This window comes from Equus asinus, chromosome 25, assembly GCF_041296235.1.
Source record: "Equus asinus isolate D_3611 breed Donkey chromosome 25, EquAss-T2T_v2, whole genome shotgun sequence".
Lineage (NCBI taxonomy): Eukaryota > Metazoa > Chordata > Mammalia > Perissodactyla > Equidae > Equus > Equus asinus.
Genome location: NC_091814.1, coordinates 6,818,685 through 6,962,863, shown reverse-complemented (window position 1 = coordinate 6,962,863; position 144,179 = coordinate 6,818,685).

The following is a 144,179-nucleotide window of genomic DNA, read 5'->3' as shown; positions in this document are numbered from 1 at the left end:
CAGAACGTTCTTTCTGGATATGGAAGTGATAGCCATTCTGTAGGCATAATGAAGTGTTTGAAGAGCCTTATACGAAGACATTCCCAAGGCGCCAGAAGTAATCTGGCTTCACCACAGTGTTCTTTCAGTGAACGAGTGTTATAGCTAGTCTGTCATGCCTGTAGTGAAATGTTTAATAAGTCTTATATGAAGAGGTTTCAAACAGCCGCCAGCAAGCCGGGTTTAGCACAGTGTCCTTTAACTGTAAGTAAGTGAGAGCCATTCTGTATGGCATATACTTAAATGTTAGAGAGGTCTTATATGAAGATGTTCCTAAATAGAATCCAACAAGATGTGTTCAGGACAGAATAATTTCATCATAAGATAGTGACAGCCGTTTAGTATGGCATATACTGAAATGCTGAAAAGGACTGAAATGAAGATCTTCCTTAACAGTAAAACCAAGCCACTTTCACCATAGTGTTCTTTCATTGAATGGATGTAATAGATATTCTGTCATGCCTGTAGTTAAATGTTCAATAGGTCTTACATAAAAATACTCCTAATAATCTACCTGAAAGCTATTAAACACAAACTTCTTTCCTTGTAAGAAGGGTATGGCCATGCTGTATGCCACATACTGAAATGCTTGAAAAGCTTTATACGAAGATGTTCCTCAACAGTTACAAGAAAACTGCTTTCATCCCTGTGTTCGTTCAATGAGTGAATGTTTAGAGATTCTGTCATTCCTGCAAAGGAATGTTTAATAAGTCTTACATGAAGATGTTTCTAAACAGCTACAAGGAAATTTTTTTAAATATAGTGTTATTACATTGAATAAACATTAAAGACATCCTGTCATGACTGTAGGCAAATGTCTGATAAGACTTGAGCAAGATATTAATAAACAATTACTTGCAAGCTGGGTTCATCACAGTATTCTTTCCTGGCTATGGAGATGATAGCCATTCTGTATGGCATAAAGTGATATGTTTGAAGAGCCTTTGATTTATATTCTTAAACAGCTAACAAGCAAGATGGTTTCTTCACAGTGTTCTTTCAGTGAATGAATGTTCTAGATATTGTCACATCTGTGGTGAAATATTTGATATATGATGTTCCTAAACAGCTACCCATAAACTGGATTCAGCATGTGTTCTTTCATTTTGTGAAAATGATAGTCGCTCTGTGTGGAATATACTTAAGTATTTGAAGTGTATTATGTGCAGATGTTCCTAAACAGTGAAAAGAAGATGGTTTTTGCATAATTTTCTTTCAGATAACAAATGTTATAGACATTGTCACATCTGTAGTCAAATGTTTGATATGATTTATGTGAAAATATCCCTAAACAGCTACCTGTTGGCTTGATTAAGCACAATGCTCTTTCATTGTAAGAAAGTGATAGCTGTTCCATGTGGCATATACTGAAATGTTTGAAATGTCATCTGTGAAGATGTTCCTTAAGAGCTACTTGCTGGGTGTTTTCAAGACAATGTTCTTTCAGTGAATGGATGTTGTAGATAGTCTATCACACCCGTAGTGAAATGCTGGATAAGTTTTATGAAGATGTCCCTAAGTAGCTACAAGCAAAATGGTTTCACAACAGTGTTCTTACAGACATTGAAGGTTATAGATATTCTGTCATGCCTGTAGTGAAATGTTTGATAAGACTTGCATGAACACTTACATGAAGATGTTTCTAAACAGCCACAAGCAAGCTTTTTCAACACAGTATTTCATTGAATGAATGTAATAATTATCACATTGTGGCTGCAGAGAAACGTTTGATAAGACACACACAAAATGTTCATAAATAGCATGTGCCAGCTGGTTGCATCACAATGTTGTTTAATTTAATGGAAGTGATCATCATTCTGTATAGCATATGATGTGTTTGAATAGCCTTATATAAAGATATTCCTAAAAACTTATGAGCAATCTGGTTTCACCAGAGTGTGTTCCTCAGTGAAGGAATCTTACAGAGATTCTGTCAGAGCAGTAGTGACATGTTTGGTGTTTTGTATGAAGAAACCCTAAATGGCTTCCTGCAAGATGAGTTCAACACAGTGTTATTTCATTTTAAGAAAATGATAGTCATTCTGTTTGGCATAAACTGAAATATTAGAAAAGCCTTATATCAAGAGGTTCCTAATTAGCTACCAGCAATCTGGCTTCACAATAGTGTTCTTTCATTGAATGGATGTAATAGATACTTTGTAGTGAAATGTATGATAAGTCTCTTATGAAAAGGTTCCTAAACAGCTGCCTGCAATCTGGCTTCAGCACATTATATCATTGTCTCAAAGTGATATTCATTCAGTATGTCTTATATGGAAACGCTTGAAATGGTGAACATGAAGAAGTTTCTAAATATATACAAGCAAGATTGTTTCTCCACAGTTTTCTTTCAGTGACTGAATGTTACGTATAGTCTGTCACGACTATTGTAAAATGTTTGATGAGTCTTATGTAAAAACGTTCCTAGATAGCTATCTGTGAGCTCTATTTAGCACAGTGTTCTTTCATTGTAGGAAAATGATACCCATTCATTATGGCATATACTGAAATGTGAGAAATGTCTCCAATACAAATGTTCCTAATAATAGCTTCAAGATGCTTTCACCACAGAGTTCTTTCAGTGAAACAATATTGCAGATATTCTGTGACACTTGTAGTGAAGTGTTAGTTAAAACTTACTTGCAAGCTGGATTCAGCACAGTGTTTCTTTCATTGTTTGAAACTCATATTCAATCAGAACAGCAAATATTGAAATGGTTATAATGACTAATATGAAGAGGATCCTTAATGGCTGCAAGTAAGATGGTTTCACCACAGTTTTCTCTCAGTGAACAAATGCTATATATATTCTGTCCCGCATGCAATGAAATGTTTGTTAAGTCTTATATGAACATGTTCCTAAACAGCTACCCGCAAACTGGGCTTAGAACAGTGTTCTCACACTGTTAGTAATTGATAGGTCATCTGTAGGGCATATGCTGAAATGTTTGAAATGTCTTATGTGAATATGCCCCTAAACAGCTGTAAGCACATTTGTTTCACCAGAGTTCCTTTAGTGTCTGAATCTTATGGATATTTTTCAAGTCTGTAGTGTAATTTTTTAAGTATTTTATGAAGTTCTTCCTAAACAGATACTAGGAAACAAGGGTTCAGCTCATCCTTCTTTCCTTGAGTGAATATTAAAATCATTCTGTCATGACCATAGCGCAATATTTGTTAAGACTTATAAAAAGATATTTCTAAAAGACAACTTTCCAGCTGGGTTCTTAACATTGTTCTTTCATTTTATGGAAGTGATAACCATTCTGGATGGAATACACTGAAATGTTTGAAAAGACTTGTATGAAGATACTCCTAAATAGCTACAAGCAATCTGGTTACACCACAGTGTTCTTTCATTTAATAAACTTTATATATAGTCTCCTAAGGCTGTAGTGAAATGTTTTATATCATATATGAAAATGTTCCTACAGCTACCTGCAAGCTGGGATCAGCACACTGACTTTTCATTGTAATAAAGTGATAGTTACTTTGTATGGCATACACTGAAATGTCAGAAAAGACTTATATGAGTGTATTTCTAAAGAGATACAAGCAAGCTGGTTTCACAATAGTGATCTTTCATTGAATTAATGTAATAGATATTCTGTCGCACATGTTGTGAAATGTTCAATAAATCTTACATGAAAATGTTACTATAAGTCTACCTGAAAGCTGAGTTAAGTACAATGTTTTTTCATTTTAAGAAAGTATAGCTGTTCTCTATGGCTCATACTGAAATGCTAGAAAAGACTTACATGAAGATGTTCCTTAAAAGCTACAAGGAAGTTGGTTTCACCACAGCATTCTTTCAATGAGTGAATGTTATAGATATTCCATCATGCCCGTAGTGAAATGTTTGATAGGACTTATTTGAAGATTCCCCTAAAGAGCTGCAAGCAAGGTGTTTTCACCACAGTGTTCATTCAGAAAATGAATGTTATACGTATTCTGTCATGCCTCAAGAGAACTATTTGATGTCTTATGTGAGAGTGTTCCTGAACAGCTACAAGCAAGCTTTTTCAACATAGTGTGGTTTCCTTGAATGAATGTTATGGATATCATGTTGCGGCTGTAGAGAAACGTTTGATAAGACATAAATGAAATGCTCATAAAGAGCCACTGGTTTCATCAGAACGTTCTTTCTGGATATGGAAGTGATAGCCATTCTGTAGGCATAATGAAGTGTTTGAAGAGCCTTATACGAAGACATTCCCAAGGCGCCAGAAGTAATCTGGCTTCACCACAGTGTTCTTTCAGTGAACGAGTGTTATAGCTAGTCTGTCATGCCTGTAGTGAAATGTTTAATAAGTCTTATATGAAGAGGTTTCAAACAGCCGCCAGCAAGCCGGGTTTAGCACAGTGTCCTTTAACTGTAAGTAAGTGAGAGCCATTCTGTATGGCATATACTTAAATGTTAGAGAGGTCTTATATGAAGATGTTCCTAAATAGAATCCAACAAGATGTGTTCAGGACAGAATAATTTCATCATAAGATAGTGACAGCCGTTTAGTATGGCATATACTGAAATGCTGAAAAGGACTGAAATGAAGATCTTCCTTAACAGTAAAACCAAGCCACTTTCACCATAGTGTTCTTTCATTGAATGGATGTAATAGATATTCTGTCATGCCTGTAGTTAAATGTTCAATAGGTCTTACATAAAAATACTCCTAATAATCTACCTGAAAGCTATTAAACACAAACTTCTTTCCTTGTAAGAAGGGTATGGCCATGCTGTATGCCATATACTGAAATGCTTGAAAAGCTTTATACGAAGATGTTCCTCAACAGTTACAAGAAAACTGCTTTCATCCCTGTGTTCGTTCAATGAGTGAATGTTTAGAGATTCTGTCATTCCTGCAAAGGAATGTTTAATAAGTCTTACATGAAGATGTTTCTAAACAGCTACAAGGAAATTTTTTTAAATATAGTGTTATTACATTGAATAAACATTAAAGACATCCTGTCATGACTGTAGGCAAATGTCTGATAAGACTTGAGCAAGATATTAATAAACAATTACTTGCAAGCTGGGTTCATCACAGTATTCTTTCCTGGCTATGGAGATGATAGCCATTCTGTATGGCATAAAGTGATATGTTTGAAGAGCCTTTGATTTATATTCTTAAACAGCTAACAAGCAAGATGGTTTCTTCACAGTGTTCTTTCAGTGAATGAATGTTCTAGATATTGTCACATCTGTGGTGAAATATTTGATATATGATGTTCCTAAACAGCTACCCATAAACTGGATTCAGCATGTGTTCTTTCATTTTGTGAAAATGATAGTCGCTCTGTGTGGAATATACTTAAGTATTTGAAGTGTATTATGTGCAGATGTTCCTAAACAGTGAAAAGAAGATGGTTTTTGCATAATTTTCTTTCAGATAACAAATGTTATAGACATTGTCACATCTGTAGTCAAATGTTTGATATGATTTATGTGAAAATATCCCTAAACAGCTACCTGTTGGCTTGATTAAGCACAATGCTCTTTCATTGTAAGAAAGTGATAGCTGTTCCATGTGGCATATACTGAAATGTTTGAAATGTCATCTGTGAAGATGTTCCTTAAGAGCTACTTGCTGGGTGTTTTCAAGACAATGTTCTTTCAGTGAATGGATGTTGTAGATAGTCTATCACACCCGTAGTGAAATGCTGGATAAGTTTTATGAAGATGTCCCTAAGTAGCTACAAGCAAAATGGTTTCACAACAGTGTTCTTACAGACATTGAAGGTTATAGATATTCTGTCATGCCTGTAGTGAAATGTTTGATAAGACTTGCATGAACACTTACATGAAGATGTTTCTAAACAGCCACAAGCAAGCTTTTTCAACACAGTATTTCATTGAATGAATGTAATAATTATCACATTGTGGCTGCAGAGAAACGTTTGATAAGACACACACAAAATGTTCATAAATAGCATGTGCCAGCTGGTTGCATCACAATGTTGTTTAATTTAATGGAAGTGATCATCATTCTGTATAGCATATGATGTGTTTGAATAGCCTTATATAAAGATATTCCTAAAAACTTATGAGCAATCTGGTTTCACCAGAGTGTGTTCCTCAGTGAAGGAATCTTACAGAGATTCTGTCAGAGCAGTAGTGACATGTTTGGTGTTTTGTATGAAGAAACCCTAAATGGCTTCCTGCAAGATGAGTTCAACACAGTGTTATTTCATTTTAAGAAAATGATAGTCATTCTGTTTGGCATAAACTGAAATATTAGAAAAGCCTTATATCAAGAGGTTCCTAATTAGCTACCAGCAATCTGGCTTCACAATAGTGTTCTTTCATTGAATGGATGTAATAGATACTTTGTAGTGAAATGTATGATAAGTCTCTTATGAAAAGGTTCCTAAACAGCTGCCTGCAATCTGGCTTCAGCACATTATATCATTGTCTCAAAGTGATATTCATTCAGTATGTCTTATATGGAAACGCTTGAAATGGTGAACATGAAGAAGTTTCTAAATATATACAAGCAAGATTGTTTCTCCACAGTTTTCTTTCAGTGACTGAATGTTACGTATAGTCTGTCACGACTATTGTAAAATGTTTGATGAGTCTTATGTAAAAACGTTCCTAGATAGCTATCTGTGAGCTCTATTTAGCACAGTGTTCTTTCATTGTAGGAAAATGATACCCATTCATTATGGCATATACTGAAATGTGAGAAATGTCTCCAATACAAATGTTCCTAATAATAGCTTCAAGATGCTTTCACCACAGAGTTCTTTCAGTGAAACAATATTGCAGATATTCTGTGACACTTGTAGTGAAGTGTTAGTTAAAACTTACTTGCAAGCTGGATTCAGCACAGTGTTTCTTTCATTGTTTGAAACTCATATTCAATCAGAACAGCAAATATTGAAATGGTTATAATGACTAATATGAAGAGGATCCTTAATGGCTGCAAGTAAGATGGTTTCACCACAGTTTTCTCTCAGTGAACAAATGCTATATATATTCTGTCCCGCATGCAATGAAATGTTTGTTAAGTCTTATATGAACATGTTCCTAAACAGCTACCCGCAAACTGGGCTTAGAACAGTGTTCTCACACTGTTAGTAATTGATAGGTCATCTGTAGGGCATATGCTGAAATGTTTGAAATGTCTTATGTGAATATGCCCCTAAACAGCTGTAAGCACATTTGTTTCACCAGAGTTCCTTTAGTGTCTGAATCTTATGGATATTTTTCAAGTCTGTAGTGTAATTTTTTAAGTATTTTATGAAGTTCTTCCTAAACAGATACTAGGAAACAAGGGTTCAGCTCATCCTTCTTTCCTTGAGTGAATATTAAAATCATTCTGTCATGACCATAGCGCAATATTTGTTAAGACTTATAAAAAGATATTTCTAAAAGACAACTTTCCAGCTGGGTTCTTAACATTGTTCTTTCATTTTATGGAAGTGATAACCATTCTGGATGGAATACACTGAAATGTTTGAAAAGACTTGTATGAAGATACTCCTAAATAGCTACAAGCAATCTGGTTACACCACAGTGTTCTTTCATTTAATAAACTTTATATATAGTCTCCTATGGCTGTAGTGAAATGTTTTATATCATATATGAAAATGTTCCTACAGCTACCTGCAAGCTGGGATCAGCACACTGACTTTTCATTGTAATAAAGTGATAGTTACTTTGTATGGCATACACTGAAATGTCAGAAAAGACTTATATGAGTCTATTTCTAAAGAGATACAAGCAAGCTGGTTTCACAATAGTGATCTTTCATTGAATTAATGTAATAGATATTCTGTCGCACATGTTGTGAAATGTTCAATAAATCTTACATGAAAATGTTACTATAAGTCTACCTGAAAGCTGAGTTAAGTACAATGTTTTTTCATTTTAAGAAAGTATAGCTGTTCTCTATGGCTCATACTGAAATGCTAGAAAAGACTTACATGAAGATGTTCCTTAAAAGCTACAAGGAAGTTGGTTTCACCACAGCATTCTTTCAATGAGTGAATGTTATAGATATTCCATCATGCCCGTAGTGAAATGTTTGATAGGACTTATTTGAAGATTCCCCTAAAGAGCTGCAAGCAAGGTGTTTTCACCACAGTGTTCATTCAGAAAATGAATGTTATACGTATTCTGTCATGCCTCAAGAGAACTATTTGATGTCTTATGTGAGAGTGTTCCTGAACAGCTACAAGCAAGCTTTTTCAACATAGTGTGGTTTCCTTGAATGAATGTTATGGATATCATGTTGCGGCTGTAGAGAAACGTTTGATAAGACATAAATGAAATGCTCATAAAGAGCCACTGGTTTCATCAGAACGTTCTTTCTGGATATGGAAGTGATAGCCATTCTGTAGGCATAATGAAGTGTTTGAAGAGCCTTATACGAAGACATTCCCAAGGCGCCAGAAGTAATCTGGCTTCACCACAGTGTTCTTTCAGTGAACGAGTGTTATAGCTAGTCTGTCATGCCTGTAGTGAAATGTTTAATAAGTCTTATATGAAGAGGTTTCAAACAGCCGCCAGCAAGCCGGGTTTAGCACAGTGTCCTTTAACTGTAAGTAAGTGAGAGCCATTCTGTATGGCATATACTTAAATGTTAGAGAGGTCTTATATGAAGATGTTCCTAAATAGAATCCAACAAGATGTGTTCAGGACAGAATAATTTCATCATAAGATAGTGACAGCCGTTTAGTATGGCATATACTGAAATGCTGAAAAGGACTGAAATGAAGATCTTCCTTAACAGTAAAACCAAGCCACTTTCACCATAGTGTTCTTTCATTGAATGGATGTAATAGATATTCTGTCATGCCTGTAGTAAAATGTTCAATAGGTCTTACATAAAAATACTCCTAATAATCTACCTGAAAGCTATTAAACACAAACTTCTTTCCTTGTAAGAAGGGTATGGCCATGCTGTATGCCATATACTGAAATGCTTGAAAAGCTTTATACGAAGATGTTCCTCAACAGTTACAAGAAAACTGCTTTCATCCCTGTGTTCGTTCAATGAGTGAATGTTTAGAGATTCTGTCATTCCTGCAAAGGAATGTTTAATAAGTCTTACATGAAGATGTTTCTAAACAGCTACAAGGAAATTTTTTTAAATATAGTGTTATTACATTGAATAAACATTAAAGACATCCTGTCATGACTGTAGGCAAATGTCTGATAAGACTTGAGCAAGATATTAATAAACAATTACTTGCAAGCTGGGTTCATCACAGTATTCTTTCCTGGCTATGGAGATGATAGCCATTCTGTATGGCATAAAGTGATATGTTTGAAGAGCCTTTGATTTATATTCTTAAACAGCTAACAAGCAAGATGGTTTCTTCACAGTGTTCTTTCAGTGAATGAATGTTCTAGATATTGTCACATCTGTGGTGAAATATTTGATATATGATGTTCCTAAACAGCTACCCATAAACTGGATTCAGCATGTGTTCTTTCATTTTGTGAAAATGATAGTCGCTCTGTGTGGAATATACTTAAGTATTTGAAGTGTATTATGTGCAGATGTTCCTAAACAGTGAAAAGAAGATGGTTTTTGCATAATTTTCTTTCAGATAACAAATGTTATAGACATTGTCACATCTGTAGTCAAATGTTTGATATGATTTATGTGAAAATATCCCTAAACAGCTACCTGTTGGCTTGATTAAGCACAATGCTCTTTCATTGTAAGAAAGTGATAGCTGTTCCATGTGGCATATACTGAAATGTTTGAAATGTCATCTGTGAAGATGTTCCTTAAGAGCTACTTGCTGGGTGTTTTCAAGACAATGTTCTTTCAGTGAATGGATGTTGTAGATAGTCTATCACACCCGTAGTGAAATGCTGGATAAGTTTTATGAAGATGTCCCTAAGTAGCTACAAGCAAAATGGTTTCACAACAGTGTTCTTACAGACATTGAAGGTTATAGATATTCTGTCATGCCTGTAGTGAAATGTTTGATAAGACTTGCATGAACACTTACATGAAGATGTTTCTAAACAGCCACAAGCAAGCTTTTTCAACACAGTATTTCATTGAATGAATGTAATAATTATCACATTGTGGCTGCAGAGAAACGTTTGATAAGACACACACAAAATGTTCATAAATAGCATGTGCCAGCTGGTTGCATCACAATGTTGTTTAATTTAATGGAAGTGATCATCATTCTGTATAGCATATGATGTGTTTGAATAGCCTTATATAAAGATATTCCTAAAAACTTATGAGCAATCTGGTTTCACCAGAGTGTGTTCCTCAGTGAAGGAATCTTACAGAGATTCTGTCAGAGCAGTAGTGACATGTTTGGTGTTTTGTATGAAGAAACCCTAAATGGCTTCCTGCAAGATGAGTTCAACACAGTGTTATTTCATTTTAAGAAAATGATAGTCATTCTGTTTGGCATAAACTGAAATATTAGAAAAGCCTTATATCAAGAGGTTCCTAATTAGCTACCAGCAATCTGGCTTCACAATAGTGTTCTTTCATTGAATGGATGTAATAGATACTTTGTAGTGAAATGTATGATAAGTCTCTTATGAAAAGGTTCCTAAACAGCTGCCTGCAATCTGGCTTCAGCACATTATATCATTGTCTCAAAGTGATATTCATTCAGTATGTCTTATATGGAAACGCTTGAAATGGTGAACATGAAGAAGTTTCTAAATATATACAAGCAAGATTGTTTCTCCACAGTTTTCTTTCAGTGACTGAATGTTACGTATAGTCTGTCACGACTATTGTAAAATGTTTGATGAGTCTTATGTAAAAACGTTCCTAGATAGCTATCTGTGAGCTCTATTTAGCACAGTGTTCTTTCATTGTAGGAAAATGATACCCATTCATTATGGCATATACTGAAATGTGAGAAATGTCTCCAATACAAATGTTCCTAATAATAGCTTCAAGATGCTTTCACCACAGAGTTCTTTCAGTGAAACAATATTGCAGATATTCTGTGACACTTGTAGTGAAGTGTTAGTTAAAACTTACTTGCAAGCTGGATTCAGCACAGTGTTTCTTTCATTGTTTGAAACTCATATTCAATCAGAACAGCAAATATTGAAATGGTTATAATGACTAATATGAAGAGGATCCTTAATGGCTGCAAGTAAGATGGTTTCACCACAGTTTTCTCTCAGTGAACAAATGCTATATATATTCTGTCCCGCATGCAATGAAATGTTTGTTAAGTCTTATATGAACATGTTCCTAAACAGCTACCCGCAAACTGGGCTTAGAACAGTGTTCTCACACTGTTAGTAATTGATAGGTCATCTGTAGGGCATATGCTGAAATGTTTGAAATGTCTTATGTGAATATGCCCCTAAACAGCTGTAAGCACATTTGTTTCACCAGAGTTCCTTTAGTGTCTGAATCTTATGGATATTTTTCAAGTCTGTAGTGTAATTTTTTAAGTATTTTATGAAGTTCTTCCTAAACAGATACTAGGAAACAAGGGTTCAGCTCATCCTTCTTTCCTTGAGTGAATATTAAAATCATTCTGTCATGACCATAGCGCAATATTTGTTAAGACTTATAAAAAGATATTTCTAAAAGACAACTTTCCAGCTGGGTTCTTAACATTGTTCTTTCATTTTATGGAAGTGATAACCATTCTGGATGGAATACACTGAAATGTTTGAAAAGACTTGTATGAAGATACTCCTAAATAGCTACAAGCAATCTGGTTACACCACAGTGTTCTTTCATTTAATAAACTTTATATATAGTCTCCTATGGCTGTAGTGAAATGTTTTATATCATATATGAAAATGTTCCTACAGCTACCTGCAAGCTGGGATCAGCACACTGACTTTTCATTGTAATAAAGTGATAGTTACTTTGTATGGCATACACTGAAATGTCAGAAAAGACTTATATGAGTGTATTTCTAAAGAGATACAAGCAAGCTGGTTTCACAATAGTGATCTTTCATTGAATTAATGTAATAGATATTCTGTCGCACATGTTGTGAAATGTTCAATAAATCTTACATGAAAATGTTACTATAAGTCTACCTGAAAGCTGAGTTAAGTACAATGTTTTTTCATTTTAAGAAAGTATAGCTGTTCTCTATGGCTCATACTGAAATGCTAGAAAAGACTTACATGAAGATGTTCCTTAAAAGCTACAAGGAAGTTGGTTTCACCACAGCATTCTTTCAATGAGTGAATGTTATAGATATTCCATCATGCCCGTAGTGAAATGTTTGATAGGACTTATTTGAAGATTCCCCTAAAGAGCTGCAAGCAAGGTGTTTTCACCACAGTGTTCATTCAGAAAATGAATGTTATACGTATTCTGTCATGCCTCAAGAGAACTATTTGATGTCTTATGTGAGAGTGTTCCTGAACAGCTACAAGCAAGCTTTTTCAACATAGTGTGGTTTCCTTGAATGAATGTTATGGATATCATGTTGCGGCTGTAGAGAAACGTTTGATAAGACATAAATGAAATGCTCATAAAGAGCCACTGGTTTCATCAGAACGTTCTTTCTGGATATGGAAGTGATAGCCATTCTGTAGGCATAATGAAGTGTTTGAAGAGCCTTATACGAAGACATTCCCAAGGCGCCAGAAGTAATCTGGCTTCACCACAGTGTTCTTTCAGTGAACGAGTGTTATAGCTAGTCTGTCATGCCTGTAGTGAAATGTTTAATAAGTCTTATATGAAGAGGTTTCAAACAGCCGCCAGCAAGCCGGGTTTAGCACAGTGTCCTTTAACTGTAAGTAAGTGAGAGCCATTCTGTATGGCATATACTTAAATGTTAGAGAGGTCTTATATGAAGATGTTCCTAAATAGAATCCAACAAGATGTGTTCAGGACAGAATAATTTCATCATAAGATAGTGACAGCCGTTTAGTATGGCATATACTGAAATGCTGAAAAGGACTGAAATGAAGATCTTCCTTAACAGTAAAACCAAGCCACTTTCACCATAGTGTTCTTTCATTGAATGGATGTAATAGATATTCTGTCATGCCTGTAGTAAAATGTTCAATAGGTCTTACATAAAAATACTCCTAATAATTTACCTGAAAGCTATTAAACACAAACTTCTTTCCTTGTAAGAAGGGTATGGCCATGCTGTATGCCACATACTGAAATGCTTGAAAAGCTTTATACGAAGATGTTCCTCAACAGTTACAAGAAAACTGCTTTCATCCCTGTGTTCGTTCAATGAGTGAATGTTTAGAGATTCTGTCATTCCTGCAAAGGAATGTTTAATAAGTCTTACATGAAGATGTTTCTAAACAGCTACAAGGAAATTTTTTTAAATATAGTGTTATTACATTGAATAAACATTAAAGACATCCTGTCATGACTGTAGGCAAATGTCTGATAAGACTTGAGCAAGATATTAATAAACAATTACTTGCAAGCTGGGTTCATCACAGTATTCTTTCCTGGCTATGGAGATGATAGCCATTCTGTATGGCATAAAGTGATATGTTTGAAGAGCCTTTGATTTATATTCTTAAACAGCTAACAAGCAAGATGGTTTCTTCACAGTGTTCTTTCAGTGAATGAATGTTCTAGATATTGTCACATCTGTGGTGAAATATTTGATATATGATGTTCCTAAACAGCTACCCATAAACTGGATTCAGCATGTGTTCTTTCATTTTGTGAAAATGATAGTCGCTCTGTGTGGAATATACTTAAGTATTTGAAGTGTATTATGTGCAGATGTTCCTAAACAGTGAAAAGAAGATGGTTTTTGCATAATTTTCTTTCAGATAACAAATGTTATAGACATTGTCACATCTGTAGTCAAATGTTTGATATGATTTATGTGAAAATATCCCTAAACAGCTACCTGTTGGCTTGATTAAGCACAATGCTCTTTCATTGTAAGAAAGTGATAGCTGTTCCATGTGGCATATACTGAAATGTTTGAAATGTCATCTGTGAAGATGTTCCTTAAGAGCTACTTGCTGGGTGTTTTCAAGACAATGTTCTTTCAGTGAATGGATGTTGTAGATAGTCTATCACACCCGTAGTGAAATGCTGGATAAGTTTTATGAAGATGTCCCTAAGTAGCTACAAGCAAAATGGTTTCACAACAGTGTTCTTACAGACATTGAAGGTTATAGATATTCTGTCATGCCTGTAGTGAAATGTTTGATAAGACTTGCATGAACACTTACATGAAGATGTTTCTAAACAGCCACAAGCAAGCTTTTTCAACACAGTATTTCATTGAATGAATGTAATAATTATCACATTGTGGCTGCAGAGAAACGTTTGATAAGACACACACAAAATGTTCATAAATAGCATGTGCCAGCTGGTTGCATCACAATGTTGTTTAATTTAATGGAAGTGATCATCATTCTGTATAGCATATGATGTGTTTGAATAGCCTTATATAAAGATATTCCTAAAAACTTATGAGCAATCTGGTTTCACCAGAGTGTGTTCCTCAGTGAAGGAATCTTACAGAGATTCTGTCAGAGCAGTAGTGACATGTTTGGTGTTTTGTATGAAGAAACCCTAAATGGCTTCCTGCAAGATGAGTTCAACACAGTGTTATTTCATTTTAAGAAAATGATAGTCATTCTGTTTGGCATAAACTGAAATATTAGAAAAGCCTTATATCAAGAGGTTCCTAATTAGCTACCAGCAATCTGGCTTCACAATAGTGTTCTTTCATTGAATGGATGTAATAGATACTTTGTAGTGAAATGTATGATAAGTCTCTTATGAAAAGGTTCCTAAACAGCTGCCTGCAATCTGGCTTCAGCACATTATATCATTGTCTCAAAGTGATATTCATTCAGTATGTCTTATATGGAAACGCTTGAAATGGTGAACATGAAGAAGTTTCTAAATATATACAAGCAAGATTGTTTCTCCACAGTTTTCTTTCAGTGACTGAATGTTACGTATAGTCTGTCACGACTATTGTAAAATGTTTGATGAGTCTTATGTAAAAACGTTCCTAGATAGCTATCTGTGAGCTCTATTTAGCACAGTGTTCTTTCATTGTAGGAAAATGATACCCATTCATTATGGCATATACTGAAATGTGAGAAATGTCTCCAATACAAATGTTCCTAATAATAGCTTCAAGATGCTTTCACCACAGAGTTCTTTCAGTGAAACAATATTGCAGATATTCTGTGACACTTGTAGTGAAGTGTTAGTTAAAACTTACTTGCAAGCTGGATTCAGCACAGTGTTTCTTTCATTGTTTGAAACTCATATTCAATCAGAACAGCAAATATTGAAATGGTTATAATGACTAATATGAAGAGGATCCTTAATGGCTGCAAGTAAGATGGTTTCACCACAGTTTTCTCTCAGTGAACAAATGCTATATATATTCTGTCCCGCATGCAATGAAATGTTTGTTAAGTCTTATATGAACATGTTCCTAAACAGCTACCCGCAAACTGGGCTTAGAACAGTGTTCTCACACTGTTAGTAATTGATAGGTCATCTGTAGGGCATATGCTGAAATGTTTGAAATGTCTTATGTGAATATGCCCCTAAACAGCTGTAAGCACATTTGTTTCACCAGAGTTCCTTTAGTGTCTGAATCTTATGGATATTTTTCAAGTCTGTAGTGTAATTTTTTAAGTATTTTATGAAGTTCTTCCTAAACAGATACTAGGAAACAAGGGTTCAGCTCATCCTTCTTTCCTTGAGTGAATATTAAAATCATTCTGTCATGACCATAGCGCAATATTTGTTAAGACTTATAAAAAGATATTTCTAAAAGACAACTTTCCAGCTGGGTTCTTAACATTGTTCTTTCATTTTATGGAAGTGATAACCATTCTGGATGGAATACACTGAAATGTTTGAAAAGACTTGTATGAAGATACTCCTAAATAGCTACAAGCAATCTGGTTACACCACAGTGTTCTTTCATTTAATAAACTTTATATATAGTCTCCTATGGCTGTAGTGAAATGTTTTATATCATATATGAAAATGTTCCTACAGCTACCTGCAAGCTGGGATCAGCACACTGACTTTTCATTGTAATAAAGTGATAGTTACTTTGTATGGCATACACTGAAATGTCAGAAAAGACTTATATGAGTGTATTTCTAAAGAGATACAAGCAAGCTGGTTTCACAATAGTGATCTTTCATTGAATTAATGTAATAGATATTCTGTCGCACATGTTGTGAAATGTTCAATAAATCTTACATGAAAATGTTACTATAAGTCTACCTGAAAGCTGAGTTAAGTACAATGTTTTTTCATTTTAAGAAAGTATAGCTGTTCTCTATGGCTCATACTGAAATGCTAGAAAAGACTTACATGAAGATGTTCCTTAAAAGCTACAAGGAAGTTGGTTTCACCACAGCATTCTTTCAATGAGTGAATGTTATAGATATTCCATCATGCCCGTAGTGAAATGTTTGATAGGACTTATTTGAAGATTCCCCTAAAGAGCTGCAAGCAAGGTGTTTTCACCACAGTGTTCATTCAGAAAATGAATGTTATACGTATTCTGTCATGCCTCAAGAGAACTATTTGATGTCTTATGTGAGAGTGTTCCTGAACAGCTACAAGCAAGCTTTTTCAACATAGTGTGGTTTCCTTGAATGAATGTTATGGATATCATGTTGCGGCTGTAGAGAAACGTTTGATAAGACATAAATGAAATGCTCATAAAGAGCCACTGGTTTCATCAGAACGTTCTTTCTGGATATGGAAGTGATAGCCATTCTGTAGGCATAATGAAGTGTTTGAAGAGCCTTATACGAAGACATTCCCAAGGCGCCAGAAGTAATCTGGCTTCACCACAGTGTTCTTTCAGTGAACGAGTGTTATAGCTAGTCTGTCATGCCTGTAGTGAAATGTTTAATAAGTCTTATATGAAGAGGTTTCAAACAGCCGCCAGCAAGCCGGGTTTAGCACAGTGTCCTTTAACTGTAAGTAAGTGAGAGCCATTCTGTATGGCATATACTTAAATGTTAGAGAGGTCTTATATGAAGATGTTCCTAAATAGAATCCAACAAGATGTGTTCAGGACAGAATAATTTCATCATAAGATAGTGACAGCCGTTTAGTATGGCATATACTGAAATGCTGAAAAGGACTGAAATGAAGATCTTCCTTAACAGTAAAACCAAGCCACTTTCACCATAGTGTTCTTTCATTGAATGGATGTAATAGATATTCTGTCATGCCTGTAGTTAAATGTTCAATAGGTCTTACATAAAAATACTCCTAATAATCTACCTGAAAGCTATTAAACACAAACTTCTTTCCTTGTAAGAAGGGTATGGCCATGCTGTATGCCACATACTGAAATGCTTGAAAAGCTTTATACGAAGATGTTCCTCAACAGTTACAAGAAAACTGCTTTCATCCCTGTGTTCGTTCAATGAGTGAATGTTTAGAGATTCTGTCATTCCTGCAAAGGAATGTTTAATAAGTCTTACATGAAGATGTTTCTAAACAGCTACAAGGAAATTTTTTTAAATATAGTGTTATTACATTGAATAAACATTAAAGACATCCTGTCATGACTGTAGGCAAATGTCTGATAAGACTTGAGCAAGATATTAATAAACAATTACTTGCAAGCTGGGTTCATCACAGTATTCTTTCCTGGCTATGGAGATGATAGCCATTCTGTATGGCATAAAGTGATATGTTTGAAGAGCCTTTGATTTATATTCTTAAACAGCTAACAAGCAAGATGGTTTCTTCACAGTGTTCTTTCAGTGAATGAATGTTCTAGATATTGTCACATCTGTGGTGAAATATTTGATATATGATGTTCCTAAACAGCTACCCATAAACTGGATTCAGCATGTGTTCTTTCATTTTGTGAAAATGATAGTCGCTCTGTGTGGAATATACTTAAGTATTTGAAGTGTATTATGTGCAGATGTTCCTAAACAGTGAAAAGAAGATGGTTTTTGCATAATTTTCTTTCAGATAACAAATGTTATAGACATTGTCACATCTGTAGTCAAATGTTTGATATGATTTATGTGAAAATATCCCTAAACAGCTACCTGTTGGCTTGATTAAGCACAATGCTCTTTCATTGTAAGAAAGTGATAGCTGTTCCATGTGGCATATACTGAAATGTTTGAAATGTCATCTGTGAAGATGTTCCTTAAGAGCTACTTGCTGGGTGTTTTCAAGACAATGTTCTTTCAGTGAATGGATGTTGTAGATAGTCTATCACACCCGTAGTGAAATGCTGGATAAGTTTTATGAAGATGTCCCTAAGTAGCTACAAGCAAAATGGTTTCACAACAGTGTTCTTACAGACATTGAAGGTTATAGATATTCTGTCATGCCTGTAGTGAAATGTTTGATAAGACTTGCATGAACACTTACATGAAGATGTTTCTAAACAGCCACAAGCAGGCTTTTTCAACACAGTATTTCATTGAATGAATGTAATAATTATCACATTGTGGCTGCAGAGAAACGTTTGATAAGACACACACAAAATGTTCATAAATAGCATGTGCCAGCTGGTTGCATCACAATGTTGTTTAATTTAATGGAAGTGATCATCATTCTGTATAGCATATGATGTGTTTGAATAGCCTTATATAAAGATATTCCTAAAAACTTATGAGCAATCTGGTTTCACCAGAGTGTGTTCCTCAGTGAAGGAATCTTACAGAGATTCTGTCAGAGCAGTAGTGACATGTTTGGTGTTTTGTATGAAGAAACCCTAAATGGCTTCCTGCAAGATGAGTTCAACACAGTGTTATTTCATTTTAAGAAAATGATAGTCATTCTGTTTGGCATAAACTGAAATATTAGAAAAGCCTTATATCAAGAGGTTCCTAATTAGCTACCAGCAATCTGGCTTCACAGTAGTGTTCTTTCATTGAATGGATGTAATAGATACTTTGTAGTGAAATGTATGATAAGTCTCTTATGAAAAGGTTCCTAAACAGCTGCCTGCAATCTGGCTTCAGCACATTATATCATTGTCTCAAAGTGATATTCATTCAGTATGTCTTATATGGAAACGCTTGAAATGGTGAACATGAAGAAGTTTCTAAATATATACAAGCAAGATTGTTTCTCCACAGTTTTCTTTCAGTGACTGAATGTTACGTATAGTCTGTCACGACTATTGTAAAATGTTTGATGAGTCTTATGTAAAAACGTTCCTAGATAGCTATCTGTGAGCTCTATTTAGCACAGTGTTCTTTCATTGTAGGAAAATGATACCCATTCATTATGGCATATACTGAAATGTGAGAAATGTCTCCAATACAAATGTTCCTAATAATAGCTTCAAGATGCTTTCACCACAGAGTTCTTTCAGTGAAACAATATTGCAGATATTCTGTGACACTTGTAGTGAAGTGTTAGTTAAAACTTACTTGCAAGCTGGATTCAGCACAGTGTTTCTTTCATTGTTTGAAACTCATATTCAATCAGAACAGCAAATATTGAAATGGTTATAATGACTAATATGAAGAGGATCCTTAATGGCTGCAAGTAAGATGGTTTCACCACAGTTTTCTCTCAGTGAACAAATGCTATATATATTCTGTCCCGCATGCAATGAAATGTTTGTTAAGTCTTATATGAACATGTTCCTAAACAGCTACCCGCAAACTGGGCTTAGAACAGTGTTCTCACACTGTTAGTAATTGATAGGTCATCTGTAGGGCATATGCTGAAATGTTTGAAATGTCTTATGTGAATATGCCCCTAAACAGCTGTAAGCACATTTGTTTCACCAGAGTTCCTTTAGTGTCTGAATCTTATGGATATTTTTCAAGTCTGTAGTGTAATTTTTTAAGTATTTTATGAAGTTCTTCCTAAACAGATACTAGGAAACAAGGGTTCAGCTCATCCTTCTTTCCTTGAGTGAATATTAAAATCATTCTGTCATGACCATAGCGCAATATTTGTTAAGACTTATAAAAAGATATTTCTAAAAGACAACTTTCCAGCTGGGTTCTTAACATTGTTCTTTCATTTTATGGAAGTGATAACCATTCTGGATGGAATACACTGAAATGTTTGAAAAGACTTGTATGAAGATACTCCTAAATAGCTACAAGCAATCTGGTTACACCACAGTGTTCTTTCATTTAATAAACTTTATATATAGTCTCCTATGGCTGTAGTGAAATGTTTTATATCATATATGAAAATGTTCCTACAGCTACCTGCAAGCTGGGATCAGCACACTGACTTTTCATTGTAATAAAGTGATAGTTACTTTGTATGGCATACACTGAAATGTCAGAAAAGACTTATATGAGTGTATTTCTAAAGAGATACAAGCAAGCTGGTTTCACAATAGTGATCTTTCATTGAATTAATGTAATAGATATTCTGTCGCACATGTTGTGAAATGTTCAATAAATCTTACATGAAAATGTTACTATAAGTCTACCTGAAAGCTGAGTTAAGTACAATGTTTTTTCATTTTAAGAAAGTATAGCTGTTCTCTATGGCTCATACTGAAATGCTAGAAAAGACTTACATGAAGATGTTCCTTAAAAGCTACAAGGAAGTTGGTTTCACCACAGCATTCTTTCAATGAGTGAATGTTATAGATATTCCATCATGCCCGTAGTGAAATGTTTGATAGGACTTATTTGAAGATTCCCCTAAAGAGCTGCAAGCAAGGTGTTTTCACCACAGTGTTCATTCAGAAAATGAATGTTATACGTATTCTGTCATGCCTCAAGAGAACTATTTGATGTCTTATGTGAGAGTGTTCCTGAACAGCTACAAGCAAGCTTTTTCAACATAGTGTGGTTTCCTTGAATGAATGTTATGGATATCATGTTGCGGCTGTAGAGAAACGTTTGATAAGACATAAATGAAATGCTCATAAAGAGCCACTGGTTTCATCAGAACGTTCTTTCTGGATATGGAAGTGATAGCCATTCTGTAGGCATAATGAAGTGTTTGAAGAGCCTTATACGAAGACATTCCCAAGGCGCCAGAAGTAATCTGGCTTCACCACAGTGTTCTTTCAGTGAACGAGTGTTATAGCTAGTCTGTCATGCCTGTAGTGAAATGTTTAATAAGTCTTATATGAAGAGGTTTCAAACAGCCGCCAGCAAGCCGGGTTTAGCACAGTGTCCTTTAACTGTAAGTAAGTGAGAGCCATTCTGTATGGCATATACTCAAATGTTAGAGAGGTCTTATATGAAGATGTTCCTAAATAGAATCCAACAAGATGTGTTCAGGACAGAATAATTTCATCATAAGATAGTGACAGCCGTTTAGTATGGCATATACTGAAATGCTGAAAAGGACTGAAATGAAGATCTTCCTTAACAGTAAAACCAAGCCACTTTCACCATAGTGTTCTTTCATTGAATGGATGTAATAGATATTCTGTCATGCCTGTAGTAAAATGTTCAATAGGTCTTACATAAAAATACTCCTAATAATCTACCTGAAAGCTATTAAACACAAACTTCTTTCCTTGTAAGAAGGGTATGGCCATGCTGTATGCCATATACTGAAATGCTTGAAAAGCTTTATACGAAGATGTTCCTCAACAGTTACAAGAAAACTGCTTTCATCCCTGTGTTCGTTCAATGAGTGAATGTTTAGAGATTCTGTCATTCCTGCAAAGGAATGTTTAATAAGTCTTACATGAAGATGTTTCTAAACAGCTACAAGGAAATTTTTTTAAATATAGTGTTATTACATTGAATAAACATTAAAGACATCCTGTCATGACTGTAGGCAAATGTCTGATAAGACTTGAGCAAGATATTAATAAACAATTACTTGCAAGCTGGGTTCATCACAGTATTCTTTCCTGGCTATGGAGATGATAGCCATTCTGTATGGCATAAAGTGATATGTTTGAAGAGCCTTTGATTTATATTCTTAAACAGCTAACAAGCAAGATGGTTTCTTCACAGTGTTCTTTCAGTGAATGAATGTTCTAGATATTGTCACATCTGTGGTGAAATATTTGATATATGATGTTCCTAAACAGCTACCCATAAACTGGATTCAGCATGTGTTCTTTCATTTTGTGAAAATGATAGTCGCTCTGTGTGGAATATACTTAAGTATTTGAAGTGTATTATGTGCAGATGTTCCTAAACAGTGAAAAGAAGATGGTTTTTGCATAATTTTCTTTCAGATAACAAATGTTATAGACATTGTCACATCTGTAGTCAAATGTTTGATATGATTTATGTGAAAATATCCCTAAACAGCTACCTGTTGGCTTGATTAAGCACAATGCTCTTTCATTGTAAGAAAGTGATAGCTGTTCCATGTGGCATATACTGAAATGTTTGAAATGTCATCTGTGAAGATGTTCCTTAAGAGCTACTTGCTGGGTGTTTTCAAGACAATGTTCTTTCAGTGAATGGATGTTGTAGATAGTCTATCACACCCGTAGTGAAATGCTGGATAAGTTTTATGAAGATGTCCCTAAGTAGCTACAAGCAAAATGGTTTCACAACAGTGTTCTTACAGACATTGAAGGTTATAGATATTCTGTCATGCCTGTAGTGAAATGTTTGATAAGACTTGCATGAACACTTACATGAAGATGTTTCTAAACAGCCACAAGCAGGCTTTTTCAACACAGTATTTCATTGAATGAATGTAATAATTATCACATTGTGGCTGCAGAGAAACGTTTGATAAGACACACACAAAATGTTCATAAATAGCATGTGCCAGCTGGTTGCATCACAATGTTGTTTAATTTAATGGAAGTGATCATCATTCTGTATAGCATATGATGTGTTTGAATAGCCTTATATAAAGATATTCCTAAAAACTTATGAGCAATCTGGTTTCACCAGAGTGTGTTCCTCAGTGAAGGAATCTTACAGAGATTCTGTCAGAGCAGTAGTGACATGTTTGGTGTTTTGTATGAAGAAACCCTAAATGGCTTCCTGCAAGATGAGTTCAACACAGTGTTATTTCATTTTAAGAAAATGATAGTCATTCTGTTTGGCATAAACTGAAATATTAGAAAAGCCTTATATCAAGAGGTTCCTAATTAGCTACCAGCAATCTGGCTTCACAGTAGTGTTCTTTCATTGAATGGATGTAATAGATACTTTGTAGTGAAATGTATGATAAGTCTCTTATGAAAAGGTTCCTAAACAGCTGCCTGCAATCTGGCTTCAGCACATTATATCATTGTCTCAAAGTGATATTCATTCAGTATGTCTTATATGGAAACGCTTGAAATGGTGAACATGAAGAAGTTTCTAAATATATACAAGCAAGATTGTTTCTCCACAGTTTTCTTTCAGTGACTGAATGTTACGTATAGTCTGTCACGACTATTGTAAAATGTTTGATGAGTCTTATGTAAAAACGTTCCTAGATAGCTATCTGTGAGCTCTATTTAGCACAGTGTTCTTTCATTGTAGGAAAATGATACCCATTCATTATGGCATATACTGAAATGTGAGAAATGTCTCCAATACAAATGTTCCTAATAATAGCTTCAAGATGCTTTCACCACAGAGTTCTTTCAGTGAAACAATATTGCAGATATTCTGTGACACTTGTAGTGAAGTGTTAGTTAAAACTTACTTGCAAGCTGGATTCAGCACAGTGTTTCTTTCATTGTTTGAAACTCATATTCAATCAGAACAGCAAATATTGAAATGGTTATAATGACTAATATGAAGAGGATCCTTAATGGCTGCAAGTAAGATGGTTTCACCACAGTTTTCTCTCAGTGAACAAATGCTATATATATTCTGTCCCGCATGCAATGAAATGTTTGTTAAGTCTTATATGAACATGTTCCTAAACAGCTACCCGCAAACTGGGCTTAGAACAGTGTTCTCACACTGTTAGTAATTGATAGGTCATCTGTAGGGCATATGCTGAAATGTTTGAAATGTCTTATGTGAATATGCCCCTAAACAGCTGTAAGCACATTTGTTTCACCAGAGTTCCTTTAGTGTCTGAATCTTATGGATATTTTTCAAGTCTGTAGTGTAATTTTTTAAGTATTTTATGAAGTTCTTCCTAAACAGATACTAGGAAACAAGGGTTCAGCTCATCCTTCTTTCCTTGAGTGAATATTAAAATCATTCTGTCATGACCATAGCGCAATATTTGTTAAGACTTATAAAAAGATATTTCTAAAAGACAACTTTCCAGCTGGGTTCTTAACATTGTTCTTTCATTTTATGGAAGTGATAACCATTCTGGATGGAATACACTGAAATGTTTGAAAAGACTTGTATGAAGATACTCCTAAATAGCTACAAGCAATCTGGTTACACCACAGTGTTCTTTCATTTAATAAACTTTATATATAGTCTCCTAAGGCTGTAGTGAAATGTTTTATATCATATATGAAAATGTTCCTACAGCTACCTGCAAGCTGGGATCAGCACACTGACTTTTCATTGTAATAAAGTGATAGTTACTTTGTATGGCATACACTGAAATGTCAGAAAAGACTTATATGAGTGTATTTCTAAAGAGATACAAGCAAGCTGGTTTCACAATAGTGATCTTTCATTGAATTAATGTAATAGATATTCTGTCGCACATGTTGTGAAATGTTCAATAAATCTTACATGAAAATGTTACTATAAGTCTACCTGAAAGCTGAGTTAAGTACAATGTTTTTTCATTTTAAGAAAGTATAGCTGTTCTCTATGGCTCATACTGAAATGCTAGAAAAGACTTACATGAAGATGTTCCTTAAAAGCTACAAGGAAGTTGGTTTCACCACAGCATTCTTTCAATGAGTGAATGTTATAGATATTCCATCATGCCCGTAGTGAAATGTTTGATAGGACTTATTTGAAGATTCCCCTAAAGAGCTGCAAGCAAGGTGTTTTCACCACAGTGTTCATTCAGAAAATGAATGTTATACGTATTCTGTCATGCCTCAAGAGAACTATTTGATGTCTTATGTGAGAGTGTTCCTGAACAGCTACAAGCAAGCTTTTTCAACATAGTGTGGTTTCCTTGAATGAATGTTATGGATATCATGTTGCGGCTGTAGAGAAACGTTTGATAAGACATAAATGAAATGCTCATAAAGAGCCACTGGTTTCATCAGAACGTTCTTTCTGGATATGGAAGTGATAGCCATTCTGTAGGCATAATGAAGTGTTTGAAGAGCCTTATACGAAGACATTCCCAAGGCGCCAGAAGTAATCTGGCTTCACCACAGTGTTCTTTCAGTGAACGAGTGTTATAGCTAGTCTGTCATGCCTGTAGTGAAATGTTTAATAAGTCTTATATGAAGAGGTTTCAAACAGCCGCCAGCAAGCCGGGTTTAGCACAGTGTCCTTTAACTGTAAGTAAGTGAGAGCCATTCTGTATGGCATATACTTAAATGTTAGAGAGGTCTTATATGAAGATGTTCCTAAATAGAATCCAACAAGATGTGTTCAGGACAGAATAATTTCATCATAAGATAGTGACAGCCGTTTAGTATGGCATATACTGAAATGCTGAAAAGGACTGAAATGAAGATCTTCCTTAACAGTAAAACCAAGCCACTTTCACCATAGTGTTCTTTCATTGAATGGATGTAATAGATATTCTGTCATGCCTGTAGTAAAATGTTCAATAGGTCTTACATAAAAATACTCCTAATAATCTACCTGAAAGCTATTAAACACAAACTTCTTTCCTTGTAAGAAGGGTATGGCCATGCTGTATGCCATATACTGAAATGCTTGAAAAGCTTTATACGAAGATGTTCCTCAACAGTTACAAGAAAACTGCTTTCATCCCTGTGTTCGTTCAATGAGTGAATGTTTAGAGATTCTGTCATTCCTGCAAAGGAATGTTTAATAAGTCTTACATGAAGATGTTTCTAAACAGCTACAAGGAAATTTTTTTAAATATAGTGTTATTACATTGAATAAACATTAAAGACATCCTGTCATGACTGTAGGCAAATGTCTGATAAGACTTGAGCAAGATATTAATAAACAATTACTTGCAAGCTGGGTTCATCACAGTATTCTTTCCTGGCTATGGAGATGATAGCCATTCTGTATGGCATAAAGTGATATGTTTGAAGAGCCTTTGATTTATATTCTTAAACAGCTAACAAGCAAGATGGTTTCTTCACAGTGTTCTTTCAGTGAATGAATGTTCTAGATATTGTCACATCTGTGGTGAAATATTTGATATATGATGTTCCTAAACAGCTACCCATAAACTGGATTCAGCATGTGTTCTTTCATTTTGTGAAAATGATAGTCGCTCTGTGTGGAATATACTTAAGTATTTGAAGTGTATTATGTGCAGATGTTCCTAAACAGTGAAAAGAAGATGGTTTTTGCATAATTTTCTTTCAGATAACAAATGTTATAGACATTGTCACATCTGTAGTCAAATGTTTGATATGATTTATGTGAAAATATCCCTAAACAGCTACCTGTTGGCTTGATTAAGCACAATGCTCTTTCATTGTAAGAAAGTGATAGCTGTTCCATGTGGCATATACTGAAATGTTTGAAATGTCATCTGTGAAGATGTTCCTTAAGAGCTACTTGCTGGGTGTTTTCAAGACAATGTTCTTTCAGTGAATGGATGTTGTAGATAGTCTATCACACCCGTAGTGAAATGCTGGATAAGTTTTATGAAGATGTCCCTAAGTAGCTACAAGCAAAATGGTTTCACAACAGTGTTCTTACAGACATTGAAGGTTATAGATATTCTGTCATGCCTGTAGTGAAATGTTTGATAAGACTTGCATGAACACTTACATGAAGATGTTTCTAAACAGCCACAAGCAAGCTTTTTCAACACAGTATTTCATTGAATGAATGTAATAATTATCACATTGTGGCTGCAGAGAAACGTTTGATAAGACACACACAAAATGTTCATAAATAGCATGTGCCAGCTGGTTGCATCACAATGTTGTTTAATTTAATGGAAGTGATCATCATTCTGTATAGCATATGATGTGTTTGAATAGCCTTATATAAAGATATTCCTAAAAACTTATGAGCAATCTGGTTTCACCAGAGTGTGTTCCTCAGTGAAGGAATCTTACAGAGATTCTGTCAGAGCAGTAGTGACATGTTTGGTGTTTTGTATGAAGAAACCCTAAATGGCTTCCTGCAAGATGAGTTCAACACAGTGTTATTTCATTTTAAGAAAATGATAGTCATTCTGTTTGGCATAAACTGAAATATTAGAAAAGCCTTATATCAAGAGGTTCCTAATTAGCTACCAGCAATCTGGCTTCACAATAGTGTTCTTTCATTGAATGGATGTAATAGATACTTTGTAGTGAAATGTATGATAAGTCTCTTATGAAAAGGTTCCTAAACAGCTGCCTGCAATCTGGCTTCAGCACATTATATCATTGTCTCAAAGTGATATTCATTCAGTATGTCTTATATGGAAACGCTTGAAATGGTGAACATGAAGAAGTTTCTAAATATATACAAGCAAGATTGTTTCTCCACAGTTTTCTTTCAGTGACTGAATGTTACGTATAGTCTGTCACGACTATTGTAAAATGTTTGATGAGTCTTATGTAAAAACGTTCCTAGATAGCTATCTGTGAGCTCTATTTAGCACAGTGTTCTTTCATTGTAGGAAAATGATACCCATTCATTATGGCATATACTGAAATGTGAGAAATGTCTCCAATACAAATGTTCCTAATAATAGCTTCAAGATGCTTTCACCACAGAGTTCTTTCAGTGAAACAATATTGCAGATATTCTGTGACACTTGTAGTGAAGTGTTAGTTAAAACTTACTTGCAAGCTGGATTCAGCACAGTGTTTCTTTCATTGTTTGAAACTCATATTCAATCAGAACAGCAAATATTGAAATGGTTATAATGACTAATATGAAGAGGATCCTTAATGGCTGCAAGTAAGATGGTTTCACCACAGTTTTCTCTCAGTGAACAAATGCTATATATATTCTGTCCCGCATGCAATGAAATGTTTGTTAAGTCTTATATGAACATGTTCCTAAACAGCTACCCGCAAACTGGGCTTAGAACAGTGTTCTCACACTGTTAGTAATTGATAGGTCATCTGTAGGGCATATGCTGAAATGTTTGAAATGTCTTATGTGAATATGCCCCTAAACAGCTGTAAGCACATTTGTTTCACCAGAGTTCCTTTAGTGTCTGAATCTTATGGATATTTTTCAAGTCTGTAGTGTAATTTTTTAAGTATTTTATGAAGTTCTTCCTAAACAGATACTAGGAAACAAGGGTTCAGCTCATCCTTCTTTCCTTGAGTGAATATTAAAATCATTCTGTCATGACCATAGCGCAATATTTGTTAAGACTTATAAAAAGATATTTCTAAAAGACAACTTTCCAGCTGGGTTCTTAACATTGTTCTTTCATTTTATGGAAGTGATAACCATTCTGGATGGAATACACTGAAATGTTTGAAAAGACTTGTATGAAGATACTCCTAAATAGCTACAAGCAATCTGGTTACACCACAGTGTTCTTTCATTTAATAAACTTTATATATAGTCTCCTAAGGCTGTAGTGAAATGTTTTATATCATATATGAAAATGTTCCTACAGCTACCTGCAAGCTGGGATCAGCACACTGACTTTTCATTGTAATAAAGTGATAGTTACTTTGTATGGCATACACTGAAATGTCAGAAAAGACTTATATGAGTGTATTTCTAAAGAGATACAAGCAAGCTGGTTTCACAATAGTGATCTTTCATTGAATTAATGTAATAGATATTCTGTCGCACATGTTGTGAAATGTTCAATAAATCTTACATGAAAATGTTACTATAAGTCTACCTGAAAGCTGAGTTAAGTACAATGTTTTTTCATTTTAAGAAAGTATAGCTGTTCTCTATGGCTCATACTGAAATGCTAGAAAAGACTTACATGAAGATGTTCCTTAAAAGCTACAAGGAAGTTGGTTTCACCACAGCATTCTTTCAATGAGTGAATGTTATAGATATTCCATCATGCCCGTAGTGAAATGTTTGATAGGACTTATTTGAAGATTCCCCTAAAGAGCTGCAAGCAAGGTGTTTTCACCACAGTGTTCATTCAGAAAATGAATGTTATACGTATTCTGTCATGCCTCAAGAGAACTATTTGATGTCTTATGTGAGAGTGTTCCTGAACAGCTACAAGCAAGCTTTTTCAACATAGTGTGGTTTCCTTGAATGAATGTTATGGATATCATGTTGCGGCTGTAGAGAAACGTTTGATAAGACATAAATGAAATGCTCATAAAGAGCCACTGGTTTCATCAGAACGTTCTTTCTGGATATGGAAGTGATAGCCATTCTGTAGGCATAATGAAGTGTTTGAAGAGCCTTATACGAAGACATTCCCAAGGCGCCAGAAGTAATCTGGCTTCACCACAGTGTTCTTTCAGTGAACGAGTGTTATAGCTAGTCTGTCATGCCTGTAGTGAAATGTTTAATAAGTCTTATATGAAGAGGTTTCAAACAGCCGCCAGCAAGCCGGGTTTAGCACAGTGTCCTTTAACTGTAAGTAAGTGAGAGCCATTCTGTATGGCATATACTTAAATGTTAGAGAGGTCTTATATGAAGATGTTCCTAAATAGAATCCAACAAGATGTGTTCAGGACAGAATAATTTCATCATAAGATAGTGACAGCCGTTTAGTATGGCATATACTGAAATGCTGAAAAGGACTGAAATGAAGATCTTCCTTAACAGTAAAACCAAGCCACTTTCACCATAGTGTTCTTTCATTGAATGGATGTAATAGATATTCTGTCATGCCTGTAGTTAAATGTTCAATAGGTCTTACATAAAAATACTCCTAATAATCTACCTGAAAGCTATTAAACACAAACTTCTTTCCTTGTAAGAAGGGTATGGCCATGCTGTATGCCATATACTGAAATGCTTGAAAAGCTTTATACGAAGATGTTCCTCAACAGTTACAAGAAAACTGCTTTCATCCCTGTGTTCGTTCAATGAGTGAATGTTTAGAGATTCTGTCATTCCTGCAAAGGAATGTTTAATAAGTCTTACATGAAGATGTTTCTAAACAGCTACAAGGAAATTTTTTTAAATATAGTGTTATTACATTGAATAAACATTAAAGACATCCTGTCATGACTGTAGGCAAATGTCTGATAAGACTTGAGCAAGATATTAATAAACAATTACTTGCAAGCTGGGTTCATCACAGTATTCTTTCCTGGCTATGGAGATGATAGCCATTCTGTATGGCATAAAGTGATATGTTTGAAGAGCCTTTGATTTATATTCTTAAACAGCTAACAAGCAAGATGGTTTCTTCACAGTGTTCTTTCAGTGAATGAATGTTCTAGATATTGTCACATCTGTGGTGAAATATTTGATATATGATGTTCCTAAACAGCTACCCATAAACTGGATTCAGCATGTGTTCTTTCATTTTGTGAAAATGATAGTCGCTCTGTGTGGAATATACTTAAGTATTTGAAGTGTATTATGTGCAGATGTTCCTAAACAGTGAAAAGAAGATGGTTTTTGCATAATTTTCTTTCAGATAACAAATGTTATAGACATTGTCACATCTGTAGTCAAATGTTTGATATGATTTATGTGAAAATATCCCTAAACAGCTACCTGTTGGCTTGATTAAGCACAATGCTCTTTCATTGTAAGAAAGTGATAGCTGTTCCATGTGGCATATACTGAAATGTTTGAAATGTCATCTGTGAAGATGTTCCTTAAGAGCTACTTGCTGGGTGTTTTCAAGACAATGTTCTTTCAGTGAATGGATGTTGTAGATAGTCTATCACACCCGTAGTGAAATGCTGGATAAGTTTTATGAAGATGTCCCTAAGTAGCTACAAGCAAAATGGTTTCACAACAGTGTTCTTACAGACATTGAAGGTTATAGATATTCTGTCATGCCTGTAGTGAAATGTTTGATAAGACTTGCATGAACACTTACATGAAGATGTTTCTAAACAGCCACAAGCAAGCTTTTTCAACACAGTATTTCATTGAATGAATGTAATAATTATCACATTGTGGCTGCAGAGAAACGTTTGATAAGACACACACAAAATGTTCATAAATAGCATGTGCCAGCTGGTTGCATCACAATGTTGTTTAATTTAATGGAAGTGATCATCATTCTGTATAGCATATGATGTGTTTGAATAGCCTTATATAAAGATATTCCTAAAAACTTATGAGCAATCTGGTTTCACCAGAGTGTGTTCCTCAGTGAAGGAATCTTACAGAGATTCTGTCAGAGCAGTAGTGACATGTTTGGTGTTTTGTATGAAGAAACCCTAAATGGCTTCCTGCAAGATGAGTTCAACACAGTGTTATTTCATTTTAAGAAAATGATAGTCATTCTGTTTGGCATAAACTGAAATATTAGAAAAGCCTTATATCAAGAGGTTCCTAATTAGCTACCAGCAATCTGGCTTCACAATAGTGTTCTTTCATTGAATGGATGTAATAGATACTTTGTAGTGAAATGTATGATAAGTCTCTTATGAAAAGGTTCCTAAACAGCTGCCTGCAATCTGGCTTCAGCACATTATATCATTGTCTCAAAGTGATATTCATTCAGTATGTCTTATATGGAAACGCTTGAAATGGTGAACATGAAGAAGTTTCTAAATATATACAAGCAAGATTGTTTCTCCACAGTTTTCTTTCAGTGACTGAATGTTACGTATAGTCTGTCACGACTATTGTAAAATGTTTGATGAGTCTTATGTAAAAACGTTCCTAGATAGCTATCTGTGAGCTCTATTTAGCACAGTGTTCTTTCATTGTAGGAAAATGATACCCATTCATTATGGCATATACTGAAATGTGAGAAATGTCTCCAATACAAATGTTCCTAATAATAGCTTCAAGATGCTTTCACCACAGAGTTCTTTCAGTGAAACAATATTGCAGATATTCTGTGACACTTGTAGTGAAGTGTTAGTTAAAACTTACTTGCAAGCTGGATTCAGCACAGTGTTTCTTTCATTGTTTGAAACTCATATTCAATCAGAACAGCAAATATTGAAATGGTTATAATGACTAATATGAAGAGGATCCTTAATGGCTGCAAGTAAGATGGTTTCACCACAGTTTTCTCTCAGTGAACAAATGCTATATATATTCTGTCCCGCATGCAATGAAATGTTTGTTAAGTCTTATATGAACATGTTCCTAAACAGCTACCCGCAAACTGGGCTTAGAACAGTGTTCTCACACTGTTAGTAATTGATAGGTCATCTGTAGGGCATATGCTGAAATGTTTGAAATGTCTTATGTGAATATGCCCCTAAACAGCTGTAAGCACATTTGTTTCACCAGAGTTCCTTTAGTGTCTGAATCTTATGGATATTTTTCAAGTCTGTAGTGTAATTTTTTAAGTATTTTATGAAGTTCTTCCTAAACAGATACTAGGAAACAAGGGTTCAGCTCATCCTTCTTTCCTTGAGTGAATATTAAAATCATTCTGTCATGACCATAGCGCAATATTTGTTAAGACTTATAAAAAGATATTTCTAAAAGACAACTTTCCAGCTGGGTTCTTAACATTGTTCTTTCATTTTATGGAAGTGATAACCATTCTGGATGGAATACACTGAAATGTTTGAAAAGACTTGTATGAAGATACTCCTAAATAGCTACAAGCAATCTGGTTACACCACAGTGTTCTTTCATTTAATAAACTTTATATATAGTCTCCTAAGGCTGTAGTGAAATGTTTTATATCATATATGAAAATGTTCCTACAGCTACCTGCAAGCTGGGATCAGCACACTGACTTTTCATTGTAATAAAGTGATAGTTACTTTGTATGGCATACACTGAAATGTCAGAAAAGACTTATATGAGTGTATTTCTAAAGAGATACAAGCAAGCTGGTTTCACAATAGTGATCTTTCATTGAATTAATGTAATAGATATTCTGTCGCACATGTTGTGAAATGTTCAATAAATCTTACATGAAAATGTTACTATAAGTCTACCTGAAAGCTGAGTTAAGTACAATGTTTTTTCATTTTAAGAAAGTATAGCTGTTCTCTATGGCTCATACTGAAATGCTAGAAAAGACTTACATGAAGATGTTCCTTAAAAGCTACAAGGAAGTTGGTTTCACCACAGCATTCTTTCAATGAGTGAATGTTATAGATATTCCATCATGCCCGTAGTGAAATGTTTGATAGGACTTATTTGAAGATTCCCCTAAAGAGCTGCAAGCAAGGTGTTTTCACCACAGCGTTCATTCAGAAAATGAATGTTATACGTATTCTGTCATGCCTCAAGAGAACTATTTGATGTCTTATGTGAGAGTGTTCCTGAACAGCTACAAGCAAGCTTTTTCAACATAGTGTGGTTTCCTTGAATGAATGTTATGGATATCATGTTGCGGCTGTAGAGAAACGTTTGATAAGACATAAATGAAATGCTCATAAAGAGCCACTGGTTTCATCAGAACGTTCTTTCTGGATATGGAAGTGATAGCCATTCTGTAGGCATAATGAAGTGTTTGAAGAGCCTTATACGAAGACATTCCCAAGGCGCCAGAAGTAATCTGGCTTCACCACAGTGTTCTTTCAGTGAACGAGTGTTATAGCTAGTCTGTCATGCCTGTAGTGAAATGTTTAATAAGTCTTATATGAAGAGGTTTCAAACAGCCGCCAGCAAGCCGGGTTTAGCACAGTGTCCTTTAACTGTAAGTAAGTGAGAGCCATTCTGTATGGCATATACTTAAATGTTAGAGAGGTCTTATATGAAGATGTTCCTAAATAGAATCCAACAAGATGTGTTCAGGACAGAATAATTTCATCATAAGATAGTGACAGCCGTTTAGTATGGCATATACTGAAATGCTGAAAAGGACTGAAATGAAGATCTTCCTTAACAGTAAAACCAAGCCACTTTCACCATAGTGTTCTTTCATTGAATGGATGTAATAGATATTCTGTCATGCCTGTAGTAAAATGTTCAATAGGTCTTACATAAAAATACTCCTAATAATCTACCTGAAAGCTATTAAACACAAACTTCTTTCCTTGTAAGAAGGGTATGGCCATGCTGTATGCCATATACTGAAATGCTTGAAAAGCTTTATACGAAGATGTTCCTCAACAGTTACAAGAAAACTGCTTTCATCCCTGTGTTCGTTCAATGAGTGAATGTTTAGAGATTCTGTCATTCCTGCAAAGGAATGTTTAATAAGTCTTACATGAAGATGTTTCTAAACAGCTACAAGGAAATTTTTTTAAATATAGTGTTATTACATTGAATAAACATTAAAGACATCCTGTCATGACTGTAGGCAAATGTCTGATAAGACTTGAGCAAGATATTAATAAACAATTACTTGCAAGCTGGGTTCATCACAGTATTCTTTCCTGGCTATGGAGATGATAGCCATTCTGTATGGCATAAAGTGATATGTTTGAAGAGCCTTTGATTTATATTCTTAAACAGCTAACAAGCAAGATGGTTTCTTCACAGTGTTCTTTCAGTGAATGAATGTTCTAGATATTGTCACATCTGTGGTGAAATATTTGATATATGATGTTCCTAAACAGCTACCCATAAACTGGATTCAGCATGTGTTCTTTCATTTTGTGAAAATGATAGTCGCTCTGTGTGGAATATACTTAAGTATTTGAAGTGTATTATGTGCAGATGTTCCTAAACAGTGAAAAGAAGATGGTTTTTGCATAATTTTCTTTCAGATAACAAATGTTATAGACATTGTCACATCTGTAGTCAAATGTTTGATATGATTTATGTGAAAATATCCCTAAACAGCTACCTGTTGGCTTGATTAAGCACAATGCTCTTTCATTGTAAGAAAGTGATAGCTGTTCCATGTGGCATATACTGAAATGTTTGAAATGTCATCTGTGAAGATGTTCCTTAAGAGCTACTTGCTGGGTGTTTTCAAGACAATGTTCTTTCAGTGAATGGATGTTGTAGATAGTCTATCACACCCGTAGTGAAATGCTGGATAAGTTTTATGAAGATGTCCCTAAGTAGCTACAAGCAAAATGGTTTCACAACAGTGTTCTTACAGACATTGAAGGTTATAGATATTCTGTCATGCCTGTAGTGAAATGTTTGATAAGACTTGCATGAACACTTACATGAAGATGTTTCTAAACAGCCACAAGCAAGCTTTTTCAACACAGTATTTCATTGAATGAATGTAATAATTATCACATTGTGGCTGCAGAGAAACGTTTGATAAGACACACACAAAATGTTCATAAATAGCATGTGCCAGCTGGTTGCATCACAATGTTGTTTAATTTAATGGAAGTGATCATCATTCTGTATAGCATATGATGTGTTTGAATAGCCTTATATAAAGATATTCCTAAAAACTTATGAGCAATCTGGTTTCACCAGAGTGTGTTCCTCAGTGAAGGAATCTTACAGAGATTCTGTCAGAGCAGTAGTGACATGTTTGGTGTTTTGTATGAAGAAACCCTAAATGGCTTCCTGCAAGATGAGTTCAACACAGTGTTATTTCATTTTAAGAAAATGATAGTCATTCTGTTTGGCATAAACTGAAATATTAGAAAAGCCTTATATCAAGAGGTTCCTAATTAGCTACCAGCAATCTGGCTTCACAGTAGTGTTCTTTCATTGAATGGATGTAATAGATACTTTGTAGTGAAATGTATGATAAGTCTCTTATGAAAAGGTTCCTAAACAGCTGCCTGCAATCTGGCTTCAGCACATTATATCATTGTCTCAAAGTGATATTCATTCAGTATGTCTTATATGGAAACGCTTGAAATGGTGAACATGAAGAAGTTTCTAAATATATACAAGCAAGATTGTTTCTCCACAGTTTTCTTTCAGTGACTGAATGTTACGTATAGTCTGTCACGACTATTGTAAAATGTTTGATGAGTCTTATGTAAAAACGTTCCTAGATAGCTATCTGTGAGCTCTATTTAGCACAGTGTTCTTTCATTGTAGGAAAATGATACCCATTCATTATGGCATATACTGAAATGTGAGAAATGTCTCCAATACAAATGTTCCTAATAATAGCTTCAAGATGCTTTCACCACAGAGTTCTTTCAGTGAAACAATATTGCAGATATTCTGTGACACTTGTAGTGAAGTGTTAGTTAAAACTTACTTGCAAGCTGGATTCAGCACAGTGTTTCTTTCATTGTTTGAAACTCATATTCAATCAGAACAGCAAATATTGAAATGGTTATAATGACTAATATGAAGAGGATCCTTAATGGCTGCAAGTAAGATGGTTTCACCACAGTTTTCTCTCAGTGAACAAATGCTATATATATTCTGTCCCGCATGCAATGAAATGTTTGTTAAGTCTTATATGAACATGTTCCTAAACAGCTACCCGCAAACTGGGCTTAGAACAGTGTTCTCACACTGTTAGTAATTGATAGGTCATCTGTAGGGCATATGCTGAAATGTTTGAAATGTCTTATGTGAATATGCCCCTAAACAGCTGTAAGCACATTTGTTTCACCAGAGTTCCTTTAGTGTCTGAATCTTATGGATATTTTTCAAGTCTGTAGTGTAATTTTTTAAGTATTTTATGAAGTTCTTCCTAAACAGATACTAGGAAACAAGGGTTCAGCTCATCCTTCTTTCCTTGAGTGAATATTAAAATCATTCTGTCATGACCATAGCGCAATATTTGTTAAGACTTATAAAAAGATATTTCTAAAAGACAACTTTCCAGCTGGGTTCTTAACATTGTTCTTTCATTTTATGGAAGTGATAACCATTCTGGATGGAATACACTGAAATGTTTGAAAAGACTTGTATGAAGATACTCCTAAATAGCTACAAGCAATCTGGTTACACCACAGTGTTCTTTCATTTAATAAACTTTATATATAGTCTCCTATGGCTGTAGTGAAATGTTTTATATCATATATGAAAATGTTCCTACAGCTACCTGCAAGCTGGGATCAGCACACTGACTTTTCATTGTAATAAAGTGATAGTTACTTTGTATGGCATACACTGAAATGTCAGAAAAGACTTATATGAGTGTATTTCTAAAGAGATACAAGCAAGCTGGTTTCACAATAGTGATCTTTCATTGAATTAATGTAATAGATATTCTGTCGCACATGTTGTGAAATGTTCAATAAATCTTACATGAAAATGTTACTATAAGTCTACCTGAAAGCTGAGTTAAGTACAATGTTTTTTCATTTTAAGAAAGTATAGCTGTTCTCTATGGCTCATACTGAAATGCTAGAAAAGACTTACATGAAGATGTTCCTTAAAAGCTACAAGGAAGTTGGTTTCACCACAGCATTCTTTCAATGAGTGAATGTTATAGATATTCCATCATGCCCGTAGTGAAATGTTTGATAGGACTTATTTGAAGATTCCCCTAAAGAGCTGCAAGCAAGGTGTTTTCACCACAGTGTTCATTCAGAAAATGAATGTTATACGTATTCTGTCATGCCTCAAGAGAACTATTTGATGTCTTATGTGAGAGTGTTCCTGAACAGCTACAAGCAAGCTTTTTCAACATAGTGTGGTTTCCTTGAATGAATGTTATGGATATCATGTTGCGGCTGTAGAGAAACGTTTGATAAGACATAAATGAAATGCTCATAAAGAGCCACTGGTTTCATCAGAACGTTCTTTCTGGATATGGAAGTGATAGCCATTCTGTAGGCATAATGAAGTGTTTGAAGAGCCTTATACGAAGACATTCCCAAGGCGCCAGAAGTAATCTGGCTTCACCACAGTGTTCTTTCAGTGAACGAGTGTTATAGCTAGTCTGTCATGCCTGTAGTGAAATGTTTAATAAGTCTTATATGAAGAGGTTTCAAACAGCCGCCAGCAAGCCGGGTTTAGCACAGTGTCCTTTAACTGTAAGTAAGTGAGAGCCATTCTGTATGGCATATACTTAAATGTTAGAGAGGTCTTATATGAAGATGTTCCTAAATAGAATCCAACAAGATGTGTTCAGGACAGAATAATTTCATCATAAGATAGTGACAGCCGTTTAGTATGGCATATACTGAAATGCTGAAAAGGACTGAAATGAAGATCTTCCTTAACTGTAAAACCAAGCCACTTTCACCATAGTGTTCTTTCATTGAATGGATGTAATAGATATTCTGTCATGCCTGTAGTTAAATGTTCAATAGGTCTTACATAAAAATACTCCTAATAATCTACCTGAAAGCTATTAAACACAAACTTCTTTCCTTGTAAGAAGGGTATGGCCATGCTGTATGCCATATACTGAAATGCTTGAAAAGCTTTATACGAAGATGTTCCTCAACAGTTACAAGAAAACTGCTTTCATCCCTGTGTTCGTTCAATGAGTGAATGTTTAGAGATTCTGTCATTCCTGCAAAGGAATGTTTAATAAGTCTTACATGAAGATGTTTCTAAACAGCTACAAGGAAATTTTTTTAAATATAGTGTTATTACATTGAATAAACATTAAAGACATCCTGTCATGACTGTAGGCAAATGTCTGATAAGACTTGAGCAAGATATTAATAAACAATTACTTGCAAGCTGGGTTCATCACAGTATTCTTTCCTGGCTATGGAGATGATAGCCATTCTGTATGGCATAAAGTGATATGTTTGAAGAGCCTTTGATTTATATTCTTAAACAGCTAACAAGCAAGATGGTTTCTTCACAGTGTTCTTTCAGTGAATGAATGTTCTAGATATTGTCACATCTGTGGTGAAATATTTGATATATGATGTTCCTAAACAGCTACCCATAAACTGGATTCAGCATGTGTTCTTTCATTTTGTGAAAATGATAGTCGCTCTGTGTGGAATATACTTAAGTATTTGAAGTGTATTATGTGCAGATGTTCCTAAACAGTGAAAAGAAGATGGTTTTTGCATAATTTTCTTTCAGATAACAAATGTTATAGACATTGTCACATCTGTAGTCAAATGTTTGATATGATTTATGTGAAAATATCCCTAAACAGCTACCTGTTGGCTTGATTAAGCACAATGCTCTTTCATTGTAAGAAAGTGATAGCTGTTCCATGTGGCATATACTGAAATGTTTGAAATGTCATCTGTGAAGATGTTCCTTAAGAGCTACTTGCTGGGTGTTTTCAAGACAATGTTCTTTCAGTGAATGGATGTTGTAGATAGTCTATCACACCCGTAGTGAAATGCTGGATAAGTTTTATGAAGATGTCCCTAAGTAGCTACAAGCAAAATGGTTTCACAACAGTGTTCTTACAGACATTGAAGGTTATAGATATTCTGTCATGCCTGTAGTGAAATGTTTGATAAGACTTGCATGAACACTTACATGAAGATGTTTCTAAACAGCCACAAGCAAGCTTTTTCAACACAGTATTTCATTGAATGAATGTAATAATTATCACATTGTGGCTGCAGAGAAACGTTTGATAAGACACACACAAAATGTTCATAAATAGCATGTGCCAGCTGGTTGCATCACAATGTTGTTTAATTTAATGGAAGTGATCATCATTCTGTATAGCATATGATGTGTTTGAATAGCCTTATATAAAGATATTCCTAAAAACTTATGAGCAATCTGGTTTCACCAGAGTGTGTTCCTCAGTGAAGGAATCTTACAGAGATTCTGTCAGAGCAGTAGTGACATGTTTGGTGTTTTGTATGAAGAAACCCTAAATGGCTTCCTGCAAGATGAGTTCAACACAGTGTTATTTCATTTTAAGAAAATGATAGTCATTCTGTTTGGCATAAACTGAAATATTAGAAAAGCCTTATATCAAGAGGTTCCTAATTAGCTACCAGCAATCTGGCTTCACAGTAGTGTTCTTTCATTGAATGGATGTAATAGATACTTTGTAGTGAAATGTATGATAAGTCTCTTATGAAAAGGTTCCTAAACAGCTGCCTGCAATCTGGCTTCAGCACATTATATCATTGTCTCAAAGTGATATTCATTCAGTATGTCTTATATGGAAACGCTTGAAATGGTGAACATGAAGAAGTTTCTAAATATATACAAGCAAGATTGTTTCTCCACAGTTTTCTTTCAGTGACTGAATGTTACGTATAGTCTGTCACGACTATTGTAAAATGTTTGATGAGTCTTATGTAAAAACGTTCCTAGATAGCTATCTGTGAGCTCTATTTAGCACAGTGTTCTTTCATTGTAGGAAAATGATACCCATTCATTATGGCATATACTGAAATGTGAGAAATGTCTCCAATACAAATGTTCCTAATAATAGCTTCAAGATGCTTTCACCACAGAGTTCTTTCAGTGAAACAATATTGCAGATATTCTGTGACACTTGTAGTGAAGTGTTAGTTAAAACTTACTTGCAAGCTGGATTCAGCACAGTGTTTCTTTCATTGTTTGAAACTCATATTCAATCAGAACAGCAAATATTGAAATGGTTATAATGACTAATATGAAGAGGATCCTTAATGGCTGCAAGTAAGATGGTTTCACCACAGTTTTCTCTCAGTGAACAAATGCTATATATATTCTGTCCCGCATGCAATGAAATGTTTGTTAAGTCTTATATGAACATGTTCCTAAACAGCTACCCGCAAACTGGGCTTAGAACAGTGTTCTCACACTGTTAGTAATTGATAGGTCATCTGTAGGGCATATGCTGAAATGTTTGAAATGTCTTATGTGAATATGCCCCTAAACAGCTGTAAGCACATTTGTTTCACCAGAGTTCCTTTAGTGTCTGAATCTTATGGATATTTTTCAAGTCTGTAGTGTAATTTTTTAAGTATTTTATGAAGTTCTTCCTAAACAGATACTAGGAAACAAGGGTTCAGCTCATCCTTCTTTCCTTGAGTGAATATTAAAATCATTCTGTCATGACCATAGCGCAATATTTGTTAAGACTTATAAAAAGATATTTCTAAAAGACAACTTTCCAGCTGGGTTCTTAACATTGTTCTTTCATTTTATGGAAGTGATAACCATTCTGGATGGAATACACTGAAATGTTTGAAAAGACTTGTATGAAGATACTCCTAAATAGCTACAAGCAATCTGGTTACACCACAGTGTTCTTTCATTTAATAAACTTTATATATAGTCTCCTATGGCTGTAGTGAAATGTTTTATATCATATATGAAAATGTTCCTACAGCTACCTGCAAGCTGGGATCAGCACACTGACTTTTCATTGTAATAAAGTGATAGTTACTTTGTATGGCATACACTGAAATGTCAGAAAAGACTTATATGAGTCTATTTCTAAAGAGATACAAGCAAGCTGGTTTCACAATAGTGATCTTTCATTGAATTAATGTAATAGATATTCTGTCGCACATGTTGTGAAATGTTCAATAAATCTTACATGAAAATGTTACTATAAGTCTACCTGAAAGCTGAGTTAAGTACAATGTTTTTTCATTTTAAGAAAGTATAGCTGTTCTCTATGGCTCATACTGAAATGCTAGAAAAGACTTACATGAAGATGTTCCTTAAAAGCTACAAGGAAGTTGGTTTCACCACAGCATTCTTTCAATGAGTGAATGTTATAGATATTCCATCATGCCCGTAGTGAAATGTTTGATAGGACTTATTTGAAGATTCCCCTAAAGAGCTGCAAGCAAGGTGTTTTCACCACAGCGTTCATTCAGAAAATGAATGTTATACGTATTCTGTCATGCCTCAAGAGAACTATTTGATGTCTTATGTGAGAGTGTTCCTGAACAGCTACAAGCAAGCTTTTTCAACATAGTGTGGTTTCCTTGAATGAATGTTATGGATATCATGTTGCGGCTGTAGAGAAACGTTTGATAAGACATAAATGAAATGCTCATAAAGAGCCACTGGTTTCATCAGAACGTTCTTTCTGGATATGGAAGTGATAGCCATTCTGTAGGCATAATGAAGTGTTTGAAGAGCCTTATACGAAGACATTCCCAAGGCGCCAGAAGTAATCTGGCTTCACCACAGTGTTCTTTCAGTGAACGAGTGTTATAGCTAGTCTGTCATGCCTGTAGTGAAATGTTTAATAAGTCTTATATGAAGAGGTTTCAAACAGCCGCCAGCAAGCCGGGTTTAGCACAGTGTCCTTTAACTGTAAGTAAGTGAGAGCCATTCTGTATGGCATATACTTAAATGTTAGAGAGGTCTTATATGAAGATGTTCCTAAATAGAATCCAACAAGATGTGTTCAGGACAGAATAATTTCATCATAAGATAGTGACAGCCGTTTAGTATGGCATATACTGAAATGCTGAAAAGGACTGAAATGAAGATCTTCCTTAACAGTAAAACCAAGCCACTTTCACCATAGTGTTCTTTCATTGAATGGATGTAATAGATATTCTGTCATGCCTGTAGTTAAATGTTCAATAGGTCTTACATAAAAATACTCCTAATAATCTACCTGAAAGCTATTAAACACAAACTTCTTTCCTTGTAAGAAGGGTATGGCCATGCTGTATGCCACATACTGAAATGCTTGAAAAGCTTTATACGAAGATGTTCCTCAACAGTTACAAGAAAACTGCTTTCATCCCTGTGTTCGTTCAATGAGTGAATGTTTAGAGATTCTGTCATTCCTGCAAAGGAATGTTTAATAAGTCTTACATGAAGATGTTTCTAAACAGCTACAAGGAAATTTTTTTAAATATAGTGTTATTACATTGAATAAACATTAAAGACATCCTGTCATGACTGTAGGCAAATGTCTGATAAGACTTGAGCAAGATATTAATAAACAATTACTTGCAAGCTGGGTTCATCACAGTATTCTTTCCTGGCTATGGAGATGATAGCCATTCTGTATGGCATAAAGTGATATGTTTGAAGAGCCTTTGATTTATATTCTTAAACAGCTAACAAGCAAGATGGTTTCTTCACAGTGTTCTTTCAGTGAATGAATGTTCTAGATATTGTCACATCTGTGGTGAAATATTTGATATATGATGTTCCTAAACAGCTACCCATAAACTGGATTCAGCATGTGTTCTTTCATTTTGTGAAAATGATAGTCGCTCTGTGTGGAATATACTTAAGTATTTGAAGTGTATTATGTGCAGATGTTCCTAAACAGTGAAAAGAAGATGGTTTTTGCATAATTTTCTTTCAGATAACAAATGTTATAGACATTGTCACATCTGTAGTCAAATGTTTGATATGATTTATGTGAAAATATCCCTAAACAGCTACCTGTTGGCTTGATTAAGCACAATGCTCTTTCATTGTAAGAAAGTGATAGCTGTTCCATGTGGCATATACTGAAATGTTTGAAATGTCATCTGTGAAGATGTTCCTTAAGAGCTACTTGCTGGGTGTTTTCAAGACAATGTTCTTTCAGTGAATGGATGTTGTAGATAGTCTATCACACCCGTAGTGAAATGCTGGATAAGTTTTATGAAGATGTCCCTAAGTAGCTACAAGCAAAATGGTTTCACAACAGTGTTCTTACAGACATTGAAGGTTATAGATATTCTGTCATGCCTGTAGTGAAATGTTTGATAAGACTTGCATGAACACTTACATGAAGATGTTTCTAAACAGCCACAAGCAAGCTTTTTCAACACAGTATTTCATTGAATGAATGTAATAATTATCACATTGTGGCTGCAGAGAAACGTTTGATAAGACACACACAAAATGTTCATAAATAGCATGTGCCAGCTGGTTGCATCACAATGTTGTTTAATTTAATGGAAGTGATCATCATTCTGTATAGCATATGATGTGTTTGAATAGCCTTATATAAAGATATTCCTAAAAACTTATGAGCAATCTGGTTTCACCAGAGTGTGTTCCTCAGTGAAGGAATCTTACAGAGATTCTGTCAGAGCAGTAGTGACATGTTTGGTGTTTTGTATGAAGAAACCCTAAATGGCTTCCTGCAAGATGAGTTCAACACAGTGTTATTTCATTTTAAGAAAATGATAGTCATTCTGTTTGGCATAAACTGAAATATTAGAAAAGCCTTATATCAAGAGGTTCCTAATTAGCTACCAGCAATCTGGCTTCACAGTAGTGTTCTTTCATTGAATGGATGTAATAGATACTTTGTAGTGAAATGTATGATAAGTCTCTTATGAAAAGGTTCCTAAACAGCTGCCTGCAATCTGGCTTCAGCACATTATATCATTGTCTCAAAGTGATATTCATTCAGTATGTCTTATATGGAAACGCTTGAAATGGTGAACATGAAGAAGTTTCTAAATATATACAAGCAAGATTGTTTCTCCACAGTTTTCTTTCAGTGACTGAATGTTACGTATAGTCTGTCACGACTATTGTAAAATGTTTGATGAGTCTTATGTAAAAACGTTCCTAGATAGCTATCTGTGAGCTCTATTTAGCACAGTGTTCTTTCATTGTAGGAAAATGATACCCATTCATTATGGCATATACTGAAATGTGAGAAATGTCTCCAATACAAATGTTCCTAATAATAGCTTCAAGATGCTTTCACCACAGAGTTCTTTCAGTGAAACAATATTGCAGATATTCTGTGACACTTGTAGTGAAGTGTTAGTTAAAACTTACTTGCAAGCTGGATTCAGCACAGTGTTTCTTTCATTGTTTGAAACTCATATTCAATCAGAACAGCAAATATTGAAATGGTTATAATGACTAATATGAAGAGGATCCTTAATGGCTGCAAGTAAGATGGTTTCACCACAGTTTTCTCTCAGTGAACAAATGCTATATATATTCTGTCCCGCATGCAATGAAATGTTTGTTAAGTCTTATATGAACATGTTCCTAAACAGCTACCCGCAAACTGGGCTTAGAACAGTGTTCTCACACTGTTAGTAATTGATAGGTCATCTGTAGGGCATATGCTGAAATGTTTGAAATGTCTTATGTGAATATGCCCCTAAACAGCTGTAAGCACATTTGTTTCACCAGAGTTCCTTTAGTGTCTGAATCTTATGGATATTTTTCAAGTCTGTAGTGTAATTTTTTAAGTATTTTATGAAGTTCTTCCTAAACGGATACTAGGAAACAAGGGTTCAGCTCATCCTTCTTTCCTTGAGTGAATATTAAAATCATTCTGTCATGACCATAGCGCAATATTTGTTAAGACTTATAAAAAGATATTTCTAAAAGACAACTTTCCAGCTGGGTTCTTAACATTGTTCTTTCATTTTATGGAAGTGATAACCATTCTGGATGGAATACACTGAAATGTTTGAAAAGACTTGTATGAAGATACTCCTAAATAGCTACAAGCAATCTGGTTACACCACAGTGTTCTTTCATTTAATAAACTTTATATATAGTCTCCTAAGGCTGTAGTGAAATGTTTTATATCATATATGAAAATGTTCCTACAGCTACCTGCAAGCTGGGATCAGCACACTGACTTTTCATTGTAATAAAGTGATAGTTACTTTGTATGGCATACACTGAAATGTCAGAAAAGACTTATATGAGTGTATTTCTAAAGAGATACAAGCAAGCTGGTTTCACAATAGTGATCTTTCATTGAATTAATGTAATAGATATTCTGTCGCACATGTTGTGAAATGTTCAATAAATCTTACATGAAAATGTTACTATAAGTCTACCTGAAAGCTGAGTTAAGTACAATGTTTTTTCATTTTAAGAAAGTATAGCTGTTCTCTATGGCTCATACTGAAATGCTAGAAAAGACTTACATGAAGATGTTCCTTAAAAGCTACAAGGAAGTTGGTTTCACCACAGCATTCTTTCAATGAGTGAATGTTATAGATATTCCATCATGCCCGTAGTGAAATGTTTGATAGGACTTATTTGAAGATTCCCCTAAAGAGCTGCAAGCAAGGTGTTTTCACCACAGTGTTCATTCAGAAAATGAATGTTATACGTATTCTGTCATGCCTCAAGAGAACTATTTGATGTCTTATGTGAGAGTGTTCCTGAACAGCTACAAGCAAGCTTTTTCAACATAGTGTGGTTTCCTTGAATGAATGTTATGGATATCATGTTGCGGCTGTAGAGAAACGTTTGATAAGACATAAATGAAATGCTCATAAAGAGCCACTGGTTTCATCAGAACGTTCTTTCTGGATATGGAAGTGATAGCCATTCTGTAGGCATAATGAAGTGTTTGAAGAGCCTTATACGAAGACATTCCCAAGGCGCCAGAAGTAATCTGGCTTCACCACAGTGTTCTTTCAGTGAACGAGTGTTATAGCTAGTCTGTCATGCCTGTAGTGAAATGTTTAATAAGTCTTATATGAAGAGGTTTCAAACAGCCGCCAGCAAGCCGGGTTTAGCACAGTGTCCTTTAACTGTAAGTAAGTGAGAGCCATTCTGTATGGCATATACTTAAATGTTAGAGAGGTCTTATATGAAGATGTTCCTAAATAGAATCCAACAAGATGTGTTCAGGACAGAATAATTTCATCATAAGATAGTGACAGCCGTTTAGTATGGCATATACTGAAATGCTGAAAAGGACTGAAATGAAGATCTTCCTTAACAGTAAAACCAAGCCACTTTCACCATAGTGTTCTTTCATTGAATGGATGTAATAGATATTCTGTCATGCCTGTAGTAAAATGTTCAATAGGTCTTACATAAAAATACTCCTAATAATCTACCTGAAAGCTATTAAACACAAACTTCTTTCCTTGTAAGAAGGGTATGGCCATGCTGTATGCCATATACTGAAATGCTTGAAAAGCTTTATACGAAGATGTTCCTCAACAGTTACAAGAAAACTGCTTTCATCCCTGTGTTCGTTCAATGAGTGAATGTTTAGAGATTCTGTCATTCCTGCAAAGGAATGTTTAATAAGTCTTACATGAAGATGTTTCTAAACAGCTACAAGGAAATTTTTTTAAATATAGTGTTATTACATTGAATAAACATTAAAGACATCCTGTCATGACTGTAGGCAAATGTCTGATAAGACTTGAGCAAGATATTAATAAACAATTACTTGCAAGCTGGGTTCATCACAGTATTCTTTCCTGGCTATGGAGATGATAGCCATTCTGTATGGCATAAAGTGATATGTTTGAAGAGCCTTTGATTTATATTCTTAAACAGCTAACAAGCAAGATGGTTTCTTCACAGTGTTCTTTCAGTGAATGAATGTTCTAGATATTGTCACATCTGTGGTGAAATATTTGATATATGATGTTCCTAAACAGCTACCCATAAACTGGATTCAGCATGTGTTCTTTCATTTTGTGAAAATGATAGTCGCTCTGTGTGGAATATACTTAAGTATTTGAAGTGTATTATGTGCAGATGTTCCTAAACAGTGAAAAGAAGATGGTTTTTGCATAATTTTCTTTCAGATAACAAATGTTATAGACATTGTCACATCTGTAGTCAAATGTTTGATATGATTTATGTGAAAATATCCCTAAACAGCTACCTGTTGGCTTGATTAAGCACAATGCTCTTTCATTGTAAGAAAGTGATAGCTGTTCCATGTGGCATATACTGAAATGTTTGAAATGTCATCTGTGAAGATGTTCCTTAAGAGCTACTTGCTGGGTGTTTTCAAGACAATGTTCTTTCAGTGAATGGATGTTATAGATAGTCTATCACACCCGTAGTGAAATGCTGGATAAGTTTTATGAAGATGTCCCTAAGTAGCTACAAGCAAAATGGTTTCACAACAGTGTTCTTACAGACATTGAAGGTTATAGATATTCTGTCATGCCTGTAGTGAAATGTTTGATAAGACTTGCATGAACACTTACATGAAGATGTTTCTAAACAGCCACAAGCAAGCTTTTTCAACACAGTATTTCATTGAATGAATGTAATAATTATCACATTGTGGCTGCAGAGAAACGTTTGATAAGACACACACAAAATGTTCATAAATAGCATGTGCCAGCTGGTTGCATCACAATGTTGTTTAATTTAATGGAAGTGATCATCATTCTGTATAGCATATGATGTGTTTGAATAGCCTTATATAAAGATATTCCTAAAAACTTATGAGCAATCTGGTTTCACCAGAGTGTGTTCCTCAGTGAAGGAATCTTACAGAGATTCTGTCAGAGCAGTAGTGACATGTTTGGTGTTTTGTATGAAGAAACCCTAAATGGCTTCCTGCAAGATGAGTTCAACACAGTGTTATTTCATTTTAAGAAAATGATAGTCATTCTGTTTGGCATAAACTGAAATATTAGAAAAGCCTTATATCAAGAGGTTCCTAATTAGCTACCAGCAATCTGGCTTCACAATAGTGTTCTTTCATTGAATGGATGTAATAGATACTTTGTAGTGAAATGTATGATAAGTCTCTTATGAAAAGGTTCCTAAACAGCTGCCTGCAATCTGGCTTCAGCACATTATATCATTGTCTCAAAGTGATATTCATTCAGTATGTCTTATATGGAAACGCTTGAAATGGTGAACATGAAGAAGTTTCTAAATATATACAAGCAAGATTGTTTCTCCACAGTTTTCTTTCAGTGACTGAATGTTACGTATAGTCTGTCACGACTATTGTAAAATGTTTGATGAGTCTTATGTAAAAACGTTCCTAGATAGCTATCTGTGAGCTCTATTTAGCACAGTGTTCTTTCATTGTAGGAAAATGATACCCATTCATTATGGCATATACTGAAATGTGAGAAATGTCTCCAATACAAATGTTCCTAATAATAGCTTCAAGATGCTTTCACCACAGAGTTCTTTCAGTGAAACAATATTGCAGATATTCTGTGACACTTGTAGTGAAGTGTTAGTTAAAACTTACTTGCAAGCTGGATTCAGCACAGTGTTTCTTTCATTGTTTGAAACTCATATTCAATCAGAACAGCAAATATTGAAATGGTTATAATGACTAATATGAAGAGGATCCTTAATGGCTGCAAGTAAGATGGTTTCACCACAGTTTTCTCTCAGTGAACAAATGCTATATATATTCTGTCCCGCATGCAATGAAATGTTTGTTAAGTCTTATATGAACATGTTCCTAAACAGCTACCCGCAAACTGGGCTTAGAACAGTGTTCTCACACTGTTAGTAATTGATAGGTCATCTGTAGGGCATATGCTGAAATGTTTGAAATGTCTTATGTGAATATGCCCCTAAACAGCTGTAAGCACATTTGTTTCACCAGAGTTCCTTTAGTGTCTGAATCTTATGGATATTTTTCAAGTCTGTAGTGTAATTTTTTAAGTATTTTATGAAGTTCTTCCTAAACAGATACTAGGAAACAAGGGTTCAGCTCATCCTTCTTTCCTTGAGTGAATATTAAAATCATTCTGTCATGACCATAGCGCAATATTTGTTAAGACTTATAAAAAGATATTTCTAAAAGACAACTTTCCAGCTGGGTTCTTAACATTGTTCTTTCATTTTATGGAAGTGATAACCATTCTGGATGGAATACACTGAAATGTTTGAAAAGACTTGTATGAAGATACTCCTAAATAGCTACAAGCAATCTGGTTACACCACAGTGTTCTTTCATTTAATAAACTTTATATATAGTCTCCTAAGGCTGTAGTGAAATGTTTTATATCATATATGAAAATGTTCCTACAGCTACCTGCAAGCTGGGATCAGCACACTGACTTTTCATTGTAATAAAGTGATAGTTACTTTGTATGGCATACACTGAAATGTCAGAAAAGACTTATATGAGTGTATTTCTAAAGAGATACAAGCAAGCTGGTTTCACAATAGTGATCTTTCATTGAATTAATGTAATAGATATTCTGTCGCACATGTTGTGAAATGTTCAATAAATCTTACATGAAAATGTTACTATAAGTCTACCTGAAAGCTGAGTTAAGTACAATGTTTTTTCATTTTAAGAAAGTATAGCTGTTCTCTATGGCTCATACTGAAATGCTAGAAAAGACTTACATGAAGATGTTCCTTAAAAGCTACAAGGAAGTTGGTTTCACCACAGCATTCTTTCAATGAGTGAATGTTATAGATATTCCATCATGCCCGTAGTGAAATGTTTGATAGGACTTATTTGAAGATTCCCCTAAAGAGCTGCAAGCAAGGTGTTTTCACCACAGTGTTCATTCAGAAAATGAATGTTATACGTATTCTGTCATGCCTCAAGAGAACTATTTGATGTCTTATGTGAGAGTGTTCCTGAACAGCTACAAGCAAGCTTTTTCAACATAGTGTGGTTTCCTTGAATGAATGTTATGGATATCATGTTGCGGCTGTAGAGAAACGTTTGATAAGACATAAATGAAATGCTCATAAAGAGCCACTGGTTTCATCAGAACGTTCTTTCTGGATATGGAAGTGATAGCCATTCTGTAGGCATAATGAAGTGTTTGAAGAGCCTTATACGAAGACATTCCCAAGGCGCCAGAAGTAATCTGGCTTCACCACAGTGTTCTTTCAGTGAACGAGTGTTATAGCTAGTCTGTCATGCCTGTAGTGAAATGTTTAATAAGTCTTATATGAAGAGGTTTCAAACAGCCGCCAGCAAGCCGGGTTTAGCACAGTGTCCTTTAACTGTAAGTAAGTGAGAGCCATTCTGTATGGCATATACTTAAATGTTAGAGAGGTCTTATATGAAGATGTTCCTAAATAGAATCCAACAAGATGTGTTCAGGACAGAATAATTTCATCATAAGATAGTGACAGCCGTTTAGTATGGCATATACTGAAATGCTGAAAAGGACTGAAATGAAGATCTTCCTTAACAGTAAAACCAAGCCACTTTCACCATAGTGTTCTTTCATTGAATGGATGTAATAGATATTCTGTCATGCCTGTAGTAAAATGTTCAATAGGTCTTACATAAAAATACTCCTAATAATCTACCTGAAAGCTATTAAACACAAACTTCTTTCCTTGTAAGAAGGGTATGGCCATGCTGTATGCCACATACTGAAATGCTTGAAAAGCTTTATACGAAGATGTTCCTCAACAGTTACAAGAAAACTGCTTTCATCCCTGTGTTCGTTCAATGAGTGAATGTTTAGAGATTCTGTCATTCCTGCAAAGGAATGTTTAATAAGTCTTACATGAAGATGTTTCTAAACAGCTACAAGGAAATTTTTTTAAATATAGTGTTATTACATTGAATAAACATTAAAGACATCCTGTCATGACTGTAGGCAAATGTCTGATAAGACTTGAGCAAGATATTAATAAACAATTACTTGCAAGCTGGGTTCATCACAGTATTCTTTCCTGGCTATGGAGATGATAGCCATTCTGTATGGCATAAAGTGATATGTTTGAAGAGCCTTTGATTTATATTCTTAAACAGCTAACAAGCAAGATGGTTTCTTCACAGTGTTCTTTCAGTGAATGAATGTTCTAGATATTGTCACATCTGTGGTGAAATATTTGATATATGATGTTCCTAAACAGCTACCCATAAACTGGATTCAGCATGTGTTCTTTCATTTTGTGAAAATGATAGTCGCTCTGTGTGGAATATACTTAAGTATTTGAAGTGTATTATGTGCAGATGTTCCTAAACAGTGAAAAGAAGATGGTTTTTGCATAATTTTCTTTCAGATAACAAATGTTATAGACATTGTCACATCTGTAGTCAAATGTTTGATATGATTTATGTGAAAATATCCCTAAACAGCTACCTGTTGGCTTGATTAAGCACAATGCTCTTTCATTGTAAGAAAGTGATAGCTGTTCCATGTGGCATATACTGAAATGTTTGAAATGTCATCTGTGAAGATGTTCCTTAAGAGCTACTTGCTGGGTGTTTTCAAGACAATGTTCTTTCAGTGAATGGATGTTGTAGATAGTCTATCACACCCGTAGTGAAATGCTGGATAAGTTTTATGAAGATGTCCCTAAGTAGCTACAAGCAAAATGGTTTCACAACAGTGTTCTTACAGACATTGAAGGTTATAGATATTCTGTCATGCCTGTAGTGAAATGTTTGATAAGACTTGCATGAACACTTACATGAAGATGTTTCTAAACAGCCACAAGCAAGCTTTTTCAACACAGTATTTCATTGAATGAATGTAATAATTATCACATTGTGGCTGCAGAGAAACGTTTGATAAGACACACACAAAATGTTCATAAATAGCATGTGCCAGCTGGTTGCATCACAATGTTGTTTAATTTAATGGAAGTGATCATCATTCTGTATAGCATATGATGTGTTTGAATAGCCTTATATAAAGATATTCCTAAAAACTTATGAGCAATCTGGTTTCACCAGAGTGTGTTCCTCAGTGAAGGAATCTTACAGAGATTCTGTCAGAGCAGTAGTGACATGTTTGGTGTTTTGTATGAAGAAACCCTAAATGGCTTCCTGCAAGATGAGTTCAACACAGTGTTATTTCATTTTAAGAAAATGATAGCCATTCTGTTTGGCATAAACTGAAATATTAGAAAAGCCTTATATCAAGAGGTTCCTAATTAGCTACCAGCAATCTGGCTTCACAATAGTGTTCTTTCATTGAATGGATGTAATAGATACTTTGTAGTGAAATGTATGATAAGTCTCTTATGAAAAGGTTCCTAAACAGCTGCCTGCAATCTGGCTTCAGCACATTATATCATTGTCTCAAAGTGATATTCATTCAGTATGTCTTATATGGAAACGCTTGAAATGGTGAACATGAAGAAGTTTCTAAATATATACAAGCAAGATTGTTTCTCCACAGTTTTCTTTCAGTGACTGAATGTTACGTATAGTCTGTCACGACTATTGTAAAATGTTTGATGAGTCTTATGTAAAAACGTTCCTAGATAGCTATCTGTGAGCTCTATTTAGCACAGTGTTCTTTCATTGTAGGAAAATGATACCCATTCATTATGGCATATACTGAAATGTGAGAAATGTCTCCAATACAAATGTTCCTAATAATAGCTTCAAGATGCTTTCACCACAGAGTTCTTTCAGTGAAACAATATTGCAGATATTCTGTGACACTTGTAGTGAAGTGTTAGTTAAAACTTACTTGCAAGCTGGATTCAGCACAGTGTTTCTTTCATTGTTTGAAACTCATATTCAATCAGAACAGCAAATATTGAAATGGTTATAATGACTAATATGAAGAGGATCCTTAATGGCTGCAAGTAAGATGGTTTCACCACAGTTTTCTCTCAGTGAACAAATGCTATATATATTCTGTCCCGCATGCAATGAAATGTTTGTTAAGTCTTATATGAACATGTTCCTAAACAGCTACCCGCAAACTGGGCTTAGAACAGTGTTCTCACACTGTTAGTAATTGATAGGTCATCTGTAGGGCATATGCTGAAATGTTTGAAATGTCTTATGTGAATATGCCCCTAAACAGCTGTAAGCACATTTGTTTCACCAGAGTTCCTTTAGTGTCTGAATCTTATGGATATTTTTCAAGTCTGTAGTGTAATTTTTTAAGTATTTTATGAAGTTCTTCCTAAACGGATACTAGGAAACAAGGGTTCAGCTCATCCTTCTTTCCTTGAGTGAATATTAAAATCATTCTGTCATGACCATAGCGCAATATTTGTTAAGACTTATAAAAAGATATTTCTAAAAGACAACTTTCCAGCTGGGTTCTTAACATTGTTCTTTCATTTTATGGAAGTGATAACCATTCTGGATGGAATACACTGAAATGTTTGAAAAGACTTGTATGAAGATACTCCTAAATAGCTACAAGCAATCTGGTTACACCACAGTGTTCTTTCATTTAATAAACTTTATATATAGTCTCCTAAGGCTGTAGTGAAATGTTTTATATCATATATGAAAATGTTCCTACAGCTACCTGCAAGCTGGGATCAGCACACTGACTTTTCATTGTAATAAAGTGATAGTTACTTTGTATGGCATACACTGAAATGTCAGAAAAGACTTATATGAGTGTATTTCTAAAGAGATACAAGCAAGCTGGTTTCACAATAGTGATCTTTCATTGAATTAATGTAATAGATATTCTGTCGCACATGTTGTGAAATGTTCAATAAATCTTACATGAAAATGTTACTATAAGTCTACCTGAAAGCTGAGTTAAGTACAATGTTTTTTCATTTTAAGAAAGTATAGCTGTTCTCTATGGCTCATACTGAAATGCTAGAAAAGACTTACATGAAGATGTTCCTTAAAAGCTACAAGGAAGTTGGTTTCACCACAGCATTCTTTCAATGAGTGAATGTTATAGATATTCCATCATGCCCGTAGTGAAATGTTTGATAGGACTTATTTGAAGATTCCCCTAAAGAGCTGCAAGCAAGGTGTTTTCACCACAGTGTTCATTCAGAAAATGAATGTTATACGTATTCTGTCATGCCTCAAGAGAACTATTTGATGTCTTATGTGAGAGTGTTCCTGAACAGCTACAAGCAAGCTTTTTCAACATAGTGTGGTTTCCTTGAATGAATGTTATGGATATCATGTTGCGGCTGTAGAGAAACGTTTGATAAGACATAAATGAAATGCTCATAAAGAGCCACTGGTTTCATCAGAACGTTCTTTCTGGATATGGAAGTGATAGCCATTCTGTAGGCATAATGAAGTGTTTGAAGAGCCTTATACGAAGACATTCCCAAGGCGCCAGAAGTAATCTGGCTTCACCACAGTGTTCTTTCAGTGAACGAGTGTTATAGCTAGTCTGTCATGCCTGTAGTGAAATGTTTAATAAGTCTTATATGAAGAGGTTTCAAACAGCCGCCAGCAAGCCGGGTTTAGCACAGTGTCCTTTAACTGTAAGTAAGTGAGAGCCATTCTGTATGGCATATACTTAAATGTTAGAGAGGTCTTATATGAAGATGTTCCTAAATAGAATCCAACAAGATGTGTTCAGGACAGAATAATTTCATCATAAGATAGTGACAGCCGTTTAGTATGGCATATACTGAAATGCTGAAAAGGACTGAAATGAAGATCTTCCTTAACAGTAAAACCAAGCCACTTTCACCATAGTGTTCTTTCATTGAATGGATGTAATAGATATTCTGTCATGCCTGTAGTAAAATGTTCAATAGGTCTTACATAAAAATACTCCTAATAATCTACCTGAAAGCTATTAAACACAAACTTCTTTCCTTGTAAGAAGGGTATGGCCATGCTGTATGCCACATACTGAAATGCTTGAAAAGCTTTATACGAAGATGTTCCTCAACAGTTACAAGAAAACTGCTTTCATCCCTGTGTTCGTTCAATGAGTGAATGTTTAGAGATTCTGTCATTCCTGCAAAGGAATGTTTAATAAGTCTTACATGAAGATGTTTCTAAACAGCTACAAGGAAATTTTTTTAAATATAGTGTTATTACATTGAATAAACATTAAAGACATCCTGTCATGACTGTAGGCAAATGTCTGATAAGACTTGAGCAAGATATTAATAAACAATTACTTGCAAGCTGGGTTCATCACAGTATTCTTTCCTGGCTATGGAGATGATAGCCATTCTGTATGGCATAAAGTGATATGTTTGAAGAGCCTTTGATTTATATTCTTAAACAGCTAACAAGCAAGATGGTTTCTTCACAGTGTTCTTTCAGTGAATGAATGTTCTAGATATTGTCACATCTGTGGTGAAATATTTGATATATGATGTTCCTAAACAGCTACCCATAAACTGGATTCAGCATGTGTTCTTTCCTTTTGTGAAAATGATAGTCGCTCTGTGTGGAATATACTTAAGTATTTGAAGTGTATTATGTGCAGATGTTCCTAAACAGTGAAAAGAAGATGGTTTTTGCATAATTTTCTTTCAGATAACAAATGTTATAGACATTGTCACATCTGTAGTCAAATGTTTGATATGATTTATGTGAAAATATCCCTAAACAGCTACCTGTTGGCTTGATTAAGCACAATGCTCTTTCATTGTAAGAAAGTGATAGCTGTTCCATGTGGCATATACTGAAATGTTTGAAATGTCATCTGTGAAGATGTTCCTTAAGAGCTACTTGCTGGGTGTTTTCAAGACAATGTTCTTTCAGTGAATGGATGTTGTAGATAGTCTATCACACCCGTAGTGAAATGCTGGATAAGTTTTATGAAGATGTCCCTAAGTAGCTACAAGCAAAATGGTTTCACAACAGTGTTCTTACAGACATTGAAGGTTATAGATATTCTGTCATGCCTGTAGTGAAATGTTTGATAAGACTTGCATGAACACTTACATGAAGATGTTTCTAAACAGCCACAAGCAAGCTTTTTCAACACAGTATTTCATTGAATGAATGTAATAATTATCACATTGTGGCTGCAGAGAAACGTTTGATAAGACACACACAAAATGTTCATAAATAGCATGTGCCAGCTGGTTGCATCACAATGTTGTTTAATTTAATGGAAGTGATCATCATTCTGTATAGCATATGATGTGTTTGAATAGCCTTATATAAAGATATTCCTAAAAACTTATGAGCAATCTGGTTTCACCAGAGTGTGTTCCTCAGTGAAGGAATCTTACAGAGATTCTGTCAGAGCAGTAGTGACATGTTTGGTGTTTTGTATGAAGAAACCCTAAATGGCTTCCTGCAAGATGAGTTCAACACAGTGTTATTTCATTTTAAGAAAATGATAGCCATTCTGTTTGGCATAAACTGAAATATTAGAAAAGCCTTATATCAAGAGGTTCCTAATTAGCTACCAGCAATCTGGCTTCACAATAGTGTTCTTTCATTGAATGGATGTAATAGATACTTTGTAGTGAAATGTATGATAAGTCTCTTATGAAAAGGTTCCTAAACAGCTGCCTGCAATCTGGCTTCAGCACATTATATCATTGTCTCAAAGTGATATTCATTCAGTATGTCTTATATGGAAACGCTTGAAATGGTGAACATGAAGAAGTTTCTAAATATATACAAGCAAGATTGTTTCTCCACAGTTTTCTTTCAGTGACTGAATGTTACGTATAGTCTGTCACGACTATTGTAAAATGTTTGATGAGTCTTATGTAAAAACGTTCCTAGATAGCTATCTGTGAGCTCTATTTAGCACAGTGTTCTTTCATTGTAGGAAAATGATACCCATTCATTATGGCATATACTGAAATGTGAGAAATGTCTCCAATACAAATGTTCCTAATAATAGCTTCAAGATGCTTTCACCACAGAGTTCTTTCAGTGAAACAATATTGCAGATATTCTGTGACACTTGTAGTGAAGTGTTAGTTAAAACTTACTTGCAAGCTGGATTCAGCACAGTGTTTCTTTCATTGTTTGAAACTCATATTCAATCAGAACAGCAAATATTGAAATGGTTATAATGACTAATATGAAGAGGATCCTTAATGGCTGCAAGTAAGATGGTTTCACCACAGTTTTCTCTCAGTGAACAAATGCTATATATATTCTGTCCCGCATGCAATGAAATGTTTGTTAAGTCTTATATGAACATGTTCCTAAACAGCTACCCGCAAACTGGGCTTAGAACAGTGTTCTCACACTGTTAGTAATTGATAGGTCATCTGTAGGGCATATGCTGAAATGTTTGAAATGTCTTATGTGAATATGCCCCTAAACAGCTGTAAGCACATTTGTTTCACCAGAGTTCCTTTAGTGTCTGAATCTTATGGATATTTTTCAAGTCTGTAGTGTAATTTTTTAAGTATTTTATGAAGTTCTTCCTAAACGGATACTAGGAAACAAGGGTTCAGCTCATCCTTCTTTCCTTGAGTGAATATTAAAATCATTCTGTCATGACCATAGCGCAATATTTGTTAAGACTTATAAAAAGATATTTCTAAAAGACAACTTTCCAGCTGGGTTCTTAACATTGTTCTTTCATTTTATGGAAGTGATAACCATTCTGGATGGAATACACTGAAATGTTTGAAAAGACTTGTATGAAGATACTCCTAAATAGCTACAAGCAATCTGGTTACACCACAGTGTTCTTTCATTTAATAAACTTTATATATAGTCTCCTAAGGCTGTAGTGAAATGTTTTATATCATATATGAAAATGTTCCTACAGCTACCTGCAAGCTGGGATCAGCACACTGACTTTTCATTGTAATAAAGTGATAGTTACTTTGTATGGCATACACTGAAATGTCAGAAAAGACTTATATGAGTGTATTTCTAAAGAGATACAAGCAAGCTGGTTTCACAATAGTGATCTTTCATTGAATTAATGTAATAGATATTCTGTCGCACATGTTGTGAAATGTTCAATAAATCTTACATGAAAATGTTACTATAAGTCTACCTGAAAGCTGAGTTAAGTACAATGTTTTTTCATTTTAAGAAAGTATAGCTGTTCTCTATGGCTCATACTGAAATGCTAGAAAAGACTTACATGAAGATGTTCCTTAAAAGCTACAAGGAAGTTGGTTTCACCACAGCATTCTTTCAATGAGTGAATGTTATAGATATTCCATCATGCCCGTAGTGAAATGTTTGATAGGACTTATTTGAAGATTCCCCTAAAGAGCTGCAAGCAAGGTGTTTTCACCACAGTGTTCATTCAGAAAATGAATGTTATACGTATTCTGTCATGCCTCAAGAGAACTATTTGATGTCTTATGTGAGAGTGTTCCTGAACAGCTACAAGCAAGCTTTTTCAACATAGTGTGGTTTCCTTGAATGAATGTTATGGATATCATGTTGCGGCTGTAGAGAAACGTTTGATAAGACATAAATGAAATGCTCATAAAGAGCCACTGGTTTCATCAGAACGTTCTTTCTGGATATGGAAGTGATAGCCATTCTGTAGGCATAATGAAGTGTTTGAAGAGCCTTATACGAAGACATTCCCAAGGCGCCAGAAGTAATCTGGCTTCACCACAGTGTTCTTTCAGTGAACGAGTGTTATAGCTAGTCTGTCATGCCTGTAGTGAAATGTTTAATAAGTCTTATATGAAGAGGTTTCAAACAGCCGCCAGCAAGCCGGGTTTAGCACAGTGTCCTTTAACTGTAAGTAAGTGAGAGCCATTCTGTATGGCATATACTTAAATGTTAGAGAGGTCTTATATGAAGATGTTCCTAAATAGAATCCAACAAGATGTGTTCAGGACAGAATAATTTCATCATAAGATAGTGACAGCCGTTTAGTATGGCATATACTGAAATGCTGAAAAGGACTGAAATGAAGATCTTCCTTAACAGTAAAACCAAGCCACTTTCACCATAGTGTTCTTTCATTGAATGGATGTAATAGATATTCTGTCATGCCTGTAGTTAAATGTTCAATAGGTCTTACATAAAAATACTCCTAATAATCTACCTGAAAGCTATTAAACACAAACTTCTTTCCTTGTAAGAAGGGTATGGCCATGCTGTATGCCATATACTGAAATGCTTGAAAAGCTTTATACGAAGATGTTCCTCAACAGTTACAAGAAAACTGCTTTCATCCCTGTGTTCGTTCAATGAGTGAATGTTTAGAGATTCTGTCATTCCTGCAAAGGAATGTTTAATAAGTCTTACATGAAGATGTTTCTAAACAGCTACAAGGAAATTTTTTTAAATATAGTGTTATTACATTGAATAAACATTAAAGACATCCTGTCATGACTGTAGGCAAATGTCTGATAAGACTTGAGCAAGATATTAATAAACAATTACTTGCAAGCTGGGTTCATCACAGTATTCTTTCCTGGCTATGGAGATGATAGCCATTCTGTATGGCATAAAGTGATATGTTTGAAGAGCCTTTGATTTATATTCTTAAACAGCTAACAAGCAAGATGGTTTCTTCACAGTGTTCTTTCAGTGAATGAATGTTCTAGATATTGTCACATCTGTGGTGAAATATTTGATATATGATGTTCCTAAACAGCTACCCATAAACTGGATTCAGCATGTGTTCTTTCATTTTGTGAAAATGATAGTCGCTCTGTGTGGAATATACTTAAGTATTTGAAGTGTATTATGTGCAGATGTTCCTAAACAGTGAAAAGAAGATGGTTTTTGCATAATTTTCTTTCAGATAACAAATGTTATAGACATTGTCACATCTGTAGTCAAATGTTTGATATGATTTATGTGAAAATATCCCTAAACAGCTACCTGTTGGCTTGATTAAGCACAATGCTCTTTCATTGTAAGAAAGTGATAGCTGTTCCATGTGGCATATACTGAAATGTTTGAAATGTCATCTGTGAAGATGTTCCTTAAGAGCTACTTGCTGGGTGTTTTCAAGACAATGTTCTTTCAGTGAATGGATGTTGTAGATAGTCTATCACACCCGTAGTGAAATGCTGGATAAGTTTTATGAAGATGTCCCTAAGTAGCTACAAGCAAAATGGTTTCACAACAGTGTTCTTACAGACATTGAAGGTTATAGATATTCTGTCATGCCTGTAGTGAAATGTTTGATAAGACTTGCATGAACACTTACATGAAGATGTTTCTAAACAGCCACAAGCAAGCTTTTTCAACACAGTATTTCATTGAATGAATGTAATAATTATCACATTGTGGCTGCAGAGAAACGTTTGATAAGACACACACAAAATGTTCATAAATAGCATGTGCCAGCTGGTTGCATCACAATGTTGTTTAATTTAATGGAAGTGATCATCATTCTGTATAGCATATGATGTGTTTGAATAGCCTTATATAAAGATATTCCTAAAAACTTATGAGCAATCTGGTTTCACCAGAGTGTGTTCCTCAGTGAAGGAATCTTACAGAGATTCTGTCAGAGCAGTAGTGACATGTTTGGTGTTTTGTATGAAGAAACCCTAAATGGCTTCCTGCAAGATGAGTTCAACACAGTGTTATTTCATTTTAAGAAAATGATAGTCATTCTGTTTGGCATAAACTGAAATATTAGAAAAGCCTTATATCAAGAGGTTCCTAATTAGCTACCAGCAATCTGGCTTCACAATAGTGTTCTTTCATTGAATGGATGTAATAGATACTTTGTAGTGAAATGTATGATAAGTCTCTTATGAAAAGGTTCCTAAACAGCTGCCTGCAATCTGGCTTCAGCACATTATATCATTGTCTCAAAGTGATATTCATTCAGTATGTCTTATATGGAAACGCTTGAAATGGTGAACATGAAGAAGTTTCTAAATATATACAAGCAAGATTGTTTCTCCACAGTTTTCTTTCAGTGACTGAATGTTACGTATAGTCTGTCACGACTATTGTAAAATGTTTGATGAGTCTTATGTAAAAACGTTCCTAGATAGCTATCTGTGAGCTCTATTTAGCACAGTGTTCTTTCATTGTAGGAAAATGATACCCATTCATTATGGCATATACTGAAATGTGAGAAATGTCTCCAATACAAATGTTCCTAATAATAGCTTCAAGATGCTTTCACCACAGAGTTCTTTCAGTGAAACAATATTGCAGATATTCTGTGACACTTGTAGTGAAGTGTTAGTTAAAACTTACTTGCAAGCTGGATTCAGCACAGTGTTTCTTTCATTGTTTGAAACTCATATTCAATCAGAACAGCAAATATTGAAATGGTTATAATGACTAATATGAAGAGGATCCTTAATGGCTGCAAGTAAGATGGTTTCACCACAGTTTTCTCTCAGTGAACAAATGCTATATATATTCTGTCCCGCATGCAATGAAATGTTTGTTAAGTCTTATATGAACATGTTCCTAAACAGCTACCCGCAAACTGGGCTTAGAACAGTGTTCTCACACTGTTAGTAATTGATAGGTCATCTGTAGGGCATATGCTGAAATGTTTGAAATGTCTTATGTGAATATGCCCCTAAACAGCTGTAAGCACATTTGTTTCACCAGAGTTCCTTTAGTGTCTGAATCTTATGGATATTTTTCAAGTCTGTAGTGTAATTTTTTAAGTATTTTATGAAGTTCTTCCTAAACGGATACTAGGAAACAAGGGTTCAGCTCATCCTTCTTTCCTTGAGTGAATATTAAAATCATTCTGTCATGACCATAGCGCAATATTTGTTAAGACTTATAAAAAGATATTTCTAAAAGACAACTTTCCAGCTGGGTTCTTAACATTGTTCTTTCATTTTATGGAAGTGATAACCATTCTGGATGGAATACACTGAAATGTTTGAAAAGACTTGTATGAAGATACTCCTAAATAGCTACAAGCAATCTGGTTACACCACAGTGTTCTTTCATTTAATAAACTTTATATATAGTCTCCTAAGGCTGTAGTGAAATGTTTTATATCATATATGAAAATGTTCCTACAGCTACCTGCAAGCTGGGATCAGCACACTGACTTTTCATTGTAATAAAGTGATAGTTACTTTGTATGGCATACACTGAAATGTCAGAAAAGACTTATATGAGTGTATTTCTAAAGAGATACAAGCAAGCTGGTTTCACAATAGTGATCTTTCATTGAATTAATGTAATAGATATTCTGTCGCACATGTTGTGAAATGTTCAATAAATCTTACATGAAAATGTTACTATAAGTCTACCTGAAAGCTGAGTTAAGTACAATGTTTTTTCATTTTAAGAAAGTATAGCTGTTCTCTATGGCTCATACTGAAATGCTAGAAAAGACTTACATGAAGATGTTCCTTAAAAGCTACAAGGAAGTTGGTTTCACCACAGCATTCTTTCAATGAGTGAATGTTATAGATATTCCATCATGCCCGTAGTGAAATGTTTGATAGGACTTATTTGAAGATTCCCCTAAAGAGCTGCAAGCAAGGTGTTTTCACCACAGTGTTCATTCAGAAAATGAATGTTATACGTATTCTGTCATGCCTCAAGAGAACTATTTGATGTCTTATGTGAGAGTGTTCCTGAACAGCTACAAGCAAGCTTTTTCAACATAGTGTGGTTTCCTTGAATGAATGTTATGGATATCATGTTGCGGCTGTAGAGAAACGTTTGATAAGACATAAATGAAATGCTCATAAAGAGCCACTGGTTTCATCAGAACGTTCTTTCTGGATATGGAAGTGATAGCCATTCTGTAGGCATAATGAAGTGTTTGAAGAGCCTTATACGAAGACATTCCCAAGGCGCCAGAAGTAATCTGGCTTCACCACAGTGTTCTTTCAGTGAACGAGTGTTATAGCTAGTCTGTCATGCCTGTAGTGAAATGTTTAATAAGTCTTATATGAAGAGGTTTCAAACAGCCGCCAGCAAGCCGGGTTTAGCACAGTGTCCTTTAACTGTAAGTAAGTGAGAGCCATTCTGTATGGCATATACTTAAATGTTAGAGAGGTCTTATATGAAGATGTTCCTAAATAGAATCCAACAAGATGTGTTCAGGACAGAATAATTTCATCATAAGATAGTGACAGCCGTTTAGTATGGCATATACTGAAATGCTGAAAAGGACTGAAATGAAGATCTTCCTTAACAGTAAAACCAAGCCACTTTCACCATAGTGTTCTTTCATTGAATGGATGTAATAGATATTCTGTCATGCCTGTAGTTAAATGTTCAATAGGTCTTACATAAAAATACTCCTAATAATCTACCTGAAAGCTATTAAACACAAACTTCTTTCCTTGTAAGAAGGGTATGGCCATGCTGTATGCCATATACTGAAATGCTTGAAAAGCTTTATACGAAGATGTTCCTCAACAGTTACAAGAAAACTGCTTTCATCCCTGTGTTCGTTCAATGAGTGAATGTTTAGAGATTCTGTCATTCCTGCAAAGGAATGTTTAATAAGTCTTACATGAAGATGTTTCTAAACAGCTACAAGGAAATTTTTTTAAATATAGTGTTATTACATTGAATAAACATTAAAGACATCCTGTCATGACTGTAGGCAAATGTCTGATAAGACTTGAGCAAGATATTAATAAACAATTACTTGCAAGCTGGGTTCATCACAGTATTCTTTCCTGGCTATGGAGATGATAGCCATTCTGTATGGCATAAAGTGATATGTTTGAAGAGCCTTTGATTTATATTCTTAAACAGCTAACAAGCAAGATGGTTTCTTCACAGTGTTCTTTCAGTGAATGAATGTTCTAGATATTGTCACATCTGTGGTGAAATATTTGATATATGATGTTCCTAAACAGCTACCCATAAACTGGATTCAGCATGTGTTCTTTCATTTTGTGAAAATGATAGTCGCTCTGTGTGGAATATACTTAAGTATTTGAAGTGTATTATGTGCAGATGTTCCTAAACAGTGAAAAGAAGATGGTTTTTGCATAATTTTCTTTCAGATAACAAATGTTATAGACATTGTCACATCTGTAGTCAAATGTTTGATATGATTTATGTGAAAATATCCCTAAACAGCTACCTGTTGGCTTGATTAAGCACAATGCTCTTTCATTGTAAGAAAGTGATAGCTGTTCCATGTGGCATATACTGAAATGTTTGAAATGTCATCTGTGAAGATGTTCCTTAAGAGCTACTTGCTGGGTGTTTTCAAGACAATGTTCTTTCAGTGAATGGATGTTGTAGATAGTCTATCACACCCGTAGTGAAATGCTGGATAAGTTTTATGAAGATGTCCCTAAGTAGCTACAAGCAAAATGGTTTCACAACAGTGTTCTTACAGACATTGAAGGTTATAGATATTCTGTCATGCCTGTAGTGAAATGTTTGATAAGACTTGCATGAACACTTACATGAAGATGTTTCTAAACAGCCACAAGCAAGCTTTTTCAACACAGTATTTCATTGAATGAATGTAATAATTATCACATTGTGGCTGCAGAGAAACGTTTGATAAGACACACACAAAATGTTCATAAATAGCATGTGCCAGCTGGTTGCATCACAATGTTGTTTAATTTAATGGAAGTGATCATCATTCTGTATAGCATATGATGTGTTTGAATAGCCTTATATAAAGATATTCCTAAAAACTTATGAGCAATCTGGTTTCACCAGAGTGTGTTCCTCAGTGAAGGAATCTTACAGAGATTCTGTCAGAGCAGTAGTGACATGTTTGGTGTTTTGTATGAAGAAACCCTAAATGGCTTCCTGCAAGATGAGTTCAACACAGTGTTATTTCATTTTAAGAAAATGATAGTCATTCTGTTTGGCATAAACTGAAATATTAGAAAAGCCTTATATCAAGAGGTTCCTAATTAGCTACCAGCAATCTGGCTTCACAATAGTGTTCTTTCATTGAATGGATGTAATAGATACTTTGTAGTGAAATGTATGATAAGTCTCTTATGAAAAGGTTCCTAAACAGCTGCCTGCAATCTGGCTTCAGCACATTATATCATTGTCTCAAAGTGATATTCATTCAGTATGTCTTATATGGAAACGCTTGAAATGGTGAACATGAAGAAGTTTCTAAATATATACAAGCAAGATTGTTTCTCCACAGTTTTCTTTCAGTGACTGAATGTTACGTATAGTCTGTCACGACTATTGTAAAATGTTTGATGAGTCTTATGTAAAAACGTTCCTAGATAGCTATCTGTGAGCTCTATTTAGCACAGTGTTCTTTCATTGTAGGAAAATGATACCCATTCATTATGGCATATACTGAAATGTGAGAAATGTCTCCAATACAAATGTTCCTAATAATAGCTTCAAGATGCTTTCACCACAGAGTTCTTTCAGTGAAACAATATTGCAGATATTCTGTGACACTTGTAGTGAAGTGTTAGTTAAAACTTACTTGCAAGCTGGATTCAGCACAGTGTTTCTTTCATTGTTTGAAACTCATATTCAATCAGAACAGCAAATATTGAAATGGTTATAATGACTAATATGAAGAGGATCCTTAATGGCTGCAAGTAAGATGGTTTCACCACAGTTTTCTCTCAGTGAACAAATGCTATATATATTCTGTCCCGCATGCAATGAAATGTTTGTTAAGTCTTATATGAACATGTTCCTAAACAGCTACCCGCAAACTGGGCTTAGAACAGTGTTCTCACACTGTTAGTAATTGATAGGTCATCTGTAGGGCATATGCTGAAATGTTTGAAATGTCTTATGTGAATATGCCCCTAAACAGCTGTAAGCACATTTGTTTCACCAGAGTTCCTTTAGTGTCTGAATCTTATGGATATTTTTCAAGTCTGTAGTGTAATTTTTTAAGTATTTTATGAAGTTCTTCCTAAACGGATACTAGGAAACAAGGGTTCAGCTCATCCTTCTTTCCTTGAGTGAATATTAAAATCATTCTGTCATGACCATAGCGCAATATTTGTTAAGACTTATAAAAAGATATTTCTAAAAGACAACTTTCCAGCTGGGTTCTTAACATTGTTCTTTCATTTTATGGAAGTGATAACCATTCTGGATGGAATACACTGAAATGTTTGAAAAGACTTGTATGAAGATACTCCTAAATAGCTACAAGCAATCTGGTTACACCACAGTGTTCTTTCATTTAATAAACTTTATATATAGTCTCCTAAGGCTGTAGTGAAATGTTTTATATCATATATGAAAATGTTCCTACAGCTACCTGCAAGCTGGGATCAGCACACTGACTTTTCATTGTAATAAAGTGATAGTTACTTTGTATGGCATACACTGAAATGTCAGAAAAGACTTATATGAGTGTATTTCTAAAGAGATACAAGCAAGCTGGTTTCACAATAGTGATCTTTCATTGAATTAATGTAATAGATATTCTGTCGCACATGTTGTGAAATGTTCAATAAATCTTACATGAAAATGTTACTATAAGTCTACCTGAAAGCTGAGTTAAGTACAATGTTTTTTCATTTTAAGAAAGTATAGCTGTTCTCTATGGCTCATACTGAAATGCTAGAAAAGACTTACATGAAGATGTTCCTTAAAAGCTACAAGGAAGTTGGTTTCACCACAGCATTCTTTCAATGAGTGAATGTTATAGATATTCCATCATGCCCGTAGTGAAATGTTTGATAGGACTTATTTGAAGATTCCCCTAAAGAGCTGCAAGCAAGGTGTTTTCACCACAGTGTTCATTCAGAAAATGAATGTTATACGTATTCTGTCATGCCTCAAGAGAACTATTTGATGTCTTATGTGAGAGTGTTCCTGAACAGCTACAAGCAAGCTTTTTCAACATAGTGTGGTTTCCTTGAATGAATGTTATGGATATCATGTTGCGGCTGTAGAGAAACGTTTGATAAGACATAAATGAAATGCTCATAAAGAGCCACTGGTTTCATCAGAACGTTCTTTCTGGATATGGAAGTGATAGCCATTCTGTAGGCATAATGAAGTGTTTGAAGAGCCTTATACGAAGACATTCCCAAGGCGCCAGAAGTAATCTGGCTTCACCACAGTGTTCTTTCAGTGAACGAGTGTTATAGCTAGTCTGTCATGCCTGTAGTGAAATGTTTAATAAGTCTTATATGAAGAGGTTTCAAACAGCCGCCAGCAAGCCGGGTTTAGCACAGTGTCCTTTAACTGTAAGTAAGTGAGAGCCATTCTGTATGGCATATACTTAAATGTTAGAGAGGTCTTATATGAAGATGTTCCTAAATAGAATCCAACAAGATGTGTTCAGGACAGAATAATTTCATCATAAGATAGTGACAGCCGTTTAGTATGGCATATACTGAAATGCTGAAAAGGACTGAAATGAAGATCTTCCTTAACAGTAAAACCAAGCCACTTTCACCATAGTGTTCTTTCATTGAATGGATGTAATAGATATTCTGTCATGCCTGTAGTTAAATGTTCAATAGGTCTTACATAAAAATACTCCTAATAATCTACCTGAAAGCTATTAAACACAAACTTCTTTCCTTGTAAGAAGGGTATGGCCATGCTGTATGCCACATACTGAAATGCTTGAAAAGCTTTATACGAAGATGTTCCTCAACAGTTACAAGAAAACTGCTTTCATCCCTGTGTTCGTTCAATGAGTGAATGTTTAGAGATTCTGTCATTCCTGCAAAGGAATGTTTAATAAGTCTTACATGAAGATGTTTCTAAACAGCTACAAGGAAATTTTTTTAAATATAGTGTTATTACATTGAATAAACATTAAAGACATCCTGTCATGACTGTAGGCAAATGTCTGATAAGACTTGAGCAAGATATTAATAAACAATTACTTGCAAGCTGGGTTCATCACAGTATTCTTTCCTGGCTATGGAGATGATAGCCATTCTGTATGGCATAAAGTGATATGTTTGAAGAGCCTTTGATTTATATTCTTAAACAGCTAACAAGCAAGATGGTTTCTTCACAGTGTTCTTTCAGTGAATGAATGTTCTAGATATTGTCACATCTGTGGTGAAATATTTGATATATGATGTTCCTAAACAGCTACCCATAAACTGGATTCAGCATGTGTTCTTTCATTTTGTGAAAATGATAGTCGCTCTGTGTGGAATATACTTAAGTATTTGAAGTGTATTATGTGCAGATGTTCCTAAACAGTGAAAAGAAGATGGTTTTTGCATAATTTTCTTTCAGATAACAAATGTTATAGACATTGTCACATCTGTAGTCAAATGTTTGATATGATTTATGTGAAAATATCCCTAAACAGCTACCTGTTGGCTTGATTAAGCACAATGCTCTTTCATTGTAAGAAAGTGATAGCTGTTCCATGTGGCATATACTGAAATGTTTGAAATGTCATCTGTGAAGATGTTCCTTAAGAGCTACTTGCTGGGTGTTTTCAAGACAATGTTCTTTCAGTGAATGGATGTTGTAGATAGTCTATCACACCCGTAGTGAAATGCTGGATAAGTTTTATGAAGATGTCCCTAAGTAGCTACAAGCAAAATGGTTTCACAACAGTGTTCTTACAGACATTGAAGGTTATAGATATTCTGTCATGCCTGTAGTGAAATGTTTGATAAGACTTGCATGAACACTTACATGAAGATGTTTCTAAACAGCCACAAGCAAGCTTTTTCAACACAGTATTTCATTGAATGAATGTAATAATTATCACATTGTGGCTGCAGAGAAACGTTTGATAAGACACACACAAAATGTTCATAAATAGCATGTGCCAGCTGGTTGCATCACAATGTTGTTTAATTTAATGGAAGTGATCATCATTCTGTATAGCATATGATGTGTTTGAATAGCCTTATATAAAGATATTCCTAAAAACTTATGAGCAATCTGGTTTCACCAGAGTGTGTTCCTCAGTGAAGGAATCTTACAGAGATTCTGTCAGAGCAGTAGTGACATGTTTGGTGTTTTGTATGAAGAAACCCTAAATGGCTTCCTGCAAGATGAGTTCAACACAGTGTTATTTCATTTTAAGAAAATGATAGCCATTCTGTTTGGCATAAACTGAAATATTAGAAAAGCCTTATATCAAGAGGTTCCTAATTAGCTACCAGCAATCTGGCTTCACAATAGTGTTCTTTCATTGAATGGATGTAATAGATACTTTGTAGTGAAATGTATGATAAGTCTCTTATGAAAAGGTTCCTAAACAGCTGCCTGCAATCTGGCTTCAGCACATTATATCATTGTCTCAAAGTGATATTCATTCAGTATGTCTTATATGGAAACGCTTGAAATGGTGAACATGAAGAAGTTTCTAAATATATACAAGCAAGATTGTTTCTCCACAGTTTTCTTTCAGTGACTGAATGTTACGTATAGTCTGTCACGACTATTGTAAAATGTTTGATGAGTCTTATGTAAAAACGTTCCTAGATAGCTATCTGTGAGCTCTATTTAGCACAGTGTTCTTTCATTGTAGGAAAATGATACCCATTCATTATGGCATATACTGAAATGTGAGAAATGTCTCCAATACAAATGTTCCTAATAATAGCTTCAAGATGCTTTCACCACAGAGTTCTTTCAGTGAAACAATATTGCAGATATTCTGTGACACTTGTAGTGAAGTGTTAGTTAAAACTTACTTGCAAGCTGGATTCAGCACAGTGTTTCTTTCATTGTTTGAAACTCATATTCAATCAGAACAGCAAATATTGAAATGGTTATAATGACTAATATGAAGAGGATCCTTAATGGCTGCAAGTAAGATGGTTTCACCACAGTTTTCTCTCAGTGAACAAATGCTATATATATTCTGTCCCGCATGCAATGAAATGTTTGTTAAGTCTTATATGAACATGTTCCTAAACAGCTACCCGCAAACTGGGCTTAGAACAGTGTTCTCACACTGTTAGTAATTGATAGGTCATCTGTAGGGCATATGCTGAAATGTTTGAAATGTCTTATGTGAATATGCCCCTAAACAGCTGTAAGCACATTTGTTTCACCAGAGTTCCTTTAGTGTCTGAATCTTATGGATATTTTTCAAGTCTGTAGTGTAATTTTTTAAGTATTTTATGAAGTTCTTCCTAAACGGATACTAGGAAACAAGGGTTCAGCTCATCCTTCTTTCCTTGAGTGAATATTAAAATCATTCTGTCATGACCATAGCGCAATATTTGTTAAGACTTATAAAAAGATATTTCTAAAAGACAACTTTCCAGCTGGGTTCTTAACATTGTTCTTTCATTTTATGGAAGTGATAACCATTCTGGATGGAATACACTGAAATGTTTGAAAAGACTTGTATGAAGATACTCCTAAATAGCTACAAGCAATCTGGTTACACCACAGTGTTCTTTCATTTAATAAACTTTATATATAGTCTCCTAAGGCTGTAGTGAAATGTTTTATATCATATATGAAAATGTTCCTACAGCTACCTGCAAGCTGGGATCAGCACACTGACTTTTCATTGTAATAAAGTGATAGTTACTTTGTATGGCATACACTGAAATGTCAGAAAAGACTTATATGAGTGTATTTCTAAAGAGATACAAGCAAGCTGGTTTCACAATAGTGATCTTTCATTGAATTAATGTAATAGATATTCTGTCGCACATGTTGTGAAATTTTCAATAAATCTTACATGAAAATGTTACTATAAGTCTACCTGAAAGCTGAGTTAAGTACAATGTTTTTTCATTTTAAGAAAGTATAGCTGTTCTCTATGGCTCATACTGAAATGCTAGAAAAGACTTACATGAAGATGTTCCTTAAAAGCTACAAGGAAGTTGGTTTCACCACAGCATTCTTTCAATGAGTGAATGTTATAGATATTCCATCATGCCCGTAGTGAAATGTTTGATAGGACTTATTTGAAGATTCCCCTAAAGAGCTGCAAGCAAGGTGTTTTCACCACAGTGTTCATTCAGAAAATGAATGTTATACGTATTCTGTCATGCCTCAAGAGAACTATTTGATGTCTTATGTGAGAGTGTTCCTGAACAGCTACAAGCAAGCTTTTTCAACATAGTGTGGTTTCCTTGAATGAATGTTATGGATATCATGTTGCGGCTGTAGAGAAACGTTTGATAAGACATAAATGAAATGCTCATAAAGAGCCACTGGTTTCATCAGAACGTTCTTTCTGGATATGGAAGTGATAGCCATTCTGTAGGCATAATGAAGTGTTTGAAGAGCCTTATACGAAGACATTCCCAAGGCGCCAGAAGTAATCTGGCTTCACCACAGTGTTCTTTCAGTGAACGAGTGTTATAGCTAGTCTGTCATGCCTGTAGTGAAATGTTTAATAAGTCTTATATGAAGAGGTTTCAAACAGCCGCCAGCAAGCCGGGTTTAGCACAGTGTCCTTTAACTGTAAGTAAGTGAGAGCCATTCTGTATGGCATATACTTAAATGTTAGAGAGGTCTTATATGAAGATGTTCCTAAATAGAATCCAACAAGATGTGTTCAGGACAGAATAATTTCATCATAAGATAGTGACAGCCGTTTAGTATGGCATATACTGAAATGCTGAAAAGGACTGAAATGAAGATCTTCCTTAACAGTAAAACCAAGCCACTTTCACCATAGTGTTCTTTCATTGAATGGATGTAATAGATATTCTGTCATGCCTGTAGTTAAATGTTCAATAGGTCTTACATAAAAATACTCCTAATAATCTACCTGAAAGCTATTAAACACAAACTTCTTTCCTTGTAAGAAGGGTATGGCCATGCTGTATGCCATATACTGAAATGCTTGAAAAGCTTTATACGAAGATGTTCCTCAACAGTTACAAGAAAACTGCTTTCATCCCTGTGTTCGTTCAATGAGTGAATGTTTAGAGATTCTGTCATTCCTGCAAAGGAATGTTTAATAAGTCTTACATGAAGATGTTTCTAAACAGCTACAAGGAAATTTTTTTAAATATAGTGTTATTACATTGAATAAACATTAAAGACATCCTGTCATGACTGTAGGCAAATGTCTGATAAGACTTGAGCAAGATATTAATAAACAATTACTTGCAAGCTGGGTTCATCACAGTATTCTTTCCTGGCTATGGAGATGATAGCCATTCTGTATGGCATAAAGTGATATGTTTGAAGAGCCTTTGATTTATATTCTTAAACAGCTAACAAGCAAGATGGTTTCTTCACAGTGTTCTTTCAGTGAATGAATGTTCTAGATATTGTCACATCTGTGGTGAAATATTTGATATATGATGTTCCTAAACAGCTACCCATAAACTGGATTCAGCATGTGTTCTTTCATTTTGTGAAAATGATAGTCGCTCTGTGTGGAATATACTTAAGTATTTGAAGTGTATTATGTGCAGATGTTCCTAAACAGTGAAAAGAAGATGGTTTTTGCATAATTTTCTTTCAGATAACAAATGTTATAGACATTGTCACATCTGTAGTCAAATGTTTGATATGATTTATGTGAAAATATCCCTAAACAGCTACCTGTTGGCTTGATTAAGCACAATGCTCTTTCATTGTAAGAAAGTGATAGCTGTTCCATGTGGCATATACTGAAATGTTTGAAATGTCATCTGTGAAGATGTTCCTTAAGAGCTACTTGCTGGGTGTTTTCAAGACAATGTTCTTTCAGTGAATGGATGTTGTAGATAGTCTATCACACCCGTAGTGAAATGCTGGATAAGTTTTATGAAGATGTCCCTAAGTAGCTACAAGCAAAATGGTTTCACAACAGTGTTCTTACAGACATTGAAGGTTATAGATATTCTGTCATGCCTGTAGTGAAATGTTTGATAAGACTTGCATGAACACTTACATGAAGATGTTTCTAAACAGCCACAAGCAAGCTTTTTCAACACAGTATTTCATTGAATGAATGTAATAATTATCACATTGTGGCTGCAGAGAAACGTTTGATAAGACACACACAAAATGTTCATAAATAGCATGTGCCAGCTGGTTGCATCACAATGTTGTTTAATTTAATGGAAGTGATCATCATTCTGTATAGCATATGATGTGTTTGAATAGCCTTATATAAAGATATTCCTAAAAACTTATGAGCAATCTGGTTTCACCAGAGTGTGTTCCTCAGTGAAGGAATCTTACAGAGATTCTGTCAGAGCAGTAGTGACATGTTTGGTGTTTTGTATGAAGAAACCCTAAATGGCTTCCTGCAAGATGAGTTCAACACAGTGTTATTTCATTTTAAGAAAATGATAGTCATTCTGTTTGGCATAAACTGAAATATTAGAAAAGCCTTATATCAAGAGGTTCCTAATTAGCTACCAGCAATCTGGCTTCACAATAGTGTTCTTTCATTGAATGGATGTAATAGATACTTTGTAGTGAAATGTATGATAAGTCTCTTATGAAAAGGTTCCTAAACAGCTGCCTGCAATCTGGCTTCAGCACATTATATCATTGTCTCAAAGTGATATTCATTCAGTATGTCTTATATGGAAACGCTTGAAATGGTGAACATGAAGAAGTTTCTAAATATATACAAGCAAGATTGTTTCTCCACAGTTTTCTTTCAGTGACTGAATGTTACGTATAGTCTGTCACGACTATTGTAAAATGTTTGATGAGTCTTATGTAAAAACGTTCCTAGATAGCTATCTGTGAGCTCTATTTAGCACAGTGTTCTTTCATTGTAGGAAAATGATACCCATTCATTATGGCATATACTGAAATGTGAGAAATGTCTCCAATACAAATGTTCCTAATAATAGCTTCAAGATGCTTTCACCACAGAGTTCTTTCAGTGAAACAATATTGCAGATATTCTGTGACACTTGTAGTGAAGTGTTAGTTAAAACTTACTTGCAAGCTGGATTCAGCACAGTGTTTCTTTCATTGTTTGAAACTCATATTCAATCAGAACAGCAAATATTGAAATGGTTATAATGACTAATATGAAGAGGATCCTTAATGGCTGCAAGTAAGATGGTTTCACCACAGTTTTCTCTCAGTGAACAAATGCTATATATATTCTGTCCCGCATGCAATGAAATGTTTGTTAAGTCTTATATGAACATGTTCCTAAACAGCTACCCGCAAACTGGGCTTAGAACAGTGTTCTCACACTGTTAGTAATTGATAGGTCATCTGTAGGGCATATGCTGAAATGTTTGAAATGTCTTATGTGAATATGCCCCTAAACAGCTGTAAGCACATTTGTTTCACCAGAGTTCCTTTAGTGTCTGAATCTTATGGATATTTTTCAAGTCTGTAGTGTAATTTTTTAAGTATTTTATGAAGTTCTTCCTAAACGGATACTAGGAAACAAGGGTTCAGCTCATCCTTCTTTCCTTGAGTGAATATTAAAATCATTCTGTCATGACCATAGCGCAATATTTGTTAAGACTTATAAAAAGATATTTCTAAAAGACAACTTTCCAGCTGGGTTCTTAACATTGTTCTTTCATTTTATGGAAGTGATAACCATTCTGGATGGAATACACTGAAATGTTTGAAAAGACTTGTATGAAGATACTCCTAAATAGCTACAAGCAATCTGGTTACACCACAGTGTTCTTTCATTTAATAAACTTTATATATAGTCTCCTAAGGCTGTAGTGAAATGTTTTATATCATATATGAAAATGTTCCTACAGCTACCTGCAAGCTGGGATCAGCACACTGACTTTTCATTGTAATAAAGTGATAGTTACTTTGTATGGCATACACTGAAATGTCAGAAAAGACTTATATGAGTGTATTTCTAAAGAGATACAAGCAAGCTGGTTTCACAATAGTGATCTTTCATTGAATTAATGTAATAGATATTCTGTCGCACATGTTGTGAAATGTTCAATAAATCTTACATGAAAATGTTACTATAAGTCTACCTGAAAGCTGAGTTAAGTACAATGTTTTTTCATTTTAAGAAAGTATAGCTGTTCTCTATGGCTCATACTGAAATGCTAGAAAAGACTTACATGAAGATGTTCCTTAAAAGCTACAAGGAAGTTGGTTTCACCACAGCATTCTTTCAATGAGTGAATGTTATAGATATTCCATCATGCCCGTAGTGAAATGTTTGATAGGACTTATTTGAAGATTCCCCTAAAGAGCTGCAAGCAAGGTGTTTTCACCACAGTGTTCATTCAGAAAATGAATGTTATACGTATTCTGTCATGCCTCAAGAGAACTATTTGATGTCTTATGTGAGAGTGTTCCTGAACAGCTACAAGCAAGCTTTTTCAACATAGTGTGGTTTCCTTGAATGAATGTTATGGATATCATGTTGCGGCTGTAGAGAAACGTTTGATAAGACATAAATGAAATGCTCATAAAGAGCCACTGGTTTCATCAGAACGTTCTTTCTGGATATGGAAGTGATAGCCATTCTGTAGGCATAATGAAGTGTTTGAAGAGCCTTATACGAAGACATTCCCAAGGCGCCAGAAGTAATCTGGCTTCACCACAGTGTTCTTTCAGTGAACGAGTGTTATAGCTAGTCTGTCATGCCTGTAGTGAAATGTTTAATAAGTCTTATATGAAGAGGTTTCAAACAGCCGCCAGCAAGCCGGGTTTAGCACAGTGTCCTTTAACTGTAAGTAAGTGAGAGCCATTCTGTATGGCATATACTTAAATGTTAGAGAGGTCTTATATGAAGATGTTCCTAAATAGAATCCAACAAGATGTGTTCAGGACAGAATAATTTCATCATAAGATAGTGACAGCCGTTTAGTATGGCATATACTGAAATGCTGAAAAGGACTGAAATGAAGATCTTCCTTAACAGTAAAACCAAGCCACTTTCACCATAGTGTTCTTTCATTGAATGGATGTAATAGATATTCTGTCATGCCTGTAGTTAAATGTTCAATAGGTCTTACATAAAAATACTCCTAATAATCTACCTGAAAGCTATTAAACACAAACTTCTTTCCTTGTAAGAAGGGTATGGCCATGCTGTATGCCATATACTGAAATGCTTGAAAAGCTTTATACGAAGATGTTCCTCAACAGTTACAAGAAAACTGCTTTCATCCCTGTGTTCGTTCAATGAGTGAATGTTTAGAGATTCTGTCATTCCTGCAAAGGAATGTTTAATAAGTCTTACATGAAGATGTTTCTAAACAGCTACAAGGAAATTTTTTTAAATATAGTGTTATTACATTGAATAAACATTAAAGACATCCTGTCATGACTGTAGGCAAATGTCTGATAAGACTTGAGCAAGATATTAATAAACAATTACTTGCAAGCTGGGTTCATCACAGTATTCTTTCCTGGCTATGGAGATGATAGCCATTCTGTATGGCATAAAGTGATATGTTTGAAGAGCCTTTGATTTATATTCTTAAACAGCTAACAAGCAAGATGGTTTCTTCACAGTGTTCTTTCAGTGAATGAATGTTCTAGATATTGTCACATCTGTGGTGAAATATTTGATATATGATGTTCCTAAACAGCTACCCATAAACTGGATTCAGCATGTGTTCTTTCATTTTGTGAAAATGATAGTCGCTCTGTGTGGAATATACTTAAGTATTTGAAGTGTATTATGTGCAGATGTTCCTAAACAGTGAAAAGAAGATGGTTTTTGCATAATTTTCTTTCAGATAACAAATGTTATAGACATTGTCACATCTGTAGTCAAATGTTTGATATGATTTATGTGAAAATATCCCTAAACAGCTACCTGTTGGCTTGATTAAGCACAATGCTCTTTCATTGTAAGAAAGTGATAGCTGTTCCATGTGGCATATACTGAAATGTTTGAAATGTCATCTGTGAAGATGTTCCTTAAGAGCTACTTGCTGGGTGTTTTCAAGACAATGTTCTTTCAGTGAATGGATGTTGTAGATAGTCTATCACACCCGTAGTGAAATGCTGGATAAGTTTTATGAAGATGTCCCTAAGTAGCTACAAGCAAAATGGTTTCACAACAGTGTTCTTACAGACATTGAAGGTTATAGATATTCTGTCATGCCTGTAGTGAAATGTTTGATAAGACTTGCATGAACACTTACATGAAGATGTTTCTAAACAGCCACAAGCAAGCTTTTTCAACACAGTATTTCATTGAATGAATGTAATAATTATCACATTGTGGCTGCAGAGAAACGTTTGATAAGACACACACAAAATGTTCATAAATAGCATGTGCCAGCTGGTTGCATCACAATGTTGTTTAATTTAATGGAAGTGATCATCATTCTGTATAGCATATGATGTGTTTGAATAGCCTTATATAAAGATATTCCTAAAAACTTATGAGCAATCTGGTTTCACCAGAGTGTGTTCCTCAGTGAAGGAATCTTACAGAGATTCTGTCAGAGCAGTAGTGACATGTTTGGTGTTTTGTATGAAGAAACCCTAAATGGCTTCCTGCAAGATGAGTTCAACACAGTGTTATTTCATTTTAAGAAAATGATAGTCATTCTGTTTGGCATAAACTGAAATATTAGAAAAGCCTTATATCAAGAGGTTCCTAATTAGCTACCAGCAATCTGGCTTCACAATAGTGTTCTTTCATTGAATGGATGTAATAGATACTTTGTAGTGAAATGTATGATAAGTCTCTTATGAAAAGGTTCCTAAACAGCTGCCTGCAATCTGGCTTCAGCACATTATATCATTGTCTCAAAGTGATATTCATTCAGTATGTCTTATATGGAAACGCTTGAAATGGTGAACATGAAGAAGTTTCTAAATATATACAAGCAAGATTGTTTCTCCACAGTTTTCTTTCAGTGACTGAATGTTACGTATAGTCTGTCACGACTATTGTAAAATGTTTGATGAGTCTTATGTAAAAACGTTCCTAGATAGCTATCTGTGAGCTCTATTTAGCACAGTGTTCTTTCATTGTAGGAAAATGATACCCATTCATTATGGCATATACTGAAATGTGAGAAATGTCTCCAATACAAATGTTCCTAATAATAGCTTCAAGATGCTTTCACCACAGAGTTCTTTCAGTGAAACAATATTGCAGATATTCTGTGACACTTGTAGTGAAGTGTTAGTTAAAACTTACTTGCAAGCTGGATTCAGCACAGTGTTTCTTTCATTGTTTGAAACTCATATTCAATCAGAACAGCAAATATTGAAATGGTTATAATGACTAATATGAAGAGGATCCTTAATGGCTGCAAGTAAGATGGTTTCACCACAGTTTTCTCTCAGTGAACAAATGCTATATATATTCTGTCCCGCATGCAATGAAATGTTTGTTAAGTCTTATATGAACATGTTCCTAAACAGCTACCCGCAAACTGGGCTTAGAACAGTGTTCTCACACTGTTAGTAATTGATAGGTCATCTGTAGGGCATATGCTGAAATGTTTGAAATGTCTTATGTGAATATGCCCCTAAACAGCTGTAAGCACATTTGTTTCACCAGAGTTCCTTTAGTGTCTGAATCTTATGGATATTTTTCAAGTCTGTAGTGTAATTTTTTAAGTATTTTATGAAGTTCTTCCTAAACGGATACTAGGAAACAAGGGTTCAGCTCATCCTTCTTTCCTTGAGTGAATATTAAAATCATTCTGTCATGACCATAGCGCAATATTTGTTAAGACTTATAAAAAGATATTTCTAAAAGACAACTTTCCAGCTGGGTTCTTAACATTGTTCTTTCATTTTATGGAAGTGATAACCATTCTGGATGGAATACACTGAAATGTTTGAAAAGACTTGTATGAAGATACTCCTAAATAGCTACAAGCAATCTGGTTACACCACAGTGTTCTTTCATTTAATAAACTTTATATATAGTCTCCTAAGGCTGTAGTGAAATGTTTTATATCATATATGAAAATGTTCCTACAGCTACCTGCAAGCTGGGATCAGCACACTGACTTTTCATTGTAATAAAGTGATAGTTACTTTGTATGGCATACACTGAAATGTCAGAAAAGACTTATATGAGTGTATTTCTAAAGAGATACAAGCAAGCTGGTTTCACAATAGTGATCTTTCATTGAATTAATGTAATAGATATTCTGTCGCACATGTTGTGAAATGTTCAATAAATCTTACATGAAAATGTTACTATAAGTCTACCTGAAAGCTGAGTTAAGTACAATGTTTTTTCATTTTAAGAAAGTATAGCTGTTCTCTATGGCTCATACTGAAATGCTAGAAAAGACTTACATGAAGATGTTCCTTAAAAGCTACAAGGAAGTTGGTTTCACCACAGCATTCTTTCAATGAGTGAATGTTATAGATATTCCATCATGCCCGTAGTGAAATGTTTGATAGGACTTATTTGAAGATTCCCCTAAAGAGCTGCAAGCAAGGTGTTTTCACCACAGTGTTCATTCAGAAAATGAATGTTATACGTATTCTGTCATGCCTCAAGAGAACTATTTGATGTCTTATGTGAGAGTGTTCCTGAACAGCTACAAGCAAGCTTTTTCAACATAGTGTGGTTTCCTTGAATGAATGTTATGGATATCATGTTGCGGCTGTAGAGAAACGTTTGATAAGACATAAATGAAATGCTCATAAAGAGCCACTGGTTTCATCAGAACGTTCTTTCTGGATATGGAAGTGATAGCCATTCTGTAGGCATAATGAAGTGTTTGAAGAGCCTTATACGAAGACATTCCCAAGGCGCCAGAAGTAATCTGGCTTCACCACAGTGTTCTTTCAGTGAACGAGTGTTATAGCTAGTCTGTCATGCCTGTAGTGAAATGTTTAATAAGTCTTATATGAAGAGGTTTCAAACAGCCGCCAGCAAGCCGGGTTTAGCACAGTGTCCTTTAACTGTAAGTAAGTGAGAGCCATTCTGTATGGCATATACTTAAATGTTAGAGAGGTCTTATATGAAGATGTTCCTAAATAGAATCCAACAAGATGTGTTCAGGACAGAATAATTTCATCATAAGATAGTGACAGCCGTTTAGTATGGCATATACTGAAATGCTGAAAAGGACTGAAATGAAGATCTTCCTTAACAGTAAAACCAAGCCACTTTCACCATAGTGTTCTTTCATTGAATGGATGTAATAGATATTCTGTCATGCCTGTAGTTAAATGTTCAATAGGTCTTACATAAAAATACTCCTAATAATCTACCTGAAAGCTATTAAACACAAACTTCTTTCCTTGTAAGAAGGGTATGGCCATGCTGTATGCCATATACTGAAATGCTTGAAAAGCTTTATACGAAGATGTTCCTCAACAGTTACAAGAAAACTGCTTTCATCCCTGTGTTCGTTCAATGAGTGAATGTTTAGAGATTCTGTCATTCCTGCAAAGGAATGTTTAATAAGTCTTACATGAAGATGTTTCTAAACAGCTACAAGGAAATTTTTTTAAATATAGTGTTATTACATTGAATAAACATTAAAGACATCCTGTCATGACTGTAGGCAAATGTCTGATAAGACTTGAGCAAGATATTAATAAACAATTACTTGCAAGCTGGGTTCATCACAGTATTCTTTCCTGGCTATGGAGATGATAGCCATTCTGTATGGCATAAAGTGATATGTTTGAAGAGCCTTTGATTTATATTCTTAAACAGCTAACAAGCAAGATGGTTTCTTCACAGTGTTCTTTCAGTGAATGAATGTTCTAGATATTGTCACATCTGTGGTGAAATATTTGATATATGATGTTCCTAAACAGCTACCCATAAACTGGATTCAGCATGTGTTCTTTCATTTTGTGAAAATGATAGTCGCTCTGTGTGGAATATACTTAAGTATTTGAAGTGTATTATGTGCAGATGTTCCTAAACAGTGAAAAGAAGATGGTTTTTGCATAATTTTCTTTCAGATAACAAATGTTATAGACATTGTCACATCTGTAGTCAAATGTTTGATATGATTTATGTGAAAATATCCCTAAACAGCTACCTGTTGGCTTGATTAAGCACAATGCTCTTTCATTGTAAGAAAGTGATAGCTGTTCCATGTGGCATATACTGAAATGTTTGAAATGTCATCTGTGAAGATGTTCCTTAAGAGCTACTTGCTGGGTGTTTTCAAGACAATGTTCTTTCAGTGAATGGATGTTGTAGATAGTCTATCACACCCGTAGTGAAATGCTGGATAAGTTTTATGAAGATGTCCCTAAGTAGCTACAAGCAAAATGGTTTCACAACAGTGTTCTTACAGACATTGAAGGTTATAGATATTCTGTCATGCCTGTAGTGAAATGTTTGATAAGACTTGCATGAACACTTACATGAAGATGTTTCTAAACAGCCACAAGCAAGCTTTTTCAACACAGTATTTCATTGAATGAATGTAATAATTATCACATTGTGGCTGCAGAGAAACGTTTGATAAGACACACACAAAATGTTCATAAATAGCATGTGCCAGCTGGTTGCATCACAATGTTGTTTAATTTAATGGAAGTGATCATCATTCTGTATAGCATATGATGTGTTTGAATAGCCTTATATAAAGATATTCCTAAAAACTTATGAGCAATCTGGTTTCACCAGAGTGTGTTCCTCAGTGAAGGAATCTTACAGAGATTCTGTCAGAGCAGTAGTGACATGTTTGGTGTTTTGTATGAAGAAACCCTAAATGGCTTCCTGCAAGATGAGTTCAACACAGTGTTATTTCATTTTAAGAAAATGATAGTCATTCTGTTTGGCATAAACTGAAATATTAGAAAAGCCTTATATCAAGAGGTTCCTAATTAGCTACCAGCAATCTGGCTTCACAATAGTGTTCTTTCATTGAATGGATGTAATAGATACTTTGTAGTGAAATGTATGATAAGTCTCTTATGAAAAGGTTCCTAAACAGCTGCCTGCAATCTGGCTTCAGCACATTATATCATTGTCTCAAAGTGATATTCATTCAGTATGTCTTATATGGAAACGCTTGAAATGGTGAACATGAAGAAGTTTCTAAATATATACAAGCAAGATTGTTTCTCCACAGTTTTCTTTCAGTGACTGAATGTTACGTATAGTCTGTCACGACTATTGTAAAATGTTTGATGAGTCTTATGTAAAAACGTTCCTAGATAGCTATCTGTGAGCTCTATTTAGCACAGTGTTCTTTCATTGTAGGAAAATGATACCCATTCATTATGGCATATACTGAAATGTGAGAAATGTCTCCAATACAAATGTTCCTAATAATAGCTTCAAGATGCTTTCACCACAGAGTTCTTTCAGTGAAACAATATTGCAGATATTCTGTGACACTTGTAGTGAAGTGTTAGTTAAAACTTACTTGCAAGCTGGATTCAGCACAGTGTTTCTTTCATTGTTTGAAACTCATATTCAATCAGAACAGCAAATATTGAAATGGTTATAATGACTAATATGAAGAGGATCCTTAATGGCTGCAAGTAAGATGGTTTCACCACAGTTTTCTCTCAGTGAACAAATGCTATATATATTCTGTCCCGCATGCAATGAAATGTTTGTTAAGTCTTATATGAACATGTTCCTAAACAGCTACCCGCAAACTGGGCTTAGAACAGTGTTCTCACACTGTTAGTAATTGATAGGTCATCTGTAGGGCATATGCTGAAATGTTTGAAATGTCTTATGTGAATATGCCCCTAAACAGCTGTAAGCACATTTGTTTCACCAGAGTTCCTTTAGTGTCTGAATCTTATGGATATTTTTCAAGTCTGTAGTGTAATTTTTTAAGTATTTTATGAAGTTCTTCCTAAACGGATACTAGGAAACAAGGGTTCAGCTCATCCTTCTTTCCTTGAGTGAATATTAAAATCATTCTGTCATGACCATAGCGCAATATTTGTTAAGACTTATAAAAAGATATTTCTAAAAGACAACTTTCCAGCTGGGTTCTTAACATTGTTCTTTCATTTTATGGAAGTGATAACCATTCTGGATGGAATACACTGAAATGTTTGAAAAGACTTGTATGAAGATACTCCTAAATAGCTACAAGCAATCTGGTTACACCACAGTGTTCTTTCATTTAATAAACTTTATATATAGTCTCCTAAGGCTGTAGTGAAATGTTTTATATCATATATGAAAATGTTCCTACAGCTACCTGCAAGCTGGGATCAGCACACTGACTTTTCATTGTAATAAAGTGATAGTTACTTTGTATGGCATACACTGAAATGTCAGAAAAGACTTATATGAGTGTATTTCTAAAGAGATACAAGCAAGCTGGTTTCACAATAGTGATCTTTCATTGAATTAATGTAATAGATATTCTGTCGCACATGTTGTGAAATGTTCAATAGATCTTACATGAAAATGTTACTATAAGTCTACCTGAAAGCTGAGTTAAGTACAATGTTTTTTCATTTTAAGAAAGTATAGCTGTTCTCTATGGCTCATACTGAAATGCTAGAAAAGACTTACATGAAGATGTTCCTTAAAAGCTACAAGGAAGTTGGTTTCACCACAGCATTCTTTCAATGAGTGAATGTTATAGATATTCCATCATGCCCGTAGTGAAATGTTTGATAGGACTTATTTGAAGATTCCCCTAAAGAGCTGCAAGCAAGGTGTTTTCACCACAGTGTTCATTCAGAAAATGAATGTTATACGTATTCTGTCATGCCTCAAGAGAACTATTTGATGTCTTATGTGAGAGTGTTCCTGAACAGCTACAAGCAAGCTTTTTCAACATAGTGTGGTTTCCTTGAATGAATGTTATGGATATCATGTTGCGGCTGTAGAGAAACGTTTGATAAGACATAAATGAAATGCTCATAAAGAGCCACTGGTTTCATCAGAACGTTCTTTCTGGATATGGAAGTGATAGCCATTCTGTAGGCATAATGAAGTGTTTGAAGAGCCTTATACGAAGACATTCCCAAGGCGCCAGAAGTAATCTGGCTTCACCACAGTGTTCTTTCAGTGAACGAGTGTTATAGCTAGTCTGTCATGCCTGTAGTGAAATGTTTAATAAGTCTTATATGAAGAGGTTTCAAACAGCCGCCAGCAAGCCGGGTTTAGCACAGTGTCCTTTAACTGTAAGTAAGTGAGAGCCATTCTGTATGGCATATACTTAAATGTTAGAGAGGTCTTATATGAAGATGTTCCTAAATAGAATCCAACAAGATGTGTTCAGGACAGAATAATTTCATCATAAGATAGTGACAGCCGTTTAGTATGGCATATACTGAAATGCTGAAAAGGACTGAAATGAAGATCTTCCTTAACAGTAAAACCAAGCCACTTTCACCATAGTGTTCTTTCATTGAATGGATGTAATAGATATTCTGTCATGCCTGTAGTTAAATGTTCAATAGGTCTTACATAAAAATACTCCTAATAATCTACCTGAAAGCTATTAAACACAAACTTCTTTCCTTGTAAGAAGGGTATGGCCATGCTGTATGCCATATACTGAAATGCTTGAAAAGCTTTATACGAAGATGTTCCTCAACAGTTACAAGAAAACTGCTTTCATCCCTGTGTTCGTTCAATGAGTGAATGTTTAGAGATTCTGTCATTCCTGCAAAGGAATGTTTAATAAGTCTTACATGAAGATGTTTCTAAACAGCTACAAGGAAATTTTTTTAAATATAGTGTTATTACATTGAATAAACATTAAAGACATCCTGTCATGACTGTAGGCAAATGTCTGATAAGACTTGAGCAAGATATTAATAAACAATTACTTGCAAGCTGGGTTCATCACAGTATTCTTTCCTGGCTATGGAGATGATAGCCATTCTGTATGGCATAAAGTGATATGTTTGAAGAGCCTTTGATTTATATTCTTAAACAGCTAACAAGCAAGATGGTTTCTTCACAGTGTTCTTTCAGTGAATGAATGTTCTAGATATTGTCACATCTGTGGTGAAATATTTGATATATGATGTTCCTAAACAGCTACCCATAAACTGGATTCAGCATGTGTTCTTTCATTTTGTGAAAATGATAGTCGCTCTGTGTGGAATATACTTAAGTATTTGAAGTGTATTATGTGCAGATGTTCCTAAACAGTGAAAAGAAGATGGTTTTTGCATAATTTTCTTTCAGATAACAAATGTTATAGACATTGTCACATCTGTAGTCAAATGTTTGATATGATTTATGTGAAAATATCCCTAAACAGCTACCTGTTGGCTTGATTAAGCACAATGCTCTTTCATTGTAAGAAAGTGATAGCTGTTCCATGTGGCATATACTGAAATGTTTGAAATGTCATCTGTGAAGATGTTCCTTAAGAGCTACTTGCTGGGTGTTTTCAAGACAATGTTCTTTCAGTGAATGGATGTTGTAGATAGTCTATCACACCCGTAGTGAAATGCTGGATAAGTTTTATGAAGATGTCCCTAAGTAGCTACAAGCAAAATGGTTTCACAACAGTGTTCTTACAGACATTGAAGGTTATAGATATTCTGTCATGCCTGTAGTGAAATGTTTGATAAGACTTGCATGAACACTTACATGAAGATGTTTCTAAACAGCCACAAGCAAGCTTTTTCAACACAGTATTTCATTGAATGAATGTAATAATTATCACATTGTGGCTGCAGAGAAACGTTTGATAAGACACACACAAAATGTTCATAAATAGCATGTGCCAGCTGGTTGCATCACAATGTTGTTTAATTTAATGGAAGTGATCATCATTCTGTATAGCATATGATGTGTTTGAATAGCCTTATATAAAGATATTCCTAAAAACTTATGAGCAATCTGGTTTCACCAGAGTGTGTTCCTCAGTGAAGGAATCTTACAGAGATTCTGTCAGAGCAGTAGTGACATGTTTGGTGTTTTGTATGAAGAAACCCTAAATGGCTTCCTGCAAGATGAGTTCAACACAGTGTTATTTCATTTTAAGAAAATGATAGTCATTCTGTTTGGCATAAACTGAAATATTAGAAAAGCCTTATATCAAGAGGTTCCTAATTAGCTACCAGCAATCTGGCTTCACAATAGTGTTCTTTCATTGAATGGATGTAATAGATACTTTGTAGTGAAATGTATGATAAGTCTCTTATGAAAAGGTTCCTAAACAGCTGCCTGCAATCTGGCTTCAGCACATTATATCATTGTCTCAAAGTGATATTCATTCAGTATGTCTTATATGGAAACGCTTGAAATGGTGAACATGAAGAAGTTTCTAAATATATACAAGCAAGATTGTTTCTCCACAGTTTTCTTTCAGTGACTGAATGTTACGTATAGTCTGTCACGACTATTGTAAAATGTTTGATGAGTCTTATGTAAAAACGTTCCTAGATAGCTATCTGTGAGCTCTATTTAGCACAGTGTTCTTTCATTGTAGGAAAATGATACCCATTCATTATGGCATATACTGAAATGTGAGAAATGTCTCCAATACAAATGTTCCTAATAATAGCTTCAAGATGCTTTCACCACAGAGTTCTTTCAGTGAAACAATATTGCAGATATTCTGTGACACTTGTAGTGAAGTGTTAGTTAAAACTTACTTGCAAGCTGGATTCAGCACAGTGTTTCTTTCATTGTTTGAAACTCATATTCAATCAGAACAGCAAATATTGAAATGGTTATAATGACTAATATGAAGAGGATCCTTAATGGCTGCAAGTAAGATGGTTTCACCACAGTTTTCTCTCAGTGAACAAATGCTATATATATTCTGTCCCGCATGCAATGAAATGTTTGTTAAGTCTTATATGAACATGTTCCTAAACAGCTACCCGCAAACTGGGCTTAGAACAGTGTTCTCACACTGTTAGTAATTGATAGGTCATCTGTAGGGCATATGCTGAAATGTTTGAAATGTCTTATGTGAATATGCCCCTAAACAGCTGTAAGCACATTTGTTTCACCAGAGTTCCTTTAGTGTCTGAATCTTATGGATATTTTTCAAGTCTGTAGTGTAATTTTTTAAGTATTTTATGAAGTTCTTCCTAAACGGATACTAGGAAACAAGGGTTCAGCTCATCCTTCTTTCCTTGAGTGAATATTAAAATCATTCTGTCATGACCATAGCGCAATATTTGTTAAGACTTATAAAAAGATATTTCTAAAAGACAACTTTCCAGCTGGGTTCTTAACATTGTTCTTTCATTTTATGGAAGTGATAACCATTCTGGATGGAATACACTGAAATGTTTGAAAAGACTTGTATGAAGATACTCCTAAATAGCTACAAGCAATCTGGTTACACCACAGTGTTCTTTCATTTAATAAACTTTATATATAGTCTCCTATAGCTGTAGTGAAATGTTTTATATCATATATGAAAATGTTCCTACAGCTACCTGCAAGCTGGGATCAGCACACTGACTTTTCATTGTAATAAAGTGATAGTTACTTTGTATGGCATACACTGAAATGTCAGAAAAGACTTATATGAGTGTATTTCTAAAGAGATACAAGCAAGCTGGTTTCACAATAGTGATCTTTCATTGAATTAATGTAATAGATATTCTGTCGCACATGTTGTGAAATGTTCAATAGATCTTACATGAAAATGTTACTATAAGTCTACCTGAAAGCTGAGTTAAGTACAATGTTTTTTCATTTTAAGAAAGTATAGCTGTTCTCTATGGCTCATACTGAAATGCTAGAAAAGACTTACATGAAGATGTTCCTTAAAAGCTACAAGGAAGTTGGTTTCACCACAGCATTCTTTCAATGAGTGAATGTTATAGATATTCCATCATGCCCGTAGTGAAATGTTTGATAGGACTTATTTGAAGATTCCCCTAAAGAGCTGCAAGCAAGGTGTTTTCACCACAGCGTTCATTCAGAAAATGAATGTTATACGTATTCTGTCATGCCTCAAGAGAACTATTTGATGTCTTATGTGAGAGTGTTCCTGAACAGCTACAAGCAAGCTTTTTCAACATAGTGTGGTTTCCTTGAATGAATGTTATGGATATCATGTTGCGGCTGTAGAGAAACGTTTGATAAGACATAAATGAAATGCTCATAAAGAGCCACTGGTTTCATCAGAACGTTCTTTCTGGATATGGAAGTGATAGCCATTCTGTAGGCATAATGAAGTGTTTGAAGAGCCTTATACGAAGACATTCCCAAGGCGCCAGAAGTAATCTGGCTTCACCACAGTGTTCTTTCAGTGAACGAGTGTTATAGCTAGTCTGTCATGCCTGTAGTGAAATGTTTAATAAGTCTTATATGAAGAGGTTTCAAACAGCCGCCAGCAAGCCGGGTTTAGCACAGTGTCCTTTAACTGTAAGTAAGTGAGAGCCATTCTGTATGGCATATACTTAAATGTTAGAGAGGTCTTATATGAAGATGTTCCTAAATAGAATCCAACAAGATGTGTTCAGGACAGAATAATTTCATCATAAGATAGTGACAGCCGTTTAGTATGGCATATACTGAAATGCTGAAAAGGACTGAAATGAAGATCTTCCTTAACAGTAAAACCAAGCCACTTTCACCATAGTGTTCTTTCATTGAATGGATGTAATAGATATTCTGTCATGCCTGTAGTTAAATGTTCAATAGGTCTTACATAAAAATACTCCTAATAATCTACCTGAAAGCTATTAAACACAAACTTCTTTCCTTGTAAGAAGGGTATGGCCATGCTGTATGCCATATACTGAAATGCTTGAAAAGCTTTATACGAAGATGTTCCTCAACAGTTACAAGAAAACTGCTTTCATCCCTGTGTTCGTTCAATGAGTGAATGTTTAGAGATTCTGTCATTCCTGCAAAGGAATGTTTAATAAGTCTTACATGAAGATGTTTCTAAACAGCTACAAGGAAATTTTTTTAAATATAGTGTTATTACATTGAATAAACATTAAAGACATCCTGTCATGACTGTAGGCAAATGTCTGATAAGACTTGAGCAAGATATTAATAAACAATTACTTGCAAGCTGGGTTCATCACAGTATTCTTTCCTGGCTATGGAGATGATAGCCATTCTGTATGGCATAAAGTGATATGTTTGAAGAGCCTTTGATTTATATTCTTAAACAGCTAACAAGCAAGATGGTTTCTTCACAGTGTTCTTTCAGTGAATGAATGTTCTAGATATTGTCACATCTGTGGTGAAATATTTGATATATGATGTTCCTAAACAGCTACCCATAAACTGGATTCAGCATGTGTTCTTTCCTTTTGTGAAAATGATAGTCGCTCTGTGTGGAATATACTTAAGTATTTGAAGTGTATTATGTGCAGATGTTCCTAAACAGTGAAAAGAAGATGGTTTTTGCATAATTTTCTTTCAGATAACAAATGTTATAGACATTGTCACATCTGTAGTCAAATGTTTGATATGATTTATGTGAAAATATCCCTAAACAGCTACCTGTTGGCTTGATTAAGCACAATGCTCTTTCATTGTAAGAAAGTGATAGCTGTTCCATGTGGCATATACTGAAATGTTTGAAATGTCATCTGTGAAGATGTTCCTTAAGAGCTACTTGCTGGGTGTTTTCAAGACAATGTTCTTTCAGTGAATGGATGTTGTAGATAGTCTATCACACCCGTAGTGAAATGCTGGATAAGTTTTATGAAGATGTCCCTAAGTAGCTACAAGCAAAATGGTTTCACAACAGTGTTCTTACAGACATTGAAGGTTATAGATATTCTGTCATGCCTGTAGTGAAATGTTTGATAAGACTTGCATGAACACTTACATGAAGATGTTTCTAAACAGCCACAAGCAAGCTTTTTCAACACAGTATTTCATTGAATGAATGTAATAATTATCACATTGTGGCTGCAGAGAAACGTTTGATAAGACACACACAAAATGTTCATAAATAGCATGTGCCAGCTGGTTGCATCACAATGTTGTTTAATTTAATGGAAGTGATCATCATTCTGTATAGCATATGATGTGTTTGAATAGCCTTATATAAAGATATTCCTAAAAACTTATGAGCAATCTGGTTTCACCAGAGTGTGTTCCTCAGTGAAGGAATCTTACAGAGATTCTGTCAGAGCAGTAGTGACATGTTTGGTGTTTTGTATGAAGAAACCCTAAATGGCTTCCTGCAAGATGAGTTCAACACAGTGTTATTTCATTTTAAGAAAATGATAGTCATTCTGTTTGGCATAAACTGAAATATTAGAAAAGCCTTATATCAAGAGGTTCCTAATTAGCTACCAGCAATCTGGCTTCACAATAGTGTTCTTTCATTGAATGGATGTAATAGATACTTTGTAGTGAAATGTATGATAAGTCTCTTATGAAAAGGTTCCTAAACAGCTGCCTGCAATCTGGCTTCAGCACATTATATCATTGTCTCAAAGTGATATTCATTCAGTATGTCTTATATGGAAACGCTTGAAATGGTGAACATGAAGAAGTTTCTAAATATATACAAGCAAGATTGTTTCTCCACAGTTTTCTTTCAGTGACTGAATGTTACGTATAGTCTGTCACGACTATTGTAAAATGTTTGATGAGTCTTATGTAAAAACGTTCCTAGATAGCTATCTGTGAGCTCTATTTAGCACAGTGTTCTTTCATTGTAGGAAAATGATACCCATTCATTATGGCATATACTGAAATGTGAGAAATGTCTCCAATACAAATGTTCCTAATAATAGCTTCAAGATGCTTTCACCACAGAGTTCTTTCAGTGAAACAATATTGCAGATATTCTGTGACACTTGTAGTGAAGTGTTAGTTAAAACTTACTTGCAAGCTGGATTCAGCACAGTGTTTCTTTCATTGTTTGAAACTCATATTCAATCAGAACAGCAAATATTGAAATGGTTATAATGACTAATATGAAGAGGATCCTTAATGGCTGCAAGTAAGATGGTTTCACCACAGTTTTCTCTCAGTGAACAAATGCTATATATATTCTGTCCCGCATGCAATGAAATGTTTGTTAAGTCTTATATGAACATGTTCCTAAACAGCTACCCGCAAACTGGGCTTAGAACAGTGTTCTCACACTGTTAGTAATTGATAGGTCATCTGTAGGGCATATGCTGAAATGTTTGAAATGTCTTATGTGAATATGCCCCTAAACAGCTGTAAGCACATTTGTTTCACCAGAGTTCCTTTAGTGTCTGAATCTTATGGATATTTTTCAAGTCTGTAGTGTAATTTTTTAAGTATTTTATGAAGTTCTTCCTAAACAGATACTAGGAAACAAGGGTTCAGCTCATCCTTCTTTCCTTGAGTGAATATTAAAATCATTCTGTCATGACCATAGCGCAATATTTGTTAAGACTTATAAAAAGATATTTCTAAAAGACAACTTTCCAGCTGGGTTCTTAACATTGTTCTTTCATTTTATGGAAGTGATAACCATTCTGGATGGAATACACTGAAATGTTTGAAAAGACTTGTATGAAGATACTCCTAAATAGCTACAAGCAATCTGGTTACACCACAGTGTTCTTTCATTTAATAAACTTTATATATAGTCTCCTATAGCTGTAGTGAAATGTTTTATATCATATATGAAAATGTTCCTACAGCTACCTGCAAGCTGGGATCAGCACACTGACTTTTCATTGTAATAAAGTGATAGTTACTTTGTATGGCATACACTGAAATGTCAGAAAAGACTTATATGAGTGTATTTCTAAAGAGATACAAGCAAGCTGGTTTCACAATAGTGATCTTTCATTGAATTAATGTAATAGATATTCTGTCGCACATGTTGTGAAATTTTCAATAAATCTTACATGAAAATGTTACTATAAGTCTACCTGAAAGCTGAGTTAAGTACAATGATTTTTCATTTTAAGAAAGTATAGCTGTTCTCTATGGCTCATACTGAAATGCTAGAAAAGACTTACATGAAGATGTTCCTTAAAACCTACAAGGAAGTTGGTTTCACCACAGCATTCTTTCAATGTGTGAATGTTATAGATATTCCATCATGCCCGTAGTGAAATGTTTGATAGGACTTATTTGAAGATTCCCCTAAAGAGCTGCAAGCAAGGTGTTTTCACCACAGCGTTCATTCAGAAAATGAATGTTATACGTATTCTGTCATGCCTCAAGAGAACTATTTGATGTCTTATGTGAGAGTGTTCCTGAACAGCTACAAGCAAGTTTTTTCAACATAGTGTGGCTTCCTTGAATGAATGTTATGGATATCATGTTGCGGCTGTAGAAAAACGTTTGATAAGACATAAATGAAATGCTCATAAAGAGCCACTGGTTTCATCAGAACGTTCTTTCTGGATATGGAAGTGATAGCCATTCTGTAGGCATAATGAAGTGTTTGAAGAGCCTTATACGAAGACATTCCCAAGGCGCCAGAAGTAATCTGGCTTCACCACAGTGTTCTTTCAGTGAACGAGTGTTATAGCTAGTCTGTCATGCCTGTAGTGAAATGTTTAATAAGTCTTATATGAAGAGGTTTCAAACAGCCGCCAGCAAGCCGGGTTTAGCACAGTGTCCTTTAACTGTAAGTAAGTGAGAGCCATTCTGTATGGCATATACTTAAATGTTAGAGAGGTCTTATATGAAGATGTTCCTAAATAGAATCCAACAAGATGTGTTCAGGACAGAATAATTTCATCATAAGATAGTGACAGCCGTTTAGTATGGCATATACTGAAATGCTGAAAAGGACTGAAATGAAGATCTTCCTTAACAGTAAAACCAAGCCACTTTCACCATAGTGTTCTTTCATTGAATGGATGTAATAGATATTCTGTCATGCCTGTAGTTAAATGTTCAATAGGTCTTACATAAAAATACTCCTAATAATCTACCTGAAAGCTATTAAACACAAACTTCTTTCCTTGTAAGAAGGGTATGGCCATGCTGTATGCCATATACTGAAATGCTTGAAAAGCTTTATACGAAGATGTTCCTCAACAGTTACAAGAAAACTGCTTTCATCCCTGTGTTCGTTCAATGAGTGAATGTTTAGAGATTCTGTCATTCCTGCAAAGGAATGTTTAATAAGTCTTACATGAAGATGTTTCTAAACAGCTACAAGGAAATTTTTTTAAATATAGTGTTATTACATTGAATAAACATTAAAGACATCCTGTCATGACTGTAGGCAAATGTCTGATAAGACTTGAGCAAGATATTAATAAACAATTACTTGCAAGCTGGGTTCATCACAGTATTCTTTCCTGGCTATGGAGATGATAGCCATTCTGTATGGCATAAAGTGATATGTTTGAAGAGCCTTTGATTTATATTCTTAAACAGCTAACAAGCAAGATGGTTTCTTCACAGTGTTCTTTCAGTGAATGAATGTTCTAGATATTGTCACATCTGTGGTGAAATATTTGATATATGATGTTCCTAAACAGCTACCCATAAACTGGATTCAGCATGTGTTCTTTCCTTTTGTGAAAATGATAGTCGCTCTGTGTGGAATATACTTAAGTATTTGAAGTGTATTATGTGCAGATGTTCCTAAACAGTGAAAAGAAGATGGTTTTTGCATAATTTTCTTTCAGATAACAAATGTTATAGACATTGTCACATCTGTAGTAAAATGTTTGATATGATTTATGTGAAAATATCCCTAAACAGCTACCTGTTGGCTTGATTAAGCACAATGCTGTTTCATTGTAAGAAAGTGATAGCTGTTCCATGTGGCATATACTGAAATGTTTGAAATGTCATCTGTGAAGATGTTCCTTAAGAGCTACTTGCTGGGTGTTTTCAAGACAATGTTCTTTCAGTGAATGGATGTTGTAGATAGTCTATCACACCCGTAGTGAAATGCTGGATAAGTTTTATGAAGATGTCCCTAAGTAGCTACAAGCAAAATGGTTTCACAACAGTGTTCTTACAGACATTGAAGGTTATAGATATTCTGTCATGCCTGTAGTGAAATGTTTGATAAGACTTGCATGAACACTTACATGAAGATGTTTCTAAACAGCCACAAGCAAGCTTTTTCAACACAGTATTTCATTGAATGAATGTAATAATTATCACATTGTGGCTGCAGAGAAACGTTTGATAAGACACACACAAAATGTTCATAAATAGCATGTGCCAGCTGGTTGCATCACAATGTTGTTTAATTTAATGGAAGTGATCATCATTCTGTATAGCATATGATGTGTTTGAATAGCCTTATATAAAGATATTCCTAAAAACTTATGAGCAATCTGGTTTCACCAGAGTGTGTTCCTCAGTGAAGGAATCTTACAGAGATTCTGTCAGAGCAGTAGTGACATGTTTGGTGTTTTGTATGAAGAAACCCTAAATGGCTTCCTGCAAGATGAGTTCAACACAGTGTTATTTCATTTTAAGAAAATGATAGTCATTCTGTTTGGCATAAACTGAAATATTAGAAAAGCCTTATATCAAGAGGTTCCTAATTAGCTACCAGCAATCTGGCTTCACAATAGTGTTCTTTCATTGAATGGATGTAATAGATACTTTGTAGTGAAATGTATGATAAGTCTCTTATGAAAAGGTTCCTAAACAGCTGCCTGCAATCTGGCTTCAGCACATTATATCATTGTCTCAAAGTGATATTCATTCAGTATGTCTTATATGGAAACGCTTGAAATGGTGAACATGAAGAAGTTTCTAAATATATACAAGCAAGATTGTTTCTCCACAGTTTTCTTTCAGTGACTGAATGTTACGTATAGTCTGTCACGACTATTGTAAAATGTTTGATGAGTCTTATGTAAAAACGTTCCTAGATAGCTATCTGTGAGCTCTATTTAGCACAGTGTTCTTTCATTGTAGGAAAATGATACCCATTCATTATGGCATATACTGAAATGTGAGAAATGTCTCCAATACAAATGTTCCTAATAATAGCTTCAAGATGCTTTCACCACAGAGTTCTTTCAGTGAAACAATATTGCAGATATTCTGTGACACTTGTAGTGAAGTGTTAGTTAAAACTTACTTGCAAGCTGGATTCAGCACAGTGTTTCTTTCATTGTTTGAAACTCATATTCAATCAGAACAGCAAATATTGAAATGGTTATAATTACTAATATGAAGAGGATCCTTAATGGCTGCAAGTAAGATGGTTTCACCACAGTTTTCTCTCAGTGAACAAATGCTATATATATTCTGTCCCGCATGCAATGAAATGTTTGTTAAGTCTTATATGAACATGTTCCTAAACAGCTACCCGCAAACTGGGCTTAGAACAGTGTTCTCACACTGTTAGTAATTGATAGGTCATCTGTAGGGCATATGCTGAAATGTTTGAAATGTCTTATGTGAATATGCCCCTAAACAGCTGTAAGCACATTTGTTTCACCAGAGTTCCTTTAGTGTCTGAATCTTATGGATATTTTTCAAGTCTGTAGTGTAATTTTTTAAGTATTTTATGAAGTTCTTCCTAAACAGATACTAGGAAACAAGGGTTCAGCTCATCCTTCTTTCCTTGAGTGAATATTAAAATCATTCTGTCATGACCATAGCGCAATATTTGTTAAGACTTATAAAAAGATATTTCTAAAAGACAACTTTCCAGCTGGGTTCTTAACATTGTTCTTTCATTTTATGGAAGTGATAACCATTCTGGATGGAATACACTGAAATGTTTGAAAAGACTTGTATGAAGATACTCCTAAATAGCTACAAGCAATCTGGTTACACCACAGTGTTCTTTCATTTAATAAACTTTATATATAGTCTCCTATAGCTGTAGTGAAATGTTTTATATCATATATGAAAATGTTCCTACAGCTACCTGCAAGCTGGGATCAGCACACTGACTTTTCATTGTAATAAAGTGATAGTTACTTTGTATGGCATACACTGAAATGTCAGAAAAGACTTATATGAGTGTATTTCTAAAGAGATACAAGCAAGCTGGTTTCACAATAGTGATCTTTCATTGAATTAATGTAATAGATATTCTGTCGCACATGTTGTGAAATTTTCAATAAATCTTACATGAAAATGTTACTATAAGTCTACCTGAAAGCTGAGTTAAGTACAATGATTTTTCATTTTAAGAAAGTATAGCTGTTCTCTATGGCTCATACTGAAATGCTAGAAAAGACTTACATGAAGATGTTCCTTAAAACCTACAAGGAAGTTGGTTTCACCACAGCATTCTTTCAATGTGTGAATGTTATAGATATTCCATCATGCCCGTAGTGAAATGTTTGATAGGACTTATTTGAAGATTCCCCTAAAGAGCTGCAAGCAAGGTGTTTTCACCACAGCGTTCATTCAGAAAATGAATGTTATACGTATTCTGTCATGCCTCAAGAGAACTATTTGATGTCTTATGTGAGAGTGTTCCTGAACAGCTACAAGCAAGTTTTTTCAACATAGTGTGGCTTCCTTGAATGAATGTTATGGATATCATGTTGCGGCTGTAGAAAAACGTTTGATAAGACATAAATGAAATGCTCATAAAGAGCCACTGGTTTCATCAGAACGTTCTTTCTGGATATGGAAGTGATAGCCATTCTGTAGGCATAATGAAGTGTTTGAAGAGCCTTATACGAAGACATTCCCAAGGCGCCAGAAGTAATCTGGCTTCACCACAGTGTTCTTTCAGTGAACGAGTGTTATAGCTAGTCTGTCATGCCTGTAGTGAAATGTTTAATAAGTCTTATATGAAGAGGTTTCAAACAGCCGCCAGCAAGCCGGGTTTAGCACAGTGTCCTTTAACTGTAAGTAAGTGAGAGCCATTCTGTATGGCATATACTTAAATGTTAGAGAGGTCTTATATGAAGATGTTCCTAAATAGAATCCAACAAGATGTGTTCAGGACAGAATAATTTCATCATAAGATAGTGACAGCCGTTTAGTATGGCATATACTGAAATGCTGAAAAGGACTGAAATGAAGATCTTCCTTAACAGTAAAACCAAGCCACTTTCACCATAGTGTTCTTTCATTGAATGGATGTAATAGATATTCTGTCATGCCTGTAGTTAAATGTTCAATAGGTCTTACATAAAAATACTCCTAATAATCTACCTGAAAGCTATTAAACACAAACTTCTTTCCTTGTAAGAAGGGTATGGCCATGCTGTATGCCATATACTGAAATGCTTGAAAAGCTTTATACGAAGATGTTCCTCAACAGTTACAAGAAAACTGCTTTCATCCCTGTGTTCGTTCAATGAGTGAATGTTTAGAGATTCTGTCATTCCTGCAAAGGAATGTTTAATAAGTCTTACATGAAGATGTTTCTAAACAGCTACAAGGAAATTTTTTTAAATATAGTGTTATTACATTGAATAAACATTAAAGACATCCTGTCATGACTGTAGGCAAATGTCTGATAAGACTTGAGCAAGATATTAATAAACAATTACTTGCAAGCTGGGTTCATCACAGTATTCTTTCCTGGCTATGGAGATGATAGCCATTCTGTATGGCATAAAGTGATATGTTTGAAGAGCCTTTGATTTATATTCTTAAACAGCTAACAAGCAAGATGGTTTCTTCACAGTGTTCTTTCAGTGAATGAATGTTCTAGATATTGTCACATCTGTGGTGAAATATTTGATATATGATGTTCCTAAACAGCTACCCATAAACTGGATTCAGCATGTGTTCTTTCCTTTTGTGAAAATGATAGTCGCTCTGTGTGGAATATACTTAAGTATTTGAAGTGTATTATGTGCAGATGTTCCTAAACAGTGAAAAGAAGATGGTTTTTGCATAATTTTCTTTCAGATAACAAATGTTATAGACATTGTCACATCTGTAGTCAAATGTTTGATATGATTTATGTGAAAATATCCCTAAACAGCTACCTGTTGGCTTGATTAAGCACAATGCTCTTTCATTGTAAGAAAGTGATAGCTGTTCCATGTGGCATATACTGAAATGTTTGAAATGTCATCTGTGAAGATGTTCCTTAAGAGCTACTTGCTGGGTGTTTTCAAGACAATGTTCTTTCAGTGAATGGATGTTGTAGATAGTCTATCACACCCGTAGTGAAATGCTGGATAAGTTTTATGAAGATGTCCCTAAGTAGCTACAAGCAAAATGGTTTCACAACAGTGTTCTTACAGACATTGAAGGTTATAGATATTCTGTCATGCCTGTAGTGAAATGTTTGATAAGACTTGCATGAACACTTACATGAAGATGTTTCTAAACAGCCACAAGCAAGCTTTTTCAACACAGTATTTCATTGAATGAATGTAATAATTATCACATTGTGGCTGCAGAGAAACGTTTGATAAGACACACACAAAATGTTCATAAATAGCATGTGCCAGCTGGTTGCATCACAATGTTGTTTAATTTAATGGAAGTGATCATCATTCTGTATAGCATATGATGTGTTTGAATAGCCTTATATAAAGATATTCCTAAAAACTTATGAGCAATCTGGTTTCACCAGAGTGTGTTCCTCAGTGAAGGAATCTTACAGAGATTCTGTCAGAGCAGTAGTGACATGTTTGGTGTTTTGTATGAAGAAACCCTAAATGGCTTCCTGCAAGATGAGTTCAACACAGTGTTATTTCATTTTAAGAAAATGATAGTCATTCTGTTTGGCATAAACTGAAATATTAGAAAAGCCTTATATCAAGAGGTTCCTAATTAGCTACCAGCAATCTGGCTTCACAATAGTGTTCTTTCATTGAATGGATGTAATAGATACTTTGTAGTGAAATGTATGATAAGTCTCTTATGAAAAGGTTCCTAAACAGCTGCCTGCAATCTGGCTTCAGCACATTATATCATTGTCTCAAAGTGATATTCATTCAGTATGTCTTATATGGAAACGCTTGAAATGGTGAACATGAAGAAGTTTCTAAATATATACAAGCAAGATTGTTTCTCCACAGTTTTCTTTCAGTGACTGAATGTTACGTATAGTCTGTCACGACTATTGTAAAATGTTTGATGAGTCTTATGTAAAAACGTTCCTAGATAGCTATCTGTGAGCTCTATTTAGCACAGTGTTCTTTCATTGTAGGAAAATGATACCCATTCATTATGGCATATACTGAAATGTGAGAAATGTCTCCAATACAAATGTTCCTAATAATAGCTTCAAGATGCTTTCACCACAGAGTTCTTTCAGTGAAACAATATTGCAGATATTCTGTGACACTTGTAGTGAAGTGTTAGTTAAAACTTACTTGCAAGCTGGATTCAGCACAGTGTTTCTTTCATTGTTTGAAACTCATATTCAATCAGAACAGCAAATATTGAAATGGTTATAATGACTAATATGAAGAGGATCCTTAATGGCTGCAAGTAAGATGGTTTCACCACAGTTTTCTCTCAGTGAACAAATGCTATATATATTCTGTCCCGCATGCAATGAAATGTTTGTTAAGTCTTATATGAACATGTTCCTAAACAGCTACCCGCAAACTGGGCTTAGAACAGTGTTCTCACACTGTTAGTAATTGATAGGTCATCTGTAGGGCATATGCTGAAATGTTTGAAATGTCTTATGTGAATATGCCCCTAAACAGCTGTAAGCACATTTGTTTCACCAGAGTTCCTTTAGTGTCTGAATCTTATGGATATTTTTCAAGTCTGTAGTGTAATTTTTTAAGTATTTTATGAAGTTCTTCCTAAACAGATACTAGGAAACAAGGGTTCAGCTCATCCTTCTTTCCTTGAGTGAATATTAAAATCATTCTGTCATGACCATAGCGCAATATTTGTTAAGACTTATAAAAAGATATTTCTAAAAGACAACTTTCCAGCTGGGTTCTTAACATTGTTCTTTCATTTTATGGAAGTGATAACCATTCTGGATGGAATACACTGAAATGTTTGAAAAGACTTGTATGAAGATACTCCTAAATAGCTACAAGCAATCTGGTTACACCACAGTGTTCTTTCATTTAATAAACTTTATATATAGTCTCCTATAGCTGTAGTGAAATGTTTTATATCATATATGAAAATGTTCCTACAGCTACCTGCAAGCTGGGATCAGCACACTGACTTTTCATTGTAATAAAGTGATAGTTACTTTGTATGGCATACACTGAAATGTCAGAAAAGACTTATATGAGTGTATTTCTAAAGAGATACAAGCAAGCTGGTTTCACAATAGTGATCTTTCATTGAATTAATGTAATAGATATTCTGTCGCACATGTTGTGAAATTTTCAATAAATCTTACATGAAAATGTTACTATAAGTCTACCTGAAAGCTGAGTTAAGTACAATGATTTTTCATTTTAAGAAAGTATAGCTGTTCTCTATGGCTCATACTGAAATGCTAGAAAAGACTTACATGAAGATGTTCCTTAAAACCTACAAGGAAGTTGGTTTCACCACAGCATTCTTTCAATGTGTGAATGTTATAGATATTCCATCATGCCCGTAGTGAAATGTTTGATAGGACTTATTTGAAGATTCCCCTAAAGAGCTGCAAGCAAGGTGTTTTCACCACAGCGTTCATTCAGAAAATGAATGTTATACGTATTCTGTCATGCCTCAAGAGAACTATTTGATGTCTTATGTGAGAGTGTTCCTGAACAGCTACAAGCAAGTTTTTTCAACATAGTGTGGCTTCCTTGAATGAATGTTATGGATATCATGTTGCGGCTGTAGAAAAACGTTTGATAAGACATAAATGAAATGCTCATAAAGAGCCACTGGTTTCATCAGAACGTTCTTTCTGGATATGGAAGTGATAGCCATTCTGTAGGCATAATGAAGTGTTTGAAGAGCCTTATACGAAGACATTCCCAAGGCGCCAGAAGTAATCTGGCTTCACCACAGTGTTCTTTCAGTGAACGAGTGTTATAGCTAGTCTGTCATGCCTGTAGTGAAATGTTTAATAAGTCTTATATGAAGAGGTTTCAAACAGCCGCCAGCAAGCCGGGTTTAGCACAGTGTCCTTTAACTGTAAGTAAGTGAGAGCCATTCTGTATGGCATATACTTAAATGTTAGAGAGGTCTTATATGAAGATGTTCCTAAATAGAATCCAACAAGATGTGTTCAGGACAGAATAATTTCATCATAAGATAGTGACAGCCGTTTAGTATGGCATATACTGAAATGCTGAAAAGGACTGAAATGAAGATCTTCCTTAACAGTAAAACCAAGCCACTTTCACCATAGTGTTCTTTCATTGAATGGATGTAATAGATATTCTGTCATGCCTGTAGTTAAATGTTCAATAGGTCTTACATAAAAATACTCCTAATAATCTACCTGAAAGCTATTAAACACAAACTTCTTTCCTTGTAAGAAGGGTATGGCCATGCTGTATGCCATATACTGAAATGCTTGAAAAGCTTTATACGAAGATGTTCCTCAACAGTTACAAGAAAACTGCTTTCATCCCTGTGTTCGTTCAATGAGTGAATGTTTAGAGATTCTGTCATTCCTGCAAAGGAATGTTTAATAAGTCTTACATGAAGATGTTTCTAAACAGCTACAAGGAAATTTTTTTAAATATAGTGTTATTACATTGAATAAACATTAAAGACATCCTGTCATGACTGTAGGCAAATGTCTGATAAGACTTGAGCAAGATATTAATAAACAATTACTTGCAAGCTGGGTTCATCACAGTATTCTTTCCTGGCTATGGAGATGATAGCCATTCTGTATGGCATAAAGTGATATGTTTGAAGAGCCTTTGATTTATATTCTTAAACAGCTAACAAGCAAGATGGTTTCTTCACAGTGTTCTTTCAGTGAATGAATGTTCTAGATATTGTCACATCTGTGGTGAAATATTTGATATATGATGTTCCTAAACAGCTACCCATAAACTGGATTCAGCATGTGTTCTTTCCTTTTGTGAAAATGATAGTCGCTCTGTGTGGAATATACTTAAGTATTTGAAGTGTATTATGTGCAGATGTTCCTAAACAGTGAAAAGAAGATGGTTTTTGCATAATTTTCTTTCAGATAACAAATGTTATAGACATTGTCACATCTGTAGTAAAATGTTTGATATGATTTATGTGAAAATATCCCTAAACAGCTACCTGTTGGCTTGATTAAGCACAATGCTGTTTCATTGTAAGAAAGTGATAGCTGTTCCATGTGGCATATACTGAAATGTTTGAAATGTCATCTGTGAAGATGTTCCTTAAGAGCTACTTGCTGGGTGTTTTCAAGACAATGTTCTTTCAGTGAATGGATGTTGTAGATAGTCTATCACACCCGTAGTGAAATGCTGGATAAGTTTTATGAAGATGTCCCTAAGTAGCTACAAGCAAAATGGTTTCACAACAGTGTTCTTACAGACATTGAAGGTTATAGATATTCTGTCATGCCTGTAGTGAAATGTTTGATAAGACTTGCATGAACACTTACATGAAGATGTTTCTAAACAGCCACAAGCAAGCTTTTTCAACACAGTATTTCATTGAATGAATGTAATAATTATCACATTGTGGCTGCAGAGAAACGTTTGATAAGACACACACAAAATGTTCATAAATAGCATGTGCCAGCTGGTTGCATCACAATGTTGTTTAATTTAATGGAAGTGATCATCATTCTGTATAGCATATGATGTGTTTGAATAGCCTTATATAAAGATATTCCTAAAAACTTATGAGCAATCTGGTTTCACCAGAGTGTGTTCCTCAGTGAAGGAATCTTACAGAGATTCTGTCAGAGCAGTAGTGACATGTTTGGTGTTTTGTATGAAGAAACCCTAAATGGCTTCCTGCAAGATGAGTTCAACACAGTGTTATTTCATTTTAAGAAAATGATAGTCATTCTGTTTGGCATAAACTGAAATATTAGAAAAGCCTTATATCAAGAGGTTCCTAATTAGCTACCAGCAATCTGGCTTCACAATAGTGTTCTTTCATTGAATGGATGTAATAGATACTTTGTAGTGAAATGTATGATAAGTCTCTTATGAAAAGGTTCCTAAACAGCTGCCTGCAATCTGGCTTCAGCACATTATATCATTGTCTCAAAGTGATATTCATTCAGTATGTCTTATATGGAAACGCTTGAAATGGTGAACATGAAGAAGTTTCTAAATATATACAAGCAAGATTGTTTCTCCACAGTTTTCTTTCAGTGACTGAATGTTACGTATAGTCTGTCACGACTATTGTAAAATGTTTGATGAGTCTTATGTAAAAACGTTCCTAGATAGCTATCTGTGAGCTCTATTTAGCACAGTGTTCTTTCATTGTAGGAAAATGATACCCATTCATTATGGCATATACTGAAATGTGAGAAATGTCTCCAATACAAATGTTCCTAATAATAGCTTCAAGATGCTTTCACCACAGAGTTCTTTCAGTGAAACAATATTGCAGATATTCTGTGACACTTGTAGTGAAGTGTTAGTTAAAACTTACTTGCAAGCTGGATTCAGCACAGTGTTTCTTTCATTGTTTGAAACTCATATTCAATCAGAACAGCAAATATTGAAATGGTTATAATTACTAATATGAAGAGGATCCTTAATGGCTGCAAGTAAGATGGTTTCACCACAGTTTTCTCTCAGTGAACAAATGCTATATATATTCTGTCCCGCATGCAATGAAATGTTTGTTAAGTCTTATATGAACATGTTCCTAAACAGCTACCCGCAAACTGGGCTTAGAACAGTGTTCTCACACTGTTAGTAATTGATAGGTCATCTGTAGGGCATATGCTGAAATGTTTGAAATGTCTTATGTGAATATGCCCCTAAACAGCTGTAAGCACATTTGTTTCACCAGAGTTCCTTTAGTGTCTGAATCTTATGGATATTTTTCAAGTCTGTAGTGTAATTTTTTAAGTATTTTATGAAGTTCTTCCTAAACAGATACTAGGAAACAAGGGTTCAGCTCATCCTTCTTTCCTTGAGTGAATATTAAAATCATTCTGTCATGACCATAGCGCAATATTTGTTAAGACTTATAAAAAGATATTTCTAAAAGACAACTTTCCAGCTGGGTTCTTAACATTGTTCTTTCATTTTATGGAAGTGATAACCATTCTGGATGGAATACACTGAAATGTTTGAAAAGACTTGTATGAAGATACTCCTAAATAGCTACAAGCAATCTGGTTACACCACAGTGTTCTTTCATTTAATAAACTTTATATATAGTCTCCTATAGCTGTAGTGAAATGTTTTATATCATATATGAAAATGTTCCTACAGCTACCTGCAAGCTGGGATCAGCACACTGACTTTTCATTGTAATAAAGTGATAGTTACTTTGTATGGCATACACTGAAATGTCAGAAAAGACTTATATGAGTGTATTTCTAAAGAGATACAAGCAAGCTGGTTTCACAATAGTGATCTTTCATTGAATTAATGTAATAGATATTCTGTCGCACATGTTGTGAAATTTTCAATAAATCTTACATGAAAATGTTACTATAAGTCTACCTGAAAGCTGAGTTAAGTACAATGATTTTTCATTTTAAGAAAGTATAGCTGTTCTCTATGGCTCATACTGAAATGCTAGAAAAGACTTACATGAAGATGTTCCTTAAAACCTACAAGGAAGTTGGTTTCACCACAGCATTCTTTCAATGTGTGAATGTTATAGATATTCCATCATGCCCGTAGTGAAATGTTTGATAGGACTTATTTGAAGATTCCCCTAAAGAGCTGCAAGCAAGGTGTTTTCACCACAGCGTTCATTCAGAAAATGAATGTTATACGTATTCTGTCATGCCTCAAGAGAACTATTTGATGTCTTATGTGAGAGTGTTCCTGAACAGCTACAAGCAAGTTTTTTCAACATAGTGTGGCTTCCTTGAATGAATGTTATGGATATCATGTTGCGGCTGTAGAAAAACGTTTGATAAGACATAAATGAAATGCTCATAAAGAGCCACTGGTTTCATCAGAACGTTCTTTCTGGATATGGAAGTGATAGCCATTCTGTAGGCATAATGAAGTGTTTGAAGAGCCTTATACGAAGACATTCCCAAGGCGCCAGAAGTAATCTGGCTTCACCACAGTGTTCTTTCAGTGAACGAGTGTTATAGCTAGTCTGTCATGCCTGTAGTGAAATGTTTAATAAGTCTTATATGAAGAGGTTTCAAACAGCCGCCAGCAAGCCGGGTTTAGCACAGTGTCCTTTAACTGTAAGTAAGTGAGAGCCATTCTGTATGGCATATACTTAAATGTTAGAGAGGTCTTATATGAAGATGTTCCTAAATAGAATCCAACAAGATGTGTTCAGGACAGAATAATTTCATCATAAGATAGTGACAGCCGTTTAGTATGGCATATACTGAAATGCTGAAAAGGACTGAAATGAAGATCTTCCTTAACAGTAAAACCAAGCCACTTTCACCATAGTGTTCTTTCATTGAATGGATGTAATAGATATTCTGTCATGCCTGTAGTTAAATGTTCAATAGGTCTTACATAAAAATACTCCTAATAATCTACCTGAAAGCTATTAAACACAAACTTCTTTCCTTGTAAGAAGGGTATGGCCATGCTGTATGCCATATACTGAAATGCTTGAAAAGCTTTATACGAAGATGTTCCTCAACAGTTACAAGAAAACTGCTTTCATCCCTGTGTTCGTTCAATGAGTGAATGTTTAGAGATTCTGTCATTCCTGCAAAGGAATGTTTAATAAGTCTTACATGAAGATGTTTCTAAACAGCTACAAGGAAATTTTTTTAAATATAGTGTTATTACATTGAATAAACATTAAAGACATCCTGTCATGACTGTAGGCAAATGTCTGATAAGACTTGAGCAAGATATTAATAAACAATTACTTGCAAGCTGGGTTCATCACAGTATTCTTTCCTGGCTATGGAGATGATAGCCATTCTGTATGGCATAAAGTGATATGTTTGAAGAGCCTTTGATTTATATTCTTAAACAGCTAACAAGCAAGATGGTTTCTTCACAGTGTTCTTTCAGTGAATGAATGTTCTAGATATTGTCACATCTGTGGTGAAATATTTGATATATGATGTTCCTAAACAGCTACCCATAAACTGGATTCAGCATGTGTTCTTTCCTTTTGTGAAAATGATAGTCGCTCTGTGTGGAATATACTTAAGTATTTGAAGTGTATTATGTGCAGATGTTCCTAAACAGTGAAAAGAAGATGGTTTTTGCATAATTTTCTTTCAGATAACAAATGTTATAGACATTGTCACATCTGTAGTAAAATGTTTGATATGATTTATGTGAAAATATCCCTAAACAGCTACCTGTTGGCTTGATTAAGCACAATGCTGTTTCATTGTAAGAAAGTGATAGCTGTTCCATGTGGCATATACTGAAATGTTTGAAATGTCATCTGTGAAGATGTTCCTTAAGAGCTACTTGCTGGGTGTTTTCAAGACAATGTTCTTTCAGTGAATGGATGTTGTAGATAGTCTATCACACCCGTAGTGAAATGCTGGATAAGTTTTATGAAGATGTCCCTAAGTAGCTACAAGCAAAATGGTTTCACAACAGTGTTCTTACAGACATTGAAGGTTATAGATATTCTGTCATGCCTGTAGTGAAATGTTTGATAAGACTTGCATGAACACTTACATGAAGATGTTTCTAAACAGCCACAAGCAAGCTTTTTCAACACAGTATTTCATTGAATGAATGTAATAATTATCACATTGTGGCTGCAGAGAAACGTTTGATAAGACACACACAAAATGTTCATAAATAGCATGTGCCAGCTGGTTGCATCACAATGTTGTTTAATTTAATGGAAGTGATCATCATTCTGTATAGCATATGATGTGTTTGAATAGCCTTATATAAAGATATTCCTAAAAACTTATGAGCAATCTGGTTTCACCAGAGTGTGTTCCTCAGTGAAGGAATCTTACAGAGATTCTGTCAGAGCAGTAGTGACATGTTTGGTGTTTTGTATGAAGAAACCCTAAATGGCTTCCTGCAAGATGAGTTCAACACAGTGTTATTTCATTTTAAGAAAATGATAGTCATTCTGTTTGGCATAAACTGAAATATTAGAAAAGCCTTATATCAAGAGGTTCCTAATTAGCTACCAGCAATCTGGCTTCACAATAGTGTTCTTTCATTGAATGGATGTAATAGATACTTTGTAGTGAAATGTATGATAAGTCTCTTATGAAAAGGTTCCTAAACAGCTGCCTGCAATCTGGCTTCAGCACATTATATCATTGTCTCAAAGTGATATTCATTCAGTATGTCTTATATGGAAACGCTTGAAATGGTGAACATGAAGAAGTTTCTAAATATATACAAGCAAGATTGTTTCTCCACAGTTTTCTTTCAGTGACTGAATGTTACGTATAGTCTGTCACGACTATTGTAAAATGTTTGATGAGTCTTATGTAAAAACGTTCCTAGATAGCTATCTGTGAGCTCTATTTAGCACAGTGTTCTTTCATTGTAGGAAAATGATACCCATTCATTATGGCATATACTGAAATGTGAGAAATGTCTCCAATACAAATGTTCCTAATAATAGCTTCAAGATGCTTTCACCACAGAGTTCTTTCAGTGAAACAATATTGCAGATATTCTGTGACACTTGTAGTGAAGTGTTAGTTAAAACTTACTTGCAAGCTGGATTCAGCACAGTGTTTCTTTCATTGTTTGAAACTCATATTCAATCAGAACAGCAAATATTGAAATGGTTATAATGACTAATATGAAGAGGATCCTTAATGGCTGCAAGTAAGATGGTTTCACCACAGTTTTCTCTCAGTGAACAAATGCTATATATATTCTGTCCCGCATGCAATGAAATGTTTGTTAAGTCTTATATGAACATGTTCCTAAACAGCTACCCGCAAACTGGGCTTAGAACAGTGTTCTCACACTGTTAGTAATTGATAGGTCATCTGTAGGGCATATGCTGAAATGTTTGAAATGTCTTATGTGAATATGCCCCTAAACAGCTGTAAGCACATTTGTTTCACCAGAGTTCCTTTAGTGTCTGAATCTTATGGATATTTTTCAAGTCTGTAGTGTAATTTTTTAAGTATTTTATGAAGTTCTTCCTAAACAGATACTAGGAAACAAGGGTTCAGCTCATCCTTCTTTCCTTGAGTGAATATTAAAATCATTCTGTCATGACCATAGCGCAATATTTGTTAAGACTTATAAAAAGATATTTCTAAAAGACAACTTTCCAGCTGGGTTCTTAACATTGTTCTTTCATTTTATGGAAGTGATAACCATTCTGGATGGAATACACTGAAATGTTTGAAAAGACTTGTATGAAGATACTCCTAAATAGCTACAAGCAATCTGGTTACACCACAGTGTTCTTTCATTTAATAAACTTTATATATAGTCTCCTAAGGCTGTAGTGAAATGTTTTATATCATATATGAAAATGTTCCTACAGCTACCTGCAAGCTGGGATCAGCACACTGACTTTTCATTGTAATAAAGTGATAGTTACTTTGTATGGCATACACTGAAATGTCAGAAAAGACTTATATGAGTGTATTTCTAAAGAGATACAAGCAAGCTGGTTTCACAATAGTGATCTTTCATTGAATTAATGTAATAGATATTCTGTCGCACATGTTGTGAAATGTTCAATAAATCTTACATGAAAATGTTACTATAAGTCTACCTGAAAGCTGAGTTAAGTACAATGTTTTTTCATTTTAAGAAAGTATAGCTGTTCTCTATGGCTCATACTGAAATGCTAGAAAAGACTTACATGAAGATGTTCCTTAAAAGCTACAAGGAAGTTGGTTTCACCACAGCATTCTTTCAATGAGTGAATGTTATAGATATTCCATCATGCCCGTAGTGAAATGTTTGATAGGACTTATTTGAAGATTCCCCTAAAGAGCTGCAAGCAAGGTGTTTTCACCACAGTGTTCATTCAGAAAATGAATGTTATACGTATTCTGTCATGCCTCAAGAGAACTATTTGATGTCTTATGTGAGAGTGTTCCTGAACAGCTACAAGCAAGCTTTTTCAACATAGTGTGGTTTCCTTGAATGAATGTTATGGATATCATGTTGCGGCTGTAGAGAAACGTTTGATAAGACATAAATGAAATGCTCATAAAGAGCCACTGGTTTCATCAGAACGTTCTTTCTGGATATGGAAGTGATAGCCATTCTGTAGGCATAATGAAGTGTTTGAAGAGCCTTATACGAAGACATTCCCAAGGCGCCAGAAGTAATCTGGCTTCACCACAGTGTTCTTTCAGTGAACGAGTGTTATAGCTAGTCTGTCATGCCTGTAGTGAAATGTTTAATAAGTCTTATATGAAGAGGTTTCAAACAGCCGCCAGCAAGCCGGGTTTAGCACAGTGTCCTTTAACTGTAAGTAAGTGAGAGCCATTCTGTATGGCATATACTTAAATGTTAGAGAGGTCTTATATGAAGATGTTCCTAAATAGAATCCAACAAGATGTGTTCAGGACAGAATAATTTCATCATAAGATAGTGACAGCCGTTTAGTATGGCATATACTGAAATGCTGAAAAGGACTGAAATGAAGATCTTCCTTAACAGTAAAACCAAGCCACTTTCACCATAGTGTTCTTTCATTGAATGGATGTAATAGATATTCTGTCATGCCTGTAGTTAAATGTTCAATAGGTCTTACATAAAAATACTCCTAATAATCTACCTGAAAGCTATGAAACACAACCTTCTTTCCTTGTAAGAAGGGTATGGCCATGCTGTATGCCACATACTGAAATGCTTGAAAAGCTTTATACGAAGATGTTCCTCAACAGTTACAAGAAAACTGCTTTCATCCCTGTGTTCGTTCAATGAGTGAATGTTTAGAGATTCTGTCATTCCTGCAAAGGAATGTTTAATAAGTCTTACATGAAGATGTTTCTAAACAGCTACAAGGAAATTTTTTTAAATATAGTGTTATTACATTGAATAAACATTAAAGACATCCTGTCATGACTGTAGGCAAATGTCTGATAAGACTTGAGCAAGATATTAATAAACAATTACTTGCAAGCTGGGTTCATCACAGTATTCTTTCCTGGCTATGGAGATGATAGCCATTCTGTATGGCATAAAGTGATATGTTTGAAGAGCCTTTGATTTATATTCTTAAACAGCTAACAAGCAAGATGGTTTCTTCACAGTGTTCTTTCAGTGAATGAATGTTCTAGATATTGTCACATCTGTGGTGAAATATTTGATATATGATGTTCCTAAACAGCTACCCATAAACTGGATTCAGCATGTGTTCTTTCATTTTGTGAAAATGATAGTCGCTCTGTGTGGAATATACTTAAGTATTTGAAGTGTATTATGTGCAGATGTTCCTAAACAGTGAAAAGAAGATGGTTTTTGCATAATTTTCTTTCAGATAACAAATGTTATAGACATTGTCACATCTGTAGTAAAATGTTTGATATGATTTATGTGAAAATATCCCTAAACAGCTACCTGTTGGCTTGATTAAGCACAATGCTGTTTCATTGTAAGAAAGTGATAGCTGTTCCATGTGGCATATACTGAAATGTTTGAAATGTCATCTGTGAAGATGTTCCTTAAGAGCTACTTGCTGGGTGTTTTCAAGACAATGTTCTTTCAGTGAATGGATGTTGTAGATAGTCTATCACACCCGTAGTGAAATGCTGGATAAGTTTTATGAAGATGTCCCTAAGTAGCTACAAGCAAAATGGTTTCACAACAGTGTTCTTACAGACATTGAAGGTTATAGATATTCTGTCATGCCTGTAGTGAAATGTTTGATAAGACTTGCATGAACACTTACATGAAGATGTTTCTAAACAGCCACAAGCAAGCTTTTTCAACACAGTATTTCATTGAATGAATGTAATAATTATCACATTGTGGCTGCAGAGAAACGTTTGATAAGACACACACAAAATGTTCATAAATAGCATGTGCCAGCTGGTTGCATCACAATGTTGTTTAATTTAATGGAAGTGATCATCATTCTGTATAGCATATGATGTGTTTGAATAGCCTTATATAAAGATATTCCTAAAAACTTATGAGCAATCTGGTTTCACCAGAGTGTGTTCCTCAGTGAAGGAATCTTACAGAGATTCTGTCAGAGCAGTAGTGACATGTTTGGTGTTTTGTATGAAGAAACCCTAAATGGCTTCCTGCAAGATGAGTTCAACACAGTGTTATTTCATTTTAAGAAAATGATAGTCATTCTGTTTGGCATAAACTGAAATATTAGAAAAGCCTTATATCAAGAGGTTCCTAATTAGCTACCAGCAATCTGGCTTCACAATAGTGTTCTTTCATTGAATGGATGTAATAGATACTTTGTAGTGAAATGTATGATAAGTCTCTTATGAAAAGGTTCCTAAACAGCTGCCTGCAATCTGGCTTCAGCACATTATATCATTGTCTCAAAGTGATATTCATTCAGTATGTCTTATATGGAAACGCTTGAAATGGTGAACATGAAGAAGTTTCTAAATATATACAAGCAAGATTGTTTCTCCACAGTTTTCTTTCAGTGACTGAATGTTACGTATAGTCTGTCACGACTATTGTAAAATGTTTGATGAGTCTTATGTAAAAACGTTCCTAGATAGCTATCTGTGAGCTCTATTTAGCACAGTGTTCTTTCATTGTAGGAAAATGATACCCATTCATTATGGCATATACTGAAATGTGAGAAATGTCTCCAATACAAATGTTCCTAATAATAGCTTCAAGATGCTTTCACCACAGAGTTCTTTCAGTGAAACAATATTGCAGATATTCTGTGACACTTGTAGTGAAGTGTTAGTTAAAACTTACTTGCAAGCTGGATTCAGCACAGTGTTTCTTTCATTGTTTGAAACTCATATTCAATCAGAACAGCAAATATTGAAATGGTTATAATGACTAATATGAAGAGGATCCTTAATGGCTGCAAGTAAGATGGTTTCACCACAGTTTTCTCTCAGTGAACAAATGCTATATATATTCTGTCCCGCATGCAATGAAATGTTTGTTAAGTCTTATATGAACATGTTCCTAAACAGCTACCCGCAAACTGGGCTTAGAACAGTGTTCTCACACTGTTAGTAATTGATAGGTCATCTGTAGGGCATATGCTGAAATGTTTGAAATGTCTTATGTGAATATGCCCCTAAACAGCTGTAAGCACATTTGTTTCACCAGAGTTCCTTTAGTGTCTGAATCTTATGGATATTTTTCAAGTCTGTAGTGTAATTTTTTAAGTATTTTATGAAGTTCTTCCTAAACAGATACTAGGAAACAAGGGTTCAGCTCATCCTTCTTTCCTTGAGTGAATATTAAAATCATTCTGTCATGACCATAGCGCAATATTTGTTAAGACTTATAAAAAGATATTTCTAAAAGACAACTTTCCAGCTGGGTTCTTAACATTGTTCTTTCATTTTATGGAAGTGATAACCATTCTGGATGGAATACACTGAAATGTTTGAAAAGACTTGTATGAAGATACTCCTAAATAGCTACAAGCAATCTGGTTACACCACAGTGTTCTTTCATTTAATAAACTTTATATATAGTCTCCTATAGCTGTAGTGAAATGTTTTATATCATATATGAAAATGTTCCTACAGCTACCTGCAAGCTGGGATCAGCACACTGACTTTTCATTGTAATAAAGTGATAGTTACTTTGTATGGCATACACTGAAATGTCAGAAAAGACTTATATGAGTGTATTTCTAAAGAGATACAAGCAAGCTGGTTTCACAATAGTGATCTTTCATTGAATTAATGTAATAGATATTCTGTCGCACATGTTGTGAAATGTTCAATAAATCTTACATGAAAATGTTACTATAAGTCTACCTGAAAGCTGAGTTAAGTACAATGTTTTTTCATTTTAAGAAAGTATAGCTGTTCTCTATGGCTCATACTGAAATGCTAGAAAAGACTTACATGAAGATGTTCCTTAAAAGCTACAAGGAAGTTGGTTTCACCACAGCATTCTTTCAATGAGTGAATGTTATAGATATTCCATCATGCCCGTAGTGAAATGTTTGATAGGACTTATTTGAAGATTCCCCTAAAGAGCTGCAAGCAAGGTGTTTTCACCACAGTGTTCATTCAGAAAATGAATGTTATACGTATTCTGTCATGCCTCAAGAGAACTATTTGATGTCTTATGTGAGAGTGTTCCTGAACAGCTACAAGCAAGCTTTTTCAACATAGTGTGGTTTCCTTGAATGAATGTTATGGATATCATGTTGCGGCTGTAGAGAAACGTTTGATAAGACATAAATGAAATGCTCATAAAGAGCCACTGGTTTCATCAGAACGTTCTTTCTGGATATGGAAGTGATAGCCATTCTGTAGGCATAATGAAGTGTTTGAAGAGCCTTATACGAAGACATTCCCAAGGCGCCAGAAGTAATCTGGCTTCACCACAGTGTTCTTTCAGTGAACGAGTGTTATAGCTAGTCTGTCATGCCTGTAGTGAAATGTTTAATAAGTCTTATATGAAGAGGTTTCAAACAGCCGCCAGCAAGCCGGGTTTAGCACAGTGTCCTTTAACTGTAAGTAAGTGAGAGCCATTCTGTATGGCATATACTTAAATGTTAGAGAGGTCTTATATGAAGATGTTCCTAAATAGAATCCAACAAGATGTGTTCAGGACAGAATAATTTCATCATAAGATAGTGACAGCCGTTTAGTATGGCATATACTGAAATGCTGAAAAGGACTGAAATGAAGATCTTCCTTAACAGTAAAACCAAGCCACTTTCACCATAGTGTTCTTTCATTGAATGGATGTAATAGATATTCTGTCATGCCTGTAGTTAAATGTTCAATAGGTCTTACATAAAAATACTCCTAATAATCTACCTGAAAGCTATGAAACACAACCTTCTTTCCTTGTAAGAAGGGTATGGCCATGCTGTATGCCACATACTGAAATGCTTGAAAAGCTTTATACGAAGATGTTCCTCAACAGTTACAAGAAAACTGCTTTCATCCCTGTGTTCGTTCAATGAGTGAATGTTTAGAGATTCTGTCATTCCTGCAAAGGAATGTTTAATAAGTCTTACATGAAGATGTTTCTAAACAGCTACAAGGAAATTTTTTTAAATATAGTGTTATTACATTGAATAAACATTAAAGACATCCTGTCATGACTGTAGGCAAATGTCTGATAAGACTTGAGCAAGATATTAATAAACAATTACTTGCAAGCTGGGTTCATCACAGTATTCTTTCCTGGCTATGGAGATGATAGCCATTCTGTATGGCATAAAGTGATATGTTTGAAGAGCCTTTGATTTATATTCTTAAACAGCTAACAAGCAAGATGGTTTCTTCACAGTGTTCTTTCAGTGAATGAATGTTCTAGATATTGTCACATCTGTGGTGAAATATTTGATATATGATGTTCCTAAACAGCTACCCATAAACTGGATTCAGCATGTGTTCTTTCATTTTGTGAAAATGATAGTCGCTCTGTGTGGAATATACTTAAGTATTTGAAGTGTATTATGTGCAGATGTTCCTAAACAGTGAAAAGAAGATGGTTTTTGCATAATTTTCTTTCAGATAACAAATGTTATAGACATTGTCACATCTGTAGTCAAATGTTTGATATGATTTATGTGAAAATATCCCTAAACAGCTACCTGTTGGCTTGATTAAGCACAATGCTGTTTCATTGTAAGAAAGTGATAGCTGTTCCATGTGGCATATACTGAAATGTTTGAAATGTCATCTGTGAAGATGTTCCTTAAGAGCTACTTGCTGGGTGTTTTCAAGACAATGTTCTTTCAGTGAATGGATGTTGTAGATAGTCTATCACACCCGTAGTGAAATGCTGGATAAGTTTTATGAAGATGTCCCTAAGTAGCTACAAGCAAAATGGTTTCACAACAGTGTTCTTACAGACATTGAAGGTTATAGATATTCTGTCATGCCTGTAGTGAAATGTTTGATAAGACTTGCATGAACACTTACATGAAGATGTTTCTAAACAGCCACAAGCAAGCTTTTTCAACACAGTATTTCATTGAATGAATGTAATAATTATCACATTGTGGCTGCAGAGAAACGTTTGATAAGACACACACAAAATGTTCATAAATAGCATGTGCCAGCTGGTTGCATCACAATGTTGTTTAATTTAATGGAAGTGATCATCATTCTGTATAGCATATGATGTGTTTGAATAGCCTTATATAAAGATATTCCTAAAAACTTATGAGCAATCTGGTTTCACCAGAGTGTGTTCCTCAGTGAAGGAATCTTACAGAGATTCTGTCAGAGCAGTAGTGACATGTTTGGTGTTTTGTATGAAGAAACCCTAAATGGCTTCCTGCAAGATGAGTTCAACACAGTGTTATTTCATTTTAAGAAAATGATAGTCATTCTGTTTGGCATAAACTGAAATATTAGAAAAGCCTTATATCAAGAGGTTCCTAATTAGCTACCAGCAATCTGGCTTCACAATAGTGTTCTTTCATTGAATGGATGTAATAGATACTTTGTAGTGAAATGTATGATAAGTCTCTTATGAAAAGGTTCCTAAACAGCTGCCTGCAATCTGGCTTCAGCACATTATATCATTGTCTCAAAGTGATATTCATTCAGTATGTCTTATATGGAAACGCTTGAAATGGTGAACATGAAGAAGTTTCTAAATATATACAAGCAAGATTGTTTCTCCACAGTTTTCTTTCAGTGACTGAATGTTACGTATAGTCTGTCACGACTATTGTAAAATGTTTGATGAGTCTTATGTAAAAACGTTCCTAGATAGCTATCTGTGAGCTCTATTTAGCACAGTGTTCTTTCATTGTAGGAAAATGATACCCATTCATTATGGCATATACTGAAATGTGAGAAATGTCTCCAATACAAATGTTCCTAATAATAGCTTCAAGATGCTTTCACCACAGAGTTCTTTCAGTGAAACAATATTGCAGATATTCTGTGACACTTGTAGTGAAGTGTTAGTTAAAACTTACTTGCAAGCTGGATTCAGCACAGTGTTTCTTTCATTGTTTGAAACTCATATTCAATCAGAACAGCAAATATTGAAATGGTTATAATGACTAATATGAAGAGGATCCTTAATGGCTGCAAGTAAGATGGTTTCACCACAGTTTTCTCTCAGTGAACAAATGCTATATATATTCTGTCCCGCATGCAATGAAATGTTTGTTAAGTCTTATATGAACATGTTCCTAAACAGCTACCCGCAAACTGGGCTTAGAACAGTGTTCTCACACTGTTAGTAATTGATAGGTCATCTGTAGGGCATATGCTGAAATGTTTGAAATGTCTTATGTGAATATGCCCCTAAACAGCTGTAAGCACATTTGTTTCACCAGAGTTCCTTTAGTGTCTGAATCTTATGGATATTTTTCAAGTCTGTAGTGTAATTTTTTAAGTATTTTATGAAGTTCTTCCTAAACAGATACTAGGAAACAAGGGTTCAGCTCATCCTTCTTTCCTTGAGTGAATATTAAAATCATTCTGTCATGACCATAGCGCAATATTTGTTAAGACTTATAAAAAGATATTTCTAAAAGACAACTTTCCAGCTGGGTTCTTAACATTGTTCTTTCATTTTATGGAAGTGATAACCATTCTGGATGGAATACACTGAAATGTTTGAAAAGACTTGTATGAAGATACTCCTAAATAGCTACAAGCAATCTGGTTACACCACAGTGTTCTTTCATTTAATAAACTTTATATATAGTCTCCTAAGGCTGTAGTGAAATGTTTTATATCATATATGAAAATGTTCCTACAGCTACCTGCAAGCTGGGATCAGCACACTGACTTTTCATTGTAATAAAGTGATAGTTACTTTGTATGGCATACACTGAAATGTCAGAAAAGACTTATATGAGTGTATTTCTAAAGAGATACAAGCAAGCTGGTTTCACAATAGTGATCTTTCATTGAATTAATGTAATAGATATTCTGTCGCACATGTTGTGAAATGTTCAATAAATCTTACATGAAAATGTTACTATAAGTCTACCTGAAAGCTGAGTTAAGTACAATGTTTTTTCATTTTAAGAAAGTATAGCTGTTCTCTATGGCTCATACTGAAATGCTAGAAAAGACTTACATGAAGATGTTCCTTAAAAGCTACAAGGAAGTTGGTTTCACCACAGCATTCTTTCAATGAGTGAATGTTATAGATATTCCATCATGCCCGTAGTGAAATGTTTGATAGGACTTATTTGAAGATTCCCCTAAAGAGCTGCAAGCAAGGTGTTTTCACCACAGCGTTCATTCAGAAAATGAATGTTATACGTATTCTGTCATGCCTCAAGAGAACTATTTGATGTCTTATGTGAGAGTGTTCCTGAACAGCTACAAGCAAGCTTTTTCAACATAGTGTGGTTTCCTTGAATGAATGTTATGGATATCATGTTGCGGCTGTAGAGAAACGTTTGATAAGACATAAATGAAATGCTCATAAAGAGCCACTGGTTTCATCAGAACGTTCTTTCTGGATATGGAAGTGATAGCCATTCTGTAGGCATAATGAAGTGTTTGAAGAGCCTTATACGAAGACATTCCCAAGGCGCCAGAAGTAATCTGGCTTCACCACAGTGTTCTTTCAGTGAACGAGTGTTATAGCTAGTCTGTCATGCCTGTAGTGAAATGTTTAATAAGTCTTATATGAAGAGGTTTCAAACAGCCGCCAGCAAGCCGGGTTTAGCACAGTGTCCTTTAACTGTAAGTAAGTGAGAGCCATTCTGTATGGCATATACTTAAATGTTAGAGAGGTCTTATATGAAGATGTTCCTAAATAGAATCCAACAAGATGTGTTCAGGACAGAATAATTTCATCATAAGATAGTGACAGCCGTTTAGTATGGCATATACTGAAATGCTGAAAAGGACTGAAATGAAGATCTTCCTTAACAGTAAAACCAAGCCACTTTCACCATAGTGTTCTTTCATTGAATGGATGTAATAGATATTCTGTCATGCCTGTAGTTAAATGTTCAATAGGTCTTACATAAAAATACTCCTAATAATCTACCTGAAAGCTATTAAACACAAACTTCTTTCCTTGTAAGAAGGGTATGGCCATGCTGTATGCCATATACTGAAATGCTTGAAAAGCTTTATACGAAGATGTTCCTCAACAGTTACAAGAAAACTGCTTTCATCCCTGTGTTCGTTCAATGAGTGAATGTTTAGAGATTCTGTCATTCCTGCAAAGGAATGTTTAATAAGTCTTACATGAAGATGTTTCTAAACAGCTACAAGGAAATTTTTTTAAATATAGTGTTATTACATTGAATAAACATTAAAGACATCCTGTCATGACTGTAGGCAAATGTCTGATAAGACTTGAGCAAGATATTAATAAACAATTACTTGCAAGCTGGGTTCATCACAGTATTCTTTCCTGGCTATGGAGATGATAGCCATTCTGTATGGCATAAAGTGATATGTTTGAAGAGCCTTTGATTTATATTCTTAAACAGCTAACAAGCAAGATGGTTTCTTCACAGTGTTCTTTCAGTGAATGAATGTTCTAGATATTGTCACATCTGTGGTGAAATATTTGATATATGATGTTCCTAAACAGCTACCCATAAACTGGATTCAGCATGTGTTCTTTCATTTTGTGAAAATGATAGTCGCTCTGTGTGGAATATACTTAAGTATTTGAAGTGTATTATGTGCAGATGTTCCTAAACAGTGAAAAGAAGATGGTTTTTGCATAATTTTCTTTCAGATAACAAATGTTATAGACATTGTCACATCTGTAGTCAAATGTTTGATATGATTTATGTGAAAATATCCCTAAACAGCTACCTGTTGGCTTGATTAAGCACAATGCTGTTTCATTGTAAGAAAGTGATAGCTGTTCCATGTGGCATATACTGAAATGTTTGAAATGTCATCTGTGAAGATGTTCCTTAAGAGCTACTTGCTGGGTGTTTTCAAGACAATGTTCTTTCAGTGAATGGATGTTATAGATAGTCTATCACACCCGTAGTGAAATGCTGGATAAGTTTTATGAAGATGTCCCTAAGTAGCTACAAGCAAAATGGTTTCACAACAGTGTTCTTACAGACATTGAAGGTTATAGATATTCTGTCATGCCTGTAGTGAAATGTTTGATAAGACTTGCATGAACACTTACATGAAGATGTTTCTAAACAGCCACAAGCAAGCTTTTTCAACACAGTATTTCATTGAATGAATGTAATAATTATCACATTGTGGCTGCAGAGAAACGTTTGATAAGACACACACAAAATGTTCATAAATAGCATGTGCCAGCTGGTTGCATCACAATGTTGTTTAATTTAATGGAAGTGATCATCATTCTGTATAGCATATGATGTGTTTGAATAGCCTTATATAAAGATATTCCTAAAAACTTATGAGCAATCTGGTTTCACCAGAGTGTGTTCCTCAGTGAAGGAATCTTACAGAGATTCTGTCAGAGCAGTAGTGACATGTTTGGTGTTTTGTATGAAGAAACCCTAAATGGCTTCCTGCAAGATGAGTTCAACACAGTGTTATTTCATTTTAAGAAAATGATAGTCATTCTGTTTGGCATAAACTGAAATATTAGAAAAGCCTTATATCAAGAGGTTCCTAATTAGCTACCAGCAATCTGGCTTCACAATAGTGTTCTTTCATTGAATGGATGTAATAGATACTTTGTAGTGAAATGTATGATAAGTCTCTTATGAAAAGGTTCCTAAACAGCTGCCTGCAATCTGGCTTCAGCACATTATATCATTGTCTCAAAGTGATATTCATTCAGTATGTCTTATATGGAAACGCTTGAAATGGTGAACATGAAGAAGTTTCTAAATATATACAAGCAAGATTGTTTCTCCACAGTTTTCTTTCAGTGACTGAATGTTACGTATAGTCTGTCACGACTATTGTAAAATGTTTGATGAGTCTTATGTAAAAACGTTCCTAGATAGCTATCTGTGAGCTCTATTTAGCACAGTGTTCTTTCATTGTAGGAAAATGATACCCATTCATTATGGCATATACTGAAATGTGAGAAATGTCTCCAATACAAATGTTCCTAATAATAGCTTCAAGATGCTTTCACCACAGAGTTCTTTCAGTGAAACAATATTGCAGATATTCTGTGACACTTGTAGTGAAGTGTTAGTTAAAACTTACTTGCAAGCTGGATTCAGCACAGTGTTTCTTTCATTGTTTGAAACTCATATTCAATCAGAACAGCAAATATTGAAATGGTTATAATGACTAATATGAAGAGGATCCTTAATGGCTGCAAGTAAGATGGTTTCACCACAGTTTTCTCTCAGTGAACAAATGCTATATATATTCTGTCCCGCATGCAATGAAATGTTTGTTAAGTCTTATATGAACATGTTCCTAAACAGCTACCCGCAAACTGGGCTTAGAACAGTGTTCTCACACTGTTAGTAATTGATAGGTCATCTGTAGGGCATATGCTGAAATGTTTGAAATGTCTTATGTGAATATGCCCCTAAACAGCTGTAAGCACATTTGTTTCACCAGTGTTCCTTTAGTGTCTGAATCTTATGGATATTTTTCAAGTCTGTAGTGTAATTTTTTAAGTATTTTATGAAGTTCTTCCTAAACAGATACTAGGAAACAAGGGTTCAGCTCATCCTTCTTTCCTTGAGTGAATATTAAAATCATTCTGTCATGACCATAGCGCAATATTTGTTAAGACTTATAAAAAGATATTTCTAAAAAAACAACTTTCCAGCTGGGTTCTTAACATTGTTCTTTCATTTTATGGAAGTGATAACCATTCTGGATGGAATACACTGAAATGTTTGAAAAGACTTGTATGAAGATACTCCTAAATAGCTACAAGCAATCTGGTTACACCACAGTGTTCTTTCATTTAATAAACTTTATATATAGTCTCCTATAGCTGTAGTGAAATGTTTTATATCATATATGAAAATGTTCCTACAGCTACCTGCAAGCTGGGATCAGCACACTGACTTTTCATTGTAATAAAGTGATAGTTACTTTGTATGGCATACACTGAAATGTCAGAAAAGACTTATATGAGTGTATTTCTAAAGAGATACAAGCAAGCTGGTTTCACAATAGTGATCTTTCATTGAATTAATGTAATAGATATTCTGTCGCACATGTTGTGAAATTTTCAATAAATCTTACATGAAAATGTTACTATAAGTCTACCTGAAAGCTGAGTTAAGTACAATGATTTTTCATTTTAAGAAAGTATAGCTGTTCTCTATGGCTCATACTGAAATGCTAGAAAAGACTTACATGAAGATGTTCCTTAAAACCTACAAGGAAGTTGGTTTCACCACAGCATTCTTTCAATGTGTGAATGTTATAGATATTCCATCATGCCCGTAGTGAAATGTTTGATAGGACTTATTTGAAGATTCCCCTAAAGAGCTGCAAGCAAGGTGTTTTCACCACAGCGTTCATTCAGAAAATGAATGTTATACGTATTCTGTCATGCCTCAAGAGAACTATTTGATGTCTTATGTGAGAGTGTTCCTGAACAGCTACAAGCAAGCTTTTTCAACATAGTGTGGCTTCCTTGAATGAATGTTATGGATATCATGTTGCGGCTGTAGAAAAACGTTTGATAAGACATAAATGAAATGCTCATAAAGAGCCACTGGTTTCATCAGAACGTTCTTTCTGGATATGGAAGTGATAGCCATTCTGTAGGCATAATGAAGTGTTTGAAGAGCCTTATACGAAGACATTCCCAAGGCGCCAGAAGTAATCTGGCTTCACCACAGTGTTCTTTCAGTGAACGAGTGTTATAGCTAGTCTGTCATGCCTGTAGTGAAATGTTTAATAAGTCTTATATGAAGAGGTTTCAAACAGCCGCCAGCAAGCCGGGTTTAGCACAGTGTCCTTTAACTGTAAGTAAGTGAGAGCCATTCTGTATGGCATATACTTAAATGTTAGAGAGGTCTTATATGAAGATGTTCCTAAATAGAATCCAACAAGATGTGTTCAGGACAGAATAATTTCATCATAAGATAGTGACAGCCGTTTAGTATGGCATATACTGAAATGCTGAAAAGGACTGAAATGAAGATCTTCCTTAACAGTAAAACCAAGCCACTTTCACCATAGTGTTCTTTCATTGAATGGATGTAATAGATATTCTGTCATGCCTGTAGTTAAATGTTCAATAGGTCTTACATAAAAATACTCCTAATAATCTACCTGAAAGCTATTAAACACAAACTTCTTTCCTTGTAAGAAGGGTATGGCCATGCTGTATGCCATATACTGAAATGCTTGAAAAGCTTTATACGAAGATGTTCCTCAACAGTTACAAGAAAACTGCTTTCATCCCTGTGTTCGTTCAATGAGTGAATGTTTAGAGATTCTGTCATTCCTGCAAAGGAATGTTTAATAAGTCTTACATGAAGATGTTTCTAAACAGCTACAAGGAAATTTTTTTAAATATAGTGTTATTACATTGAATAAACATTAAAGACATCCTGTCATGACTGTAGGCAAATGTCTGATAAGACTTGAGCAAGATATTAATAAACAATTACTTGCAAGCTGGGTTCATCACAGTATTCTTTCCTGGCTATGGAGATGATAGCCATTCTGTATGGCATAAAGTGATATGTTTGAAGAGCCTTTGATTTATATTCTTAAACAGCTAACAAGCAAGATGGTTTCTTCACAGTGTTCTTTCAGTGAATGAATGTTCTAGATATTGTCACATCTGTGGTGAAATATTTGATATATGATGTTCCTAAACAGCTACCCATAAACTGGATTCAGCATGTGTTCTTTCCTTTTGTGAAAATGATAGTCGCTCTGTGTGGAATATACTTAAGTATTTGAAGTGTATTATGTGCAGATGTTCCTAAACAGTGAAAAGAAGATGGTTTTTGCATAATTTTCTTTCAGATAACAAATGTTATAGACATTGTCACATCTGTAGTCAAATGTTTGATATGATTTATGTGAAAATATCCCTAAACAGCTACCTGTTGGCTTGATTAAGCACAATGCTGTTTCATTGTAAGAAAGTGATAGCTGTTCCATGTGGCATATACTGAAATGTTTGAAATGTCATCTGTGAAGATGTTCCTTAAGAGCTACTTGCTGGGTGTTTTCAAGACAATGTTCTTTCAGTGAATGGATGTTGTAGATAGTCTATCACACCCGTAGTGAAATGCTGGATAAGTTTTATGAAGATGTCCCTAAGTAGCTACAAGCAAAATGGTTTCACAACAGTGTTCTTACAGACATTGAAGGTTATAGATATTCTGTCATGCCTGTAGTGAAATGTTTGATAAGACTTGCATGAACACTTACATGAAGATGTTTCTAAACAGCCACAAGCAAGCTTTTTCAACACAGTATTTCATTGAATGAATGTAATAATTATCACATTGTGGCTGCAGAGAAACGTTTGATAAGACACACACAAAATGTTCATAAATAGCATGTGCCAGCTGGTTGCATCACAATGTTGTTTAATTTAATGGAAGTGATCATCATTCTGTATAGCATATGATGTGTTTGAATAGCCTTATATAAAGATATTCCTAAAAACTTATGAGCAATCTGGTTTCACCAGAGTGTGTTCCTCAGTGAAGGAATCTTACAGAGATTCTGTCAGAGCAGTAGTGACATGTTTGGTGTTTTGTATGAAGAAACCCTAAATGGCTTCCTGCAAGATGAGTTCAACACAGTGTTATTTCATTTTAAGAAAATGATAGCCATTCTGTTTGGCATAAACTGAAATATTAGAAAAGCCTTATATCAAGAGGTTCCTAATTAGCTACCAGCAATCTGGCTTCACAATAGTGTTCTTTCATTGAATGGATGTAATAGATACTTTGTAGTGAAATGTATGATAAGTCTCTTATGAAAAGGTTCCTAAACAGCTGCCTGCAATCTGGCTTCAGCACATTATATCATTGTCTCAAAGTGATATTCATTCAGTATGTCTTATATGGAAACGCTTGAAATGGTGAACATGAAGAAGTTTCTAAATATATACAAGCAAGATTGTTTCTCCACAGTTTTCTTTCAGTGACTGAATGTTACGTATAGTCTGTCACGACTATTGTAAAATGTTTGATGAGTCTTATGTAAAAACGTTCCTAGATAGCTATCTGTGAGCTCTATTTAGCACAGTGTTCTTTCATTGTAGGAAAATGATACCCATTCATTATGGCATATACTGAAATGTGAGAAATGTCTCCAATACAAATGTTCCTAATAATAGCTTCAAGATGCTTTCACCACAGAGTTCTTTCAGTGAAACAATATTGCAGATATTCTGTGACACTTGTAGTGAAGTGTTAGTTAAAACTTACTTGCAAGCTGGATTCAGCACAGTGTTTCTTTCATTGTTTGAAACTCATATTCAATCAGAACAGCAAATATTGAAATGGTTATAATGACTAATATGAAGATGATCCTTAATGGCTGCAAGTAAGATGGTTTCACCACAGTTTTCTCTCAGTGAACAAATGCTATATATATTCTGTCCCACATGCAATGAAATGTTTGTTAAGTCTTATATGAACATGCTCCTAAACAGCTACCCGCAAACTGGGCTTAGAACAGTGTTCTCACACTGTTAGTAATTGATAGGTCATCTGTAGGGCATATGCTGAAATGTTTGAAATGTCTTATGTGAATATGCCCGTAAACAGCTGTAAGCACATTTGTTTCACCAGAGTTCCTTTAGTGTCTGAATCTTATGGATATTTTTCAAGTCTGTAGTGTAATTTTTTAAGTATTTTATGAAGTTCTTCCTAAACAGATACTAGGAAACAAGGGTTCAGCTCATCCTTCTTTCCTTGAGTGAATATTAAAATCATTCTGTCATGACCATAGCGCAATATTTGCTAAGACTTATAAAAAGATATTTCTAAAAAAACAACTTTCCAGCTGGGTTCTAAACATTGTTCTTTCATTTTATGGAAGTGATAACCATTCTGGATGGAATACACCGAAATGTTTGAAAAGACTTGTATGAAGATACTCCTAAATAGCTACAAGCAATCTGGTTACACCACAGTGTTCTTTCATTTAATAAACTTTATATATAGTCTCCTATAGCTGTAGTGAAATGTTTTATATCATATATGAAAATGTTCCTACAGCTACCTGCAAGCTGGGATCAGCACACTGACTTTTCATTGTAATAAAGTGATAGTTACTTTGTATGGCATACACTGAAATGTCAGAAAAGACTTATATGAGTGTATTTCTAAAGAGATACAAGCAAGCTGGTTTCACAATAGTGATCTTTCATTGAATTAATGTAATAGATATTCTGTCGCACATGTTGTGAAATGTTCAATAAATCTTACATGAAAATGTTACTATAAGTCTACCTGAAAGCTGAGTTAAGTACAATGTTTTTTCATTTTAAGAAAGTATAGCTGTTCTCTATGGCTCATACTGAAATGCTAGAAAAGACTTACATGAAGATGTTCCTTAAAAGCTACAAGGAAGTTGGTTTCACCACAGCATTCTTTCAATGTGTGAATGTTATAGATATTCCATCATGCCCGTAGTGAAATGTTTGATAGGACTTATTTGAAGATTCCCCTAAAGAGCTGCAAGCAAGGTGTTTTCACCACAGCGTTCATTCAGAAAATGAATGTTATACGTATTCTGTCATGCCTCAAGAGAACTATTTGATGTCTTATGTGAGAGTGTTCCTGAACAGCTACAAGCAAGCTTTTTCAACATAGTGTGGTTTCCTTGAATGAATGTTATGGATATCATGTTGCGGCTGTAGAGAAACGTTTGATAAGACATAAATGAAATGCTCATAAAGAGCCACTGGTTTCATCAGAACGTTCTTTCTGGACATGGAAGCGATAGCCATTCTGTAGGCATAATGAAGTGTTTGAAGAGCCTTATACGAAGACATTCCCAAGGCGCCAGAAGTAATCTGGCTTCACCACAGTGTTCTTTCAGTGAACGAGTGTTATAGCTAGTCTGTCATGCCTGTAGTGAAATGTTTAATAAGTCTTATATGAAGAGGTTTCAAACAGCCGCCAGCAAGCCGGGTTTAGCACAGTGTCCTTTAACTGTAAGTAAGTGAGAGCCATTCTGTATGGCATATACTCAAATGTTAGAGAGGTCTTATATGAAGATGTTCCTAAATAGAATCCAACAAGATGTGTTCAGGACAGAATAATTTCATCATAAGATAGTGACAGCCGTTTAGTATGGCATATACAGAAATGCTGAAAAGGACTTAAATGAAGATCTTCCTTAACAGTAAAACCAAGCCACTTTCACCATAGTGTTCTTTCATTGAATGGATGTAATAGATATTCTGTCATGCCTGTAGTTAAATGTTCAATAGGTCTTACATAAAAATACTCCTAATAATCTACCTGAAAGCTATTAAACACAACCTTCTTTCCTCGTAAGAAGGGTATGGCCATGCTGTATGCCATATACTGAAATGCTTGAAAAGCTTTATACGAAGACGTTCCTCAACAGTTACAAGAAAACTGCTTTCATCCCTGTGTTCGTTCAATGAGTGAATGTTTAGAGATTCTGTCATTCCTGCAAAGGAATGTTTAATATAAGTCTCACATGAAGATGTTTCTAAACAGCTACAAGGAAATTTTTTTAAATATAGTGTTATTACATTGAATAGACATTAAAGATATCCTGTCATGACTGTAGGCAAATGTCTGATAAGACTTGAGCAAAATATTATTAAACAATTACTTGCAAGCTGGGTTCATCACAGTATTCTTTTCTGGCTATGGAGATGATAGCCATTCTGTATGGCATAAAGTGATATGTTTGAAGAGCCTTTGATTTATATTCTTAAACAGCTAACAAGCAAGATGGTTTCTTCACAGTGTTCTTTCAGTGAATGAATGTTCTAGATATTGTCACATCTGTGGTGAAATATTTGATATATGATGTTCCTAAACAGCTACCCATAAACTGGATTCAGCATGTGTTCTTTCCTTTTGTGCAAATGATAGTCGCTCTGTGTGGAATATACTTAAGTATTTGAAGTGTATTATGTGCAGATGTTCCTAAACAGTGAAAAGAAGATGGTTTTTGCATAATTTTCTTTCAGATAACAAATGTTATAGACATTGTCACATCTGTAGTCAAATGTTTGATATGATTTATGTGAAAATATCCCTAAACAGCTACCTGTTGGCTTGATTAAGCACAATGCTGTTTCATTGTAAGAAAGTGATAGCTGTTCCATGTGGCATATACTGAAATGTTTGAAATGTCATCTGTGAAGATGTTCCTTAAGAGCTACTTGCTGGGTGTTTTCAAGACAATGTTCTTTCAGTGAATGGATGTTGTAGATAGTCTATCACACCCGTAGTGAAATGCTGGATAAGTTTTATGAAGATGTCCCTAAGTAGCTACAAGCAAAATGGTTTCACAACAGTGTTCTTACAGACATTGAAGGTTATAGATATTCTGTCATGCCTGTAGTGAAATGTTTGATAAGACTTGCATGAACACTTACATGAAGATGTTTCTAAACAGCCACAAGCAAGCTTTTTCAACACAGTATTTCATTGAATGAATGTAATAATTATCACATTGTGGCTGCAGAGAAACGTTTGATAAGACACACACAAAATGTTCATAAATAGCATGTGCCAGCTGGTTGCATCACAATGTTGTTTAATTTAATGGAAGTGATCATCATTCTGTATAGCATATGATGTGTTTGAATAGCCTTATATAAAGATATTCCTAAAAACTTATGAGCAATCTGGTTTCACCAGAGTGTGTTCCTCAGTGAAGGAATCTTACAGAGATTCTGTCAGAGCAGTAGTGACATGTTTGGTGTTTTGTATGAAGAAACCCTAAATGGCTTCCTGCAAGATGAGTTCAACACAGTGTTATTTCATTTTAAGAAAATGATAGCCATTCTGTTTGGCATAAACTGAAATATTAGAAAAGCCTTATATCAAGAGGTTCCTAATTAGCTACCAGCAATCTGGCTTCACAATAGTGTTCTTTCATTGAATGGATGTAATAGATACTTTGTAGTGAAATGTATGATAAGTCTCTTATGAAAAGGTTCCTAAACAGCTGCCTGCAATCTGGCTTCAGCACATTATATCATTGTCTCAAAGTGATATTCATTCAGTATGTCTTATATGGAAACGCTTGAAATGGTGAACATGAAGAAGTTTCTAAATATATACAAGCAAGATTGTTTCTCCACAGTTTTCTTTCAGTGACTGAATGTTACGTATAGTCTGTCACGACTATTGTAAAATGTTTGATGAGTCTTATGTAAAAACGTTCCTAGATAGCTATCTGTGAGCTCTATTTAGCACAGTGTTCTTTCATTGTAGGAAAATGATACCCATTCATTATGGCATATACTGAAATGTGAGAAATGTCTCCAATACAAATGTTCCTAATAATAGCTTCAAGATGCTTTCACCACAGAGTTCTTTCAGTGAAACAATATTGCAGATATTCTGTGACACTTGTAGTGAAGTGTTAGTTAAAACTTACTTGCAAGCTGGATTCAGCACAGTGTTTCTTTCATTGTTTGAAACTCATATTCAATCAGAACAGCAAATATTGAAATGGTTATAATGACTAATATGAAGATGATCCTTAATGGCTGCAAGTAAGATGGTTTCACCACAGTTTTCTCTCAGTGAACAAATGCTATATATATTCTGTCCCACATGCAATGAAATGTTTGTTAAGTCTTATATGAACATGCTCCTAAACAGCTACCCGCAAACTGGGCTTAGAACAGTGTTCTCACACTGTTAGTAATTGATAGGTCATCTGTAGGGCATATGCTGAAATGTTTGAAATGTCTTATGTGAATATGCCCGTAAACAGCTGTAAGCACATTTGTTTCACCAGAGTTCCTTTAGTGTCTGAATCTTATGGATATTTTTCAAGTCTGTAGTGTAATTTTTTAAGTATTTTATGAAGTTCTTCCTAAACAGATACTAGGAAACAAGGGTTCAGCTCATCCTTCTTTCCTTGAGTGAATATTAAAATCATTCTGTCATGACCATAGCGCAATATTTGCTAAGACTTATAAAAAGATATTTCTAAAAAAACAACTTTCCAGCTGGGTTCTAAACATTGTTCTTTCATTTTATGGAAGTGATAACCATTCTGGATGGAATACACCGAAATGTTTGAAAAGACTTGTATGAAGATACTCCTAAATAGCTACAAGCAATCTGGTTACACCACAGTGTTCTTTCATTTAATAAACTTTATATATAGTCTCCTATAGCTGTAGTGAAATGTTTTATATCATATATGAAAATGTTCCTACAGCTACCTGCAAGCTGGGATCAGCACACTGACTTTTCATTGTAATAAAGTGATAGTTACTTTGTATGGCATACACTGAAATGTCAGAAAAGACTTATATGAGTGTATTTCTAAAGAGATACAAGCAAGCTGGTTTCACAATAGTGATCTTTCATTGAATTAATGTAATAGATATTCTGTCGCACATGTTGTGAAATGTTCAATAAATCTTACATGAAAATGTTACTATAAGTCTACCTGAAAGCTGAGTTAAGTACAATGTTTTTTCATTTTAAGAAAGTATAGCTGTTCTCTATGGCTCATACTGAAATGCTAGAAAAGACTTACATGAAGATGTTCCTTAAAAGCTACAAGGAAGTTGGTTTCACCACAGCATTCTTTCAATGTGTGAATGTTATAGATATTCCATCATGCCCGTAGTGAAATGTTTGATAGGACTTATTTGAAGATTCCCCTAAAGAGCTGCAAGCAAGGTGTTTTCACCACAGCGTTCATTCAGAAAATGAATGTTATACGTATTCTGTCATGCCTCAAGAGAACTATTTGATGTCTTATGTGAGAGTGTTCCTGAACAGCTACAAGCAAGCTTTTTCAACATAGTGTGGTTTCCTTGAATGAATGTTATGGATATCATGTTGCGGCTGTAGAGAAACGTTTGATAAGACATAAATGAAATGCTCATAAAGAGCCACTGGTTTCATCAGAACGTTCTTTCTGGACATGGAAGCGATAGCCATTCTGTAGGCATAATGAAGTGTTTGAAGAGCCTTATACGAAGACATTCCCAAGGCGCCAGAAGTAATCTGGCTTCACCACAGTGTTCTTTCAGTGAACGAGTGTTATAGCTAGTCTGTCATGCCTGTAGTGAAATGTTTAATAAGTCTTATATGAAGAGGTTTCAAACAGCCGCCAGCAAGCCGGGTTTAGCACAGTGTCCTTTAACTGTAAGTAAGTGAGAGCCATTCTGTATGGCATATACTCAAATGTTAGAGAGGTCTTATATGAAGATGTTCCTAAATAGAATCCAACAAGATGTGTTCAGGACAGAATAATTTCATCATAAGATAGTGACAGCCATTTAGTATGGCATATACAGAAATGCTGAAAAGGACTTAAATGAAGATCTTCCTTAACAGTAAAACCAAGCCACTTTCACCATAGTGTTCTTTCATTGAATGGATGTAATAGATATTCTGTCATGCCTGTAGTTAAATGTTCAATAGGTCTTACATAAAAATACTCCTAATAATCTACCTGAAAGCTATTAAACACAACCTTCTTTCCTCGTAAGAAGGGTATGGCCATGCTGTATGCCATATACTGAAATGCTTGAAAAGCTTTATACGAAGACGTTCCTCAACAGTTACAAGAAAACTGCTTTCATCCCTGTGTTCGTTCAATGAGTGAATGTTTAGAGATTCTGTCATTCCTGCAAAGGAATGTTTAATATAAGTCTCACATGAAGATGTTTCTAAACAGCTACAAGGAAATTTTTTTAAATATAGTGTTATTACATTGAATAGACATTAAAGATATCCTGTCATGACTGTAGGCAAATGTCTGATAAGACTTGAGCAAAATATTATTAAACAATTACTTGCAAGCTGGGTTCATCACAGTATTCTTTTCTGGCTATGGAGATGATAGCCATTCTGTATGGCATAAAGTGATATGTTTGAAGAGCCTTTGATTTATATTCTTAAACAGCTAACAAGCAAGATGGTTTCTTCACAGTGTTCTTTCAGTGAATGAATGTTCTAGATATTGTCACATCTGTGGTGAAATATTTGATATATGATGTTCCTAAACAGCTACCCATAAACTGGATTCAGCATGTGTTCTTTCCTTTTGTGCAAATGATAGTCGCTCTGTGTGGAATATACTTAAGTATTTGAAGTGTATTATGTGCAGATGTTCCTAAACAGTGAAAAGAAGATGGTTTTTGCATAATTTTCTTTCAGATAACAAATGTTATAGACATTGTCACATCTGTAGTCAAATGTTTGATATGATTTATGTGAAAATATCCCTAAACAGCTACCTGTTGGCTTGATTAAGCACAATGCTCTTTCATTGTAAGAAAGTGATAGCTGTTCCATGTGGCATATACTGAAATGTTTGAAATGTCATATGTGAAGATGTTCCTTAAGAGCTACTTGCTGGGTGTTTTCAAGACAATGTTCTTTCAGTGAATGGATGTTGTAGATAGTCTATCACACCCGTAGTGAAATGCTGGATAAGTTTTATGAAGATGTCCCTAAGTAGCTACAAGCAAAATGGTTTCACAACAGTGTTCTTACAGACATTGAAGGTTATAGATATTCTGTCATGCCTGTAGTGAAATGTTTGATAAGACTTGCATGAACACTTACATGAAGATGTTTCTAAACAGCCACAAGCAAGCTTTTTCAACACAGTATTTCATTGAATGAATGTAATAATTATCACATTGTGGCTGCAGAGAAACGTTTGATAAGACACACACAAAATGTTCATAAATAGCATGTGCCAGCTGGTTGCATCACAATGTTGTTTAATTTAATGGAAGTGATCATCATTCTGTATAGCATATGATGTGTTTGAATAGCCTTATATAAAGATATTCCTAAAAACTTATGAGCAATCTGGTTTCACCAGAGTGTGTTCCTCAGTGAAGGAATCTTACAGAGATTCTGTCAGAGCAGTAGTGACATGTTTGGTGTTTTGTATGAAGAAACCCTAAATGGCTTCCTGCAAGATGAGTTCAACACAGTGTTATTTCATTTTAAGAAAATGATAGCCATTCTGTTTGGCATAAACTGAAATATTAGAAAAGCCTTATATCAAGAGGTTCCTAATTAGCTACCAGCAATCTGGCTTCACAATAGTGTTCTTTCATTGAATGGATGTAATAGATACTTTGTAGTGAAATGTATGATAAGTCTCTTATGAAAAGGTTCCTAAACAGCTGCCTGCAATCTGGCTTCAGCACATTATATCATTGTCTCAAAGTGATATTCATTCAGTATGTCTTATATGGAAACGCTTGAAATGGTGAACATGAAGAAGTTTCTAAATATATACAAGCAAGATTGTTTCTCCACAGTTTTCTTTCAGTGACTGAATGTTACGTATAGTCTGTCACGACTATTGTAAAATGTTTGATGAGTCTTATGTAAAAACGTTCCTAGATAGCTATCTGTGAGCTCTATTTAGCACAGTGTTCTTTCATTGTAGGAAAATGATACCCATTCATTATGGCATATACTGAAATGTGAGAAATGTCTCCAATACAAATGTTCCTAATAATAGCTTCAAGATGCTTTCACCACAGAGTTCTTTCAGTGAAACAATATTGCAGATATTCTGTGACACTTGTAGTGAAGTGTTAGTTAAAACTTACTTGCAAGCTGGATTCAGCACAGTGTTTCTTTCATTGTTTGAAACTCATATTCAATCAGAACAGCAAATATTGAAATGGTTATAATGACTAATATGAAGAGGATCCTTAATGGCTGCAAGTAAGATGGTTTCACCACAGTTTTCTCTCAGTGAACAGATGCTATATATATTCTGTCCCACATGCAATGAAATGTTTGTTAAGTCTTATATGAACATGCTCCTAAACAGCTACCCGCAAACTGGGCTTAGAACAGTGTTCTCACACTGTTAGTAATTGATAGGTCATCTGTAGGGCATATGCTGAAATGTTTGAAATGTCTTATGTGAATATGCCCGTAAACAGCTGTAAGCACATTTGTTTCACCAGAGTTCCTTTAGTGTCTGAATCTTATGGATATTTTTCAAGTCTGTAGTGTAATTTTTTAAGTATTTTATGAAGTTCTTCCTAAACAGATACTAGGAAACAAGGGTTCAGCTCATCCTTCTTTCCTTGAGTGAATATTAAAATCATTCTGTCATGACCATAGCGCAATATTTGCTAAGACTTATAAAAAGATATTTCTAAAAAAACAACTTTCCAGCTGGGTTCTAAACATTGTTCTTTCATTTTATGGAAGTGATAACCATTCTGGATGGAATACACCGAAATGTTTGAAAAGACTTGTATGAAGATACTCCTAAATAGCTACAAGCAATCTGGTTACACCACAGTGTTCTTTCATTTAATAAACTTTATATATAGTCTCCTATAGCTGTAGTGAAATGTTTTATATCATATATGAAAATGTTCCTACAGCTACCTGCAAGCTGGGATCAGCACACTGACTTTTCATTGTAATAAAGTGATAGTTACTTTGTATGGCATACACTGAAATGTCAGAAAAGACTTATATGAGTCTATTTCTAAAGAGATACAAGCAAGCTGGTTTCACAATAGTGATCTTTCATTGAATTAATGTAATAGATATTCTGTCGCACATGTTGTGAAATGTTCAATAAATCTTACATGAAAATGTTACTATAAGTCTACCTGAAAGCTGAGTTAAGTACAATGTTTTTTCATTTTAAGAAAGTATAGCTGTTCTCTATGGCTCATACTGAAATGCTAGAAAAGACTTACATGAAGATGTTCCTTAAAAGCTACAAGGAAGTTGGTTTCACCACAGCATTCTTTCAATGTGTGAATGTTATAGATATTCCATCATGCCCGTAGTGAAATGTTTGATAGGACTTATTTGAAGATTCCCCTAAAGAGCTGCAAGCAAGGTGTTTTCACCACAGCGTTCATTCAGAAAATGAATGTTATACGTATTCTGTCATGCCTCAAGAGAACTATTTGATGTCTTATGTGAGAGTGTTCCTGAACAGCTACAAGCAAGCTTTTTCAACATAGTGTGGTTTCCTTGAATGAATGTTATGGATATCATGTTGCGGCTGTAGAGAAACGTTTGATAAGACATAAATGAAATGCTCATAAAGAGCCACTGGTTTCATCAGAACGTTCTTTCTGGACATGGAAGCGATAGCCATTCTGTAGGCATAATGAAGTGTTTGAAGAGCCTTATACGAAGACATTCCCAAGGCGCCAGAAGTAATCTGGCTTCACCACAGTGTTCTTTCAGTGAACGAGTGTTATAGCTAGTCTGTCATGCCTGTAGTGAAATGTTTAATAAGTCTTATATGAAGAGGTTTCAAACAGCCGCCAGCAAGCCGGGTTTAGCACAGTGTCCTTTAACTGTAAGTAAGTGAGAGCCATTCTGTATGGCATATACTCAAATGTTAGAGAGGTCTTATATGAAGATGTTCCTAAATAGAATCCAACAAGATGTGTTCAGGACAGAATAATTTCATCATAAGATAGTGACAGCCGTTTAGTATGGCATATACAGAAATGCTGAAAAGGACTTAAATGAAGATCTTCCTTAACAGTAAAACCAAGCCACTTTCACCATAGTGTTCTTTCATTGAATGGATGTAATAGATATTCTGTCATGCCTGTAGTTAAATGTTCAATAGGTCTTACATAAAAATATTCCTAATAATCTACCTGAAAGCTATTAAACACAACCTTCTTTCCTCGTAAGAAGGGTATGGCCATGCTGTATGCCATATACTGAAATGCTTGAAAAGCTTTATACGAAGACGTTCCTCAACAGTTACAAGAAAACTGCTTTCATCCCTGTGTTCGTTCAATGAGTGAATGTTTAGAGATTCTGTCATTCCTGCAAAGGAATGTTTAATATAAGTCTCACATGAAGATGTTTCTAAACAGCTACAAGGAAATTTTTTTAAATATAGTGTTATTACATTGAATAGACATTAAAGATATCCTGTCATGACTGTAGGCAAATGTCTGATAAGACTTGAGCAAAATATTATTAAACAATTACTTGCAAGCTGGGTTCATCACAGTATTCTTTTCTGGCTATGGAGATGATAGCCATTCTGTATGGCATAAAGTGATATGTTTGAAGAGCCTTTGATTTATATTCTTAAACAGCTAACAAGCAAGATGGTTTCTTCACAGTGTTCTTTCAGTGAATGAATGTTCTAGATATTGTCACATCTGTGGTGAAATATTTGATATATGATGTTCCTAAACAGCTACCCATAAACTGGATTCAGCATGTGTTCTTTCCTTTTGTGAAAATGATAGTCGCTCTGTGTGGAATATACTTAAGTATTTGAAGTGTATTATGTGCAGATGTTCCTAAACAGTGAAAAGAAGATGGTTTTTGCATAATTTTCTTTCAGATAACAAATGTTATAGACATTGTCACATCTGTAGTCAAATGTTTGATATGATTTATGTGAAAATATCCCTAAACAGCTACCTGTTGGCTTGATTAAGCACAATGCTGTTTCATTGTAAGAAAGTGATAGCTGTTCCATGTGGCATATACTGAAATGTTTGAAATGTCATCTGTGAAGATGTTCCTTAAGAGCTACTTGCTGGGTGTTTTCAAGACAATGTTCTTTCAGTGAATGGATGTTATAGATAGTCTATCACACCCGTAGTGAAATGCTGGATAAGTTTTATGAAGATGTCCCTAAGTAGCTACAAGCAAAATGGTTTCACAACAGTGTTCTTACAGACATTGAAGGTTATAGATATTCTGTCATGCCTGTAGTGAAATGTTTGATAAGACTTGCATGAACACTTACATGAAGATGTTTCTAAACAGCCACAAGCAAGCTTTTTCAACACAGTATTTCATTGAATGAATGTAATAATTATCACATTGTGGCTGCAGAGAAACGTTTGATAAGACACACACAAAATGTTCATAAATAGCATGTGCCAGCTGGTTGCATCACAATGTTGTTTAATTTAATGGAAGTGATCATCATTCTGTATAGCATATGATGTGTTTGAATAGCCTTATATAAAGATATTCCTAAAAACTTATGAGCAATCTGGTTTCACCAGAGTGTGTTCCTCAGTGAAGGAATCTTACAGAGATTCTGTCAGAGCAGTAGTGACATGTTTGGTGTTTTGTATGAAGAAACCCTAAATGGCTTCCTGCAAGATGAGTTCAACACAGTGTTATTTCATTTTAAGAAAATGATAGTCATTCTGTTTGGCATAAACTGAAATATTAGAAAAGCCTTATATCAAGAGGTTCCTAATTAGCTACCAGCAATCTGGCTTCACAATAGTGTTCTTTCATTGAATGGATGTAATAGATACTTTGTAGTGAAATGTATGATAAGTCTCTTATGAAAAGGTTCCTAAACAGCTGCCTGCAATCTGGCTTCAGCACATTATATCATTGTCTCAAAGTGATATTCATTCAGTATGTCTTATATGGAAACGCTTGAAATGGTGAACATGAAGAAGTTTCTAAATATATACAAGCAAGATTGTTTCTCCACAGTTTTCTTTCAGTGACTGAATGTTACGTATAGTCTGTCACGACTATTGTAAAATGTTTGATGAGTCTTATGTAAAAACGTTCCTAGATAGCTATCTGTGAGCTCTATTTAGCACAGTGTTCTTTCATTGTAGGAAAATGATACCCATTCATTATGGCATATACTGAAATGTGAGAAATGTCTCCAATACAAATGTTCCTAATAATAGCTTCAAGATGCTTTCACCACAGAGTTCTTTCAGTGAAACAATATTGCAGATATTCTGTGACACTTGTAGTGAAGTGTTAGTTAAAACTTACTTGCAAGCTGGATTCAGCACAGTGTTTCTTTCATTGTTTGAAACTCATATTCAATCAGAACAGCAAATATTGAAATGGTTATAATGACTAATATGAAGATGATCCTTAATGGCTGCAAGTAAGATGGTTTCACCACAGTTTTCTCTCAGTGAACAGATGCTATATATATTCTGTCCCACATGCAATGAAATGTTTGTTAAGTCTTATATGAACATGTTCCTAAACAGCTACCCGCAAACTGGGCTTAGAACAGTGTTCTCACATTGTTAGTAATTGATAGGTCATCTGTAGGGCATATGCTGAAATGTTTGAAATGTCTTATGTGAATATGCCCCTAAACAGCTGTAAGCACATTTGTTTCACCAGAGTTCCTTTAGTGTCTGAATCTTATGGATATTTTTCAAGTCTGTAGTGTAATTTTTTAAGTATTTTATGAAGTTCTTCCTAAACAGATACTAGGAAACAAGGGTTCAGCTCATCCTTCTTTCCTTGAGTGAATATTAAAATTATTCTGTCATGACCATAGCGCAATATTTGCTAAGACTTATAAAAAGATATTTCTAAAAAAACAACTTTCCAGCTGGGTTCTTAACATTGTTCTTTCATTTTATGGAAGTGATAACCATTCTGGATGGAATACACTGAAATGTTTGAAAAGACTTGTATGAAGATACTCCTAAATAGCTACAAGCAATCTGGTTACACCACAGTGTTCTTTCATTTAATAAACTTTATATATAGTCTCCTATAGCTGTAGTGAAATGTTTTATATCATATATGAAAATGTTCCTACAGCTACCTGCAAGCTGGGATCAGCACACTGACTTTTCATTGTAATAAAGTGATAGTTACTTTGTATGGCATACACTGAAATGTCAGAAAAGACTTATATGAGTGTATTTCTAAAGAGATACAAGCAAGCTGGTTTCACAATAGTGATCTTTCATTGAATTAATGTAATAGATATTCTGTCGCACATGTTGTGAAATGTTCAATAAATCTTACATGAAAATGTTACTATAAGTCTACCTGAAAGCTGAGTTAAGTACAATGTTTTTTCATTTTAAGAAAGTATAGCTGTTCTCTATGGCTCATACTGAAATGCTAGAAAAGACTTACATGAAGATGTTCCTTAAAAGCTACAAGGAAGTTGGTTTCACCACAGCATTCTTTCAATGTGTGAATGTTATAGATATTCCATCATGCCCGTAGTGAAATGTTTGATAGGACTTATTTGAAGATTCCCCTAAAGAGCTGCAAGCAAGGTGTTTTCACCACAGCGTTCATTCAGAAAATGAATGTTATACGTATTCTGTCATGCCTCAAGAGAACTATTTGATGTCTTATGTGAGAGTGTTCCTGAACAGCTACAAGCAAGCTTTTTCAACATAGTGTGGTTTCCTTGAATGAATGTTATGGATATCATGTTGCGGCTGTAGAGAAACGTTTGATAAGACATAAATGAAATGCTCATAAAGAGCCACTGGTTTCATCAGAACGTTCTTTCTGGATATGGAAGTGATAGCCATTCTGTAGGCATAATGAAGTGTTTGAAGAGCCTTATACGAAGACATTCCCAAGGCGCCAGAAGTAATCTGGCTTCACCACAGTGTTCTTTCAGTGAACGAGTGTTATAGCTAGTCTGTCATGCCTGTAGTGAAATGTTTAATAAGTCTTATATGAAGAGGTTTCAAACAGCCGCCAGCAAGCCGGGTTTAGCACAGTGTCCTTTAACTGTAAGTAAGTGAGAGCCATTCTGTATGGCATATACTCAAATGTTAGAGAGGTCTTATATGAAGATGTTCCTAAATAGAATCCAACAAGATGTGTTCAGGACAGAATAATTTCATCATAAGATAGTGACAGCCGTTTAGTATGGCATATACAGAAATGCTGAAAAGGACTTAAATGAAGATCTTCCTTAACAGTAAAACCAAGCCACTTTCACCATAGTGTTCTTTCATTGAATGGATGTAATAGATATTCTGTCATGCCTGTAGTTAAATGTTCAATAGGTCTTACATAAAAATACTCCTAATAATCTACCTGAAAGCTATTAAACACAACCTTCTTTCCTCGTAAGAAGGGTATGGCCATGCTGTATGCCATATACTGAAATGCTTGAAAAGCTTTATATGAAGATGTTCCTCAACAGTTACAAGAAAACTGCTTTCATCCCTGTGTTCGTTCAATGAGTGAATGTTTAGAGATTCTGTCATTCCTGCAAAGGAATGTTTAATATAAGTCTTACATGAAGATGTTTCTAAACAGCTACAAGGAAATTTTTTTAAACATAGTGTTATTACATTGAATAGACATTAAAGATATCCTGTCATGACTGTAGGCAAATGTCTGATAAGACTTGAGCAAAATATTAATAAACAATTACTTGCAAGCTGGGTTCATCACAGTATTCTTTTCTGGCTATGGAGATGATAGCCATTCTGTATGGCATAAAGTGATATGTTTGAAGAGCCTTTGATTTATATTCTTAAACAGCTAACAAGCAAGATGGTTTCTTCACAGTGTTCTTTCAGTGAATGAATGTTCTAGATATTGTCACATCTGTGGTGAAATATTTGATATATGATGTTCCTAAACAGCTACCCATAAACTGGATTCAGCATGTGTTCTTTCATTTTGTGAAAATGATAGTCGCTCTGTGTGGAATATACTTAAGTATTTGAAGTGTATTATGTGCAGATGTTCCTAAACAGTGAAAAGAAGATGGTTTTTGCATAATTTTCTTTCAGATAACAAATGTTATAGACATTGTCACATCTGTAGTCAAATGTTTGATATGATTTATGTGAAAATATCCCTAAACAGCTACCTGTTGGCTTGATTAAGCACAATGCTCTTTCATTGTAAGAAAGTGATAGCTGCTCCATGTGGCATATACTGAAATGTTTGAAATGTCATATGTGAAGATGTTCCTTAAGAGCTACTTGCTGGGTGTTTTCAAGACAATGTTCTTTCAGTGAATGGATGTTATAGATAGTCTATCACACCCGTAGTGAAATGCTGGATAAGTTTTATGAAGATGTCCCTAAGTAGCTACAAGCAAAATGGTTTCACAACAGTGTTCTTACAGACATTGAAGGTTATAGATATTCTGTCATGCCTGTAGTGAAATGTTTGATAAGACTTGCATGAACACTTACATGAAGATGTTTCTAAACAGCCACAAGCAAGCTTTTTCAACACAGTATTTCATTGAATGAATGTAATAATTATCACATTGTGGCTGCAGAGAAACGTTTGATAAGACACACACAAAATGTTCATAAATAGCATGTGCCAGCTGGTTGCATCACAATGTTGTTTAATTTAATGGAAGTGATCATCATTCTGTATAGCATATGATGTGTTTGAATAGCCTTATATAAAGATATTCCTAAAAACTTATGAGCAATCTGGTTTCACCAGAGTGTGTTCCTCAGTGAAGGAATCTTACAGAGATTCTGTCAGAGCAGTAGTGACATGTTTGGTGTTTTGTATGAAGAAACCCTAAATGGCTTCCTGCAAGATGAGTTCAACACAGTGTTATTTCATTTTAAGAAAATGATAGTCATTCTGTTTGGCATAAACTGAAATATTAGAAAAGCCTTATATCAAGAGGTTCCTAATTAGCTACCAGCAATCTGGCTTCACAATAGTGTTCTTTCATTGAATGGATGTAATAGATACTTTGTAGTGAAATGTATGATAAGTCTCTTATGAAAAGGTTCCTAAACAGCTGCCTGCAATCTGGCTTCAGCACATTATATCATTGTCTCAAAGTGATATTCATTCAGTATGTCTTATATGGAAACGCTTGAAATGGTGAACATGAAGAAGTTTCTAAATATATACAAGCAAGATTGTTTCTCCACAGTTTTCTTTCAGTGACTGAATGTTACGTATAGTCTGTCACGACTATTGTAAAATGTTTGATGAGTCTTATGTAAAAACGTTCCTAGATAGCTATCTGTGAGCTCTATTTAGCACAGTGTTCTTTCATTGTAGGAAAATGATACCCATTCATTATGGCATATACTGAAATGTGAGAAATGTCTCCAATACAAATGTTCCTAATAATAGCTTCAAGATGCTTTCACCACAGAGTTCTTTCAGTGAAACAATATTGCAGATATTCTGTGACACTTGTAGTGAAGTGTTAGTTAAAACTTACTTGCAAGCTGGATTCAGCACAGTGTTTCTTTCATTGTTTGAAACTCATATTCAATCAGAACAGCAAATATTGAAATGGTTATAATGACTAATATGAAGATGATCCTTAATGGCTGCAAGTAAGATGGTTTCACCACAGTTTTCTCTCAGTGAACAGATGCTATATATATTCTGTCCCACATGCAATGAAATGTTTGTTAAGTCTTATATGAACATGTTCCTAAACAGCTACCCGCAAACTGGGCTTAGAACAGTGTTCTCACATTGTTAGTAATTGATAGGTCATCTGTAGGGCATATGCTGAAATGTTTGAAATGTCTTATGTGAATATGCCCCTAAACAGCTGTAAGCACATTTGTTTCACCAGAGTTCCTTTAGTGTCTGAATCTTATGGATATTTTTCAAGTCTGTAGTGTAATTTTTTAAGTATTTTATGAAGTTCTTCCTAAACAGATACTAGGAAACAAGGGTTCAGCTCATCCTTCTTTCCTTGAGTGAATATTAAAATCATTCTGTCATGACCATAGCGCAATATTTGCTAAGACTTATAAAAAGATATTTCTAAAAAAACAACTTTCCAGCTGGGTTCTTAACATTGTTCTTTCATTTTATGGAAGTGATAACCATTCTGGATGGAATACACTGAAATGTTTGAAAAGACTTGTATGAAGATACTCCTAAATAGCTACAAGCAATCTGGTTACACCACAGTGTTCTTTCATTTAATAAACTTTATATATATTCTCCTATAGCTGTAGTGAAATGTTTTATATCATATATGAAAATGTTCCTACAGCTACCTGCAAGCTGGGATCAGCACACTGACTTTTCATTGTAATAAAGTGATAGTTACTTTGTATGGCATACACTGAAATGTCAGAAAAGACTTATATGAGTGTATTTCTAAAGAGATACAAGCAAGCTGGTTTCACAATAGTGATCTTTCATTGAATTAATGTAATAGATATTCTGTCGCACATGTTGTGAAATTTTCAATAAATCTTACATGAAAATGTTACTATAAGTCTACCTGAAAGCTGAGTTAAGTACAATGTTTTTTCATTTTAAGAAAGTATAGCTGTTCTCTATGGCTCATACTGAAATGCTAGAAAAGACTTACATGAAGATGTTCCTTAAAAGCTACAAGGAAGTTGGTTTCACCACAGCATTCTTTCAATGTGTGAATGTTATAGATATTCCATCATGCCCGTAGTGAAATGTTTGATAGGACTTATTTGAAGATTCCCCTAAAGAGCTGCAAGCAAGGTGTTTTCACCACAGTGTTCATTCAGAAAATGAATGTTATACGTATTCTGTCATGCCTCAAGAGAACTATTTGATGTCTTATGTGAGAGTGTTCCTGAACAGCTACAAGCAAGCTTTTTCAACATAGTGTGGTTTCCTTGAATGAATGTTATGGATATCATGTTGCGGCTGTAGAGAAACGTTTGATAAGACATAAATGAAATGCTCATAAAGAGCCACTGGTTTCATCAGAACGTTCTTTCTGGATATGGAAGTGATAGCCATTCTGTAGGCATAATGAAGTGTTTGAAGAGCCTTATACGAAGACATTCCCAAGGCGCCAGAAGTAATCTGGCTTCACCACAGTGTTCTTTCAGTGAACGAGTGTTATAGCTAGTCTGTCATGCCTGTAGTGAAATGTTTAATAAGTCTAATATGAAGAGGTTTCAAACAGCCGCCAGCAAGCCGGGTTTAGCACAGTGTCCTTTAACTGTAAGTAAGTGAGAGCCATTCTGTATGGCATATACTCAAATGTTAGAGAGGTCTTATATGAAGATGTTCCTAAATAGAATCCAACAAGATGTGTTCAGGACAGAATAATTTCATCATAAGATAGTGACAGCCGTTTAGTATGGCATATACAGAAATGCTGAAAAGGACTTAAATGAAGATCTTCCTTAACAGTAAAACCAAGCCACTTTCACCATAGTGTTCTTTCATTGAATGGATGTAATAGATATTCTGTCATGCCTGTAGTTAAATGTTCAATAGGTCTTACATAAAAATACTCCTAATAATCTACCTGAAAGCTATTAAACACAACCTTCTTTCCTCGTAAGAAGGGTATGGCCATGCTGTATGCCATATACTGAAATGCTTGAAAAGCTTTATATGAAGATGTTCCTCAACAGTTACAAGAAAACTGCTTTCATCCCTGTGTTCGTTCAATGAGTGAATGTTTAGAGATTCTGTCATTCCTGCAAAGGAATGTTTAATATAAGTCTTACATGAAGATGTTTCTAAACAGCTACAAGGAAATTTTTTTAAACATAGTGTTATTACATTGAATAGACATTAAAGATATCCTGTCATGACTGTAGGCAAATGTCTGATAAGACTTGAGCAAAATATTAATAAACAATTACTTGCAAGCTGGGTTCATCACAGTATTCTTTTCTGGCTATGGAGATGATAGCCATTCTGTATGGCATAAAGTGATATGTTTGAAGAGCCTTTGATTTATATTCTTAAACAGCTAACAAGCAAGATGGTTTCTTCACAGTGTTCTTTCAGTGAATGAATGTTCTAGATATTGTCACATCTGTGGTGAAATATTTGATATATGATGTTCCTAAACAGCTACCCATAAACTGGATTCAGCATGTGTTCTTTCATTTTGTGAAAATGATAGTCGCTCTGTGTGGAATATACTTAAGTATTTGAAGTGTATTATGTGCAGATGTTCCTAAACAGTGAAAAGAAGATGGTTTTTGCATAATTTTCTTTCAGATAACAAATGTTATAGACATTGTCACATCTGTAGTCAAATGTTTGATATGATTTATGTGAAAATATCCCTAAACAGCTACCTGTTGGCTTGATTAAGCACAATGCTGTTTCATTGTAAGAAAGTGATAGCTGCTCCATGTGGCATATACTGAAATGTTTGAAATGTCATATGTGAAGATGTTCCTTAAGAGCTACTTGCTGGGTGTTTTCAAGACAATGTTCTTTCAGTGAATGGATGTTATAGATAGTCTATCACACCCGTAGTGAAATGCTGGATAAGTTTTATGAAGATGTCCCTAAGTAGCTACAAGCAAAATGGTTTCACAACAGTGTTCTTACAGACATTGAAGGTTATAGATATTCTGTCATGCCTGTAGTGAAATGTTTGATAAGACTTGCATGAACACTTACATGAAGATGTTTCTAAACAGCCACAAGCAAGCTTTTTCAACACAGTATTTCATTGAATGAATGTAATAATTATCACATTGTGGCTGCAGAGAAACGTTTGATAAGACACACACAAAATGTTCATAAATAGCATGTGCCAGCTGGTTGCATCACAATGTTGTTTAATTTAATGGAAGTGATCATCATTCTGTATAGCATATGATGTGTTTGAATAGCCTTATATAAAGATATTCCTAAAAACTTATGAGCAATCTGGTTTCACCAGAGTGTGTTCCTCAGTGAAGGAATCTTACAGAGATTCTGTCAGAGCAGTAGTGACATGTTTGGTGTTTTGTATGAAGAAACCCTAAATGGCTTCCTGCAAGATGAGTTCAACACAGTGTTATTTCATTTTAAGAAAATGATAGTCATTCTGTTTGGCATAAACTGAAATATTAGAAAAGCCTTATATCAAGATGTTCCTAATTAGCTACCAGCAATCTGGCTTCACAATAGTGTTCTTTCATTGAATGGATGTAATAGATACTTTGTAGTGAAATGTATGATAAGTCTCTTATGAAAAGGTTCCTAAACAGCTGCCTGCAATCTGGCTTCAGCACATTATATCATTGTCTCAAAGTGATATTCATTCAGTATGTCTTATATGGAAACGCTTGAAATGGTGAACATGAAGAAGTTTC